General features: G+C 41.7%; 2 protein-coding genes and 1 long non-coding RNA gene across 3 annotated transcripts; 2 read left to right on the top strand and 1 right to left on the bottom strand.

The window, feature by feature from the left end:
- The first annotated feature begins 78547 nt into the window (after positions 1-78547).
- On the top strand, positions 78548-84168 carry MARCKS (myristoylated alanine rich protein kinase C substrate). Its single transcript, XM_063124766.1, has 2 exons — positions 78548-79082; positions 81015-84168. Exons 1-2 carry the CDS (start codon positions 78984-78986, stop codon positions 81783-81785), a joined length of 870 nt encoding a protein of 289 aa, XP_062980836.1. The 5' UTR covers positions 78548-78983; the 3' UTR covers positions 81786-84168.
- Positions 84169-91914: 7746 nt separating this feature from the next.
- Positions 91915-97336, top strand: LOC134398439 (uncharacterized). The gene is made up of 3 exons (XR_010025415.1): positions 91915-92081; positions 95086-95207; positions 97242-97336. It is a non-coding gene; the product is annotated as an uncharacterized LOC134398439 (long non-coding RNA).
- A 17231-nt stretch (positions 97337-114567) lies between these two features.
- Positions 114568-141526, bottom strand: HDAC2 (histone deacetylase 2). The gene is made up of 14 exons (XM_063124763.1): positions 141357-141526; positions 133820-133932; positions 132606-132723; positions 132005-132079; positions 130965-131103; positions 129419-129560; positions 124352-124444; positions 124161-124269; positions 123003-123143; positions 118901-119009; positions 118143-118273; positions 116839-116994; positions 115177-115234; positions 114568-114946 (listed from the first exon to the last, which is right to left on the bottom strand). The coding sequence occupies exons 1-14, from the start codon at positions 141406-141408 to the stop codon at positions 114916-114918; spliced, it is 1467 nt and encodes a 488-aa protein (XP_062980833.1). The 5' UTR covers positions 141409-141526; the 3' UTR covers positions 114568-114915.
- Positions 141527-144179: the final 2653 nt, after the last annotated feature.

Raw genomic sequence — 144179 nt, 5'->3', positions numbered from 1 at the left:
ACACTCTCCCCTTCCCTCTCCTCCTTCAGTGAAGTCACAAGGATGAGATAGGAAGCATCCACTTCATGCCTTTAAGTAACTTTGGTTTATTGTTTTGTCCACAAAGGAAAAACTGTGGTTAGTTTAAATTATGGCTTATTAATTCAAGCTAGAATCTGCAAGCTACAATTTAAACAAACTGGAGTTCCCAGTTTGAATGTGATTAAAACTCTGGTCAGTTATAGCAGAGGGTGGGTGCTTCGTGGCTGCACCAGAAGAAAGGGAAAACACTAGTCCAGAGAAAGGGTACCTGCTGTTCTGCCATGTAACACTAAACTAGGGTTTAATGTTACAACTGCATTGGGCATAGCTAACTAAAATGCCCACTGAATGTACTGGATAGCTCAATGAAAATGTCAACCCTGTGTGGCACTTATGGAAAAGGTGAATTCCATGTTGAGAATAATTAGGAAAAGATCAGAAATAAAACCGACCATTACTATCATAACGCCTTTATACAGCTCTAATGTAACTCTGCATGATTTAATAGAAGTTTAGTACTTTTTAAAGACGTGCTTCCTGATTAGGATTTTATCATGCCTTCACCTAGCCTCATTCATGGAACGTTACAGGAGAGTTCCACTTTTGCCACCACTCCTTCCATCTTTTTTCTTTCCAAGAAAGATTCATTAAGGAAAAAAAGACGGAATAGACGAATGCGGCCTTCTAACTGTTAACACTAGATTCTCTCTATCCGGAAGCTTCCGTATTGATTTCAAAGGAAAAGTTAAGCACAGGCTAAACCTGTTCCTCTGAAATAAACAGAAAAGGATCTTTACATTGGCTGAATCATACCGTTTAGTTTCATTTGGCAAGTGTACAGCCATTTTGTATCTCCCGATGTTAGCCCAATGTAAAGTCAGCAAAAGGACAATTTTGTTCAAATATTAGGGTTCAAATATTTACTGGGCAATCCCAACGTTTTTGATCCCGCAGAATCTTCCATAAGCCTACATCACATTAGAAAGAACAGCTTTCCTGTTGTAAGTCTGCTGAGCTGGTTTTGGATTCCTGTATGCCTGGATGACAAATTTCACATTTGGGTGGGGAAAAATGAGAAAATATTTCTCTGGTGAATTGGTTTGAGTTTTAGTGACAGCTGTTCTGAGGTTGCTCAGAGGATCGGAATGTGAGCCTAAATTCCCTCCCAGATGGATGGGCAGGCAGAGTGCAGGTGAGGCAATCCAAGGTGCATGATGATGAATGGCATGGATTGAGTAACTGTGTCATCTCCCCACCCCAATCTGTGTCCTGCCTCCCACCTATATGTCATAGATGGGAAGTCTCCAAGGACAAACATGCTTAATCTTCAGGGCCATGAACGGAATTTAAATCCAAAAGGACATAAGCAAACATTTCCTCTGGCTGCCTTCCTCACATACTTATATGGTCACTCTGCAGCGTTTGTGTCCAAGTACATCTTTCTCAAATGGATTTTCTCACACGTACTGCAGAGTAAACACATGGAAAACTTGTCCGAATCGCTAGAATCACCGTCGTGAGCTCGTCATGAAACCGATTTTTACTCTCCAGTTTCCTTGTCAGCAGAATAACAGATGGATAATATAATGGAGGAGGGGAAACTTGCTTTCTATGTCTTGAGCAGGTGCTGCATTAGCTATCACAGGGAGCTTTCACTAGTGGCTTTGGAACCAGTTGAAAAGGAGCCAACAGCCAAGCTTCCATGTCTCGCTCTGGAAATCCAGCTGTTCAGCTGCCCATATGGATATGCAGAGGGAGTGGAGACATGGATACCTTCACAGCTCGCCATCAGCTTCACTCCACCCCTAAAGGAACAGGCCTCTGCCCTCTGTCTATATACACTCATCACCCAGCTGCTAGATATGCCTATCAAGCAATCTTGGATGGAGTCACAGTCAAGGATGATACCAAGTTACCATAATGTTTCTGATGGTTATTGTATCCAGCACCTCGGGGATTTTTTTTTAAAATGTCCGTCTGCACATGTGTTAAAAGAACATTGGGAAAGATCAGTGGGCGATACAATTACAGGCTCGGTGGTAAGATTATGGTTTACACTGCCAAATAATTTCTCTACAGCTGGAAGCAAAAAGCTGGATTTAATAAGTACATATAGGAAACATAGGCAGTGTGGATTAGTTAAGCTGTTCTCAAACTGTGTGTCATATCAAGACCCTGTTCTTACAATCACATCATTGCGTAGCTGTGAATCTTCAGACCTTGTCAACTTCAGGCCATGCTGCTTCCATCCAGTGATGTGTACCCATAGTACACACTGGATTCAGCTTTGGCAAGCCACCATCAAACTATGCTTCACATCTTCTCCTAATATCCTATAATGCATGCTTACTCAGATATAAGTGCAGCTGCATTCAGTGGCATATCAAAAGCTGAACTCTTCACTTCACTTTAGATCCCCCTCTGCTCGCTCACCAAAGCCAACTCAAGAAAGTAGCTGTGTGTGGAGCTTGACCAGGGGGTGATCTATGCATGTTCTAAGCTGCGAATCGGCAGTGCATCTGTTATATGACGGAGCCGCCATTTGCAAGCACCATGAAGCTTTTTCCCAAAGCTGCATGTTGGAGAAGTCAGAGAAGCCTTTCCGCCATGTGACCTCACTCCCGCACTCAGAGCACTCACACACAAGCTGCTTTCCCAAACACACACACACCATATGGAATATTAGGATAATATGAACGCGCCTTTCAGGGTTGTTATACAAATTGCAATAAGATAAGTGTATGTACAGTGCTTTGAACACCTTGCCATCCCCCAACCTAGTGCCCTCCAGATGTGTTGGATTGCAACTTTTAAAGATGTTAGTACTGATGGCCCCATACAAGTGAACACTCTGTCAGACTTTCATATGTATGAATACATTGACTCCGGTACAGTAGAGATTAAAAGGATTTTAAAACAAAACAAAAACAAAAACATAGACATGAAAATAAGATGTTCTGATTGCTGTGGGTATAAGATGTGACATCAACATATACCCTGCATTGGTTTGAACATCTAAGTGTGGATCACAAATGATGCAACACCCAACATAAGATCCCATTTTGTACGAAGGGTCCTAGAATAGTCAAATATTCTTTAGGACAGATTCTCTCTCTTCTTCCCCCCTTTTTCCCTTTCCTTTGTATCATGATTGCTGAGATGTGTGGCATAGAAACATATTCAGAAGTACCAGCTTAATCTTTTCCCGGATTCCTTTCTGATAAAATAGAAATGTGCTGATTCTAAAACAGCCAGTACCGGCAAAAGAGTGTCTCTTTTAGTAAAACGGCAAAGCATCCTGTGGGCCCTAAATTTAAGGAAAGTGTCAGGGTTAGTTAAGGCACTGCCGTGGGGTCTTGTAGTTTTAGCTATTTAATTAGAAGTAGTGTGGAAGGCTCTGAGCCTGTTCAGCCTCTGAAATGTCAGAATCTGTGAGTTGATCTCTGTCAGCATTCTCAGAGCAGGGATGGGAACATCATCATGGTAGTAATGATTAGCTTTTGACTATTCTGGAATTGCTTGGTTCTTATAGCTACTGATCATCAGCTATATGATTTCTGAAGTGTGTAACCATAAAGCCTTTGCTGTGGGATTTCCTGCAATAAAGAAGTCTCACTGATTTGGGTGTCCCGTGTCAGTTTGACAGAATGTATGCTTGCCTGAGGGACCAGGAAACATGACAGGTTGTTTTTCCTCACCCTTTCATGGGTGGTGGTGGTGGTTGTTACTTGGGTATGCATACTTCAGGAAAAATTGCGCACATACTTTTGGCAAGTGTGAAGGATGCACAGATTCAGAACTGTCAGTTTACAAGAGAATGGTGCTGTTTAGAAACAATCCTAAATTAAAATAGAAAAGTTCCATCTTATGCCCTGTGAACCATGGTGTCATGTTACTTATGGATTACAGTCCTGAGGCTGCCCCCTTGCTGAAGCTATGCAGATCTAAGGTTGGTAGGTGATGGCTGTGGAACTGCCTAGGAAGAAGTCCTTGGTGTACTGCCTTGAGTTCCTTCATGGGGTGGGTGAAGAATGTAAATGCAAGGTAATATATTGTAACAAAAGAAGATGTGTATCTGTCTGTTCAAGTGTGCCATAGCTCCAAACCCGCAAACCAAACCCAAGCAGTGTGCCCCTCAGGGCTATTTAGTTTTTAAAATGCATGTTTTATACTGTTGACAACTTTTCAGACCTTGTCAACTTTTTATACTGTATTTTGTATTTGTGCTTTTAACCTGTTGTTTGTTTTACTATGGTTTTAATTTTTGTGAACCGCCCAGAGAGCTTCGGCTATTGGGCGGTATAAAAATGTAATAAATAAAATAAAAAATTTGTTCTTTTTAATTAATGTTAATGTATCCATATAGTTGAAGCTGGCTGTAACATCTTCAGCCACTAGGGACATACCTCTCTAACCAGTGCATAGTTCTGCAGCTGATAAAGTTTGAAGCCAGGCGAGTAGGCCAAAGTTATGTGCCTTCCCCCTGCTGTGGGGCTGCCTCCCTCAGGGGAATAGAATGGACAGACCTTTCCCCCCCGGGGGGACTATAGGGGTGTAGCATGGCAGAGCCTGTGCCTGCTGGTGGAAGTGGGCTTAGCTTCACTCAGACAGGGCAGGCACAATGTGTCCAAATCTGATAGCTGTATAAGTTTGCTTGACATTTTTTGCTGTGTCAAAGGAAGGGCTACTGCAACCTGTGCAAAGCTGGGTCCATTTACTAGGATAATAGTAACTAAAAGCAAACATCTGGCAATAATGCTGCAGGTCGGCTTTTGGAGATATGCTTCTTCTGGCATCCCCAATCTGTAGCAGATTCTCTGTAAAAACTCACCTGAAAACAGCACACCTCAGTCACCAATGTGACTGCAAAGTCTGACCTTGATGGCATTTCAGTGTGGCAGTGTGCATGTGCTTGGTTGAGTTCACACTTGCTTATTCTAAGTGAGACTTTAAAAGCTACCACAAAATGATGCTCCTGATGGTGGTGGTGGGTCTGTTTTTGCATCCCAACCTTTCAGAGTAGAAACAGGTCTGTCTGGTACTCTCTTCTTTATGCATAAATTCCAGAACTCAGAAAATGGCCAAGGGGCTTGACTTTCAAATGTATTTCAAGGGGTGTCAAATAGCTCAACTCTTTCTACTTCTTGTGACAACTAAATCATGTGTGACTCAAGTTGCAATAAAGCATTGTCAGACAAATTCACAGCATTGCTTAGTTTTAAAAAAATCCCTCCAGCCTAGTAAAACAATTAAAAATAACTTTAATCTTATCCCAAATGATTCACTGACATGATTCCACCCAAGGACTGCTTCAAATGACACCTTTTGTTGATGTGACTGCTGAGACTCACATCTTCAAATTCACATTAGTATCACTATTGAATACTTGACCACTTGCCATTTTTACACACTTTTGTTTCCCAAGACCACACTGCTAGAGGTAAGGTTTAGGAACATAAAGAGAGCCATACTGGATCAGACCAAGGGTCCCTCTAGTCAAGCATTCTGTTCACACATTGGGCAATGAGCTGTCAGCCAGGAACCCACAAGCAGAACATGGGTGCAACAGCACCGTCCTGTCCATTTTCCCCAGCAACTTCCCATTCAAGGTCCCCAGCAACTGGTGTACAGAGGGATACTGCCCCTGATACTGAAGGTAGCATATAGCCATTAGGACTAGTACACATTGATAGGTTTACAAAGTCCTAGGCCCGAATTCCAAGTTAGGAGAAGTGATATTGATGTGAAATTGACATGGATCGATCTATTTAAAAGTTATGTTGATGGATCTTAAAGCATGATCTTAATGTTTGAGTAAATAAAAACTATCAGCGGCTACAAATTATATATAATCGTTCTCATGTCAACTGTCCTCCTCATTGAAAATGTTACACAGAGAGTTAGGAAACCCTGCAGAATGGGGTGAGTTATGGTACAGTGGGGGAGGACAGGCTCCCCCCAAATCAGGTGGAGGCACAGAGACTCCCTATCATAAAAAACAGATCCTGGATGCATTCCTAAATAGATATATCTCAAAATAGTCAAAGAAAAGGAATGTTATTGATTTTAATTATATTTATTTGATTTCTAACCCCCACTTTCAACAAGTTCTCTGGGTGGCTTATAAAATGTTACTATTACAATAAAACAACTTAAAACAAAAATATTTAAACCTAAAACAAAAGAATATCTATCCAGTGCAAGAAGAGAAGAGAAATACATTTCCCTTAATCAAAGACAGATGTTATCAGGCATTGATACACCCCTCCCATCTTTACAGACATTGTTGGGTGGAATGTACAGGATTCATGTACATTCCATCCACTGGGTATGGTGTCCCAGGATCTGAAGGGGAAGATAAGGGGCATTATCTAAAGCCTTCACAGATGAATCATACAGAATGGAGATCCATTTACAAGTATGTACCTAATAAAACTTCAGATTAGCAAGTCAAAGAACTATGAAGTGGTGTGAAGAAACAACAAACTATCAGTTCAAGTCACCCTGAGTCAAAGTTACCTCAACTGGTCTCAGAGACAATAGAATGATAAGGGATAACCCTACATGGAGTTTTGTGAAGGAGGACACTTTGTTCTTCTCATAACCTTGATCAATACAGGTATCGCTTCTTCTTCAGGTTCTCTCAAACCCCACCTTTCCTGGAAAGCTTTTGCTTAATGCCCCAGCCTCATCACTACTATCTGTAACCAGGTCAAAAGTATGTGCAATTGCATTTTTTTCACATCCATCCTTTGTCTTTGGGCATGGCTAGATGGGGTGAAATCCCAGGGATCGTCCCAGGATCCCTCCCTTTTCCCAGGATATCACCCTACCCTTTTTTTGCGTTTTTCCCATGGTCTCGGGATCATTCTGAGACTGCGGAAGGTGTGGCATGCCATCGCTGTTTGTCCCAGCTCCTCACGAGTAACCGCGATGAGCCAGGAGCTCTGTGCCCATCAGGGTTGGGATGGGGGGAGCGGGGATATTATTATGTGTGGATTTTTTTTTTAAAAAAAAAAAAACCCTTACCGTTTTGCAGACAAGCACTTGTGCGCTCCCTCTCTGATAAAAACAAAAACAAAATGGCGGCTGCGATGTCGTACACCATGTGTAAACGAGGGCAATGATATCGCAATCATAAAATCGCGAGATCATCGCCCTTTTACCCCCTCGTCTAGCCATGGCCTTTGTCTCTCTAAAAGTGCCTCTCCCCTTGTTCGATCCTCACAGTCAAACTTTTGGTTGCAATGTAACTTTTTTGAGGGAGAAAACAGATCTTCCCAAGATAAATATTCTTTGGCTTTTGCAAGTTCTGATCTTGTAGGTGAGAAGCAAACTAGCATCAAATTTGAACTTAAATGTGTGGTGTTCCTACAAAGTCATTCAAAAGAGCTCTGAATTAGGCTGGTGCAGGTTCCTTAGGTCTATGGCAACAGATAGTTCCAGAGCTTATAAGTATGCATGGGACATAGTTATCTGGATGCATTCACCACTGTGGTCCTATCTCCTCATTGGGTGGCCACTTATGAATTGCCAAGAAGAAGAAGAAGAAAAAGAAGAAGATGAAGGCATGCATCACCAAAAAAGAAGACAAAAAATACAGATTTGCCTAAATTTGTATGTGCTAATTTTTATGTATAGATGCAAATTTTAAAATTGTTATTATTATTATAATTTAAATAGAAATACAGTAGATCTCACCATAGTGTCTCTTGCTTAGTCTGCTGCCCAGGTACTGTCAATGGGCAACTTCAAGGCCCAGCTCTTCCATCTGCTGGTACTTTATCTGCACACCAGGCTTGGACCAGACAACCCTTCAAATATAAAAATGGAGGATAGCAGCTCCTCATCTAACTTGTAGTTGCTGTCTGAATCCCATTAAATCTACTAGGAATGACTAGTTCATCTGCAGGAGGGGAGTGGGGAAAATATTATTATTATTATTATTATTATTATTATTATTATTATTATTATTATTATTATTATTTCTATACTGCCCCATAGCTGAAGCTCTCTCAGCAGTTTACAAGCAAAAATTCATTTAAGAAAACATTCAACCCATTCAAACGGGGGGCTGCTATTTTAATTGCTGAGAATACATGTACAGAACTCTAGGGAATCTATCCAGGAACCTATCCTTTACCTTTGATTGCCAATATTCGGTGTATTAATAAGATGAAGGAATGGTTCGCATAGTAGTTTGGTTGTCTGTACCACAAACAATATACACTCGCGCAGCTGAGGACAGTGAAGTGAAGAGTAGCCTTTAAAGTGGTTTCTCTCATTTTGGGGGCCTGCCTCTTTGTAAGCATGGGTTGGCTTGGGGCGTCTCTCCTGTCAGCAATATTTTCTGCCAACGATAAAAGCATCCATTTTCAAAACATTTCACTGGAAACTGTACTCTCCTAATGAGCAAATTTTCAAAGGAGGTATTTCTCTCTCTCTCTCTCTCTCTTCACATTACAGAAGTAATGGTTTCCATCCCAACCAGCTGTACTTTTGAGGTTACAGTCAAATACTTTGTATCTTTTCTAATCCAGATGTCTGTGGAAACTGCCCCTTTGCAATCATGGGACACATATTCCAATACTCCTGACATAATGTAGCCTTCTTTGCCAGGATTCTCCAGTCAGGCCAACTCAAAATGTGTTCAAGAATGAAGACTTAAAGTTACAGTATTCGCTCACCATAATTAAAAGCTCTTACTCAGCTAAAGAGCTTGATAGAACAGTGATCCTATAAGCAGTTTTGCTTCCTTTCCTTATAGAAAAGAAAAAATAAGGCTGTTACCAATTAAAGGTTTTCAGTCAGTTATCAAGCTTGCTTCTAATGGACTAATCAATTAATTAACTGATGGCCATGCTAACAGTACTCTCGCCTGTCCATCTGGCCTATGACCTGATTCAAGTATTACAGCTCCAGATACAGGCCGTAACATTTGCAAGCTGCGTACCACCTGCATCAGCTCAATAACATAGACATCAGCCCAATAACAGCCATGCATGGGGGTCACCAGAATTATGCAAAACTGTATTGAAGATTGTGCATGAGATAAAAGCCCTTTTCAGGCATTCCTAAACTAGGTGGAGCAAACACAGAAGAGTGCACATACCTGCCACCCTCCATGGTCACATTCGTCACCCTGTACTCATGAAGGGTGACTTCCTGAAGAGGACAGCCTCTTCCATGTATCCATGTGATCCAGAATGCTGGGAAATCTTAAGAACATAAGAAGTGCCAGGCTGGATCTGACCAAGGGTCCATCTAGTCCAGCACTCTGTTCACACAGTGGCCAACCAGCCTTCAGAGTCATTTGGACAGCCTCCACAGATACAGGAAGTGCCCCAGAACATGAGTTGAGGGTGATGAATGTGACAGTGGGAGGAGTGGGGCTAGCACACTTCCTCTCCTTGTGCGTTTGCTGAATAGGGCTAAGGACTGAGCTACATGTAAACAGCTGGTCAGTCTCATGGCCCCAAGGGAATTAGCCACAATCCATGGGTGAGCCACTGTCGTGTAGTGCAGTGAAAGCATGTCAGTCTAGGAATGGGGAATCCCAGGTTCAAATTCCCAGTTGGCCATTCGATTTGGGGTGCTTCCAGGTGGAGGGCTCCTAGGGCACTCCACTCAGAAGGCATTGTGCAGTTATTCTGCCTTTGTCCCCACTCCCACTGGCAGTGATGCATCATGCTTTATATCTGGTGTTACGCTAGTGGAAAAAAATACGAGAGTTATCGTTGTTCTACAACCACTTGCACATCCACTAGCAGAACAATGATCAAAATTATCAAAGCACTATCTAGCCAATGAAGTCATAATATGTTGCGCAACACCTTGTGCACAGTTTGCATATTGGATTTGACACTTGTGCAAGGATAATAATGGAGCTCCACAAGCAGCAGAAGCTTTGTGCTGGTGGAATGACACGGTTGGATACAACCTCATGTTTTTGCTCCTGACTTCCAAATGGCCCAATGCATTCTTATGGCTGCTGTACTAATTATTGCTCAACCTTGGTATCTGTAGTACCCTAAGTGCTATACAGATCATAGAAGCAAGTAACCAATATCTGCACAAGGTACTTTCACAGCTCTTGCTGGATGGTTGCTGCTGATGGTAGAATGAGACTTGGCAGACTTTATGTAACCTCACCCGGAAGCTTAAAGGATTTCTGTTATTTGTTCATTTCTTTTCATTCTGCTTTAGTGGACAAGGAAGGCCATACAGCACAAGGAATCATAATGAAAAGCTGTGAATGTTTTTAAATATGGTCATTTACGTTCACTTTAGTTCAGCTAATTAAAAATATGTTCTGTGTCAATACAGCTGTGTTTTATTCTTTTGCTTCAGAAGACAGAACACAGTTGGCAATTTCCTTGACTTCCTCCTCCTCTATTTTATTGCTTTTTGATGCAAGCCTTGCTAAAAAAAATGGGAGACCTTATTAAGAACATGCTCAGAGACAACACCAGCATCACCTATCTTCTCAGTACAGTGCAAACATTACTGACTGGTTGCAAGCTGATTATTAACTTATTTTATAGGCATTTTGCAACACAGGGACTCTTCAAGTTCTCCGTTATGATGGGAACTCTATTGCCTAGGATGAAGCAGGCCACCCTTGTAATAACAATAATAATAATAACAACAACAACATATTTATTTATTTGTTACCTGCCTCTCCCTCTGGATCGAGGCAGGGTACAACACAAATAAAAACACCGTAAAATACATACAACTAATTCAGACGTTTAAAACCAGTGCATCATTAAAAGCAGCACACCATTAAAAAAGGCATCTTAAAATTCAACTGGGTAGGCCTGCCATAGCATCCATATTTGACAGTAGAATATCAACACATGCAGAGGGGCATTTGGGCCCATAAAGCTAAGAAGGGCAAAGTGACACACAGATGCTCTGCCAACCTCCCACCATTCTAGAGCAAATGCCCTTTTTGCTGCGACATCAGTGCTGTTGATATGCTTTCAAATGATACACTGGTATTATTCAGTTAGAAGCAAAATATGCCAGACCCAGTTGTGGAACAAATATTCCTACAAGTGCAGAATTGTAGAAACAGAGTTTTTCTACATGAGGTATTTATCATGCACTTGTGATTCCTTGCCCATGGTTGTTTGCAGGTTCTTTAGATGATATTGTGATACTCCAGTTTCACTCCTGTTTTTTAAGAGCACTTCCTGGGGGTTTTTAGAAGAGGGAAAATGGGGTATTATTTCTGAAAGCAAAAGAAAAGGTACTTCCTTACATTTGTATTTATGCACAGTGCCTCGTAGAGGTGGATGCCTTCTTAATCTGAAATTGGCCCCTACTTGAACTGATGTTATGGTAACCTGCCTTTTTTTTTTAACATATAAGTACTGTATTACTTAGTGATTAAACTGTGTAAGTGGCAATACTAAGCATTGGTATTTCAGAGTAGATCTCATTAAACTCAATGTGCCTTATGTGTGAGTAACTATGTATAGGATTCCACTGGAAATTATTTAATTGGTTGGGAGATGAGGAGGAAAGAAAGAAAGAAGCAGGTACTAGTAGTAGCAATCCTGGTAAATAAACTACCATTTCTACTGAACTATTATTATTATTATTATTATTATTATTATTATTATTATTATTATTATTTCAAGCCTGTCTCAAAGATGTCGTGGCATCTGGGGGGTCAGAGCTTCACAATGCTTCACTAAACCATGCCTTGCGCTGGCCAAGGAAGGTATGAGAAATCCATTAAACTGTGAACTTGAAAGGACAGAACACATCCTGGTCGGGGAAGCTGCCTAATGAACTGATTTCTGTTAATGCACAGCCTGTAAATATTGGCTGTGCATTAAGGCTCTCATCCCATGCCCAAAAGAAAAGAAAAGCTTCCCTTGACTTTAGTGTGGACAGGACAGAGGAAGGAGCATTTCAGGAGCAAATAAAGAAATGCTAATAACCTCATCAGGATATAAACCCCAACTGAGCGATGCAAAAGGAATTGTTTCCATCTAATATGCTTTTGGTTACTGCAAAATCTCAGTTTGTTCCATAGCAACAACATAGGATTTTCCCAAACACCAGCATCAGCTATGGCTTGAGCTTACAGTGAGGAGCAAGTGATGTATCTTGACATCAGTTTGTGTGTACTTACCCTTCTCTTCATCTTTCCACTGCTTGCTCCCTGCCTGCCCACCCACCCCTCCAAATGTGTGGGACACAACACACATGCTTTCCTCTTCATTGATGGAGCAAAGATGCCAGTTTTGCACACTCACCCCAGGTGTGCTGCTCCCTGGCAACTTGTTTCCATAAAGTGAAATCTAAAAATAAACTGTGGTGAATGTTACATAAATGCAGAAAGGAGGGACACACACACACACACACACACACACACACACACACACACACAGAGAGAGAGAGACAGACAGACAGACAGACAGACAGAGAAACAGAGAGACAGAATGAGAACTAAACACATTCTCCAGTATCAGAGACAGAAAGCCTATATACATCAGTTGCTGAGGAACATGCACCATGTCCTGCTTGTGGGTCCCTGGTCAACAGTGGTTGGCCACTGTGTGAGCACTGGACTAGATGGACCCTTGGCTCTTCAGATGTTCTTATGTTCTCCTCTTTTTCATGTTTCCTCCATTCCAACCCTTTAAAATATCAGCAATCGGAAGGCCTGATCTAGATTGAGCTCATGGCATGGAGGTGGGGTTATGACATTGAGCTACAGGAAGATGTAGTGCAGAGGTGTTGGGCCTCTTTCAGCTTGGGGGCAAAACTCTATTCCGGAGAAGCGCTCAGGAGCATATTCTCATGGTGGGTGGGGCCAAAGGGGATGAGGCCGAAATAGCTGCATGTTTTAGCGTAATGCTCTTACTACCACTAACTATGCTTTAGGAGAGGCATTCCAGCCTTTCAGAATGGGAGGAAATATGTGAAAAAGCCAAGAAACCACCAAACAATTGGCAGTAGAAGGAGAGGGGATTGGAAGGGGGTGTGGCCATCTGAGGAAGGCTTGGGTGTGACAGAGTGTCGCGTTAGGACTTGGGGGACCCAGGTTCAAAAAGCCACACAGCTACAGTCTCACTGGGTGTCCTTGGGCCAGTATCTCTCAGCCAAACCTACCACACAGGATTGTTGTGAGGATAAAATGGCAGGATGGTGGGGATCGGGAAAGAAAACATATTTGCCACTTTGATTTCACTGGGGGAAACGCAAGATATAAATGTCATAAATCAATAACCCTTTTCCATGCACCATCTTAGCCACTGAGCCTCTCCGCATTCTTCCCAAAAGCGCAATTGCAGCAAATGGGCAAGTGAGGCCATTTGTTTCTATATCTGAAAAATAGAACTGTTGGCCATATGAATGAGATATGGCGGTAGAGACCGTTGCAGATTAAAAATTACAACACACCCCTTAGATGTACTAAGGGAAACAAAACGTCTACTTAAATCTCAGAAAACAGATCCAATGTGGTTTTAAACCAACTGCTTCTGGGTTGCTGAGATGCACACAGACTCCCATTGGCTAAAGCAGGAGAAAGTGGATGTGCAAGGCAGCCAGTGGAAGGATGTGAGGGAAGCACAGAACAGCATTCTGTCTCATTGACAACATTGAAAACAGTAGGCGGCATCCTTAGTCTACACCAGGGTTAGGCCATCTGTTGCCCTCCGGATGTTTTGGGCAACAACTCAGATAATCCCTGACCATTGGCCATGCTGCCTGAGGCTGATGGGAGTTATAGCCCCAAATATCTGAAGGACCCCAGATTGCCTACCCCAGCACTATAACTTTTTTGCTATTGGGGTTTCTCCTTAAGGAACTCTGGGAATTCTACATCTGTGAGGGTGCTAAAGGTCTGCAACAGAGAACTCTCAGTAGCACTCTCTGAAAATTCTAATTCCCAGGATTCCTTGGAAGGAGCCAAGATAATTAAGCTAATCTGAGTCAGCTGGCATATTTAACATCGCTGTGTATTATATTAAGTAAATTATTGATATTCTTAAAAGTTCTTTAGGAGGCCTAAAACTACAGGATAAAAATGTGAGGTCCGTTGTGTGGATGCTGGTGGTCCTGATTTCAGTGGAGCTGTAAATTCATTCTGGGTTTCAGTCAGAAACAGCCAGAACTCTAAAGGAGCTCGCCAAGGTGTTGAATGCATTTTGGGGTTAGGTCTCAGCACCTTGGAGAGCTCCTTTAGACTTCTAGCGAATTCTGACTAAAACCCAGAATGGATTCGTAGCCCCACCAAAGTCAGAGCCACCAGCCTCCACAGGGTCCAATTATAGGTTGCTCCTCCCTATTCACTGCAGTAAAACTATAGCTTACCAGCAAATATCCAGTCACTTCTGCTGAATGCTCAATCAGGCACGTTCTTTGCAGACCAGGCCCTATTTTGAAGATAAACTTGTCAGTAGCAGAACCACTGTCTTCTTTAACCATGGCTATGCACAAGGACCAAGGGCAGTGATTACGTCAAGTCGAACTCCCAGGTTCCATTCCCTGAAAGGGGCTATTCTCTGAGTGTTGTTTTAAAGGCTAATTGGGATGATTCACATGGTAGCACTAATCGCACACAATGATACAGACAAACATTCCAACACTGTCAGAAAAGCCTCTGGAAACCTTTAAGTTAAAGGAATCTCACTGTTGCATCTACCTTGAAATGTATCTGGGAAATCCACACCTCCTGTCTATCTAGTAGCGGGACTCCTGTTTTGATGGCTTACTCATACCAATGAACTGATTAAGGTGGGACAATACGGATTGCTCCATTTTCTTCTTTGATCTCTTCCTGGTTGGTCAACCACCGTAACTCAACTGATATCAAGATTGGATTATGAAGACTGCATCTTCAGGAGTCTGTATCATTGATAAATCAGCTGACTCTCACATTGCCTGGCACTTCCTGGATGTTGTTGTTGTTGTTATTAATCCCTACCCCCTTGCCAAACAGATTTGAAAATCATCTTGAAGCTCTTCAATGGCTTTTTAATGTCATCCCAGGTGCTTTTATGCTTAGCTATGCCAGTGGAATCATGACTGCTCAGAGAATTGACATGAGTCCAAATGGCAATCGGTCACAAGAACTGAATGTAAGTGTCAACAATGATCAATAAAAAGATTTTTTAAAAATTATTTTTTAAAACAAACAAACAAACAAACAAACATGCATGCCCTGCTGGATCATATCCAGATCTCATCCTTCAGTCTCCAACAGTAGGCAGATTGCAAGTATAGCCATAACCGACTGCTTGTCCAGTTACTGCCTTTGAACATGGAGGTTTCATTGACTTATCCTGGCTCAACAGCTGGTTGTGAGCCTCAAATCTATAAATATGTCTAACAGAGCAAACTATGGTGGGGTGGGGTGGGGTGGGGTGGGGTGGGGTGGGGTGGAGGGGGAGAGGCTACTGCCACTTCCTAAGCAGCAGGGCAGGGGAGGAAGCTTTTTCCTATTTGTTTCCAACTTTCTCCTCCTCTGCCTCCCCCATTGTGATGAATGAGAGGGAATTAACTAAAGCAGCTGCACGGCTGGCATAGCTGTGGGCTCCTTTGGGGAACATGCTGGGGGTAATGACAGGCCCTAGGATCCTGTGGAACAGTACCGGATTTAGGAACAAGCCAAGTAGCCATGGCTGAGGGCCTCATATTATGAGCCTCTGAATATGCTGGAGATAACAAAGACGTAAGACAATGAAGACAAAATCACTTATGTTGGAGATTCTGGTGTGACTTACAGAAAAGTTGCCCTAGAGAGATAAAGCATGGCAATGCAGCATTTAATTTTCGGGGCAATAACTGCAAACTTGAGCCAGTTCAAAAGAAGTGTTAATCAACTTACTTTACTAATGCTTTCATACACATCTTCAGAAAAAGCTAACTCTATTTAACTATAAGCATCCCCTAATGCTGAGTTTCATTATCTTTCTTATAATAATTAACACATTTTTTCTCTTTATTTTGATGGTATGGGTCTTCTGAGTCTTGATATGGGTTAGGGCCTCAGCATAGAATCATAGAATAGTAGAGTTGGAAGGGGCCTATAAGGCCATTGGGTGCCTCTAGTGTGGGAGAGCCCACTACTTCCCTAGGTAATTGGTTCCATTGTCGTACTGCTCTAACAGTCACAAAGTTTTTCCAGATGTCTTAATCCAGCCCTGCTGCGGAACCTTGGCCAGCCCAAATGCTCTGTTTCACAAACACACACACACATCCCGTGCTGCCAATACACCACCAGCAGGACATCAATAGCCATCTTTCCCTGGGCATCCCTGGTGTAAGTGCCCCCCTGCCCGTGGGCCTCCCTCTTAACTAGTGTTGAGCCTTTGCCAGGCAGGAAGCATAACAAGGATGTGTTAGCAGCATTAGCTAATGTTGCTTATGTTGATCTGCTGGAAGGTGATACAGAGCTCATGTGCAGGTTAAAACACCTGAGGATTGCACCATAGGATTGCACCATAATCCAATACACTCCCCCTCCAAATTAAGCGAGTGAACATATTTCCATCCCATGCTTTGGCCTAATTACATTAAGAAATCTTTCTTTTCTTTGCTTTGAACCTACTACTAAACCATTTCATTGGATGACTCCTAATATGGAGAAGAAATATCTCTAGATTCATCCCCCACCATCATTCCTAATTTTATAAAGCTGTCACATCTCTCATTGTTTCTACTCCCTCCCAATCCACCTAAAATAAAACACCTCCCAAACTCATAAATTCGTACAGTGGGAAATTCTGCCTGAAGTTTGTTCCAAAACTGCAGTCAATACAAAGCTGTATTGTCTGGAATACAAAAGAAGAAAACAGGTTAACTTCACTTTGGCCGAGGCAGCTAGTAGAGTGGATGTAGTCCATATGGTGAACTGTTCTAATCAACATTTGTACAATGGAGACTGGTGGCTCCTATGTCATGAGGAAGTAAAACTGCTCTGGCTTTCAGTCAGAACTCTAGAAAGCCTATCCATGGTACCGAACCCTATCCCCACACTCAGTTCAGCACCTTGGAGAGCTCCTTTAGAGTTCTGGCTGGTTCTGACTGAAACCCAAAGCAGGTTTACTGCCTCACTGACTTCAGAGCCACCAACCTCCACTGCTTTTACATCAGCAGGGCAAGCCCAAGACATTTTGCTGCCTGAGGCAAAAAAAGCTGCAGACCTTTCCTCCCACATTCCACATGCAGAAACCAACTGGACTGGCAGTTGAATATTAGTACAATGTTGGTAATGGGACAGTGACCTGCACCTGAAGACAGCATGCTAGCTTGGGGGAGGGAGTGCAGGGCAGGCCATGTGGCATGCACAATTCAGTCCTCAACACACACACACACACACACACACACACACACACACACACACACACACACACACACTATTTGTTGTCTAATGGTAGGACTGGCCCTGTAAATGAGTACACTTCTAGAAAGTGCATGAAATTATACCAGATGTTTTCTTTTTGTTTTTAACTAATCATTTTCATTCCCCATATTTATTCAATAGACTTAAAATGTTGGGGAACCTCTTTATCATGTAAAACATGTATCCACAATTCAGAGATTATGAATCATTATAGTTATCATACATAATTGTGAAAGCAAGCCTATTCCTGCAAGACATGAAATTGCAGGAAATTTTACCACTGCTGTCAGTCAGAACACAGAGTCTGTTCTCATGTTTGAACAGGATTTTGTTTCTATTCTCGAAAGAAGTGGGGGTGTAAATTGTTAAATGATAAATAATTAGCAAACTTATCAGAAAGCTCTCGCAAACTCAATCACTTCCTATCTCACTGTATTGTTGATCATCCTCCATACTTCCCCTCCTTAGAGTGATCAGAGCCCTGAGGGACGTGTGTGACCTACGGGACAACATGAGAGTCAGGTGTTGGTTGTGGGATCTCATCCCATGGCTGGCTTTTGGGCTTGCACCACAACTCTTCAGGCAAGAATTCCACATGTGAATTTTACATGGATTGCATCTCAGTCAGATGGAGCCAAGACAACAAACAAACTGGAGAGTCAGTCTACTGTAGCCATCCCCAGCCTGCTGCCTTCCAGATATGTTGGGCATGATGGAACTACAAATCCCATCATCTCCAACTAGGATTAATGGCAGTTGCAGTCCCATGCATCTGGAAGGCACCAGGCTGCAGAAGGCTGGCTTAAAATGTTTGGACTTCACTCCAGGAAGAAAGGTGTTAAAATCTCCATAGCCACAAAGCTTCTAGACTGATTTTAGATGGTTACTATCTCTGAGCTTAATCCACATCACAAGGCTGTTGCAAGAACTATGGCTGGGATGGAGGCGTGCATTGCCCTGAGCTACTTGGAGGAAGGGTTGGGATAAAAAAAAATCAGTCAATGGGTCTGTTCAGACAACACACTAAGCCATGGTTAGGTTGCTAACCCTTTTGCAGCAAACGGTTAGTGAGAGTGTTTAAACTGTGGTTATGTAGCCACCATGGTTAGGAATGGTTCACATGACACGTTAAGTCATGGTTCACACAACACATTAAGCCATAATATTTAGCTCAAAATACTTTACTACCGTGGCTTAGCATGTCATCTGAACAGGGTCATTGATAAAGAGTCCCATGGCACTGTAAGGTTAACCTTAATCCAGCATAAGATTTTGTTGGCATCCATACACAGATGTCTACTGCTAGATCAAGGGCCAGTGTTTCATTTAAAAAAAAATGTATATCAACTAAGGCTAAAAGGATCTAGGCAAAGTGATGAACCAATGGGTCTTTAAGGTTGCAATCTTATACCTCCTTCCTTGGAAGTAAGCCCCTATGAACTCAACAGAACTTTCTCAGATTGCACACACTGGGTCCTGAATATATTCCTTCCAGTGCAGTATTTTGCTCTGCTGATCCAAGAGATAAAAAAGCTCCATCTGACAAGCGTTTTACTGCATGCTTGTTACTGGGCACTCACGGATTGCTCAGAAGACGTCATCTGCCTCTCACACATCTTCCGCCCCTTCTGGCCTTCCTTGCATGCAAAACCCCCCAGAAAAAGTCCTGTTGCTGCTCTTTCCTGCCGGACTGAATGGGCTTCATTACTTCCTGTTTTCAGGAAGCAACGTCGGAGCCACAACCAAGAAGCAACGGGAGCTGTGCATTTCTACCTAGATTTGATGGAGCTTTTAGAAGCAATCCTATCCCATCCAAAAGGTGCACAACTTAAGGAAAGGATGACTCTGTTAATCTAAATCAGGTCTAGAATCTCTTCCTAGGTAGCATAATTTACAAGAGAGAGCCAACTGGTTCTAAGGTACAATGAGGAAATACTGCTGGAAAGTCATAATTCATCAACATCTAAGGAGACTGTTGCACTCTTGCCCCTATCCAACTGTGATGCTGTGTTACATCATTCCAAGATATCACTGCCTTCCTTTTGGAATCCAGAACAAGTGGCAGTAAGCCTTTAGACATTCTCTGCCTTGACGGCTATACCTATTATAAATTGTGCATGTCTGAACTCTATTTGAATCATGTTCATATTACAAATGTTTAAGAAATCTTTCTTACTGTCCTCATATTTTAAGGAATAAGAACTTGCCTGAGAGTGAGCCCCACTGAATTCAGTGGGACTTACTTCTGAGTAATGGATTATACTATCTATGTACCTTACCATTCTCTTCATATAAATAATCCAAGTGACTTTCCCTTAATTGAAACCCATATTCCAGCTGACCAATACTAGAAATGCTTCTGACAAATACAGAAATGATATTAACGTGTTACTTAAGTTTCATAAATAATTGATCCCCACCTTACCTAACATTTTATTGTACAGCAAAGTAGTTTTTGTTTTGTTTTAACAAAGGAATATAGCCAAAATGGAAATTATGACAAAGCCATTTCCCGAGCATGGCCAAGCCTATAAAGTTCCAATTCACATCAAAGAAATGGATACAGCATATAATTTGTTTGTTTTCAAGCTTGGTTCCCATGAAACTCTTTTTACTAAAATGGTGGTAGGGGAAGCATGTTGGATTTATCATATATGATTAAGTATTTGGGTTAATGCTTAGACAGTCCCCACCCACCCCCTCATTCTTATAAAATAGGAGGAAAGATACTTTTTGTAGCCGTTCCGGCAGAAAATGACCTCAGGTTTCAATCCCAGGCATCTCCAGGTAAAGCTGGGGAGAAAAATCTGTTTGATATCCTGGAGAGTACACTGCCAGCAAGTGTAGAGTTCTGAGCTATATGGATCTGGCCAGCTCCAGGTATGTAAGGTCCCTAGGCACAGTATTATTTACTTAGGGCATAATCCTATGCATGTTTAGACATAAAATATCCTACAGTTCCCACATTCCTCTCAATGTGGTTCATGCCATGTAAGTATGAAATACAAAATCAGTATAAAAAGCAAAAATATAAAAACAATTATGTTTTAGATAAATAAATATATCTAAAACACAGTAAGAACAGGCAGCAAGAATGTTAAAATTTGAATTTTTAAAAAAATCATTAGCAAAAGTGAATGTAAGCAGCCAGGTTTTAAAAAGCCATTTAAAAACACCCAAGAAATTTCCTGTGGCAGGGAGTTTCAGAGTGAAAAGGCTCCGTCTTTTGTGCCTTGCAACCTGATGGAGTACAGGGCCACGAGTACAGGGTCTCAGGAGCCAATAATAATGGGGTGCAGGCAGTCTTTCAAAGAAGCTGGTCCCAGTTCAGTCCCCATGTACCCCTCTGGTGCACCTCGTCTTACATTGATACTTGGTCATAATTGGTAGTGATGGTGGTGGCAGCAGTACTCATGAGTGAGAGCTGACATTTTAGTTTCCCACATTGCCCCCAAACACACACTATACTGCCGCTGCAAGGCATTCTGGGAAAGTGTAAATGGTGGTTCACAGATCCAGCCACCTCACGTGGGGAGAGGGGAGGCAAGGCATTCGTCAGTGCTGGTGGGCTCTCTCAGGGTCCTCTGGCAGATGCCCAAGGGTGCCTGATTCTGATGCTGGTCTGTAAATGGACCAATGGTCTACCTCAGGGTAAAGCAGCGTCCAAGATTCCTTTAGTATTTTCGCCATACAACGTATTCATTATCACAACAATTTAGTGTTTCAATAGTGGCAGGGTCAGTAAAAAAAAATACGTTGGAAAATATCCCTCGGTGGTACTTGTACCCATGAAAGCGGCTACTCAATGAATTGCGTCTGGCGGTCCTCTCCAGCTGGTCGTATCCCATCATATATATGGAGACTCGAATGACAGATAACTTGAGGGAGATATTTAATGAAGCTTCTATGCCTTTGGAATGCAAATGACACTAATGGGAACTGTTTGCTTTTAAAAGAAGGGCCTCATTAGCTGGCCAGCAATCAGCATTTGTGATTGCACCAGTAACGTCATTCCTCCATAGAGAACGACTCGCATCTGCATGTCGTTTACCACAGCTCTCGAACCGGCGCGCCTTTGAAACCTGTTGTGCCTCAACAAGACACCTTTCGAGTGGCACTTCAATTAGTCAATGAAAGACACCCTGGGTTTTGATGTCGCTAATTGTTGCCAGACTATCAGGGTCTAGATTTGCTGTTGGGGAGCTGATGGCATGAACAGAACGGCAGAGGAATAAAGAGCACGCCATCCAAAATTACACCACTTGTCTAATTTTTTCAATATAGAAAGTGCATTATTCGGTTACGTTGTGACTTAGGGCTTTTCGCGCAGTCTACTTGTCCCCTCCCCCCTTCGGGTTTCTTTATCACTGTCTGCAAATATACGTGGGTGCAGTGGCTTAAAGAAAGTGAATGTGGTGACCTGTTCTGCCACCTTGCCACTTCCTCTTGCGGCTGCTTTTCAAGTCTGGGCAGTGTGAGGCAGGAGGAGGAGAAGCAATGCAGGGAAGGGGGAATTCGGATCCTCCCCGCATCTTGCCCTCTCCCTCCAATTCACAACTAGAGATGTGCAAATAACAAGATCGCTAGAGTTCTCTGAATGCCTACCTCCATGCTCATTCCAAATCAAGCCCACATTAGGGGGCAAGCTTTGGGTGTGAAACTTTCTTTTCCCACATGTATTTTTGAGCATATTTTTCCAAATGTACACATCAGTTGTGCACACCTTTGAAACATATGCATTCTTCTCCCACTGATTAAAGTGTATTTACACCTGGTTTCATGCACATCATTCAAATGTACGTATGATGTACACATGATGTCTACAGATAATTCTCAGTTATCTAAGATACAAAGCTATTTTGTATGCTTACAAATTTCCTGCCAGCAAGTCCATCCACACATGAAATTACAACCCAATCCTGGCTATAAATGTCTCACAGGCAAATAAGTGCCGTGTAAAGTGCACATCACTCCTTAAAGTAAGACAAGCTACAGGCTACAGGTCAATTCACACCCATGTATTATACGGTCGTGATGTAGGAAACACACCAACCCTGTCTGTCAGAGAATTAAGTACTTAGGAGACATACAAAAAGAATAACCACACACAGGCTTCCATTCTTTCATCATTCGCACACCCACCCTCACACCCAGGACAGTGCATGCCAAATTAACACCCAGATGGTCAACCCCTACAGGCAGACACACAAAGGCAGTGAAGGCTCACCTTGGTTAGAAGAACCTCTCCCAACCAGGTGTCCTCAAGATGTGTTGGACTACAATCCCTGTCATTTCCTTCCAGCATGTGAAATGGCCAGTGCCCATGTGGTGTAGTGGCTAGAGTGCTGGACTGGGAGTCAGGAGATCTGGGTTCTAGTCCCCACTTGGCTATGGAAACCCACTGGGTGACTTTGGGCCAGTTACAGACTCTCAGCGCAACCTACCTCACAGGGTTGTTGTTGTGAGGATAAAATGGAGAGGAGGAGGATTATGTACACCACATTGGAGGGGAGAAAAGGCAAGATATAAATGTAATAAATAAAATAAATGATGAAGGTTACACTCCAAGACATCTGGAAGAGGAAAGGTTGCCCTAGAAAGTCTACTGCTGGTCAGTTGCCACCTGCCTGTCTCCACTGCTTCACCTCCCTGGACAAACACTTCCTGGGCAAGCAGCCAAGGTGGGGTTGGTGGTTGTAGTAAGTTTTCCAGGTGCTTTAAGAAGAGGTGGAGCACACGAGGCCCAGGATCAAATCTGCCTCTCCTATAGCCCCAGCGTGGCCCTCCAGGGTTCTTCAGATGACCCCACCCCCTTACCCTGGCCCCATCCCCTTTCCCTAAGCACCAATCATTTGGTTGTTTCCTGGCTTTTGTGCATCCCCCTCCCCATTCTGAAAGGTTGAGATTCCTCTTCTAAGCCTTAGTTACTGCCAGTAAGGGCTTTAAGCTAACATAGGCTGGTATTGGGGGTATTTTTGGTCCCTCCCACAATTGGAATGTGGCCCCAGTTGTGGAATGGGGGAGGAGTGTTGACCAAATATAAATAAATAAATAAATAAATACTTGTAGAGTATTTTACTTGTAGGTGGGGGAGAACTGGCAAGGAGGCAGGAAGCCAGCTCTGATGTCTGGCAATACCAACTTAACATAAAACCAGCCAGGCCAGTTTTCTTCTGGTTGGCTGGCAATCATGAGAATTAAGAAACTGCTGGAAACCAGTCCTGGAAAGGTTTAGAGGAGTAAGTATATGTCGGCTGAAAGTAATGAAAGCTCCAATTGTCAAACTGCATCTTAAATGTGGTGAATCATTGGTGCTTTAATAACTCCAGGAGGGGAAAAACACCCATTGTTTCCTTGTGTGGTTTAGCTTGTAGAAATGCATGTGATGTGTTAGGGTACTATCGGATGTAGCCCATTAAAAAGACAGTAGTTCTTTTTAGCTAGCAACATAGAACACATAGATAGGAAGCTGCTTCATACCATGTCAGACGATTGGTCCATCTGGCTTAGCATTGTTGACACTGGCCGGCAGCAGCTGTCCGGGGTTTAGGCAGAGCTCAGGAGTCTTTCCATGCTCTCCATTAAGAAGCCAGTGATTGAACCAGGGATCTTTTTCATCTGCTCCACCCATGGAGCTGTTGCACATAGATTCCAGTCCCCGTCCCAGACATTAATAAGTCTTTTTTCATACCATCGTCAAGGAAGTTAAATAAGAAGAGCCATCCTAGATCAACCTAAGGGTCCATCTAGTCCAGCATTCTGTTTACACAGGGCTCCATCACACCTATTTTCTCCCCTCTGGTTTGTCTCCAAGTGTTTTACCTCTATTTACCCTCACACATGGTCCCTTTCATGTGGGTTTTCGCTTGTTTGCTCTTCCACTCCATCCCGCCTCTTCACCTTCCTGCTCCAGTTCATTGGTTGTGGTACTCTTATGGCAATGGGCTCTTCCCCTCCTCCTCGCTCTGGCTTTGTTATCTAGTGATTACTTTTAAGGTTTCATCTGGGCTCTGTTTCTGCGAGCAATGGTGGGGTGGTTGGAGTACTAAAAATTCCATTCAATCGACTAACAAGTCCCTATGACGACCATGCTGGAGGAGACAAACCACCTCGGTCTCCCCTTTCGTCATTAAGACTCCATTAGCACACACACCCAACAAAGGAAAAAGCGAGAGGGGAAAATAATCCAGACTTTCCCTGCACTAAAATAAAATGCAACAAGCAGGGAAGGGGACAATGTCATGTGAGTACTGTGCTGCAAATCCACATACCAGGAATGGTGAGTATGTGATAAATTGCTGGTGTGATGGGCTCCCAGTGGCAAACCAGCTGCTTGTGGGAACCCACAAGCAGGACATGCATGCAACAGCACCTTCCTACTCATGTTCCCCATCTACTGGTGGACATAGGCCTACTGCCTCTGATACTGGAGGTAGTAAATACCCATCATGACTAGTAGCCATTGATAGCCTTCTTCTCCATGAATTTGTCTAATCCCTTTTTAAAGCCATTCAAATAGGTGGCCATCACTGCACCTTGAGGTAGTGAATTCCATAGTTTAATGATGCACTGTGTGAAGTACTTACTTCTATCTGACCTGAATCTCTCACTAATCAGCTTCATGGGATGACCCGGGTTCTAGTATTATGGGTGTGTGTGTCTCTCTATCCACTTTCTCCACACCATACATGGTTTTGTGCACCTCTATCATGTCTCCCCTCACTCACCCTTTTTCTAATCAAAACCGTCTCAGACATTGTAACTTTTCCTCACAGGAGTTTGTGCTGCACACACTCCAGTGGAATTTGATTGGAGTTTCACAAAACCATGGTATCTTTTGCCCAGGAGAAGGATAACCTTTGTCGCCAACATCCGCTAATTGGTCCTGACCTACCATTTTGAAATTGCTGATCAGGCAGCCATCTTGCCCAGACTGAAATGTTAAGACTTGAGTGTCTGTGTTAATGCTTTGTCAAGTAATGGTTTTTTGTGAAGGCACCGGTGACAGCTTCAGCTATTGTGTACCACTTACATGTCTTGTTAAAAGGGAAGTTTAGGAAAACCAGATTAATTTGTGTCCCTGCAAACATAAAATTATTAGGGATGTGCTCCGCTTCTAATCGGACTGGCAAATTAGAAGCGGAGCGGGGGGCTTCGCCTGCCATTAAGGCAGGGCGAAGAGGATTGGGGGGCCGGCGGAGCGTGGCGAAGAGGATCGAGGTGAAGGCGGATCCTTCGCCTCGATCCGGAGCTCCACCGGAAAGGTAAGTGGGGTTTACTGGGCCCTGCTGCTGTCGCTTTCGCCCATGCGGTGACAGCGGCAGGGCCCGTTAAACCCCCCCTCCTCTCCCTTACCTGCGTCCATCCACGATCCGTCGGCTTCTTCAATTGAGCCAGGCCAGTTTTCTTCTCTTGCAGCCCAGACTTCCTGGTTGAACCGTGGGCTCAATTGAAGAAGCCGATGGACCGTGGACGGAGGCAGGTAAGGCCCCCCTCCCCCTTGGTCCCTTACCAGGCTCTGCCGCCGTCGCCGCACGGGCGGTGACGGCGGCAGGGCCTGGTAACCCCCCCCCCCCGCCCTCCTCTCCCGGCCTTACCTGGCGCCACTCCCCTCCACTGCGGAACTCTGATTTGGAGCCGGAGCTCCACAGCGAAGAGGAGCAGAGTATGGGCGGAGCGGAGCGGGCCGATCCATGCACACCCCTAAAAATTATATCTAAATAAAAGAGTCCAAAGTCACCTGTGCTCAGTTCAATCATTAATAATAACTTTAAAAATATATACCTTTTATGGAAGTTATTCATATTCTTATTTTTCCATAGTAAAATAGAAAACACTGTTAAAGTGAATCATGTGATGTAATGAATGGGACTTTAAGGCTGCTGACTTGTATGCACTTATCTGGGAGTAAGCCCCAATGAACTAAATTGTGTTGTCTTCTGAGTAAACATGTCTAAGATTATGCTGTTAAGTGCTTAACTTCAATTGGATCATGCCCATTAAGGATGATATTAAGGAATACTATTTACTGTTTTACTCTGTACAGCACCATGTACATTGATGGTGCTATATAAATAAATACTACTACTACTACTACTAAATGGAGGATTATTTTTTTTAAAAAAAATGCAAAATACATTGGTGTCTTGCAATATATAAATAATTGTATATGAGGCAAAGCAAAGCAAAACTGTTAAAAGAGTTTATTTGCACTTTTTCCAGAAGCAGGAGCAAACAGTCTAACACATGACCACCTGCCCTAGAGAGTATCTGTTTTATGACTCTGTTATTTTGCACTATTCCATAAAGAATCACATTTTACCGCGTCTTTGGTTTCTAGTAACACATAAAGACAAGACACAACAAATGCCATGGCAGATTTTCAGCCATTTAATGCCAGCTTCCCTTGTGTTCTTCTCTTTCTTTCTTTTTAAGCAACCTGTCTTGTCAGTCAGTCTGCTTTTGAAATGGTGCTGCAAAATGTAATTAAAAGTCAACTGTCTGCTCCTCAATTGTGCATTGTGGACATATGCACAAAGACCATGATCCTAGTGATTAACTCCCGCTGAAACCAAGAAAACCTGTTTGCAATTACCCACTTAAGACCTATTGTTATGAATGGGAAAAGAAGCACAATCCTATGCATGTTTACTCAGAAGGAAGTCTCCCTGTGCTCGATAGGGCTTACTCCTTATTAAGTTTGGTTATGATTGCAGCCTTAGCAATGGCTAATTTTAGATGGATTAAGAGCAAAATGTTTCTTACCTTTCAAATGAAGTATCTGTATTTGCATTCTGTACTACATAATATTGTTACTATAATTAAGCAACTGCAAATGAACCCAGAATTTGATCTGCAAACAAGTTTTCCATCACTCCTGTATTCTCTTACCATGCATGCAATGGCACTTCTTATATCTGTATCTATAGAGAAAGAAGGGAAAATGCGTGGATCCACTTGTAGGAACAAGGTCATTTTATCACAGATCTGAATACAATGTCTGCAGTTCTTCTTGCCCCATGGCAGACCATTCAGAAAGTAGCTTATTATTAGCCAGATGTGTACCCCATCCTACAATATAATTATTATCAGGCTGGTTGTCAAAATAATAAGAATATTTTTTAAAAAAATTAATCAATCACCAAGAATGTCAGTAAACAATACAAAACATAAAGCCGCCACCAAAAAACAGCCTAGGAAAGCAAAAGGTGTGTTCCAGGCAAGTGTTCCTGGGGAGGGATTTCCACAAATGGGGTGCCACCACTGAGAAAGCCCTCTCTCATGTCAACCCCTTCCTCGCCTCAAACGGCAGGGGCTTCCAGGAGAGACAGTCTCTAAAGATGACCTTAGTATATGGGCAGATTAAAGTGTGAATATGGCTAGATCTACACTGCGGTTTTATAGTGGTATCAAAGTGCTCTGATAATTGTTGGGGCACATCACACATTCCATATACTGTTTTCATAGTGTTATTTCCTGCTTTTCAATCCACATTGTCCAAAATGCTGCAACAAATGCCATTGTGCGTCCAACGAGGTACAAATGTGTCAGAGGGATGTAGCGTTACCATGCTGGGACCGTAATGATTTGACATAAGTTGTAGATCTGGCCCAAGTGTCCTTCAGATTGCCAGGTCCCAAACATGGTAGTCTTTTAAGACAAGCATCAACACTTTGAATTTGTTTTAATTGCATTTGCATTGTGTCCAATTACACAAGATGGTCCATGCTGACATTGCTCCTTCACTGAAGAGGCAGGGAACAAGAGTTGGCTAGGCAAGGCTATGATGTAACTGTGGGTCTAAGGGCTTCTTTAAGCAAGTGATTTATAACACACTCATGACTGGACACTCATTTTGATACGCAGTGAGACTCCTGTGCATCTCCCGCTCTTTGTCCCGGTTTTTTTTCCCTTAAAAAAACAAAACACCCTTAGAAAACCCAATTCTTCTGAAAGATGTTGGTATTTCTCTGGATTTCCTGCCATGTGCAGTTGAAGTTGTGCTATAAGACACCCACTAGAGGGTGCTGACCCATTAAACTGTATGGGCTGGGAGGTTTTACATTACAGGCCACATTGTAGCTGCTCTCTTCCCTGTGTAATACAGCTCGTTTTAAATGTGGAAGTGGACCAGGAAGCAGAGGGACAGTAAGGAAACATGATTTCTCCCCTGTCTGAAAGAGCTCAGTGATACACTCAGTTTAGTGGATACTGCTGCAACCCTATACCCACTTTCCTGGGAGTAAGGCCCACTGAACTTAGTGAATCTTACATCTAAGGAGTTATGCATAGGACTGTGCTGTTATATCTTCTTAACCTCTCTATGATGAAGAAGTGACAGGGATGAGATGTACTGGGTTTGGGAGGTACACACGCTCTTCATAAGAAGTTCTGAAGATGAAACCAGATGGGAGGGCTATTCTGAAACAGGCTTCTGGAGAAACATTTGGTGGTTGGAAAAAGGGATGCCACAACATTTTCTCAGCGAGATTTGAGCCACTTATATTTTTTTGGAAGTGAAAGCTGAGATTCTTAGGGTTGTAAAAATGGCCTGGCCATAAATCTTTCATCTGTCTCTGCCAACCAGATGGCTGGATTTAGACATAGCTGAGTGAACACATTTTAAATCTCAAGATGTCCCTCACCACTTTTGTTTTCAAAAGTTGGCATGAGTGACAGGATGGAGCACTCCATTGACTGCATTTCTCCAATGAATCTAGTATTACCCACTGTTAAAAGCATGATTACGGACCAGAGGCATGGTTCTTAAAGTGGAAGGTGAGCCTTTTAGGGAGACAGGTCCTACAGGAGATGTCATCTCCTCCACCTTATACTTCCCCCCCTGCTGGGAAAGACTTTAAATATCTCCCTTTCAGAATCTAAGGACACTTGCTGGTGGCAAGACCCAAGTGTTTAAATGCTGGCTGTGTCAGAGATAAAGGGGGAGGAAGGGTTCATGTGGGAAAAAGTGCTGAATTTCTCACTCACACATACACATACTCCATGTGTTAATTTTCTGCCTATAACTGCCTCCCCATAGCCTCTTTTCTCTCAACCAAAACATAGAGGTTGTTTGAGAGAGGAAAACATAGTTTGGAAAAGAGCTTGCAGGGAGAACGTGAAGGTTGTCCATTCCCTGCATGAAAAGAGGTGGTGGGATGGTTTGCAGTATCAAAACAAGACATGGTGGCTTCAACAAGCTATAGTGGCTTCAACAAATTATGATGGCTTGCTGTGAGCTGCAGCCCATGCTGGTGCATGTCGGGTGCAATTTGCCTAACCTACCTCATAGAGTTGTTGTGAGGGTGAAATGGAGAGGAGGGGATCGTGTAAAGGAAGGCTATAAATGGAACAAGGAACAAATAAAATTGATTAACAGCCATGCACAGGCAGTGCCCTGTGTATGACTTAACTTGAAGCCACTTGTGGAGGCAGAAACATACCAAAATAATATAGTTTCAGGTCTAGCCCAAAATATAGTTTCAGCTCTGGCCAAAGCCAAGATGACCTCTCCCCATTCCACAAAGAACAGTAGACCAGATGATGACCTCTACCACAACTGAGGACAACAGCTTAGGTTAAGGGGACCCAGGGCAAACCACTCACAGATCTGTCTTTGAACAAATCACCGCTGCTCATTCATGGCTCCACCTGGTATCTGTTCACTCACTGAAAGACTTCTTGCAGAAGTGGTGGTGCCAGCGTGAAGTGCCTCTTTGCCTGCTCACTCAGTAAGAGGCCCTTCCCAGTGGTGTGGATTGTGACACTTTGGAAGAAGTCCACTAAGTGAGACAAGAAAGTTAATCCAGGCCAGCAGCCTCACTGTTGCCTGCTCAGGAGGATGGGACTGGTGGGAGGGGGTTCTCAGGAGAAAAAGCTGGGGTGGGGGAGACTCAGCACGAATGGCCAAGGGGCATTTACTGCCACTGCCTGGCATCTGCTCACTCTGCCTACTGCTAGGGCTGGCCCTGTATGGCTGGCCCTGTATGTCACACACAGCACAAAAGGTGTTACTTCAGAGAGCAACTGCCTGAATCCAATGAGCTGGCCATGGAAAGGGAGCTGGCACTTGCAGGACTTTCAAGCAGCAAGTCAGTCTTCACTTAGACCAGGCCATGAGAGGTCAGCTTGCTCCCTGACCGTATCTCAACCTTTCCCCATAGTACTATATAGTGTTAAATTATTCAGATTCAGGACTGGCTCCCAGCCCTGAATGGGACTGATTTATTGCTGGTGGGTGGGTGGAATCCCTGAGATGACTTCTGCAGTATCCAATTTCTGGACAATGTGAATGCCCCTCCTGAAATCTTCCCTAAGGGATATCCCTGAGTTTTGTACTACAGTTCCCACAATCCCCAGTCAGCATGTCAGTGGTCAGGGGTTATGGGAGTTGTACTCCAAAATGTCTTGAGGGCATCGCCTATGGAACCCCTGCAGATGTGGGAATTTATTTATTTATTATAATTCCATGGCATACATTCTGCCTGACTCTATTGCCGAAGTCTAGGATACATGAGCAGTTAGGGACTCAAAGAAGCCAATTCCTTTTGCCATTTCTCCTTGGCTCTTTTCCAGCTGAGCCTCCCAACATCCCATAAGTCTTCAAACCACTGAGAATGGGTTCTTGTTGTTTTTAATTTCCTATGCATGTTTAGATAGAAAAATATCCTACATGCTGGCTGGAGAATGCTGGGAATTGTAGGACTTTTTTTTCTGTCCAGGATTGCCCCCTAAGAGTTTCTATTATTGGAATTCACTTGGGGACTTGGCAGAAAATATTGTTGAGAGAATTGACATTTCTCTCCGCTCTCATCAAGGTACCCTGTATAATTCCAGATAAAGGTGGTTTTTTTTTGAGTGAGCCCTTCAATCCACTCAAGGACTGTACCAATTCCTGTGGAGAAAGAAGAGCCAGGGACAAGCATGCAAAAGCATCCCTGGTCCTGTCCCTTGATGTTCCTGTGGCACTAGCCTATATGATGGCTAGGATAGTGGAGACATGGAGAGTTAGGGTGAGAAGTAAGAGGGTGAGCCTGGTAAATGTGGGTGGAGGAAAAGACTGGAACTCACCCTTTTCCTCCTTATCCCCTGCCTGTGACATATTACGGGACTTCAGCCAGTTATTGTGAATATTCTTTAATTAAAATAAACACCTGATACTATTTTTGCCTCATACTTTAGTACCTTCCTATTAAAAAATGCAAATGTTGAGAAAAGCTGCATTTATTGGTGGAAAAGGTGAACTTGGTTCAGCTGTGGCAAATGCTGCCATTTATCATTCCTTCATATACAGATGCCCACACATTTCATAGAAGAACAGTCGCCTCGGCAGGACAGGAAGAGGCAAAGGATGACAGACAGCAAACTTCCCTCTTCAGACAGCGGTGCTGGAAATCCAGCACCAAATATAATAGTAGCTGAAAGCTCCATAATGTTAAAAGAGCATACGCAACATTATGAATTTAGAGCCTGCAGTATAAAGGTTTTTTGTGGTTTTTTTTTTTTTTTTAGAAAACGTAATTCAAGGCAGCAACACAAAACTGAAAACAGGGTCACTTCCCTCTCATGAAAAGGTCTTAGAATTTGGAGTTTGCTCATCAAAATGGTAGCTGGAATTATAAAGCTAAAGGATCACTCCAAGGCCATTTTCAAGAGTGGCCATTAAATCCGCCTTTGGATTTCCAGTTTCTCAAATTGAGATGTAGAGGGGAAAAGCAACATTTCCTGGAATGGCCCTGAGTTCCGAGGTGTCAAGCATGAGGCAGGAAGTGTGAAGGCCACTGATTTTATTGCCACAATATTGAGGCTGGAAGCCTGATGGGTAGAGGCTCTGTAGAATGATGCAGGGTTCCCCTTAAGCCTTTGCGTCACAGTAAACTCTGCCATGCTCCCAATACCAAGTAAATAAGCTTGTTCATATTTGTGGTTTGGCCTTGAGCAACTGTTTTAGCTGAAGTGTGAGCAGAGACACTATGGGTCAACTGACAGTCGGCAGTTATTCAAACGTAGATGATGCTGTCGCAAGGGACAGCAAGGCCAGAGATTGCTTACTGCTTAGAACTGAACCGGTGGTGGGAAAAGCCCATGTCAAATGGTAGAGAGCTCAGTCTTAATATGAATGATCCAGCAGAGGGGCCTTTGCATACCATGAATGCTTTGTTGCCAAATGGCCAGTAAATCCTAACTCTTTATTGACTAGGTGCAAAAAGAAGAAGCTGATGTGTCATTCATGCTCAGGGCCAAACTACTAAACGTTCAGTCTAGCACATGTGATAGAGGTGTACTTGCTAGGTTTTTTTTACCTCTGTGCAAGCATGCCTGGCCCCGGTTCAGATCAGGACCACAGCATTCTGGGAGAGGGGTTTAAGCCTTTCCCCCTCACCTGTTTGTTCATGAAATTGCACATACACACACAAACAGACATGTGGTATTTCCACTGACTTTAGTTCAATTGATTCTGAGGGGCAGGCATGGAATTTCATGAGGAAAAATAGGCAGGAAAAAAGTTTTAAATCCTCACAGAGCATCATGGCCCTGATCTGAATCTGGGCCTCAGCATGCTTACATGGAGGATACACCATGCGTGTTAGGCAGAACATTTAGTTTGGCCCTCCTAGCTTGTCATTTGTTGCTCATGTATCTGCACATATGTGATCCAAGCCAAGCTCTGATCTGATATTATTTGTTATGAAAAATGCTTCTGAAATACAGTACATTGGTTGATACTATTCAGTTGATAGCATGGATAAACTAATTCATATCAATTAATTTATCCATGCGATATGCTGAATAAATTATATATATGAAAAACAGAATGAATTTAACAAAACCAAGATCTCTCCAAGTTGAAAGCTAGCCCAAAAGAATGCTGGGCTAAGATATTTCTGAAATATAATAGCTAGTGTTCTGTATGCAGGGAATCCTTTATATGGAGCACCATTCAATCATGCAGTCCTTTGGCTGCAGGCTGAGGCAGTAGAGTCTGGAAGCAGTTTTATCACCTAATCTGTTGTTTGTGTGAATTAGGCTTAAACTGTAATAAACTCATGCCGTCTCAAGTGGTGTTCACTGTGAAGAAAAACGTGTACACAAACAAAATGTGTAGATAGCTATGTTGGTCCATTAAGGGGAAGGGGACGCACACAGTCGTGTGATGCTTTTATTAGAACACACTATTAGGACTACTTTGTGACCTTTTAGTTAGTCCTATTAACGGCCACTGTGACTTCTGTACACAAACCATTTAGCCTGTTTTTGTTGGCTTTCTAAAGGATTTCTCAACGCCTAGCCCTCAGCTCCAGGAAACTGGTGGTTTTTAACCAAACACCAAGCTGACTGAGGAATACTTGAGAGGAGTATGTGTTGTACTGTGGTGGAATCATTATTCGTGTTGTTCTTATTATTTGTTAATTGTTTGTAAATGAAACATAACTATCTCATATTTATTCACTGCCGAGGAGCTAAAATTGCAACATTACAGAATGTGCTCTGAGATAAAGCAGTCTATATTTGTCTAATGTTTACTTTGATTATATCAGAGGACTTAATGCCAAGAATAATTAGAGGAATAACTAAATTTAGAGATATTTTATTTGGATATATAAAATTATACAGAAGTTACACCTGGCTGCTCATTAGTCATTTGCTGGTTCTTGTAGCACTTAAATTATCATGCATATGACAGAGGTGTCTATTTTGTATAAAAGCAGCCCTTAAGAAAAATACACTACTACTGTAATATTTTTTAAAAGTAACTGGAAGTGCAATCCTATGCATGTCTCCTCAGAAGTAAGCACACTGAATTACTTCCCGGCAAGTGTGCATAGAATTGTTGCTGAAGATCCATGATATACTATTATGTTTTATTTTTAGGAAAAAATGGCTGAAACAGTTTTACTTTTTGATCAATTTCATCTTTTTCATTTAGACTTTTCAGTAGCCACATTTCTCCTTCTCTTTCTTTGGGGCAAACTGTGTGTTACACACTGCTGCATACTTTTTCTTTCTTTCTTTTAAAAGCAAAGCGTTTCAGGAGTGAGGAATCTAAAGTTGAGAAGTGGTAGAAGGGCAGTGCATCACCCTTTCCCCATCTGCTGTTGTTCCCTCCAAATGGCCTCCCAAATTGCAGACAGAGGCAGGGAATGGGCTAAGCACTGTTCTTCTCCTACTTCTCTCCTTTAGACTACCTCCCGAATCAAGCTTTTCAAAATGGAGTCTTAGGGCATGTCTACACCATGCCTATATCCTGGGGTTGTCTCCAGGTTGTCCCTGTGCATCCACATAACGCAAAGTGGATCCTGGGAGCAACCTGGGATGACCAGGGACTTTCCCTGGGATATCTGGGACTGCTGATTTCCCGATATTTCTGCAGTCTCAGGACCATCCTGAGGAGTGTGTGCAGTGTGGCTGCTGCTCCTGGGCCATCCTTCTTCCCTGCATGTAGCAGGGTTCTGGAAATAGGCACAGAGCTGTGCAGGGGCAATCCAGGCCCATTGAGGGTGGGGAGCAGTTGCAAGGGGTGTGTGTGTGTGTGTGTGTGTGTGTGTTTTTAAAAACACACACACCATAACTTTGCAATGGAGTGCAATTGCGCTCTATCTCAGTTCCAGGGAGTGGGGATGGCGGCCGCGACATTCCTCTTCCCTCCCAGGATGTCACATGGCCGTCAAGATGCTGGGGGAGGATTGCAGAAGCAGGTCAGTCTGTGATCCTCCCCCCTCCCTCACTCTACATCCTTAGGTGTAGGCATGCCCTTAGTCATTGTTACATATTATAGCTCATGGTACCCTTGAGATGTTTTGGATTACAATTCCCATTAGCCACAACCAGCATGGCCAATAGTCAGGAATGCTGGGAATTGTGGTCCCAAACATCTGGAGGACATCAGGTTGGGGAAGTCTGCGCAAGTGGGCAATGGAACATTAGCCCCTCTTTTACTTCCTCCTCTTATCTTTCTTTAATGTTTGCTCAGCATGGAAAGCTGAAATTTGGACAGATGTTGATAGAACTGACACAGATGCTACAATGCTGGCCAAATCATCAGTACATTTCATTTTCAAGGTTTATATAAGTACCATATGTTTTCCCTGACTTAGTGGGAGTGAGCCCTAACCAGAATACTGCATATGAATCATCTCCTTTGGAGAAATCGATCCTCTTCCACAAACACACTGCCGGAGGCTGACAACAGATGTATATATTTTGCTTGTTGGGTTCAAAACAGCACATCTATTAAAAATACCCCCCCCCAAAAAAAAACCATGACAGGAAATAGGGATGGGTTCATAATGGAGGAGTGGGGGAGCTATCACACGCAGGTCCAGATCAGGCCTGGGATTCTTGGGCAGACTCTTACAAATTCAGCTCAGACTTTTGGGTCAATTTCAGGGGTTGGAATGAGATAAAAATGCCCCTCAAATATGGCACTAATCTTCAGGGGTTGTCTAAAATATGTTCGATTTTCATTGAGTGTGTGACTTATCCTTACCTTGCGATCGCTTCACCCCTTTTGTCCCTGCCTGATCCTTGTGGTCTCTAGGAGGAGCACTTCTGATGGTGCTGCTTGTTCCTGAGGAGTACCTGTTCCTCAGGAGTACCTATCAAGTCTGGTGACAAAGGTAGGCACGGTTGGGCACTTGCTGAGGACCTACACCCCAACAGGGGCCCCTTGAGAAGAGGCCCCTGGAGCTGCTCCTTGCCACTGCAACCTGATTATTCACCTGAACCCAGGAAGCTCAATTGAGTGTTGAACAGAACATAGATTATGTGAGGGTTGTTTAACCCTCGCATAACCCACACTTGCTGAGTTCACTCAAAGTAACAATCCCTGTGTGGGGTTGCATATTCAAATGGCAGCCGTACATGAACGAGATCAGACTAGGAAGACTGGAGAGATCCATGTTCAAATCTTCACTTGGCCATGAAACTCATTGGCTGAGCTTGGGACAGTCATCAACGCTTCGCCTAACCCACCTCACAGGTTGGCTGTGAGGATAGAATATGGAGGGCAGGGTGTATGTTGCCTCGAGCTCCTGAGAACCAGGCAGGAAAGAAGGAAAGAAATGGAATAAATAAATGTGTTCCAACACTGGTGCGGCACCTTACTTGAAAATGCAACCATATGAATCCTATTTCACATAGGAAGTTGTTCATATATGCTCATCCAATTTTTAATACACATGTGCAGTCCAGTCCAGAATGAGACTGTACCACCTATAGAATGCATGTGAGACTCATTTATTTAAAAACAACTAAAGCTCTCTGCATGTTTAAACTGAACCCATCAGTGAGAATTCATCCTGTTGTACAGATTTTGTAAAATCCAGTCTGTCTGCGTTTCACGGATTCATCCTGTTATCCACTTATTGATAGAAATGGGTTTTTTTCCAGCTTCCCAAATTTGAACATGTGCAGATTCACCCTCACAAAATTTGCAAAAAAAACCCACACCCCAATGCACAAATCCTGCCTAAATGTGCATTTTCATGCTTTAGCCTACAAGGGAAATGCACTTTTTGGCTGGTTGTTTGTTTGTTTTTACCTACTGTTCTACAACTAAATTTGCATAAAATTCCAGAAAGTAAAAAATAATAATAAAAAAAAAGTCCGCAAGCCCACAGATTCCATGTGACTTGGGAAAAACTGGTTCACTGCAGAATTTGCAGGTCAGATTCATAGAAATTCCAACAAATGTGATTCATTGCAGATTTTTCCAACATCCCTCATAAAGATGCCTAGGCTAGAATTGTGATGCATGTATTGAGCCTCAATAAACCTTGCAAAACAACCATTCCTATTGTCCCCTGGGGGGGAGCCTTATTGTTAACTTTCACTTTAGATTTCTACTGTGATGTGCCCCTATTAATGACTCATTATTTATCCCTTTTCATAATAACCACAAGTTTTTCAATTCTATTCATTTCAATTAATTGCAAAGGGAACAAGAGAAAAGTTAGATTGCCACAAAGAGTATGAGAATGGTGCAGGTGCTGCTATGAACTGTAATTTACTAGAGGCCAAATCACATATAAACCCTGGGAAAAATTTCCCCAACCAGACTTATATGGGCAGGATCCACACTGCTGTTTTATAACAGTTTATAATGGTTTTGACAACTGTTCAGGCCCAGGACACACTCCGTATACAGTTTTCAAACCATTTTCAAAGTGTTATATCCTGCTTGGTGTAGATCTGGCCTATTAGATCCTCTATGATTACTTGTCTTTTTAATAGCTAAATGTATGCTCAGTCCTTTTGTGTGTAACTTTTGCTGGAATGGTCTATTGACTGCAATAAAATTGTTGTTGTTGTTGGCCTAGGTAGAAATGACTGAACAGTAATTGTGGGAAAGCCATCTTATATGGCCCTTTCTTCAATCTAACAATGTGCATCATTGTTAAGGCAAAACCAAGACAGGGGAGCAATATTTACTTCACCTACCTCATTTTAGCCACAAGTTTTGAGTGTGTGTGTGTGTGTGTGTGTGTGTGTGTGTGAACACTCAGAAGTGCCATGTACCAAATGTACCACATGCTGCACTCACTTCAAACACATTTTTGATATTTACTTCGAAGATACACAGTATACCTCCCTCCGCCAGCAGTTGAGATGGCTTAGAAACCTTTCTCTCTGTGTAAAAATAAATGAAAATAGTGTTGGTGGCGGTGCTACTGCTACGACCCATTCTAGGTCAGACTGCAACTCAGTGGAAGATCTGTAGGGGATCTGCTGCAACCCTATACACACTGACCAGGAATGATGTCTAATGAACTCGGTGGGGCTTATGTCTGAGTAGACATGAAAGGCATTGCATTGTTAGACTCCAACCAGGTGGTAGCTCAGCCCAGTGGCATTAGCATTAGATAAGAAGTGGGAGGAGAGGTGACCCTAGAAAGAGGTACAAATAGAGGTTGGGACTTAGTACTGTGAATATGGATCTACAGTGTGCCACCTACACCAATCTAGCTAATCCGTTTGGATTCACAACTTTTCCCACAGGAATCACATCTTGCAGGGATCATAGAGTGTCCACGTGTCCTACTTTACAGAGAACAGTCCTCTATTGGAAGAGTTGTCACATGGCAGTCCTTTGTTTGAAGGTGACCTTGGTTTGAAGGGCTGCCCCATCCAAGGTTTAAAGATAAAGAACCATAAGAAGCCGTAAGAAGAGGGAGCAGAGGTTCTGAAGCTGCCCATCTACAGTTCACACCTGGACAGCAGACTGAGACAGCATATAGGTTGCCTGGTCAGTCTTCCCACATATGGCGAGATGCATTGCTTTCCTTTTTAAATTATTGTTGTTATTTCTCATTGTGCAGCTCTACATGCAAATTAACACATTCAAACCTCATATGAACTGGTATCTTCTTTGGTCCCCTTTTTGGACCATGTATAAAAGACCACTCAAATTGGGTCTGGTGGTTCTGTTTGACAGCTCGCTTCACAATCCACCCAGCTTGGTTACCTTTCTTTGGTTAAACATAATAATTGAAGCATGTTGTAGTTGTTGTAGTAGTAGTAGTTGCTCTTTAAGCCACTGGGCCATTTATAGTGAGGTATCAAAAATCTGAATGTATAAAAATGCTTTTTAAAAAATAAATAAAATAAAAACATTGCATTGCCACATTGAATGAATTTTAAATATACTCGAATTTAACGTAACAGAAGGTATTTTGGTCCTGGCAAAAAGACCTGTGAACTGTAAAACATTTTAACCAGGAAACCTGCAAAAGGTTTCCATACGGAAAGTATTCCACAGCAGCTGACCATTTGTCTGAATTAGCAACATATTTTTATTTCATTTTCTTTTGACAAAATATATATGCTGGAGTATGTGGCATGATTTTTCCTTTGTTTCATGGAAATATAGGATCTGTAAAAATACAGAATTTCAGTCCAGCTGGTATAATACTAAAAGTCGGTGGATTTTAAAGCTTTGTTTTTTGAAAAGAAAATGCTTTCAAACCATCTCTATTAGTTACAAGCCATCTCTACTAGTACTAAATCTATTTTGTACAGCAGGGGTGCACTTGTGTCACACTCTCCTGCTGAACCACCCCCACCTTGACTGGAAGCAGAATCATGCTCCTAGAACCCTCCCAGGAGCACAATTCTACTTCTAAACAAGGCGTGTGCTCCCCACACACCTTGTCTCCCTCAAAAAATGGCAAGAAGGGTTCTGCAGTTGGTGGTGACACCAATTTTGGCGATGGGGGATGGGTGCAGCCCCCAGTGGGTTCCAGGGAAGCAATGTGCTTCCCTGACCCCTGGCCATTGCCCAGCTCTCTTATACAGAAAAGGCAGTGACCATGTTCAGATGACACACTAAGCCATGGTGAGGCCGTTAACCCTTTTGCAACAAACGGTTAGCGACTTTGTTCAAATGGTGGTTATGTAGCCACTATGGTTAGGAATGGTTCAGACAATGGACTAAGCCATAATTAGATCAAACAGCTTAACCACTGTGGCTTCGCATGTCATCTCATCAGGGTCAGTGTGTGTGTGTGTGTAGATTGTGTGTTACATGGCAGTCAATGTGCTTAATTTATGATGTGTAGCCGGTATGGCTTCCTTAGTACATGTGGCTGGATACATATGTTGATTATGTGCAACCACATATATATATATTAGATGTACCAATAAATGCTGAAGGTGCACAATGTCACATGCAAGGCATATTTTAGACAGACTTCAGAGTGAAGTCTGAATTGTCTATCCATATTTTTTTAGTGACAACTTGGCTCTCATATTCTTTCTTTGAGGTGTAATGCTTCCTTGTAACCTATCACATGATATGGGCTCTAGCCTGTGTTCAGTCGAATTCATTCCAAGTTTCCCTCTATCAAGCGATCCAGTCATTGACCCTGCTGCTTCATCCCCCTGAGCTCTATGGAAAACCAGGAAGTTCTTTTGGCTCTAAAAGCAAGAAGAGGATGCTGGGGAATAATTGTGTCAATCACCTGGGTCATTTCCCTATCCCAGAGATCAGCCAGGGTTTTGACAGAACAACCAGCTGAAGCAACAGGGAACTCCCCACGTTAGTCAAGAAACCATTGGATCCATCTTGCTTTGGGGGCGGACCTTGTTAATGAATGCTCCACCCCTGCCTCACCATCACTGGGAGACTATGTATTATGGCCCCATTCATTCATGTGTATGAATTTAGAGGCAAGATGCATCCATTAACCACTCAGACAATTAACTTCTAGAGCCCTTCAGAACATTTCAGGAAGTATCTTCTTCAATACTGCCATTGTTCCTGGCATTGCCCCTTGGAGGCATTTCCAGCACACTTGGAGCCACTTTTCCTCTGAACAAAAATGCACAGCCATTTGTCTAACCACAAACGCGTTGCATAAAACAAGGAGATTGGCAGTATTCACAAGTCACACAAACCCATAGCTTAGAGTGATGTGGGTGAGCAGGAATGAGCTACAGTGAACCTCAGGCTCTCCCACTCTCTTTCCTTTTTCCTACATGGCTGGTTGGAAGAGTTTGGAAGCTTTCGATTTTTGCTTTTGCTTAACTGCAGTTTGTCATGTCACTAGGACCAACAAACTGTGGTTAACATTAACTATGGTTAGTGTCAAAACAAGCCAACTTTAAACCATAGTTACTGAAACTGGTTTGGTTAAACTAACTATAGTTAATGTTCACCCCAGTTCCAGGTTTTAATGACATAGCAAGCTGCGGTTAAGGAAAATTGGATGCTTCTGAACTCCATCTCCTGGCCACATGGGAGTGGGAGTGGGAGTAGGAGAAGGAAGGGTGGAACATGCAAGCCTCAGGTTCACTGCAACTTGTTCTTGCTCATTCACATCACCTACTAAACTATGGGTTAGTGTGAGATGTGAACATTGCTAATATTGTGATCTATGAAGCTATGCTGAGCAAATATGTCAATATTGTCAGTCATGGTTGACTTTGTTATATCTTTATTAACGAATTGTGGAATGTATTTTGATATTGGCTGCTTGTTTCAATACTTCTTCTGTATGATCATCACATGGAAGCTTAGACAAGTTTTTTGGGTGGCATAAGATTTGCCATGAATAAATGTACATTTAATACATGCACCATTCAGAAATTATGTGAGGCATGACTCTATTTTGCATTTCTATATGTATGTATTAGGGATGTGCAGGGACATTCCCCACCCCATCTGTTTCAGAAGCCAATTCAAAGCTTCCAAATTAGCCCCAATTCACCTTGGGCCACTTTGGGCCAGGTCTGACCCATTTTGTGTACAGATAAAAAATGAGATCTGGACATCTGAAATGGGCTGACAGTGTGGGTTTCTGCGCGTGAGGCTGACCAGGAGTCCATCAGACTCCCCCCACCCAGAAATGACCCTTTATGCCCAATCTGACAGAGCTGCCATCTTCCTTAAAAATGACAGCTCTCATCAAGGACAGGTGGCTGCCGGACAAGTCAGGTAAGTCCTGTGGGTGGGCAGGGGCAGTGGCTCACCATCATCCCAGATAGGATAGAACAGGCCCAAGGTGCTTTTGGACCGTTCTGATCTGATCTGGACTGCTTTGGCCCAATCTGGAACCCAATCCAAATTTGGATTGAGACAGGGTGGATTGATCCGCTTCAGTTCAGGATCTGGATCTGGACCCAAGGCAGTGCACAGCCCTAGTATGTACGCCTGTAAGGAAATATAAATGTGTATCAATGTTATGCTTTTTCCTTTGTTAATAAGTAATACATACAGGTGAAGGGAAGACATGAGTGTATCTGTTGCCAATGTGCTTGTTAACTAAGAAGTGAACACAGCAAAGGGGAAAATATGTGCTTAGTTTTTACTCATGATTTCCAGAAACTGCCAGAATCAAAAAGAAAACAATGTGTGAGTTGGGAACCCCTATTCCAGACAGTGAGTTTGCTCTAAGACAAATATATTGATGAAACTGAGCTATGTAACTTCAAGGTATTATGATGCATGCTGAGAGGAGTCACACCAGTTCAGACACAGTCATGTAAATTCTTTAGACAAAAAGAGTTGACAAGGCAAAGTTGGGCATCCGTGAACTTTGAGTGACTCCGGCAGCTCATCAGCAAGCTATGTGACAGACCGAGGCATCACTCCACAGCGGAGAAGTGCAACGAACACTGCGCTCACAGTGAATGCCAAGGATCCAGATGCTAGAAGAAATCTTTCTGAGGTGGAGCTAAAATAAACTCGCTTACATAATCTGTCCCCAAAATTCTTCTTGGCAAATTTGGATGTTGGGTTTTTTTTTTGCCAAATGTCAGCATTTGGGAGCTGACATGCAATGGTGTTTGAAGTTGTTATGAAAGGGTGTTCTTTACCTGAAAACATTTGATGGATCACATGCAATGCTAATTAATGTTTGATCATTAACCACTTGTGAGGATTTCATGCCTGATACCACAAACACACAAGATGTACCAGTGTCAAAACACTTAAAATGAAAATTTTGAGATAAAATTTGCATTAGAAATATAAAAGGCAGAACTGCATAGTTTGATAAATTTAAAACATTTGCAAACATTCATATTGACTTTACTCTACCATCTATGTCTTGATGACATACTGTATGTTAAAAAAATGTGTAAAAATGTTTCTTCAAGAAACTGTATATTTCTTTGTCTGAAATGCAATTTTTCTGAGCACCCTATATTACTGAGAATGCTGAATTACTTTCTTGTCTACAAAACAATTTTGTGAAAATTGCTAAGAACAAAGAAATGTCCTTTGTGTTTGTCAACTTTTCCATGCTGTCCGTTAACCAACCATACTTTCACATCTGAAAGGCAGTATATCGTTTCAGTTTCTGAATATCTGTCTAGCTTATGTGAACAGACAACTTTTGTAGTTGGCTCCATCATCAGAACCACCAAAAACCACAGGGTGTTGCTGTCAGACCTGCCCAAACTTGCTGGGTTCTTTCCAGAGCTGTCAAAAGAAAAAGAAAAAACCCTGGACTGGACTGCATTTCACCTCAAGAACCCTCTCTCATAATACTAGAACCCCAGAGTCATCCCGTGGAGCTGAATGGTAGGAGGTTCGGGAGAAATAAAAGGAAGTTCTTCTTCTCATAGTGCATAATTAAAGATAAAATTAATTCCAACAAGATGAATTGATGGCCACCAATTTGGATGGCTTTAAAAGGGGATTGGATAAATTCATGGAGGATAAAGCTACCAATGGCTACTAGTCATGATTAGTGATACCACCAAATGTTGTAATTAGTCAGTGTGCTGGTCAAACTTCTCCCTCTCATAATGCTCACCATTTTAATGAGCCTGGACTAGCTTTTTACAAATTCATTATTAAGTTCGGAATAGACTTTGAGCTTCTGAGCATGCATGGTCTGAATCTAAACGATCCTATTTATGGAAATGTACTGAATTGGTTGGATTAACCCTTTTCTTGCTTACAATACAATTGGATAATACCACTTTACCCCACAACCAATCACAATTGAACCAACAGCCAGGTAAACACGTACACACCCCTTTCCTCCATTTTGTTCTCACATGTGGCTTGGTTTAGTGGAGAGCCAGTGTGGTATAGTGGCTAAGGTGTTGGACTGGGAGTCGGGAGATCCGGGTTCCCGTCTCCACTCGGCCATGGAAACCCACTGGGTAACTTTGGGCCAGTCACATACTCTCAGCCCAACCTACCTCACAGGGTTGTTGTTGTGAGGATAACATGGAGAGGAGGAGAATTATGTACGCCGCCTTGGGTTCCTTGGAGGAAAAAAGGTGGGATATAAATGTAATAAAATAAATAAAAATAAAGTTAAATAAAATCCAAAGAATTCCAACTTCAAAAGAAGAAGTAAATATCCTGCCCTACTTTATAGTCTAACCAAAGTCTTTTCTTCAGAGTTCTTAACTCCTTTTACTTTTACAACCAATTTATGTTCTTCTCCTCCACTTGGAGAGCGATGATCCGTATTTTATTACAGGGGGAGTCTGTAACAAACTTTAAGTGTCTGATAGTAAATTTGGGGGTAGTTTCAGAGTTTAGATAGGACTACCCTGTCATCCTCAATAACACTTCTCCTTAAGTGTTAGAAATATGGGCATAAATGAATAAAATCCAGAGTCATAAAAATACTTCATCTACCTGGGACAACTGTCATCACTAGAACACTAATGGTGACAGATTCATTGCTCCCAAATGGAAACGGAGGAGGCATTATGTACTTGGTGGAGCTGGTTCTATTTATGGAGAAAGCCTGCTAAATAGCAAGCAGGCGTGGGATATTTTTTAAATAGTCTATATTTGTCTTTTGCTCAGTTCAGATGATCATATGCTGGGTTAATTGGGTGAGATATGCACAAGCCTTCTAGACATACATACATCCTGCTTCCTCACCACTTTGTAGCACACAGCATGAAATCTCATGGCGCCCGTCTTTTTCCATTTGGTCCAAACTGGGGAACTACCAGGTTGAGAACAAGTCATGTTGTTAAACCACAGTCTGAAGTTGGTTTAAGATCCTGGCTTAATACATAGCTGATAAAACTGAGATATGATCATCCAAAACCAGACTGTGAGATGGTACCAAAATGGGTGTATATTTTTGGGTATGGTTTTAAGCAGATTGACTGACCTCATCTTTGATTCTTGTGTAAATGTATTCTAGGGCAAGATATATACTACTGCTTTATAACAGTTTTTAACAGTATTGACAACTGTTGGGGCTCATAACACATTTTATTTATTTATTTATTTATTTATTACATTTATAGGAACCCAAGGCAGCACACATAATCCTCTTCCTCCTCTCCATGTTATTCTCATAATATCAAACCTGTGAGGTAGGCTGGGCTGAGAGTCTGTGACTGGCCCAAAGTCACCCAGTGGGTTTCCATGGCCGAGTGGGGACTAGAACTTGGATCTCCCCGCTCCCAGTCCAATATTCTAGACACTACACCAGACTGTTTCATGGTTTTCAAACCATTTTCAAAGTGTTATATCTTGCTTGGTGTAGGTCTGGCCTAGATCATGGTAGGCAACCTTTAGGGCCCATGGGCCCATTTGGAAATTTGAGAAGCTATTCTGGGCAAAACCATCAAATGCCACCATGGCTAGCCATAAATGGCAAGTGGATTGCCCAGAGGCATTCATGGGAAAATAAGGTGGCAGCAGCTAGAGGCTCCCACCTCACTTTGAAGCAATCCCAACTGTCAGTAAAAGAAAGCATTTTTGAAAAAAAATCTAATAAAATTTGAGAGGAGTAGGGTGTCCTGGAGGGCACGAAGGAAGGCGTCTGGAGGCACCATGATGACTATCAATGGTCTAGATGCAATAGCCATTGCTTTATCCTGCTTTCTCCATACAATCTATGGTAACTCTTATTTTTGGCATTTTTTTATCACACTTTCAATTTGCCAGGTGATTTATAGTATTTACAGGAACCATATTATATTCCATTTTGGGAATCATGACATAAAACAGCATTTAAGTAATCTCTTGCTTTGTTAATATGAAGACTGCCCAATTTCTCAGCCAAAGGATCCCATGTGCTTTAACCAGGATGGAAAACACTTCTGAGAACAGCTGGATTTTATATTCTCCAAAATGGAGGATCCAACATCCCCTCCTCCCTCACCGCCAGGGCTTTTTCCCAGTGTAACCAGGGGCAGCAGGAGCTTTCTTTAACCATCACATGATTTGCTGATCCTAATTTCAATACCTGAGGACTCCTTCTCCCACACAACACCTTGGGACTAGTTTGAACTTGCAGACAATGCGACTTCATCATCTAGTCACTTTCCCCCCTCCCTTCCACTCCCACCCACCACACCTGCCTTTCACAGCATTTTGCCTGATGAAGAGGCCTTGGGATCTTGAAAGCTTCACATCTTTTGTGTGTGTGTGATATTTTGGTTGGCTTAATAAAATATTACAGATTTAAAATAATGTCTGTTTTGGCCCTGTGTTATCTATTAAATAAGGAAATCATACCTTTTACTCTGGATCATTAGACTGACTGAATACTTACCATTTTTCTATACTCACAATTGCTAATAATATATGCATGTATATTAAAAGATGACTAATGTAAATTAAATGAGCTCAAATACGCATCCTGGTTCTAACATTTAGAGCCAATGAAAGTTATCAGGACATCAGTAGTAGTTCAGTGTACAGATTAAGTTGCCAATTGTATGTAGACCACACCAGTCTTCTAACTGCAGAACTCTCTTTTTGTCTAGTTCAAACTGAAAGAATTACCAAATATTTGTTAAAGATGGTTTGTTTATATCTGTGGTGCTTCAGTTTGAGGGATTAAACAGAAAGGAGGAACAGCTGAGCCTGGAAGTGTTTGGGGAGTGGGCCTTCACAGGAACAGGCAGAAGCTAGCTGAAGTCCCATGAGCTGACAACAATTCCCAATCACCACACTCCCCATAAAAGATTTGCCAAAACTCAGAAGCAATGCTGAAAGCATCTATTGTTCTCCCTTGCATACCAGCTCCTTGATCTTGTCTGGACTTATCCTGACCTTGGACTAGACCCTGACTACGCTTTGATGCTTTCTTGATTCCAGTATTGTTGACCTGGCTTTGGACAGGTACTTCAGCTTTTGACCATGGACTGTTTGTTGACTTTTTCCTCCTGCTTATCGAGTTTAACATTGGTGATTTAAGACTGCATCCTGGTACTTCCTGGTTCCAGTTTGACATTTTGGTTCCAATATCAACATTCTGCTCTTGGTATGCCTGGTCCTTCCTATACTCTGGTTTCTTTTCAGATCATATAATCCCACCCCAGGCACTTAAATCACAGCAAACATTGAGACTGGGATATTGGGTGCTTCCAGATAGAGGTCTCCTGGTGCTACCAGTTAGAAGGCATTGTGCAGCTATTCCATCTTTTCTCTTTAATAATGGTAAGAAAAAAGAGGAAAAGAGCAGTGAGAACACATGGGAGGGTTCTGAGAAAAAGACAATGGGCTCCTCTAAACAAGCAATTTGTTGCATGCTTGTGATTGGCCACTCATGAAAATTTGTGGATCTTTTAAACTACAACGTGAACGACCAGGACATCTCCCACAGCATCCGTTGGAAATTCCGTCATGAAAAGAACTACTTTTAAAATGTTAACATCTGAAAAAGCAGGATCTTCCACTACTAGATAACGTTGTCTCAATGGAACTGAATGGAGGGGAAGTATTCAGTTCAAAGTACATGGTCACCCCTCTCTGTCCATGTAATTAAGCCAATAACAATTGTGCTGAAAAGCAGGAAGCACAAACGTCCTGGGTAAGCAACATGATTTCCCCTTAATGTAAAGATGCCCTATGATAACTAGACAACCACCCAACTCTGTAAAATTATGTGAATGAGGTGGGGTGATGCACAATAAAGGCCTCATCTGTAAAGACCTTTAACATTAACCACATTTATTCCAATAATCTTGTTTTAAATTCGTGATGAGCGTCACGGCCCTGAGAGAAGGATCATCCACCAGTAGTACCTTCCCTTAACCCACTTTGCCTGTTTGCAGCACACGTGTTCAGCAGCTTCAGAGCTCTGTTCTGTTCCAGAAAGAGCATAGCATGGGGAAGTCAGGATAGATGAACTTGGACTAGGAGGCAATGCTGGTGCCCCTGCAAATCTTAGACCCTCACACCTGAGGTCATGTGCATTTCGAAATACAGGGGTCGTTGCTTTACTGCATTTTTCTCTCGGTGTGCATGTTGAGAAGCAGATGTAGGGATTAGTTTCCTGATTTTTTAAAAAATATATTGTATGTTTGTTTAAACATCTCTGTCCTGCCCTCCTAATGTTTATTCACTAGCCAAGATGGCTTACAAGTATTTAGTATCACAATATCATATAAAACTATACAGTTAATAATAATACAACAGAGACTACAGCTAAAACACAACCTTTAAAGAAAACGTCAGGTACTGAACAGGGAAAAAGCCTGGCGGAATGCAGATGTCTTCACCAACCACCGAATGACTTCACCAGCCGCCTCACTTTCCACCTTTGAGGGAGCCACTTCACGGGGTCAGGTGCTCCACAGTGTTGCCCACCCTATGTAAGTGGAACTGTCTAATCCCACTTGTGATTCTTAACACCAATGTTTTTAATTCTAACTCTGGCGTTGTCTAAGTGGCTGACTTAATAGTGAAAGTATGTCCTCTGTGCTGCAAAAAGTCATGGTCAATCTCATTTTAGCTTACGCATTTTGTTTGAAACTGTGTTTATACATGATAAAATATCTTAATATACAAGGCCACTCAGTATTAGATGTTCGAGTACTTCTTGGCATATCAGTTATGGTTTATAACACACCATTAATTTTCCTAACATATCCTTGAGGTCTCTTTTATACAGTTGTGTTGTGTGTGTTTTACTAACTTTGCATCAGCAAGCAAACCTTGAAAAATCTTGCTGATTAAAATGGGGATCTACACTACTGCTTATAACGGTTTATAAGGGTTATGACAACTGTTCAGGCCCAGGACACATTACATATACCGTTTTTAAAGTGTTATATCCTGCTTGGTGTAGATCGGCCCATGGATTTATTTATTTGGCAAGTGTTGGAACTTTAAATTTAAAATACCAAATAAATGATGTTATTTTGGTTTTTTTAAGTTACTCTTACCATTCTAATTAGGGGTCCTACTGAAAAATACAGTACACTTGCCTTTTAAGATCTATAATTACAGCAACAATCCTATGCACACTTGCATGGAACTAAGGCCATGGCTAGACCAGGCCTATATCCCGGGATCATCCTGGGATCATTCCTGTACATCCAAATGACACATAGGGGAAACCGGGAGCAGGCAGGGACAACCCCTCCATTTGCCTGGGATAATCCTTAGGTCTAGCTAAGGCCTAAATTTCACTGAACACAGTGGGACTAACCTCAGAGTAACTATTCATGGGCCCATGTTCTGCAGCAAACTAGTAGCAAAACTGAGAAACTAAAACCAAGACTCAGAATTTCTAGTATGATTTTCTTTCTACTGCTTAGTGAAATACCTATAAAACATTCTCATTTCCAGGCACTCAGATGAATTTGTACCATGGGATTTATAACGCTTGTCAATGATTGCTTGTCTTCTGATTGTATATCACTTTCACCTTGTTCTCCACAATAAACTCACTCCCATTCCAAAGAGTTTCTTCTGGGCTTTTTTTTACAAAGTTGTAAATAACTAACCACTTCAGATTTCATCATAGGACATTTCCAGATGATAAGTTTTTCATGCATGAGAGGCAAAATGTCACCTACCTGTTGAGACCAGTCTTCATCATCTTCTGTCAAAGTTGTGGTTCTGTTATGGTGGCATCTCCTTTTTGTATCACTAGATGTGTTAGATTTTGTACTCAGAAAAAAACAGAGTTGGATCCAGACTTAGTTATGCTTAGACTAGACCCATTTAAATCAACAGGACATAAGTCTAATATATTCTGGTTTCTCTTTAGACTAATGTGTCCCACTGGTTTTAATGTTACTTCTCTAGGCATAACTAAGGCCTTTGCTAGACCAGGCTATATCCCGGGGTGATACCCGGGATCATCCCTGTGCATCCAGATGACGCACAGGGGATCCTGGGCTCAAGCAGGGATCAACCCTCCCTGGCCCCGAGACATAGCCTACCCCTTTGGCCCCGCTTTTTCCCGCGAGCTTGTGGCCCATTTCCGCAGCTTTTCCCCACTGCGCCCATCGGGGGCAGGGTGGGGGGAGCGGGGGAACCATTTTTTTTAAAAAAAAAAACCCACCTTACCTTTCGTTGCTCATGCGCAGCTGGCCCTTTAAAAGTTAAAAAAAATGGCGGGTGTTACAGCTCGCCTCCAGAGGTCGCCACGCCTGACGTGTAAATGAGGGTGACATCCCGTGATACTCGCATCATGGGATCTCCCTTCCTCTGTTGCGGACTTACCCGTAGGTCGAGCAAAGGCCTAAGTCTGGATTTAAGGATTTGCCACCTGTAGTATATTACCTGTGATGTGAGTGGTCAGTTCGTTCTGCTGCCTATGGCTATACCATTTGGGTAAGAACAACTTTAGAGGCCAACTATTCCCCTGGAGTGCTCACCTAGTCACTTCTTCACACTTTCATCCTACAGTATGTTAAAAGAAGATCTAGTGGGACTACTTCGTACATGCTTTGAAAATTGCTGCCAAATAAAATTAATAAATATCAAAAGTCTTAGAGTATAATTTAATATAGAGTTAAGCACACTTTGGCTGCAGTCCTGTGCACACAGAGGGCACATCAACACCAAGCAGGATATGACAGTTTGAAAAGGGTTTGAAAACTGTATATGGAGTGTGTCCTGGGCCCAACAGTTGTTATTACTGTTATAAACCATTTTAAAGCAGTAGTGTAGATCCTGCCTGAGTCGGGAGTGAGATCTATTGAACTAAATGAGTCTTCTTTACAAGGAGGTTCCATTACTTAAAAGTATACATGCATGTTATCAGGCCACATAGCCCATTGATTTCAAGCATGCATCTGATGCAATCCTGCTGGATTCAATGGGCTTTATTCCCTAGTACATCATTATTAATATTATTATTATTATTATTATTATTATTATTATTATTGCATTTTTATGGTTTGGATTGCAGCCTAACCACAATGATTTGCAGCTTGTGTTGGATTGTAGCCCTGGTATGATTACTGACTAACAACTAATGTTAATTTCATTAGAAGCAACATAACCCATTTTGGCAATTCTAAAGAATCCCAGTTGTCAGTTTTAGATTTACCTTTATGATGTAGTTAAAAGCAAAATATTTCCTAATTTAATTAAATGAAAGGGCTGGCTAAACTGATAAATATTTATAAGCTGTTACAAAGAATGTACTTAACAAGCCTTATCTATAGTGGATAAGATCTATAAATAGCATACATGTAGAGTCCTAGAGTTTCTCCCCCAGAATTGGTTTGATAAGAGGCCCGTTTTCAACATTCTAGGTGCTTCCTCCATGAATTTTTCAGATCAGCGACATAGTTGCCAACATTTCACAGCTGAAAACAGAGACATGTGTGTTATTGTACAGATGTCTCTTGGTTTAGCCAGCCCTTTTGTTTAATTATATTAGGAAGCATTTTATTGGTCCAACCTCTCCCACCTCCACCCAATTGTCTTGAAGGTTCTGCTCTATCTGCTGTATGCTATGTTCATTGATTTACTCTGCAACCATCTCTCCTGCATTGTTTTAAAAACCAAGATGGTGTCTGTCCTTTTGGTTAAATATATGCTTGATATACACAACTGTCCTGCTGCCTATTGAAATGAGCCTTTGCAGTAAGTGAAACAGCAGTTTGTGCATCACACGGCATCTTACTTTTAATGTGCAAGAGCAACATGTGTGCATTTATAACCCACAAGGAGCCCCGCAAGGCTTAACTGTGGCTGTCTGACCCCTCTACTGTGGCCACCCCACCCCAACCCAACACCCAAACTGATTTCCTCATTCAGATAGCTCTTTTCCTGCTCTGCTAGGAGCAAGGTATCAGGAATGACTCTGCAGTGGGTGGGGGCATGCATGGATGTGTGTGCATACAGCCCCTGATTTCCCCCTCCCCCAAGCCAGTATTACATGTGGCCCTCAAGGCCAAAATCATTGTGCACCCCTACTTGACAAGGGTGTGCTGTGATCTGAAGGACAACAAATCCAACAAGTTCCACAGTCAACCTTTTGGTATGACATTCCCAAAAGGCAAAAATGGGAACAAAAGAGAGAGAGAGAGAGAGAGAGAGAGTAGTTTCACAGGGAGAGAACATGTGGACTGTCTCTGGGTAAATAGGGGCAGCCAATAAGTATAGAGAGACAGTTTAGGATTTGCACCACCCAAGGCAAAGAAGGCATTGTATCAAGTAGACTAGAGCACCTAAACAGGGAAGACTCTTCCACAGAAGAGCTGTGGGTGACAATGAAGGGCCCCAAAACTAATGTAGTGCTAGGAACATGCTATCGTCCTCCAGACCAAAATGCTCAGAGTGACCTTGAGATGGAGAATGAAATCAGGGAGGCCTCCAAACGAGGAAGTGTTGGAATAATGGGTGACTTAAATTATCCTCACTGACTGGATAAATTCATATTCCAGTCATGACAAAGAGGTTAAATTTCTTGATGTCCTAAGTGACTGTGTCCTGGAACAGTTGGTCATGGAACTGACCAGAGGGGAGGCAACCCTGGACTTAATCCTAAATGGTGCTGGCCAGGACCTAATACGAGATGTAAATATTGTTGAACTAATCGGTAACAGTGACCACAGTACTATCAGATTCATTATATACTTAAGTGGGAAATTACCCAGAAAATCCAACACATTCACACTTGACTTCAAAAGAGGAAACTTCTCTAAAATGAGGGAACTAGTGAAAAGAAAGTTGAAAGGGGGAATCAAGAGGGATAAATCCTTGGAAAATGCATGGAGCTTCCTCAAAAGCACAATAATAGAAGCTCAACTAAAATGTATTCCACAGGTTAGGAAAGGTAGCACCAAGTCCAAGAGGTCTCCAGCATGGTTAACAAGCAGTTTGAAAGAGGCTATTATAGAAAAGAGGGCTTCCTTCAAAAAAATGGAAACCTTGCCCAAGTGAGGAAAATAAAAGGGAGCACAAGCTTGCACAAAGGAGATGCAAGCAAACAATAAGAGATGCAAAAAAGCATTTTGAAGAGCACATCGCTAATAGTATCAAGTCCAACGATAAAGAATTCTTTAAATATATCAGAAGCAGGAAACCAGCTAGGGAAGCAGTTGGACCGTTGGATGACAATGGAGTTAAGGGAGTACTAAAGGAGGACAGGGAGATTGCAGAGAAGCTGAATGGATTCTTTGCATTGGTGTTCACTGCAGAGGATACAGGACAGATGCCTGTGCCAGAACTGATGTTTTCAGGAAGGTAGTCTGAGGAACTGAGGCAAATAGTGGTGATAAAAGATGAAGTACTCAACATTATTGACAAATTCATAGAATCATAGAATAGTAGAGTTGGAAGGGGCCTATAAGGCCATCGAGTCCAACCCCCTGCTCAATTGAAATTGAAAGCAAATAAATCACCAAGCCCAGATGGTATCCATCCTAGAGTTCTCAAAGAACTCAAATATGAAATTGCAGACCTCCTCACAAAATATGCAACATGTCCCTCAGCTCAGCCTCTGTAACAGAGGACTGGAAGATGACCAATGTAACACCAATTTTCAAAAAGGGATCCCAGGGGGATTCAGGAAATTACAGGCCAGTTAGCTTGACCTCTGTTCCAGGTAAATTCGTTGAAAGCATTATTAAAGACAAAATTAGTAAGCATATAGAAGGGCAGGTCCTGCTGAAGAATGAATCAACATGGCTTTCACAAAGGCAACTCCTGTCTCACTAATCTACTAGAACTGGTTGAGAGTGTCAACAAACATGTAGACAGGTGTCATCCAGTGGACATGGTTTATTTGGACTTCCAAAAGGCTTTTGGTAAAGTCCCCCACCAAAGACACCTGAATAAACTTAGTAGTCATGGAATAAGAGGAGAGGTCCTCTTATGGATCAGTAACTGCCTTAAAGAAGAGAAAACAGAGAGTAGGAATAAATGGTCAATTCAGCCTCTCTGGCAGAAGACTAGAAGATGACCAAATTAACACCATACATTGGAGGGAAATAAATAGTGGGGTCCCACAGGGATTGGTATTGGGACCAATTCTTTTCAACTTATTCATAAATGATCTGGAATCAGGAGTGAGCAGTGAAGTGGCCAAGTTTGCCGATAACACCAAATTATTTAAGGTTGTTAAAACACAAAAGGATTGTGAAGAGCTCCAAAGGGATCTCTCCAAGCTGGGAGAGTGGGCATCCAAATGGCAGATGCAGTTCAGTGTAAGGTGATGCACATTGGGGCAAAAACCCACAACTTCAAGTATAACCTAATAGGATCTGAGCTGGCGGTGACCAAACAAGAAAGAGATCTTGGGATTGTGGTGGACAGCTTGATGAAAATGTCCACCCAGTGTGCGGCTGCTGTAAAGAAGGCAAACTCCATGTTAGGCATTATAAGAAAAGGAATTGAGAATAAAACAGCCAGTATCATACTGCCTTTATACAAATCTATGGTGCAACTTCATTTAGAATACTGTGTCCAGTTCTGGTCACTACACCTAAAAAAGGATATTATAGAGCTGGAAAAAGTGCAGAAAGGGGCAACTAAAATGATTAAGGGGCTGGAGCATCTCCCCTATGAGGGAAGGTTACATCAACGGGGATTGTTTAGTTTGGAAAAAAAGAGGCTAAGGGGAGTCATGATAGAGGTGTACAAAATAATGCATGGTATGGAGAATGTGGATAGGGAGACATTTTTCTCCCTTTCTCAAAATACTAGAAACCATGCTCATCCCATGAAGCTGATTGGTGGGAGATCCAGGACAAATAAGAGGAAGTACTTCTTCACACAGCACATAGTTAAATTATGGAATTCACTTCCACAAGATGTAGTGATGGTCAGCAATTCGGATGGCTTTAAAAGGGGGTTGGATAAATTCCTGGAGGCGAAGGCTATCAATGGCTACTAGCCCTGATGGTTGTGTGCTATCTCCAGTATTTGAGGCAATAAACCTGTGTGCACCAGTTACTGCGGAACATAGGTGGGAAGGTGCTGTTGCATTGTGTCCTGCTTTGTTAGACCCTGGCTGATGGCTGGTTGGCTACTGTGTGAACAGAGTGCTGGACTAGATGTACCCTTGGTCTGATCCAGCAGGGAACTTCTTATGTTCTTATGGTATATAGATGTGTATGTGTATGTATGGGGGCAGGGGGAAGAGTTCTAATATAGCAACTTGTCTAACTGAGGCTCAGTGAGTGAGCAATGTGCATTGGCTAGCAGGAGAGGAAAGGGAGAGGAAAGAAAGTCTGGAGGACCCACTGTTATTGAGGGGAGGGGAATACTGAGTGGGCCTCAGGACCATAACTGCTGGGAACACAGCTAGGGAAACTTAGAGAATTGTGGTAAAGCAGGAGAGGGAGAGAGAGAGAGAGAGAGAGAGAGAGAGAGAGACTGGGGATTGATACTGGAACACTCACATCACACTGGTCAAGCCAGAGGAAGGGAGCTCCTGGGAGCTAGGCTGAGAACATTAGTTACCTGACGACAGGTGAGCTGGGGCTTTGTGGGGGATAGTGCAAGCTGGCACCATAATGATGTGGCACTGATGCTGGGGACATCTGCTCTAGCACTGGATCCCAGAAACACAGAAAGAGTACAAAATCTTGGGAAAGCTAGGGCAGCTATTGCGTCTCCCAAAGCACTTTTATGTTCTTAAACACTGTATGTCTAGCCTAATGAATCAAAACAGCAGACAGCAAGTTTCCAAATCCTTTGGAGATGTTTAAGGGACTAGACAACCTTCTTTTTGAAATGTCTCTAATCTGAGGAGATTTTTTTTTAGATAAAGTAGTTCTTGGCGGGGATGCCGGAAAGAAAAAGAAGCTGAGGACCTTTTAGTTACTGTTTTATATTTCAGCAGATTGTGTCTTTCTTCAGCTCCTGAGGAAGGATTTTTATCCGAAATGCATAGAGTGTACTGAAGAGTTTGTTAAAGATAAGATTTTTCACTAGCACCAGAACGTACCCCTCTTTCCGCATAAGAAAACCTTTGATTAGGCAAAAAGCTATCCTGCAAAGATAATTTCACATGTAGCACATAGTTAAACTGTGGAATTCACTACCACAATATATAGCAATGGCCACCAACTTGGATGGCTTTGAAAGGGGGTGAGACAAATACGTGGAGAAGGCTATCACTGGCTACTAGTTACGATGGCTATATATTACCTCCAGTATCAGAGGCAGTAGGCCTATGTACACCAATTACTGGGGAACATGAGTGGGAGGTAGGTATAGGACTCATGTCCTGCTTGTGAGCTTCCCATGGTTGACCACAGTGGAAACAGAATGCTGGACTAGATAGGTCTTTCGTCTCATCAAGCATGGCTCTTCTTAGATACTTGGAATGTCCTGATTTGGAAAGCAACTAAAAATCTGCATATGAAAAAATATTTCTTGGTTGGGATATAAGAGTGATAGATTGCATCATATACTCTTATGCATGAGTCAACTAAGATAGATATGCATGATAGACAAATCATAACCATTTTTATTTAAAAAATGTAGGGTTCATTAATTTTAGGTTGTGCTCACTCACTGGAAGAGAATTATGCATAGCAAATAAAAGGGCTGTTTGATACAGCTCCTGCTCTCCCCTTGCTCATCTCCCTCTTTATGTGCAAAGAAAAAAAATCTTTTTAAAAATTCAAAGAAATGCTGGAAGTGATTGGATGGATTCCCATATCTCTGGCTTAATCCATAACCCATTAATTAAAAATGAAATTAATTAAGGATTACAGCCCCAGAGAACATTCTTAAATGATAGTGTGCTGTTAGATTGCCTTAAGAGATGAGTTCGCCGAACAGATGGAATTGTCACCATTTCCAGGGCATGTGGCATTTTTGAGGAATTCCTTGTGGTGACCATTATGTAATACATAATGACAAGTGGGGAAAATGCTGAAAGGGAGTTCTAAAAATTGACCAAAAAAGCCCTCCTTCACCCCATAACAAAGCCAGCAGTTTTTCTAGCAATGTTCATTAGTAGTGTCATAGCAGTGCTGTTGATGGCTTCTTTCCTTTGGTCCATCAGAGCTGGCTCCAGTCACTCTATTGCCTAAGGTGAAAAATCCACATTCCACCACTCCCACCCACTAATTAGCATGGCAAACGATCCACTGGGAAGTTGTCCTGGGCAAACCTCATTAAAATGAATGGGAGGTGTGCAGGAGGACCGTCATGCCTTTGTATGGTAATAATCAATTATATTTCCAGCTCTTGTAACTGTGAAACAAACCTTGCAAAAGTAAGTGAAGCATAACTGAATTGAACAGAAGGTCTTGCTAAAGCCACGAGAACTGCAATGCCTGATTCCAATAGACAAGGTGTTAATTTTGGGCTTGGGAGATCTTCATTCTGGTCTATTATAATACCCTTTTCTGCATTAAAACCACCACAGATGAGAATAAAATTAAATGAAGCAACACTGAGTTCCTCAGCCTGATGAAATCTCAAACCTGTCATTTGAAAAAAAGAGCATTAACTTAATTAATGAAAAAATATTGTTACTATGTGTCCTCATCTTCACGTGTATGAACTCACACACATGTACATGATCGAGATGTGTTCGCACCTTTTCCATACGTCACAGTGCGCTATGACACTAATTAGTACACCCAGGGGAGAAAGAGTTACGTGACAATAAGTCAGAGTTTACGGTAATTGAATAATTGGTTGTAAAAGATATAATAAAATTATAAAAACAGAAAGAATACTTACATTAGCAGCATGTAAATGGGATTGGCAATTACTTGGTTAAATCTCTAGAGACAGTTAGGAGCAATATGGGAAAAGGCTGAAAGAGAGATGGTGCAATAGGATCCAGATAGACACACAAGGGGCCTATTTGGGTTGCAGATAGAAAGTAGGGTCTTGAATGCAGATAGCACCTTGGCAGAAGACAACCCAAGTCCAAGTCTAAGTGGGCAGCCTCCAAATCAGACCAAGCTGAAGTGGTTATTTTTTGAAGTGCCAAACTGGGGTCCAATGCAAAATCTCTGGTCAGTACCCACCCAAGTTTCTTTGAGCCCCATGTGTTATGAATCTCGACAATACAAAATGGAGCTCTACTCCCTTATGGAGCAAGGAACAAGTGCACACAGAGATAGCAAAATAAACTAAATAAACAATACACTGTTAGGTGCGTCTGGAACAAATACTTTTGCTAAATTGACAGAATTCCTTTTTAAAACATTTATTTGGGGTAAGAGCTTTTCTGTTACAGTCAAAAGAAAAAGAGGGGAAGGCAATACTGACAGTATTTGGCTTTAACAACAGAGTGCAAGAAAGGTTTGTGTGCATATTCAGGGTGCAAGTCTCTAACCTTAATGGGCGCTAATGGGCAGTTGATTCTGTTTCTTCTCACCTTAAAAACAACCACTAAAACATCACAAACCTTAAAACACAATTAAAATATCAACAGCAAACCAAACAATGCAGCAGAATGAGGAGAGGGAACAAAGCATGGCATGTTAAAATCATGACAAAATAAAAAGAAGTGTTTTGATCTGCTTGCTAACACATTTATAATACTATACAGCAACTTAATCATCCTTCAGCAGCCCTACACATATTTCCATTGTATGATTGCAGCTCATGCATACCACTCTCCAGTTTCTCCATTTGGAGGCCATGTGTTACCCACCTCTGTGCTAAATGCTTAAGAGACTGAGGTTCAATTCCTCTTCACACTTGTTGACGATAAGCCCTACTGAAAGCAGTGAGCCCTGTCTCAAGAAAGATAGATATGAGCGGGTTGTAAAGGGGTGGTAGGCTCAATTAATGCATGAACAGCACAGATATACTTGTGGTAAGGCATGCATACAACAAAAAGAAACAACTGGACAGAAAATCTCAGATATGCAGATGACACCACATTGATGGCTGAAAGCGAGGAGGAGCTGAGGAGCCTTATGACAAAGGTGAAAGAAGAAAGTGCAAAAGCTGGGTTGCAGTTAAACCTCAAAAAAACCAAGATTATGGCAACCAGCTTGATTGATAACTGGCAAATAGAGGGAGAAAACATGGAGGCAGTGACAGACTTTGTATTTCTGGGTACAAAGATTACTGCAGACGCTGACTGCAGCCAAAAAATCAGAAGACGTTTACTTCTTGGGAGGAGAGCAATGACAAATCTTGATAAAATAGTTAAGAGCAGAGACACCACACTGACAACAAAGGTCCGCATAGTTAAAGCAATGGTATTCCCCGTAGTAACCTATGGCTACGAGAGCTGGACCATGAGGAAAGCTGAGCGAAGGAAGATAGATGCTTTTGAACTGTGGTGTTGGAGGAAAATTCTGAGAGTGCCATGGACTGCAAGAAGATCAAATCAGTCCATACTCCAGGAAATAAAGCCAGACTGCTCACTTGAGGGAATGGTATTAAAGGCAAAACTGAAGTACTTTGGCCACATAATGAGAAGACAGGATACCCTGGAGAAGAGGCTGATGCTCGGGAAAGTGGAAGGCAAAAGGAAGAGGGGCCGACCAAGGGCAAGATGGATGGATGATATTCTGGAGGTGACAGACTTGACCTTGGGGGAGCTGGGGGTGGCGACAGCCGACAGAAAGCTCTGGCGTGGGCTGGTCCATGAAGTCATGAAGAGTCGGAAGCGACTGAACGAATAAACAACAAAATATGAATTAGCCCTTGATAGCACAATCCTATGCACATCTACTCAGACATATGTCCCATTAAGTTCAATGAAAGTTACACCCAGTAACTGCATAGGCTTGCCATCCAATGGAGATCACACACACACACTTTTTTGTAGCCCCCACATAGGGGGTGTGATTTTCAGAAAACGAGAGGATAGGGAAGGGAAGGTTTTAACCCTAGCTGTGTACAATCATCTCTATTATTGTTGCATTTATATCCCGCCTTTTTTCCTCCAAGGAACCCCAAAGCGGTGCACATAATTCTCCTCCTTTCCATTTTATCCTCACAACAACAACCCTGTGAGGTGGATTGGATTGAGAGTCTGTGACTGGCCCAAAGTCACCCAGTGAGCTTCCATGGCCGAGTGGGGACTAGAACCCGGATCTCCTGACTCCCAGTCCAACACTTTAGCCACTACTCCAAACTGGCTCTTGATGCAAATTGGAGGCCCAAGAAACAAAGAGAGGATCAGCTGCAAGTTATGCACTGAATATATTGTGCACTTTGACCCCAAGTATGGATCCAACTAGATGTGATACAGAGGAGGGGGTGGTGGAGTGGGAGGTGTGTGTGTGTTTTTTTTTAAAAAAAAATACTCACTTTTGCGATGGAGCACTCCTGCACTCTTTTCGATTAAAAAAAATGGCAGGCACGATGTCCTCTTCCTCCCAGGGGGTCACGCGCCTTGTGTAGACACCCTGGGATGATCCTGGAAGCAGGTAAGTCCGGGATCATCCCACCTACCTACCTCTATACCGTATGGTGTAGACATGCCCCCCCCCCCTCTCTCTCTCTCTCTCTCTGTGTGTGTGTGTGTGCGCTTATTAATGTGAGCCACTTCGGGAAATAATTGCCTGAGAAGTGGGATAAAAATGCAGTAAATAAAACAAACTTTAAAATAAATCCAGGACAAAGACATTGGAAAGACATTTCTGTTATGTCAGTTATGAGGAATAGGTCATTGTGGCTCATTGGCTAGAGAATGTTGGATTGGATTATGGTGAGCCAAATTCTTATGACTTATATAAACACACACCCAATACTCTAGTTTTACCCATATTATAATAAATCATAAATAACAACTATTTTAGTGTTGTGTATATAGCACCATCAGTGTGCATGGTACTCGATAAAATGCCAGGTCTCTGTCCCAAGGCGCTTACAAACTATCATTCAGACTACTACACAGTTAACAATGGTTAATATGCTGGCCTTGGGCAAAACATTCATTCCCTCAGCCTAATCTACTTCTTCAGGTTGTTGTGAAGCTATGGCACAACTCTGAATGCCTTGGAGGCAGGGTTCGATATTAATGAGAAACCTAATTTTTAAGGAGTTCATGCTAAAGATAGCAGAAGATGTTTGTGGCACAAAACATAGATTTTTTTCCTCCTTTTAAAGTGCCTCAGGACTCTTATAGTGCAATCCTATGCATATTTTCTCAGGAGTAAATCCCACTGAGGGCATGTCTACACCAGCCCAATATCCCAGGATCGCTCCTGTGCATCCAAATGCCACACAGGGGATTCCGGGAGCAGGCAGGGATGATCCCTTCATTTTCCTGGGATAACCCTTACGTGTAGAAAGGGCCTGAGTTTTGTGGTGCTTCTTCCGTAGGGTGTGTGTTTAGGATTGCAACCTGGATTTTTTTTTTGTTTGTGAGTTGTTGTTGTTTAGCTAAAACAGTCTAACACGGCTAACTTTCTGAAATTCATAATCAAAACAGACTGTAGACATGAACTTTTATTTTATCGTCTGTCCCCATAACAAGTAGTAAACTGCATAGTTTATAAAGTGATATACATAGGGGTAGTAATGGTGAGCCTTGCAAGGAAACTTGGTTTATCCTTCAGTAGTAGATCTAGCATTTTGTATGCCATCTGGTAAGAAGAGCATGGAAATTATCTGGAGGGAAACGGCCATCTGCTTTTGTCAATAAAGGAGCCACATGGCTTGCTTGAGGATTGATGCAAGCCATTTGCAGTCCAGTGGATAAGAAGAAGGGAGCATTGCCTTGAGCATGAGGAAAGCATTTTGAATTTGTAATGATTAATCTAAGCAAGAGAAAAAAACTATTTTGATTTAGGCTGTCGCTATTGCCTTCTACACCCACTATTGCTACGTATGTCTTTGCTATGCTGCTTGCAATACTCTGTGACTTTCTGGTAAACTGTCTCCCACATTGGATACAAGATCATATTGAGCCTTGCTATAGATGGCTAGCAAGAGCATGTGCACCCAATGGCCAGATTTGGCAAAGTATCTGAGTTTTATAAGGGATTATGCTTGTCAGGATTTCCGTAATGTGGCAACATTCCATTGAAGGTATTTAAATAGCTTTTTATAGAATCATAGAGTTGAGACTTGTAGGCCATCAGGTCCAACCCTTTGCTCCACGCAAGAAATCCACAGCTAGAGTATCCTCAACTTATTCTTGGTACCCCCTAAATAATTCCACATTCAAGCTACTCATGTGGTTAAGAGGTTTCTTCTAATGTTCCACCAAAATCTTTTCTCTGGTAATTTACGCCTAAGTCTGCCCTTTCCTATGTGTCTTGGAGCCCTGAGGTGGCCAATGACTCTTTGATGGATGGTGAAGTCCCTGAAGCTTTGAAGGAAGCAGTGGTGCAGCTGTTGTTGAAGAAATCAAAGTGAGATCCTATAGCTCTGGATAACTAATGCCCATTCTTGGGCAAGGTGTGTGTGATCTCATAACTCCGTGTTGGTTGATGCCATTATTTATTCCAATCAGGTTTCATACCTGATTATGGGACAGAAACAGCCTTGGCCACCCTGGCTGATGACTTACACTGAGAAATCGATGGGTGCAGGAGTGCAACTTTGTTGGTTCTTCTGGATTTCTCACTGCCTTTTGTTACCATCAGCTATGTTATCCTTCTGGATCATTTATTTGTGTCGGGCTTAGGAGGCACAGTGTTAAAGTGGCGCCAGTCCTTCCTGGAGGCGCAGTCTCAGAAGGTCGTGCTGAAGGACTTCTATTCCACCCCATGGCTGTTAGCCGGTGGGGTGCCACAAGGTCCCCTCCTGTCTCCTATGCTTTTTTAACATCTACGTGCAACTACTGGGGGAAGGTATGCAGAAGTTTGGGCTGAAATGCTATCAATATGAAGATGATATTCACTCTGCTTCTCATTTCCTTCTACATATCCCAGGAGCATTGTAGAACTCTTGAACCAGTGTCTGAAGGCTGTTTTGGGATGGACAAGGGTAAGCAACTGAGACTTTGTCCAGACAAGATGTGGGTTGGGAAATGAATTACTCTGGTTGAGGGTTTACAACTGTTCTGAGATAGGGTTTCCTCACACTAAAAGACCAAGTGCATAGTCTGGGAGTCCTTCTGGGCTCTCCACTAACTGGGGAAACTCAAGTCACTATAAGTGTCCAGGAGTATTTTTTATCAGCTAAGGTTGATATACCAACTCCAATCCTCTGTGCATTGGAATGCCTTTGAAGACAAACTGGAAACGTCAGCTGGTGCACAATATGACTGACCGAGTGTTGTTGGGGCGAGGTAGTCAGATCTGCACCAGCTGCATTGGTTATAAGTGCATTTCCAAGCCCAATTTATAATAATAGTATGGATCTTTTAAAGCTTTAAAGTTTGTGACCAAACTAATTGAAGGACCATCTTTACCCATATCAGCCTGCCTGAACTTCAAGAACTTGTTTTCCATACCACTAACCATATTCATCCCCCCCCCTTTGAACCCATTTTTTCTGTCCTTAAAGTGTGGTGAGCAAGTCTATAAAAAATACTCCAGATGAAATCTGATGAAAGCAAAATAAAGTGGAACGATTGCTTCTTCTGACTTGGAAACAATGGTTCTATTAATGCTTAAAATTGCATTAGCATTTATTTTTGTTTTGTTTTATTTGCAGCTGTGCCACACTGGTTACTCATGTTCAGTTTGTGATCAACTATAATTCTGGCATCCTTTCCACATGTGTTACTATCAAGGCAGGTGTGCCCATCCTCTACCTGGACATATTATTGTAGAGTGTTTTTCATTTTTCTCTGTTGAATTCTGTCTGAGGTTGCTTCCAGATAGGTGGCTCCTACACTACCCAATCATAGGTTTTCCATTGTAAAATACAAGAAAAATTGCAATCGCCTTTCCACATTATTGGGAGTACTTTGATTTAGTTATGTGTACATTCCACTATATTCTGTCCACACCAGTGGGTGCGACATAGCTGCTGTGGATGGGGCCATTTGAAGCTCAGCACACATTAATTATAAAATTTGCAGTGGGAACCCTTTTATGATCCTTCTTGCATTTTAATTGATCTTTTAATTATCATTAAAACAGTTTTCCAGCTTGATTTTTTTAAAATGAAAGAGGCATAGTACTATAACACCCTAATGCTATACTGTTAATTAAAAAAGGCTGTTACAATTCTATACCTCTCATTTTATTTGTTAAAAAAAATCTAGCCAGAAAAGTGTTTTAGCGATAATTAAAAGATCAATTAAAAGAACAAAAACAGGATCATAAAATAGCACCCACCACAAAGGTTATAACAAAAATGTGCTGGGTTGTGATACATGCACTTTCCCAATATATCAGTGCTGCCCACATCAAAACCCTAACTCTTTAACAAGATGGAAAAGTAGCAATAAAAGGCATTAACATTTTAAAAAGTTAAATGATTTGCCTTAAAAATCACAGAATGTATCATGGAAATTAACTGGTAGCAGTTAATGAATAAACTCCTGTGTGTACGCATGATGGGGGATTAGCAGTGTTTGCATAATGTTTTATTACCAGAAATGTCTTAAAAGATAAAAGGGCTAAAAGATTGTTAAATGCTCCCAACTTCCCTCAAAGGTGAGAAGTCCAGAGGCAGCTCTAGAGAACTGCACACAAATAAGCACTGAAACTTATGGTTTCCTTTGTAATCCATTTACAAATGTACAAGCAAATCATAGGGAATTCAAACAGTCCTAAATCAGATTGCCACCACCACCACCACATTATTATTTTTTAAACAAGCAGTTGCACTCCATGACTGCTTTAGGTTGGGCTAACTAGCTCTCCTTCCAGCTTGTCTCTCTCTCCCCCAACTCACATGGGTATCGCATCCTGAAGTCTAGAGACATTAAGGATCATTCAGTCCCCTGGATATACATTATTTGCCAATTTCGTAATGCCAGTCTTTTCACCATAACAAGGCAGTCCATACTCATAAAACTGTATTCAGAGAATGCTTTGTTAATATCCTCAGACTTTGGAAAAATAGAAGTCAAGTTTCCCACCTTTTCCTCTTAATTTTCGTTATCTTCAGCAGCTTCTCCATTCCAAGTGACAGTTTGCACTGCAGTGCAAGGGTTAGCACAGTTAAGCCTAGATGACTCTGAAGCACTTTGATATTTTAGCTGGATGACCACTTTCTCTAAGAGTTTCACTCTTTTTCCCTGTTCTTCATGGTGAATTGAGTTATTTTGCACATATCCTATAATAATCAACACCAACACACAGTTGCTTAGTCCTACAAATAATCCTTTAGCATGACAAACATTCTAAAAGAATTAGACTTGGCCCAACATCAAAAATGTAAACCACCCAGAGAGCTTCAGCTATGGGACAGTATAGAAATGTAAATAACAACAACACTCACACTGTATGAGCATGCTCATATTTGTGTGTGAGTGAGAAAGAGGGGGGGTGTCCATCACACCTACTTTTTTCCCCAGGTACGATCTGCGGTTTCCACCTCCATTTCATTAGCATCTCAAGTGCTAGTCCCTTTCATATGCCTTTCTGGTGTTGCCATTGTATCAGCGAAATCACTCTTCACTACTTCGCTCTTCCGCTATTGCGCTCACCTTGTCTCCTTTTCCTCCCCCCTCCAGTTCATTGGTTCTTGTGGCTGATGGACATTGTGGTGTGCATGGGTGCCTCCCCACCTCCACCTCTGGTTTTGTTGTCTAGTATTTCTGCCTTTAGAAGTGAGATGACGCTTCCTTCTGTGCAGGGTCTTCACACGCCCTCCCTCCCCTTTCCTAGTCGAGTGGTTCTATGGACTGGAGGAGAACTGCCCCTGCCCTACTCTTTCATAAGCAAGACCACCCTTCAACACACATGCCCCCAAGAAGGAATGTTCTGCGGAATACTGCAATGACAGTAATACACAGGGCTGGAAGGGCAGTTTTATCCCACGTGGAGGAAAAATACTGCACTTTCCCCACCCCAGAAAAACACAGAAAATGGAGGGGAAGAGGCTAGATGACTGCAGGACAGGGACAATGATGTATGAAGGTTGTGGGGCAGAACGGTAAACAAGGCAGGACAAAAATGTGATAAAACACTGGTGTGATGGAGCTCAGAGAGAGAGAGTTTTTAGAGCTTAAACTGCTCTTCAAAGCTCAAAAGCCATTTAGCGATTTGTTGTAGGAGCAGTTCATGCCAAATAAAAATGTGACAAATTATCACAGTTTAAGCAAGAACAATATGGCACTAGACTGCCATGTATCGCCAATACTACAAGATGCTCTCTGTGGCACCAGCACCATGCTGGTGGGGCAGAGTGCCAGCTCAGATTCATGTGTAGCAGGTGTGTTGTACATTCAAATGCTGGAGATTTGATTCTCTCTAATAATATGCTTTCCAATCAGGCTAAAAACCTATATCACGAGTAGAGAACCACGGGCTGAATTCAGTTTTGGAAAAGCTCTTGGCAGGGCCACATTCCAGTGGTGGGTGGGCCCAAAGGCAAAAGGGGCGGGAACAAAAAATATCAGCCTTTTTTTTAGCTTAAAGCTCTTAACTGCCAGTAACTAAGCCCTAAGAGAAACATTCCAACTTTTAGAATGGGGGGGGGGAGACTGTACAAAAGCTAGGAAGCCACCAGAAAAGATGTTGAGGGGAAAGGGATGGGGTCAGGGGAAGGGGTATGGCCATCTGGTGAATCCTGGAGGGCTGGATTGGTACCCCAGAGGGCTAGGTATCTCCCAAGCCTGAGGTTCCTCAGCCCTGTCATGTCTTATACATGTTTACCTGGAAGGAAGTACCACTGAATTCAAAGGAAATGAATCCCATGAAAGTACATAAAATTCCACCTTAGCCAATAAGTAGGAAGCAGGTGTGTGAGGAGGGCAGGTGCATGAGGAGGAAAAACAATGCCTTCCTTCAATAGATGGGTGATGGGCCTCAATTTCCCGCTTAGCAAACACAGAGACTGTTTGTAGTAGGGCTGTGTGTGCGCGGACTCCGCAAACTGCTTCATGGCCTGATCCAGAAATTCCAGATTGAGCCCGAACCACTTCGGGTCGATCCACCACTCTCCCGCTCTGCTCCGCAAAGCGAGATCTGCCACCACCACTGCTGCCAACCCCCCCGCCCTCTTACCTGCCTCCATCGCGGTCTGTCGCGGGCTTCAATTGAGGCCCCGGTTGAAGCTGGAAGAGAAGGCCGTGGCCTTTTCCGGCTTCAAGCCAGGGCCTCAATTGAAGCCCGCAACTGAGGCAGGTAAGCCCCCCTCCTCCCTTACCTGGCTCTGCCACCACTGCATGGACTGCGGTGGCGGCAGCGGAGCCAGGTAAGCCCAACTCCCCCACTCCCCCCTTACCTGTGTTCATCACAGCCCATTGTGGGCTTCAATTGAGGCCCTGGCTTCAAGCCAGAAGAGAAGGCTGCAGCGCCTTCCGGCTTGAAGCCGGGGCCTCAATTGAAGCCCGCGACGAACACAGGTAAGCCCCCCTCCCCCCTTACCTGGCTCCATCACCGTTGCCGCACGGACTGTGGCGCCGCTGCCAGGTGAGTCCCCCTCCCCCCCCCACTTACTTGCATCTGGACCTCTGGATCGAGACGAACTGCTTCGCCTCGATCCACAGCCCCCCTGACCTGATTCATCTCCGCCTTTGTCAGAGGCAAATCAGGCCGCTCCGCTATTGCTTCTCTGAACTGAAGCGAAGCAGAGCACAGCCCTAATTTGTAGTATGCACACATTTTCCTCCACAGAAGTGACTCCTGGGCAGAAATACTATCAGATATACAGGGCTCACATCCGTAGCAAAGGCTGCCTGCCATGTAACTCCTTAGAGGCCAGCTGATGCACATTGAATCCCTGTTACCCATCATCACTACCTCTTGTTGAGCTATAAAGGACACACAAACAATGTGGCTCTTACTTAGCAAACAATGTTGGCCTTATTTAATAAAAGCTTGGTAAATATTAGTAAAGGGCTGAACCCAGGCTTCAATAGTTATAACAGATAACAAGACTGAAAGCTTTGATTTGCACTGCACAATGCTTGGAGAGAGAAAAGAAATCGCATAATGAAAAGAATACAACATTTGATGGATTGTTCAGAAGTCACAATCCTAACTTAGAACAGGAGTTAGTAAATATGAACGGAGTGTTAAAATTGGCCTCTCTTATCCCAAATGTCTCACCTGTTTCTCAGTATTAGAAACATACTTCTAACAGAAAACAAGACCTAAAGTATTTTCCTTGAAAGACACCCAGCATTTCTTGTTCATATGCTATACTTTTTTCTATAATATAGAAATATTATCTGCTAATGTAACCTGTAATGCCTTCATATTTCTTCCTTCCTTTCTTTTTTAATAGATGCATATGAATGAATGCATATTAAATAATAAGTTGCTTATTATTTAATTTGCTTTTATGTCACTGGTGGGGGTGGGGAAGGTGGAACCATTTGGAACTTTTCAGTAACTTTTGGAAAGCACACAGAGAGACCACCTCCTACATTAGCCAGAAAAAGACATATTCTTAACACAAGGCATTTGATAAGAATTTTTAAACGCCTATTGGTCTGTACATGAACTAGAAATTAGATGGTCTGGATGGCATGCTATCAGCAGAACCGCTGCTGTACATGGGCTGCCCATTTCTGATGAATCAGGAAATGTGTTCCATTTATAGGGAATGGAAAATACATGTTGTATATGTCCTTCCCTATAGCAGATTTTCGTATAAATAATTCATACCTTTCGATGGACCAAAATAACACAGATATAATTTTCTAAAGGAATATAAAGTGATTTTACATTAACAATGCAATTCTATCCAGGTTTATTCAGAAGTAAATGTTGCCAGCCATGCCACTGCCCATTGGTCTCTCTGCCTGAGCTGATGGAGGTGGTCTCAAAGTGAGTGTTTGAGACCCTAAGGTTGATGGTTCTGGGATATCTCACCTTTCCTGCCAAGGCCACCAGATCTGGGCTTGCTCAGGACTTCATGGACACCCTATTATCAGCCTCAAATGTAGGAGGACACACAATTTGATTTTTCTCAAATGGATCTAAAGATGGGGGAATTAACTTCTCACCCTTGTCATGGTCATCACTTCCTATTGAGGTTTAGGATCTTGGCATCCTTTCTCCTCTGCAGTGGTGCAGGAACTAATAAAACAGCCTACCCATGGAATTTCAAAGGACTCTGAGATATTTTCCCGCTGGTATGGCTCCTGATAAAGCCTTGGTCACTTCCTGGAATATAGAGATGACTAGGGCAATTGACATGATCACATCCAAGTTTCTTCTCCCTTTGGGTAGAACTTGGGTAGCACGTTGCTATACACCTGAGCTGAGGGCAATGAAGAAAAGGGAAGACAGTTAGAATGCAGGTGGAGGTACACTTGTGCTGAATCTGAGCAAACACAAGCTGGTGCTCATTTTCGAACCTACTCTGTGGCAGCAATGTGGAAAGAGGAAGTTCTTTTCCAAGTAGTTCAAAATACAGCTGCAGAGGCTCAAATCTTTGACAGAGATCCAGCAAGAAAAGGGCTTCTTTCTCTTTCAGCCATTACCCACCAAATATCTCCTTCTAGTTGTTTTTCCTTGGAGTGGGGAGATATATGAATATCTAACTATTTCCCCTCCCCCAGGTCTGGGAACAACTGAAGGGAACTTTTTAGGGGGGGGAAACACTGGAGTGAAGGTTTGCAAACAGTACTGACTCCAGGTTTTTGAGGGCCCCGACTCAGTAAATCTACCTTCTCACTACTATTGTTACCAGCTGCTATTGCTCCTCCTCATTATTTCTTCTAATTGTTTGCTTACTAGGGAGCCAGCCAGTAGCAAATAGGCAGTAGCATCTACTGCTCCTCCTTCTCACCACCATTGTTGTCTGGGCCAGAGCAAGAGGCACGTGAACAAGCAGGTTGCAAAGTCAACGATGAGCAGTTCCAGCGGGCTCTTGTCAGTGGTCCTTCTGCTGGGATGTGGGCTTCCAGAGGTGCCCAACAAAGCCCATCTTTTGCAGATGATCTTCCACAGATGATTGCAACCCCAAAGGACAGATTTATTACATAAAAGAAAAAGAATGTCAAAGAAAAATGACATGGGACTCTTTGTCTTCCGAGGACAAATAGTGACAGATGGAATTGTACAAGGTAGAATCAGTGCAAGTCCCATGAAGCACAGAAGCTGAGAGATATTAGGTTATTCCTGCTCAGCCTTTGCTTCCTGCATGCAAGACAGTACCAAATCCACATATTCACCTCCTGCATTTGATTCCCATGAAATCCTGTAAAATTCTTGTCACTAGCTATCCAGAATGAGTTGTAGAGGCAGACCATCAATTAAGGGAGGCAATTCCAGGGCTTCCTTATCCCCAGGTTGTAAATCTTTGTAACTAATCTTATGTACAGTCAACTTCTCTCATTGGGTATGACTGACTAGTGCAAGTACATGGTGTTAATTCCTTTCCAATAATGCTCCTAACATGCCTTTCTTTGGAAGAAGTCCACTAAGCTTAGCAATGTAAATAAGACATTGCTTGCTGGTTTATAATATGGCTCACTAAATGTCCTAGATTTGGTGAGTGACGTTTATTAGTGGCCTAAAATCAGGGAAGCTGTGGCCCCTTCAAGTGTAATTTTATGTAAATTATTTACTGTTTGATCTTAGCAAAGCATTCACTTGTCTGAGTGCCCTCCCCCTCCTGCAAAATGAAGATGTTGAAACTGCCTCACAGCAATATGGCTGTGAACATGGATATTTATAGCATATTTTACATGATATGCTCCCTTTGGAATACAAAACTTGGCATAATAATTAATCACGTGTATAGCACTTTGCAATGTACCCAAGTGCTTTACTATCTTTATCTCTTTTTTTTTTGCCCACACATAACAGCACACTAAAATGTCAGTTTTGTTTTTGTTTTGTTTTTTACAGTGAGGGACATAAGGCTGAAAGATAGTTATTCACCCAGAGCTAATCACTGAGATTTGAACACTGAACTCTGAAGCCCAAGTACTGTAACATCATACCTGCCAACTCTACTGCTTTGTCTGGCTGATCTACAGGACAAGCAGATCAATGAGTTTTCTCAAACATGTCTTCCAATGCCTACAAATCAACTCCTTGAAAAGGGGGAAGAATTGGTACGTTCTCGATGTACCCACAAGCAATACTGATACAGAAACATAAGCCTGACAACTCCCATTAGATTGTAAGCCTATGCGGCAGGGTCTTGCTATTTACTGTTTTACTCTGTACAGCACCATGTACATTGATGGTGCTATATAAATAAATAATAATAATAATAATAATAATAATAATAATAATAATAATAATAATAGAGCAATCCCATGGTCTTTGCAAGAGCATCCCATTGTGAAGGCATTGGGAGGGGAACTCTCACTTCTGATTACTCACCTCCTTGCAGCTATGGCAGAAATAAACGCACGGCTCCTTCCTTAGGTCACAAATGCAACCTTGTAGGAAAAGAATGGGGGTGTTCCGGTGGGTAGGGAGTGGGGGGGAGGCCAGAATATGAAAAATCCCATGGCCTCTCCAGTGTCTGCCAGTACACCCTCTCTCAAGGGTTGGTTTAGAGGGGAAAACGTTTAAAAGAATGGCAGAAATTTGAAAAAGAGAGATCCACAGAGATCCTTCTCCGGGAGCCCCTGTCAAAGGAAGTGAGGCAGGTGGCTACTAGGAGGAGGGCTTTCTCTGCTGTGGTACCCTGGCTGTGGAACGAGCTCCCCAGAGAGGTTCGGCTGGCACCTACACTGTATTTCTTCCATCGCCAGCTGAAGACCTTTTTATTTTCTCAGTATTTTAACACCTATTAACTTAAATTTTAAACTTTGTTGTTTTAATTCCATATTTTAACCTATATCAATTTTTGCTGTGTGGTTTTATCCTGGTTGTGCTTTTTATATTGTATTTGTGTTTTAAATTTGTTGGTTGTTTTTATGCTCTTCATGATTTTAATTTTTGTGAAACGCCCAGAAAGCTTTGGCTATTGGGCGGTCTAAAAATGTATTAAATAAATAAATAAAAAATTGCTTCTGTCGATCCTCACAGGACACTGGATACGCAGAAGCCTCCAAGTCCGGAGGCTTCCTTCTAAGAAGACGGCAATCCATAGGGCTGTGTTTTAATTCTTCTTTCCATTTCACATCTGCAACAAAATATAGTGCCTTCTTAGTCCTTCAAACAGTTACTGAAATTGTATATATTTCAATGAGACTGTTGTGATGCAAGCATTTTGCAGACAGATGCCAGGAATCCAGATCCCGTTATGCAAGAACCAATATGGTGGCCTCTATGCCCCCACATTGGTTCTTGCATAATATTTATGGGATCAGGATTCTGGGCATCTGCCTGCAAAAATGCTTTCATCACAACAGTCTCAATGAAGTATATACAATTTCAGTAACTGATTGAAGGGAAATTACTTATTTATTAACAAGGTTTATAAACTGTTTAAGATTCCAAAATACCTAAGCGGTGTACAAAGTAAACTTCACTTAAAAAACAACAAAACAATAAAAAAATACAAACAGTGCAATACAGTGGCTGGCAATATGCACAGCTAAAATCACAAATCTGGGAAGGCTCACGGGATTAAGGAAAACTTTTAACGTACACTGAAAAACCAGTTATCATTGGGCCACACCTTATATGCACAGGAAGTGAGGTCCAGCAAACTACACTAAAAGCTATGCTCTGAATGGTAGCAAGGAGAACCTCAGGAGCTTACGGAGCCAGCAAAAGAGCTCCTGTGATGACTTCAGAAACTGAGCTGGAATATAGGGGGTCATTTATTTATGTACTATTATCCAGAACTCGCAAAATTTACTGGAGCCATTGTGAAGCACTGCTAGGGAAGAACAACACAATCTGAACAGTAGGGATGTTTGAGAAATTTGGGGGTGGGGGAGTCCACATTTTGGAGCACCTGATCCACATATACTGAACTGATTTGCAGACTAGAACATGGTCCGCTCCGAAATCCACTGCATTGAATGCTATGAGGTGATCCAAGGAGTACCTTTTACATTTTTTAACTCCCTCCACCCCCATCTGCTTGGAGCTGCCACACAGGTTGTAATGGAGCTGAATATGTCCTGGGTATGACGATGCACCACCCCTCCCAGAGACATTGTGCAGAAAAAAATATGGTCTCCCCATTGCTACATGGGAGCAGCTATCTGCTTTTTTTATACAACATCCCTGTGAAAAACAGTATGTCATCATGTATTGTCCCTCCCAGGGGCACCTACAGTCCTATTTCTACCCACACAGCAGCTGTTGTGCTTTTTAGCAGCTCCAGGTTGCGCGGGGGAGGGGGGAGGAAACAGTTGAAATAAAATACTAAAATGTAAAAGGAAGCCCTCGGACAACCTCATGAACTTGTTTTAAGTACCTGGTTGTTGTTGTTGTTGTTGTTGTTAAAAAAGCAGAGATTTTTTAAAATTTATTAAATTTTATTTATTTATTAAAACATTTGTATCCCACCGTATATCACTGAGATCTCAGGGTACCATACAGATAAAATCAATTCAAATAGCATAAAAACAATAAATAATTTACACAGCTAAAAATGTATTAAACCATTAGTAAACTAATACCAGTAAAACTTTTGAAAAGCAATATAAAACTATGTGCAGCTTTAGGCAAATTTAGCCCTCTAAAGCTTTGATAAAAAGCCACATTTTAACTAACACTAAAACAAAGCCAGTGTCTGCTCCAGTCAGGCATCAAAATGGAGGGCATTCCACAACCAGGCTGCCACAACAGATCCATATGCTCGTTCAAATCCATACATGCTGGTTCAAATGGAATGGAGCAGACTTAATATCAGTTACATGTGAAGTCAGTGTGGACTCAATACTGCCTGATCTGTCCATATCCCTATTCAACAGTGAGTTGCTGGCCCAGGCCTTTATCTAGAACAGTGTTTGTGTGTGCAGTTAGAACTAGGGCCTGGAGTTTGCTTCCCTATGTGACATGCTTTCTAAAGAAATACAGTCCCAATGTTCCTTGAGCATCGTAATAATCAGGGTCACCTAGGGACAGTGGAAGCCAGTGCTGCTGGCAAGATTTACAGACCCAAAATATGTGAGGTTCACACACACACACACACACACACACACACACACACACTATTGCCATGTCTGTCCATGAATACAAACAATGAAATTGTATGTATAGGATGAATCTGCTGGAGAGAGGTCAAGTTGCAAGTTTGTACTGGGCCCAAAAAAATGATGCTTGGGCTCTGCCATTGTTAGTGTGATGTAATTACTAGTGACTAGGAATCCTGTGGCTATCCCTGGTATAAACCTACAATGCTCACTGATCCAGTTTGCATGTCACAGCAGCAAATCATGGATTGATTAACCCAGGGTTTCATGGTTTAATTCACAATATGCTATGATGCACAGTGCATTCGAGCTGCTTCCACTTTACATAAACAACCTATGAACACCCCATTTGTAGGTTGTTGCATGATGTGCAAACCCAGACACTATGATTAGTAAGTTTTAAATCAATGGTACTTACTTCCATATAATGTATGCAGGATCAGGGTGTAAATCTTCCAAATTGTGCATCCTTGCTGCTGGGAATCATAAGTGCTCCCTGTGTGTGTTGCTTATATTTATAACTCAATTAATTAAGCACTGTGAAATCCTTTGGGGAGTAAAGGCATGCTACATGGATGCCTGGTGCTTATAGCACATTTGAGATTTATAATGTGAATGTTAAATGAATGTTTAAATGCATCTTCCTCTTTAACTTCTCTCAATTTAAAGTTTTCTTCACTGTATTGTATCAATCTGAGAGCTGATTTACCCCCTTAATATAGAAAGTAGGCACTTCATTTTTATAATGTGCAATACAACCCATATTTACTGAGAAGTAGGTTCCACTGTGCTCAGTGAAACTTGCTGCAAAGTAGGTGTGCAACCTTTGAGATGATCATCACTTAGCTTTTGTAGGGCACTGGTTTAACTGGCAGAAAAATAACAAGTGACCACGTTAGTAATAATGTGTTGCATCCAAAGCTGGCCGCCTGACACCTCTTCTCTCCCCCCCACATCCCTCAAATCTGTTCTGGAGGGTTGGGAGACCCTCTGGAGCAGATTTAGGGGCTGCAAAGAGCTGGAGGGGAGCACAAGGAGGACCCACAGCACAAGCCAGTCCACTCACAAAACTTTAGGCTTAACCCATTATGTTGCTACTTGAAGATATATCTCACAGATACTGAGACAGAAAGGCTGATACAAAACAGTAAAACCCATGGATTACTAACATGAACAGTTGCATTTAACTTGGCTTAAGGAAAACAGGAAACTCCTGTTTGACTCAAGAGTTATTTGTGGAAACACTCTGGATAGTTTGGGTGAAGTGCAGAGACAAATTCATTGATCAACCAGGAGACACTGCTAAAACACACAAGAGTGGTGTGAATCAGTCCTAAGGATCAGACCAACGCCCCATAAATCATGCCTGCTTACTTCACTTTGGCCTGTATTAAGCCTGTATCAACCACACATTTCCACAATGCTCTGTTCTCACCTCAAGATAGCTAAATACATCACCATGAAAACATTTCACCCTTTCCACATCACCCTTTAACAGCAGCACAACAGGCAGAAATACAGTTAGGATTATTTCCTCCGCCACTGCATACCAGGACATTCTGTACTTGTGGAAATTCTGCCTGACACATAGCTTTGAAAGATGAAGGAATCTCACTAGAAAGAAAAGGTAGCGGTGCTACCCTGGATGCCTTAAAGAGGAACCATTTATCTCTCTCCACCCCCCACCCCCGAAAGAGGGAACTCTACCCACTCTCTTTCCTTAGGCATGGCAGGTTTGTGTGCCGTCTTGTCCACCCTTTGCCCTATCTGGCCCTGTTTTCCTTCTTTCCCCCTCTTTCTTTGGGGCATTTTCCTTTCATTTATTGGCTTTGCTTCTGGGCCTGGAAACTATTGTCTCCCGGGTCACGCCAACAACCATCCCTCTGAAGACAACAATGGCCGCCCTGCCTCCTGTTGTTGTTGTGGCTTGCAGCGTCTTCCAAGAAAGAGCTCAGAAGAGGAATAGGCTAGGGGGAAGAGGAAGAATACTCCCCAGAAGGAACCAGTTGCCTCTTCGGCTCCTTGACCCGGTCCCTTCCGCAGCCTCCTCCCAGGCAAGGGCAGGCCCATCTCTCTCCCCACCCCCTCCTCGCCCTCCTTTAGGGTCCCATCTGTTGGGTCCTTCTTCTGCGGCTCGCGCTCCTTCCCGTCCGCCGCCTTCCTCACGCGAGCCCCTCCCTTCGTTTCGAATCTTCCCCGGCCGTCGCCTAGGAAACCAGCCGATACTGTGTAAATAGGCACCCTGCAAAAGCAATGCAGCCGGGTAACAAAGAGGCAATAAAGGAGCCGAGCCTCTCAAACGAGACTGGGCAGAGAGAGAAAATTCCCCAGACTAGCTCAGTTTGCCCTCTCTTTCTCCCTTTGATGCAGATGCTGGAAGAGATGCCTCTAGCCGCCGCCTCCTAGACAGGATTCGCAGCTCTTTAAACTAACAGCTACCCAGTAATGCAGATGGAAGGTAATCGGGTTGTTTTCCTAGTGAAGAAATCAGCAGGGACCAAAGTGCACTTTACAAGCACCTGGATGTGAATGGATTTATCCGGATTACGTTTCGGTTGGGGAGTGCCACATGTACACCAAAAGCGTCGGTTTCCATCCACTACGACTGCCTGCCCGATTTCCCTAAAGGGCGATCGACTATGTTGGCGGGCACGATGCACATCTATGCCTCAAAATAAAAATAAATGGATCTCAACATAGCACCTCTAGGGGGAATATAACTCGGAGAGCGAATAATGTACGGAAATGAAGCGGTGTGTCTAAACCATCCCTCCTCCCCAAAGAGGGAAAAAAGATTAAAACAAAGAAATCGCGGTTGGCACTAACAGTTTTCCACCATGCGATCCCGTAGCCCAAGCTGAAGAAAGGAATTGTATTTGGAGGAATACAGCGAGGGGAAAGGAGGTGGTGGTGGGGCTTGATAAAAAAACAAAATGCCTCGTGGTGTATTTTGCCCACAAGAAACGAAATATTCCTTGACTGAGTGCCATCTTGCTAAAAATACTAGACCGTTGGCAAGGTGGTGGTGGTGGGGTAGTCTTCTTAAACGGCAGCCTATGCGCAAAGCTGGACTCATCACACAATGAAGTCTTTAGGGGAAATGAAAGAAGGGTGGCTAAAATCCTTCATTCCCTCTCTGCCAAACATTCTTTCGGATTTTATTTTCGGGAAAGAAATGTAGCTCTCCCGAATGGTTCCGTGTTTGCTTTTGAAGTAGTGAGACAGAGATTCTCTCTCCCCCCGCCCCTTCCAAGCGCAAACATTTCCTGTCACTCCACTGTAGCCGTTTCAAATGAAGGGATGAAGAATCAGCCTTCCATGGATCAACCTAGAGCTGCAATCCTATGCAGAATTAGGCGTGTCTAAGCTCACTGATTTCAGGGGAGGAGGGGTTGAACTTTGCATAGGATCGGGCTTCACGATGCTTAAGATGGGACGCCCCCTTTCCCACATCTCTGGAAATTCAGAACCTCGCTGTTTTCATACAAACCATCATGGCTCCGATACACACCACATAAAGACGAATTTGACTCGAGTTCTATTTGGCTAGGAGCATTCTCGGTTACACGTGGATGCGATTCGTCGTCGTCCCCTCCCCCACCCCCCGAACACGCAAACGGATGTTCTGATGATATTTAGCTTCATCTATTAACTTCATTGCCTTCCCCCCCAAAAATAAAAAATGCTTTGCAGTCTCAGCAAACAGGGTTTTTTTTATAAAAAAGTACAAATCAAAGCAAATCAGGCAGCGAAATTTAATTAGACCCGTAGGCTCCTCGCAAAATATTTTATTTCAAGCCAATATTGGTGGGGGAAGGGAATGTTTCTTGCATAGCCATGGCAGCGGCAGCTGCTGCTGCTGCTGCTGCTTTAAGCATTTTTCACATCTGGCCTACAGACCTAATAATTTTCAACTCGTGATCTCGTTTGGCGAAACTCGATCTATGTGGTTTAAATACCTTCCAAATTGGGACGATTGAACAATTGCAACCAATTAAAGCCAAAAAAAAAAAATTGCAAGCCTTCCCTATCTGTTGATTTTTCGATGAGAGCAAGACGGGGGGGGGGGAGGGGGAATGGAAGGGGGTGGTAGCGGGGGCGAGGAGATGAAATCACAAACACACACAAGTCAAACCATTGTCTCTAGCTTAACCGAGGTGGGGGAGAGACGACACCAAACAGAGGCTGCCACCACCACGGCAAGTCAAAAGGAACCCCCCCCCCCCGCTCTTTTAAAGAGTGTTCGTCCGCCTCCATAAGGAAAGGGCAATAAACTCCACCGCGCTTCGTCCCATTTTTCTTTTTAAAGAGAAATCAGTGCATGCCTTAATCCCATTAATTTATTTATATTCTTCGGAGTATTAATTATCAGTCCAAGGCCGATTTCAAATTATTGCAATCGCAGCTCCATTGTTCGCTCCAATTGGAGGCCCCGCCCCCTCTTTTGTCTGGCGGCGCGGTGATTGGTCGGCGGCGGGCGGGGGCTGCCGTCAGCGCTTGGGAAGCCCATTCATCTGTGCACTTGGGCGTTGGACTCCGCATCTTATTAGCGACCAGGGAGATTTCTCCATTTTCCCCTTGTCTACAGTACGGCTACAAATCTGGGATTTTTTATTACTTCTTTTTTTGTACTAAACTTGGGCTTCTAATATTTTTGCTCGACTTTTTTTCCTTCCTTTTCCCCCCTTTCTTCCTGTGCTGCTGCTGCTTTTTTTCAACCTCTCCAGCTTTATTATTTTTTTTTTTAGGAAAAAAACAGGAGTGTATATTTTAAAATAATCGGTTCTCTTCTCTTTTCCCCCCTCCTCCCCCTCTGGTGTGCGTGTGTGTGTGCTGCTGCTGCTGCTCTTCAGGCTGCTGGTCGCCCAGCATTTACACGAACCCACTGCTCTTTGTTTCCTCTTCTTTTGGATCTGTTGAGTTTCTTTGTTGAATAAACCAGCATGGGTGCCCAGTTCTCCAAGAACGCTGCAAAAGGCGAAGCTGCTGCCGAGAAGCCCGGCGAAGCAGTGGCTGCATCTCCTTCGAAAGCGAATGGACAGGTAAGAAAGGGGGGGGGGAATAATGGAGTATTATTTCCTTAAATCGCGTGTAAGTGTTTTATTTTGCTTAATCGAGTTCTTTCCGTGTGTGTATATATGGGCTGGGGAGAATGTATGGCTTTAAAAATTGATTACAATTCCTTTTTAAAAAAAGCACACTAAATGAAAGGGGTATGCATGTGTGGAGAAGCGGATTTTCATTTGGACCCATTTTTTTTTTAAAAGCGTAGCAGGCTGGAAAGGGAAAAAAATGCAGGATGCTTGTCCTACTGGAGGCTAGCTGGTCTCCCCCCAGCAGTATAGCTTGCACTGGTGCTATCTTGGCAGACCTTTTTGCTGTAAATGTGCTCTGGGTTGACTGTGTGCTCTCCCATGGCTTCCTATACTGTAACAGCCTGTCTTCCCTTCCCTTTTCCTCTCCCCGCCGCCCCCATTCTTTTCTTTGGCGCGTAAGGGGGGGGTGTAGTGGAGTTTGGTGGAGATAAGGCAATAGCGAGAGAAATCGGCGAGCTGTACTGGGGGGCGGGGGCGCTGGAGAGTTGTCCGTGCATTGAGGAAGGGGCTTTTGAGTGTCTTCTCCATCTTGCTTGCTGGATTCCTCGCTCTGTTCATAGTCTCGGCTTATGCCACAATAAAACGTGGGCTTTTGCTTTGCTGGGGTTTTTTTGTTTGTTTTTTTAAAGGTGCGAATCGTATTGATTCTTCTTATTGTAACAAAACTACCACGGCTACGCTTCTGGAATGTGTGGACTTTAAGTGTGTGAGATGGCGCTGTGTGTAAGTGTGTGAGTTCGAGCGGTTGCCATGGAGTGCACGAGCATCGGGAGTGAGCGTGGGACAGATCGGGCTTTTGCGAAGCTTGCAACCCGCGCCGCGTTCTCGTGCGTCGGTCTCTTCCCCGCGTTTCTCTTGCGTTCGCGCTGCCCGCTCGTGCTCTCCGCCATCTGGGCTTGGCGGCGGCGGCGGCAGCAGCAGCAGCACCACGCCTCTTCGCTGCAGCTGCTCTTGTTGCTGCTTTCGCCTGTCTGTCTCTTCGGAGAGACGCTTGAGGCGTGTGTAAAAAAATAATGATGAATGCAACAAATGTGATGGGTATGGAGGCGCCTCTCCCTAATTAAAACAGCGGCGAGAAGGAGGGGCGTGTGTGTATTTAATGTCTGTTTTCTGTGTCGGAGCCGAGGGAGGAGGTATAAAGAAGAAAGGAATGGTTGGGAGAAGCGACGAGGAGCTTTGTTCGCCCAGCGGAGTTGCTTGTGGCCAAGGCGCGAGCAAAGCTTCTTCCCAGCTCTCCTCCTCCTCTTCCTCTAGTCTCCTCCCTCAGCGTTGACCCAGCGCCGCCACTGCCGCCGCCACGCTTGGATTTTCGTAAGGTAGAGCCACAGTGCCTTCTACAGGCGGAGTCTGGCTGCTGCAACAGCGTGGCTTCTCCGAGCTCCCGGGGTGGTGGAGGTTTAAATAAATGGCTCGGAGGGAAGGGAAGCGTGGACTCCTGCCATGCGACGTGTCTCGAGACGACGCTGACTTCCCGCCGCGACCCCAATGGGTTCGGGTCGACTCCTCGCGAGGCGAGCTGGGAATTAAGGCGTGGGGGAGGAGCCTGGGTCTGTGAATGGCGTGTCCCCCCTCCCCACAGCCTTGGCACTGCGTCACACGCTTTCCTCAGGAAAAGCAGCGGGAAAGGCTGTGGCAACGTGCCGCCGTGGATAGTTGACCAAGCCTATAGCGAACAGCCTGGGCTCAGTTCTCACTGTTCATAACGCACGGCACCTGCCAGGGTGACTCCAATGGTCATGAAGGTCGCAGTGTGGACTGTTTCGGGGCTTGCGTGTGTGATTATATTTTTAAAGCCAAATAAACTAGGGAAACGGTCCAACAGCCTGCGCTTGGCATGAGAGATGGTTCGTCCAATAACACTGAGTTAATTTTTTCCAGGAGAACGGCCACGTGAAGGTGAATGGCGATGCTTCGCCAGCAGCCGCCGAGGCAGGCAAGGAGGAGCTCCAAGCCAACGGCAGTGCGCCAGCCGAAGAGTCGGCGAAGGAAGAGCAGACCCCTTCGGAGCCTGCCTCCGAGAAGGAGGCTGCGGAAGCCGAGAGCACGGAGCCGGCCTCTCCTGCTGAGGGGGAGTCCTCCTCCAAGACTGAGGAGGGGGCCACCCCTTCGTCCAGCAACGAGACCCCGAAAAAAAAAAAGAAGCGCTTTTCCTTCAAAAAGTCCTTTAAGCTGAGTGGCTTCTCCTTTAAAAAGAACAAAAAGGAATCTGGGGAAGGAGCTGAAAATGACGGCGCAGCTGCTGCTGAAGGCGGGAAAGAGGATGCCACTGCTGCCCCAGCAGACCCCGCCAACAACGAGGAGAGCAAAACCGCCCAGGAGGCGTCACCTTCCGCTCCTGCCGCCACCAGCAGCACAGAGGAGACGAAGGAGGAGACCGGCGGCTCTCAGGAGGCCAAATCGGAAGAGACTGCGCCAGAGAAGCCTGTAGGAGAAGAGGCCAAGCCTGCCGAAGAACAGAAGCCTGAGGAGAAGCAAGAAGAGGTGCCCGCTGCCCCTGCCCCTAGTGCTACCACCGAAGCCGCCTCAACTGAACAAGAGGCACCCAAAGCAGAGGAGCCAGCAGCAGCGGTGGCGGCAGCGGCGGCTCCTACACAGGAAGCTCCCTCCGAGTCTAGTCCAGAAGCTCCACCAGCTGAGTCGGCAGAGTAAAAAAATAATAATAATGGCAATTTTGAGATGATTGAACTTTTCTTCCCCCCTGTTTGTTTGTTTGGAGTGGTGCCAGGTACTGGTTTTGGAGAACTTGTCTACAACCAGGGATTGATTTAAAAGATGTCTTTCTCTTTTTTTGTCTCTACCCACAGATCCCATCTCAGATCATTCTGTTACCACCATTCCAACTGGCAGAGGAGAGACTTAAATGCCTCCCTCTTCCTCGTTCCTCTTTTTTTGCATCAGTATTAATGTTTTTTGCATACTTTGCATCTTTATTCAAAATGTAAACTTTTTTTTTCTCTCTCTCTCTCTCTCTGTCAATCTATGGACATGCCCATATATGAAGGAGATGGATGGGTCAATAAGGGATAGCAAATGAAGTGATAGGGGTCACAATGGGGACTTAGTGGTGCAGATAATTTGCCAAGAAAATGTGCCACAAGAAATAAGGGTTAGTCTTTTTTAAAAAAGAAAGTTATTACAATGTATTTTGTGAGGCAGATGTTCTATAAGGTTTACAACACTACAAGTCTTGACTAAGAAGGAAGAAGATAAATTCCAATACTCAGATTTAAAAAAAAATCATAGTCTTAGGAAATTCATTTAAACCATAGGAACTTTCACTTATCTCATGTTAGCTGTACCAGTCAGTGATTAAGTAGAAATACAAGTTGTATAGGCTTTATTGTTTATTGCTGGTTTATGACCTTAATAAAGTGTAATTATGTATTACCAGCAGGGTGTTTTTAACTGTGACTATTGTATAAAAACAAATCTTGATATCCAGAAGCACATTAAGTTTGCAACTTTTTCCACCCTGCCCATTTTTTGTAAAATTGCAGTAATCTTGGACCTTTAAAAAAAAAAAATAACCACACACAATTTTAAACTCAACCAAGCTGTGATAAGTGGAATGGTTACTGTTTATACTGTGGTATGTTTTTTGATGACAGCAGATGATGCTTTCTTTTTCCAGTTGTCTTTGAGAATAAAGAAGAAAAAACCAATTTCAGATGCAATGGTTTTTGTGTAGCATCTTGTCTATCATGTTTTTTTGTAAATACTGGAGAAGCTTTGACCAATTTGACTTAGAGATGGAATGTAACTTTGCTTACAAAATTGCTATTAAATTCCTGCTTAAGGTGTTCTAATTTTCTGTGAGCACACTAAAAGCGAAAAATAAATGTGAATAAAATGTAGAATTTGGCTGTGTTTCTTTTTCTGGATACTCTTGATAGCTTAGTAGGTTGCCTGTATTGTCTAAATTTGTATAAAGAAGGCACTTGTTTGCTACTTACTCTTAATTTCTAAATTATGGACTGTATGGTCTCCTGGCCTTACTAAAAGTTGTAACTATAGAGTGAAGATCTTTAAGGCCTTCTAAATAGAGGTGTGCACTGGATTTTAAATTAACCTGTGCCACTCTGGACACTTGATTGGCTAATACGAGATCTGGGAAAAACAGGATTCAGAAAAATTTGAATGTTGCACCAGTTGAATTTAGTTAGAGTGGATGTGTGCGTAGTCAAAAGCCTTGAGGACCACTTTAGGGTACATTAGATGGTTATTCCTTAGCTTGAGTTGACTTGACGCTTTGGCTGTGGTTGTTTGGAATATCTTGGGCCTTAGCCTGATTTTTCAAACAGGGACTCCTGAATTCAGGTGTCATGACAGCAAAGGTCCAACCTTACATGCGAGTTCTTAACCATTTCAACATCTACTTCAGTGCCTGGCTTTAAGCAACCAGCCTTGGATGTTTGGGCTAAAGTAAACGTTTTTGTTCTACCACATTGTTGAGCAATTTTTTTTTTGTAAGTTACTCCAAGCTATAGATGAGTTAACAAACAAACAAAAAAGATTGCTATATTTGTCTATAAAAGAGTCACTTGGTGCTTGCCTTTTAACTGTTTAGACTTTTGGGCTAATTTCCACCATATTGCTCAGGGCAAAATATGCCTTAATAAAACAGTAGGCTTTTGTAAAAACAAATACAGAGTAGTAATGGTGTTGGAGGGTGGAAATTGATTCAAGGAAGTATTGCTCCTAGGTTTATAGGTGAAATTTAGTGTTACACTTAACTTGCTTCCATCTATGTTTTCAGCAGTAACTTGCTTGGAAGCAATTACACTTATTTTATGAGAGCGTGGCACATTAGCACCTTGTTCCCTAAAGAACAAAGCCTGAGCTGAATGAAGTTCAATGGATTCCATACTGAATACATACTCTTATTCAGCTGTCCACATCTTTTTATTTTTTATTTTTGGCTTGTATATATACTCTGGTCACCCTGGTATTTCTCTGTAGTGTTAGAAATGTATTGACTATTATGCTTTAAATGGCCATGGGATGAAATAAATGGATGTAAAATGAGATCGTCCATACCAGTGTCATTCTTGGACTCCATCTGTTGGGGGACACTTTCCATTCATAACTCTTGCTAAGTATTGACAATGTGGCTGTACACCTCTGATTAGCGTCTCTTGGCCCATCATAACTGTATTCTTAATGAAAATTAAGCCAGCCTGACCTTTTATATGTTCTGCACACAGTGTGACTTAAATGGAATTCCTTTCTTCCCCCCTTCCCCACAAGTTATGTCAGCTGAGCCACAGTAGGACATAGGGTCAGTTTGCACTGCAAACTGGGGCACATGTATTGTAAAGTACACTCATCAGGGAGCTGTGATTGGCTTGCTGCTCGCCATGACACAATATTGGGTAGCAGGTCTAGGTTTGCCTCTGTAATATGTAGAATGTTTCTTAAACACTTGTAATGGATTGCAGATTGCAAACTTTGCTAATACTTTTAAATATTATTTGTGCTCCCATCTCAAATTCTTTAAAACTTCAAAAAAATGCTCACTTCTACTGCACAGGTTGCTTGGTCACATGTAGATTTAAGTGCATATTTAATCTAGGAAGTGTCTGGTTTATGCAGACATCATTGCCACTACATTGGATTGGCCACTAGGAAGCAAGATGCTGGACCTTTGGTCTGATCCAGAGGGGCTGTTTATATAGTGACTCTAAACTACATTGAAGTTGGAACATACCTCTTAGTGCTGGAATGTTGTTAATAGTAAATAAATACCAGCATGGGTTTAGAGTACTCAAATGAGCATTTATTAAGACTTTTCCATAATGCCAGATGTCCCAGAGTTAAGCTAACTAGTTAAATGAGCATCACTATATAGTAACTGGGAGTCAAAATATTTGGATGCTGTAGATATTGAGATAGTAGTGTCCCATGGAATTACTTTAACAGTTTACTACAGAAATGGTTACTGTTGAATAGTGTAAATAGCCAACAATATATACAGCACTTGCTACACTAGATGTTTAAAGGTGTAATGGTAAGCACCATTACCTTGAAGTAGTCCCGTTCATTTAATAGTGCTTCACTTCTAAGGGGCTGCAATGTTACCTTACTAAACCTCATGAACTATATCATCCCCCATTTTTTTAACCAATGAAGAACTAAAGTTGGATTAGACTCCTGTTTATATGCTGCCTTTCCACAAAGAAAATCATGTTCAAGGTGCCTTGTGTGATACTTGGTTGCATGCATATGAGGAGGTAAGTCTCAACTCTGATTAAATATGGTTTGGCTGTGGATTTTCCCAATTCCAAGTATATTTACTCAGAATAAACCTATATAATTTCAGTGAAATTACCACTTAGTATTCTTAGGGTTAAAGTCTTGGGGTTATAGGCCCAAAACCACCTAGTAAGCTTGAGTTTAAGTTTAAACATAGGTAATGGTCCCATGCTTAATTTGCTGGACCAAAGTGGTTGCTAACAATGCTTTTCAGTACCAAGAAGATCATAGTAAATTGCTGTGAAGATAGAGCTTTAAAGGAGTTTGCAGATCAAGTATGTTGTTAATTTCCCAACCTTTTATGTTTTATTAGTGAAGTCTGTTTATTACATAATTGAATTAGATGCTTAAAATAATTTTTAAAAGAATAGAAATAATTGCTGTGGATGGTTAAGTAACAAGAAGGATTTAGGGCACAATCCTATGTGTGTGAAGAAAAAAAAGTCTACAACTCCCAATGTGCCCCAGTCAGAACTTTTTTTTTAAATTTATTTAAATTGGCATAGGATTGCAGCCTTAGTGAATTAAGAGTTTTGCCCAACAAGACACTTGAGGTGGTCAGTGGATTATGAGATAACTAGAACTAGTTCTCCTGAAAGGGTTATGTATAAAAGTGTTCTTACTTTTATGTATAAAAGTAAGTGTTCTGTTCAACTTGGTCAGGAGTAGACAACATGGCAACATGGGCACAAATGCATCGTTGGACACTTTTCTTGGTGTACACCAAGGTTGCTCTTTCCCTTCCACTTTTTTTTAAAAATTAACACATGTTCTTACTGTGAAATAGATTTCTGTTGGTACTGAAAACTGGGTTAAAAGGCGTTCTTTAATGTGTTAGGAGTCAGACTTCATCTCTGTCTTGTACTCAGTCTTTGGGGTAGATTACTTGTTCGTTGCCATGTTTCCATAGTAGCCAAATGTGCCCACAGCCCAAAACGTTTGATCTAGATGGTTCAATAAATGGTTGTTGTGGAGTCCCTTGTGCAGAGTTGTCCTTTATATAAGCTTGATCGCCCAGTGCAGCTTGATGTTCTCTGGAAGTCTTGACAACAGCTTTTACCATTCCTCACCATTCGCCATGCTGGCTGGGACTTAAAGGGGGTTGAAGTCCAAAGCATCTGTAGGGTACCAGGTTAGGGAAGGTTGTCTTTGTGTTTGGTGACTACAGAATGCCACACATTTTGGAACAAAACCATTAAATCAACCCTGTCCTGGCTTTCTGTAATAAAATGTTTAATGTTAGGTTTTCATAGCAAAAACAACATTTTGTGGCAAATGAGAATTTATATGGCTCGCCAGATAAAAGTCATGGAACCAGGCTTGTTTCCTTCTGTTTTGGTTGGGGTGCAGATGGGTAGGAGATTCCTCTCTGAATGAATGGAAGCGAAATACACTGATGTAATAGAATGCTTGGATCCAAGCCATCATTTATGTAGGCATGTTTAAAGTTTAGGACAGGCAGAGAAATAAAGAGCCAACAAACTATGTGCACTAAAGAAGGAATTGTGTATACTACTGCAGTGTAGCAGATCACTTCATAAAACAAATCTGCTTTAAATTGCATTCTAAATGCCAGGCAGCCAATATTCCAAGCAACAACCTCACCAAATTCCTAAAGGGATATATAGGTACAAATTCTTGTGAGGGTGAAGGGTGCTCTAGAACTTTTAAAATAATAATGTGCATGAACACCCACACAACCTTATTTCTGTAAGTAAGAAACAGCAGTCATAAATAGCATGGTAGAAGGGCTATGCAGGTAACCTCGTTGTGAAACGTAACAGTTTACACTAAAAGAAATGAGAAAAGCATTAAAAATCACATGAATGGGAGTTAGACCTTACACGCTGAACAAAGCTGTATATGCTGTATACAGCATATGTAGTATCCATTTAAGCCTGTACGCTCATATGTATTTGCTTTTTTGAAGCATTTTAAAGGTTTGGCATTTATACAATAACTATATGTACATTTGGTGAGCAGAATTTGAAAATGTTTGCATGGCCTTGGACTGTTCTAGTCACTTCATGTCAACTAGTTCCAAAAAATAAAAAATAGGTGTAACAGCTGTAATTTTAGAAAGCACCTAAATATATATAAGATTGGCCTTTTTGAAGACAGGGTTTAAATTGGACTTGCAGTAATATTGAAGTTCATGGCTAAAATCTGTTGAAGAAATAAAGAATCTTGATTGATAGACTTTGAAAGTTGTTTTCCTGATGTACGTTGTAAATAACAGATACAGATTAACATTTTCTGGCAAGGTAACACTATACTTAACAAGAAAGCTATATGGCTCCAGAATATACAGCAACATTGTCCCACAGTTATTCTGAGGGGACAATGTATATGTAAATTGACATTAATTTACCCTAGAGTAAGGCAAGCAAGTTGTATTAATTTATCATCTGAATGCTTGGGTTCATGGAGAGTGCCTCAAGGTAAAACAAAGGTTTCCGTTTAGTATGACTTATGACTTAAATTGGAGAAGATCTTGATGCATATAGGATGTGATCTGTGTTTTTTACCATTTGCACCCATTAAGATGGAAGAGAAAACCAATTGATCAGAATGAAAAATCAAGTAATCAAAGCAGAAAGGATTTTAATGAAGTTGGACTTTGAATTCATGTCAAATATCTACATAATCATTGGTATGTATTTATAAGACTTAGAATGTGAATGTAATCAAACCTTTCAGATACACTTGGAACTGTACGGACCAGTGTGCTTTGATTTCAGGTGAAGTCTACCTTGCTTCCAGGTCTTTGCTTAACCATCTTTGCTGGTGTTTGCCTTTGGGAACTACAGAAAACTATTCAGGAGCTAGACTAATCAATACTTTAGATTTATTGCTGTGTTTTTTCAAAGATCCCACCTTATCTCTTCAGTACCCTGTCTAGCAATCTGTAAATTTTAAGTATATGTACTTGGTGTTGGGCACTAGGGACAAATTCATTATTGTCCTGGTGTACAACCCACTCTTCAACAATTTTCTGACTTCAGCTGGTGGAGGTGCTCTTAGATGTGATATCAACAAATTTCATATTGGTTGGTGTGACAGATTTTAACACTGATGCCAAGCCCAAGGATTTAACATTATTCTATAATAAAACATTATCACCAACCAGTTTATGATCCTCATGGGGTTTGTTGGTAAATAATGGCATTGGCAACTTACTAAAAAATGTTGGTGCAGCTAGGTAATTATAGAGCATGGATAATTAAGCTAGCTTTTAGCCAACCTTGTGTATTAATTCAGTTGTGAAGTCCACAATGAGCATTTCTCTTCCCATCCACCATTCTATGCTTTACAGCTGCTTCCACATTCCTTGTATGTGAGAATGCATGCCAACCCTGATAAAAGTCTGAGCACATGCAGTTCTGCATCTTGAGCTCACTTAAATCATAGCACCATCATGACTACAGGAATAAAATGGTCTTTGCTTCTGTTCCCCTGAGGGCCCCATAACCTGCCTCTCTCTGAGTGGTCATTGGGCTCCCAAGAGCCAGCCCTAGTTGCACCATGGAATGTAGTGCACGAATTCATGATGGATAGCAAGTCTTCCCATTGGGATTTATATCCGAACTCTCTCTAGAGTATTAAATTGTTGATATTTTTAAAGCTCCAGATAATCCATATGCCTTTTCCAGGCCTATAGGCTATAGCTAGAAGAAATATTGTCCCCAGGGGAGGCCTAAGAGGATGAGGTGGAAAAATGCAAAGAGAATGTGTACAAATTCAAGTTATTTAAAATATTAAATAATGGCAATAAAAGCAACAACATGGTGTTTTCTCTCTGTCCTGCCAGCCGGTGATTGTCTTCACAGCCTCCACGTCTCCATCCTCCTCTTCCAGCCTCCGGTCTGATTACTGCAATTTCCTTATCTCCCACTGCCAATTGAATAGCTGGGGAATCCACACACACAAAGTTTTTATTTTTACTCACTTTCTCAAACTGCTCAAATGCTGATTATAGCCCCCCTCCCCCAGTACAGATTTGTCACACTGGATTTTGGAAGGGCAAGGGAGAGTCACCTTATGTGATTTGTATGTGCAGAGTTAATGACAAGCCACATGTGATGGAGCAGTTATACTAGTTTATACATCTTTTCTGGAATGGTAAATTTCACATGTGAAAAATCACACGCCAGTTCTTCAAAATCAAGCAAAGTGGATTCAAAGTAAACTAATATAGATGTAATATGCAAAGTGTAATATAGGGTCAATTTCAATGTAAACCTATTTGACTAGTTACAGAGTTACACCCATGAATCATATTAGCTGGGTTCACACATCATGCTAACCCATGGTACTCTTAGAGTCTTTAGTGCTCTCTGTGTTTAGAGTGCCTAAGTTCTGGGAAATTTGAGGGTCAGTGTAGAGAGTGGTGACTTTGGAGTGTGGTGTGCACAGAGCTGATGTATATTAATCAATACTGATAATAAAGAAAGTTCAAGAGTGATTGTATGAGAAAAAGGAAAGCACATATGTGAATGAGTGAAAGGATTGTATGAAAGGTTTCAAAAAGGGCTTTAAATGGTTTATTTGAAACAAAGCTTGTGAACTTTTAAAAATAAATTTTGATTATTTTGTTTTTAACTACCATAAAAATCCCACATGTCTGTTTGGCATTTATCATCTAAGGTTTACACATTTAGCACCCTCTCTGACAATAATTCACCTCAGCAGATATAACTCAGTGTTTTATTTTATATATTGAAATCCTTCCCCATTTAAACCCCTTTCTCCACATAGTTTGGAGGAAGGTGGGTTTTAGGCGTATCAAGTGGTGGTGCTTGGCTTGAGCAGAGAGTAGCTGCGGCCGGGTCTGTTGTTCAGAGCCTGTGTCGTGGCAAGCTAAACTGGGTAGGTGGTTATGCAAACAACCTACTGTGCTCCCATCAGACGATCATGCAAACAAGCTACATGGAGTACTTTATTTCACCCCCCTTACCCCTCCTCCTCCTGTAGTCCTCCCTCCCAGCCGGGTAGTTATCCCAGCTTTCTTTGAGGTGGGAATAGAGATCACTTTAGAGCACAGCAGAAGCAGCATTTTGGCCGTTCTTGTTGTGCAGCTGTATAGGCGATCTCTGTAACCCACACTGTGCGATAGACAACACACTAATCCACCACAGGTAAACTAACCTTTAATGCAAACCATGGGTTATCAGGGGGACATAATCTTCCATGGGGGCAGGGGCATCCCACAATCAACATGCCATCGTGGGTTGTTTCAGGAAATAAACCATCACTGGTTGGTGTGTTGTGTGTACCTAGCCACTGTGTTGGAAATGCAAGCAGCTTAGATTCTTGAAATCTGTTGGTGCTGATTCTCAGGTCTGTTCTCAAAACTGTGTATGGATTTTGCGTCTCAATGTAGTGTTTTGTGATTAGATACCTGCACAAGTATTTCTCTGTGGAGGATAAACATGAGATCAAAATTGACCCCTAGAGGGAGATTTTCAATTTAAGTTTCTTTGAAAGCATGGCTTGCATCATAGATTTTATTTCCAGTAGTGCTAGAACTCCAGAAAAATAGATGCAGAACTGATATTAACAAAACTAAATGCAGCACTTGAATAACCGATGGGCAGAAATCCTTGCATTAAAATTGGATACATTTTGATCAGATTAGATCATTATGTGGAAACTGAAAATGAGGCATGGGTTTCATAGAAAGCTCTCTAGTGACACAGTGAGGCCATTGTAATGTACTACGGTGGGGTCCGCATTTCTCTAGTTTGCTACTAAATTCACTGCCACGGAGGTAAAACGATTATTCTTGAAAATAAAAGAGCTGTTTCAAATTAGCACTGGAAAGTGAATCCTGCCATAATAAGCTAGTATGGAAAGTGCCAGCTAAGATTTCTCCATAACATAGTCTCTTACTGGGTGCAATTGAGACTAATTTGCAATGTAGGATGGTTTCACACATCCATTGTGATCACTTAACACCTACAACACCAAGTGATGATTTTCATGTCTGAATGAGGCATCACTGAGATGTAACACCACAGAAAATTCGTACAAGCTCTGATGCCCACTGAAGTATATGTTCTGCTCTTCAATGGGATTAGTTCACCCCCTCAGCTGCTGGTCATCAAGTATAAGGAAATCAGGAGAAGTGTACGTATGAGTGAACCAGTCCATTAAATGTGATTTAAACTTCTTTAACTGTATATTTTGTCTTACGAATTTCAGTAAGACTTAATTAACTTTTGTTGGGTTGTGTCCATTCTTTGTTCCAAATATGTCCATTCTTTGTTCCAAAAACTTAATTTTAACTTGTTTCTTAATCATTGGTCTCCTTACAGGAGGGCTTTGCAAGGCAATGGTGGAATGGTATTGGACTGCGAACTCAGAAGTTGAAGGTGTATGTTTGTTGAGTGGGCAGCATTGCCCTGCACGACTGCACAGATCATAAAAGCAGGCTTGAAGTCACCCAGGGAGTTTGTGACTGAGGAGGATCTGGACTCAAGTCCCTCAGCTCTAAGCTGAATGCAGTTTCCATTTAGAGTGGCCTCCTTTACAGAGGACAGCCCTCTATTTGAAGGGCTGTCCAGTCCAAGTCAGATTTAAAGATAAAGAACCATCAGAAGGAAGACAGCTGAGCCCTAAAGTTGTCCATCAACCTTTAGCTCCTGGCCAGCAGACTGAGCAGGCAGACAGGTCACAGTCTTCCCCACCATGGTGAGTTTCTATTTAAATTATAGTAATAATTTCTAAATACATATAAATTAGCATATGAAATTGTTATGCAAACGTGTCACCTTTTGTCTCTTTTTTGGAAATGTATATCCTCTCCTTTCACAATGTTAATGGGCCACCTTTTCTCCATTGGGATAGTGTGCACTAGTGCTGTGCTGAAAAATTTTTCCCATGAAAATTTTCACCATTCTCATTCAATCTGAAAGGGAAAAAAATGCTTTCGAAAAGAAATTCGAAGGAGAAGAAATTTAGCAGAAATTCTCCTGGGTTTGGTTCAGGGTTCTTGTGCTTACCTTACTTATATGATGAATGATGAGTGTATCTGAATGTCCTGACTTTCATTGCACAGTCACCTCTTTGACAGCGTGGAGCCTCCTTGGCTTCCTGCACTTCCCATCGAAGGGAAAGCATCATACATTTTTTCCTCCCATGCGGCCTTTTCAGCTCAGGAAGTGCAGGCAGCCTGGCAGACTGTAGAGATGTGTAATAGAAATAAAAGAAAGACTGCAGACTGGTGAGATGTGTAATAGAAATAAAAGAAAGACTGCAGACTGGTGAGATGTGTAATAGAAATAAAAATATAGACAGTACCCTCAACCACCTCATAGTGATTAGGCAAGGTCAAAAGCACCACCAACACACATTCAAAATAAATTAGAAGTGCCCTGAGAATGAGGCAGAAAAATGGAAAACCCTTTCATGGGGAAAGGAAACTTTCAGGAAATTCCTAAGGTTTTTCTTTTCTTACCTCCTAGAAATAAAATGACACTTTTCAGAGTCCCCCCCCCGCCCCCGGCCCCACCCCCCACACAAACATTTTCATCACCATTATTTTTTGTAGAGCGATGCTAGGTGTATGGTGCATTGTGGAGGATACAAAATGGGAGACAAACTGCCAACATCGTTGATGCTGATGTTACTTCCAGTAGCAGTGCAAAAACAAAACAAAACCCCCAAACCCTTAGGAAGGCTGTTCTACAACCCTTGCCAATGGTGATGCCTACCTGTGATAAATTATTGGCAAATTTCTCCTCCTCCTGGAGAAATTCAGTGAAATTGTTCCCCCCAATTTCTCTACCCATAAATAGGGTGGAGAATTTTGAGTGGCCATTTAATCACAGCTCTAATCTTACATCTCTTGCGGCCATCGCTGAAAAGCACTGCTTGATGCCCATTTAAGTCACATTGAAGTGCTCTTGTTACATGCATAACTGCATGCACTCCAGTGGCTCAAAATGCCAGGGACATGCTGGCACTGATGTGCACAGGATTCAGGTGATTGTGCAGTGAACAAGGTCAGGAGCATTGAGACATTAGTGTGTTGTATGGAGTGCTGCTGTAAGAAACATTTGCTTGTAAGAGCTTGCAAATCCTAGGAGGGTAGTAAGATGAAATTCAGTCTGTAAAAACAACTAAATCTAAATACTAGCCTTTAGAAACAGTCAGCGGTTCAACCAAGCAAACGTAATGGACACTTTTTTTTTGAAACTGTGCAAAAACTGTTGTAGGTACCTTTTGGGGAGTTTAGGGGGATCATCTAGAGCCTTCCAGCTTCTTGTGGTGCCTGTAAATTAAAGCTGGATAATGCTAATTCTCTATGAGAAAATTGTGTGGATAACTCCCTTCTATAAAACTTTCCCACATATCTTCATCCCATGAGAATCGCTCAAAACAAGTCCTTGGATGCTAAATGCTACATTGGCACTGGTGTTTTAAGACAAAAAAGCTGTGTGTAGCATTTAACTCTTAATGAAATTATTTGCAATATTGACTACTTTACTACTTAGCTAGGTTATCAAAGCTAATAGGAGTTTCATGATATAAATTCTAGAACAGTGTATTCCTAGATGTAAAAGAGCAAACTAACACATACTTTTAGGCAAAGAGAAACAGTAACAATAAGGACTGGGGAGCAATTGTAATTAGGAACAACAATAAGACCATGAATCAACCCACAGCCGAGATGAAATTAACAGGTAACATTCCATGAAACCTCCTAATAGATGTGTGACTGTTTATATACATCTAAATCTCACTGACAGAGCTATGGTCTTCCTTGGGCACACTCAGATTCCTCCCCCCTTTGTAATTCTTTTCAGATGGTTGAATTAATTTTCCTGATTCAACAAAAGCTGCTCTTTAAAAAATGGCATGTGATCATTCTACATCCAGCATGCCTTTTCAGCAGGAAACTTTTCAGCATTGAGCTGAGCCAAGGAGCTCAGATATTCATGTATGTCATGTAACAGCCCGCTAGCTAGCTCATAGGTAAAAAGTTCAGGGCAATAATTTTGTCTTCCTCCATTAGACTGCAGGTTCTAATTTATTAGTCAAGCTGCAAGCTGTGTCCAACAAACCAATCTCATATATTTACAAAGAAACCATCTGGAAAGCTATTTACTGAATGAGGGTACCAGTTTTGGGCTTGACGCGATATCCCCTCCCACAGCCAGAAAATCGTTTGTTTCTGACCTTTCAAACAACGCAGGGATCAAGTATGTCAGAACTTGGAAAATGCCTTAGAACAGAGTATATATGTAATATATAAAACTATTATTAAACAAATACTTAACCCATTAACTACTCAATGCTTTGTCAACATACATCAAGTCTTGAAAATTGTATGTGTGTGCTGGGGAGGGCGGGGGGGGGGGCAAGTTGGCTTTTAAAATCTCTGTTGGGAGTTCCAAAGATGATGATGTAGTGGATGGGATATAGGGAGGATTTGATTATACCATGGATTGATTTGAGTGTCCCAAAGCGTGGGAGTAGATGGGAAGCAGTTAAAGTTGTCACTATCTGTCTTGCTATCTGTTTTATTCCCTTGTTCTCATGTTCTTTGCAATTTTTGATGGCAAGCCTTCGGAAGGATGAATGAGTTTGCTTTTTAATCTTATGCATTCCTGTCTTCTCCCCATAGCATTGGGAACAGGGCACACTAGAATTTGAAATGTGCTTTTAAAACTTTGCTCTGATGCAATTCCAGATGAGAAGGAAACAAATACTTGATATTTCAGAATCATGTCCTTCACAAATTTCCTGCCCTACATATATCGGTTTTCCCTGGTGTATGAACAACTGTGGAGACTCTTTATGAAGATCAGGCAGGTGACTGTTTTGCTTATTGGGAAGGTTCAGTTTGTAGTGTGATCCTAGGGAATGCACACCTGCCAAAATAGATGTGGGTATGATCTAGACATATGTGTACTTTCGTTGTTTTTATACAAAGAAAAGCATGATGGATAAAGCAACCCTATATTAGCATACAAATTCACTGAAAAATTACTAATGAAGTTATATTTTTCAATGAGTGAGCACTGACTGAGTCCTTGAAATTACTTACTTGCCTGACAAACGTATGTCAAATGCACTCTTGGCATATATATGAAACAAACCCACTTAAATTAACTGGGGAGAAAGACTTACTTTAATTTTATCTTCGATTTTAACAAAATTAGATCATGATTAATTTAAAACCAGTTCTCTTTCCCACCCCACCCCCCATTTCATAATTAACACTAATGTCTTTGAGGTTATACATCAACAACAAAAGCTGGAAGATTCCTGTTTCATTTGAATGAAACATCCTTCCTCAAGCTTTTCAATCTGGCTCAGAATCTGACCGAGACCAGCTTTAATAGATTGGTGAATTATCTTCTCCTGGAGATGCATTGGGGAGGGGGGATGTCAGTCTATTGATTCTTGACCTCTGAATAATCCATGGCACAATGGATCAATGACACTTTACTGTACCATCTTGAACTTGTTGGAGTGGGCCAACCCTTGCGAGTTTCAGTCCCTTTTAATGGGTCAATTCCAAAGTCTGGTTCATAGAATCAGAATAGTAGAGTTGGAAGGGGCCTGTAATAGTAGTTGGAAGAGTCCAATCCCTGCTCAATGCACCTTAAAGCGTACCTGACCGATGGTTGTCTAGCAGCCTCTTGAATGCCTCTAGTGTGGGAGAGCCCACAACCTCCCTAGGTAGCTGGTTTCATTGTCATACTGCTCTAATAGTCAGGAAGTTTTTCCTGATGTCCAGCCGAAATATGGCTTCCTGTAACTTGAGCCCATTATTCCATAACTTGCAGTCTGAGATGATCGAGAAGAAATCCTGGCCCTCCTCTGTGTGACAACCTTTCAAGTATTTGAAGGGTGCTATCATGTCTCCCCTCAACCTTCTCTTCTCTAGGCTAAACATGCCCAGTTCTTTCAGTCTCTCATTATAGGGCTTTGTTTCCAGACCTCTGATCATCCTCATTGCCCTCCTCTGAACATGCTCCAGCTTGTCTGCATCCTTCTTGAAGTGTGGTGACCAGAACTGGATGCAATATTCAAGATGAGTCCTAACCAGTGCTGAGTAGAGGACAACTGATGTGGCCTAACTAAGTTCATTTTACTGAATGGAAAGTCAAACAGGAAGTAAACCTGCAAAGTAGGATGGAACAGTATCACACACACATCTGCCGAAGAGAAGTTCAAGACCAATATAATGTCATAATCCACATAGCTGGATTCCCATTGTGCACATAACCTGTCCTGTAGAGAAGAGGTACCAGTGCTACCATCTGGGTATGCCTCTGGAGTTAGAGCTATTAATCAGGGACAAGACCTAATGATGAGACCTCCGATTCCAGGTGCCAGACGGAGTAGCTAACATTACTCTTTTTGTTTCCCTCCTGTTCTGAGACGCTGTTCCGGCCAGGTGACGGTTGCTAGTTGGAAGAAATTACTAAATCCATATTCAAGCTTGCCCAGAGAGCAACAATTCAATACTAAATATAAGTGTTTGGCATATCACACAGAAACAATTTAAATGACTTCATTGCAGTTACCATGAGTTATAGACACTTCACTGATATTGCTTGGACGAACATGGCTTTTGTTCTACGCCTGAATTTAATTCTAAATTACCTGTTTTGGAATGTTAACTGAATGAATACTGACAATGCCATTGTTGTATACATCTGGAACAACTGGATTTTTCAGCCAAAATGGCATGCCAGCAAACTGTCAAACATAAAATGAAATGTATATCCCACTGGTTTACATAAAACACCCCTTTCAATAGTTGGTAATGAGAAAAGGACTCCAGAGATCTCATGGTTTATTTTAATAACTTTATTTTTCATCTTCTCACTGCAGGACGCCAAGGATCGTCAGCATTTCTCCCTTGCTCCTGGCTGGGGCTGGCTGAAAGCCCTGGCACACTGGTGGCATGAAACACAGGCAACAGTTTCCCAGCTGAGAGCCAGCAAGAATCACAGGTAGTGCTGGCCAGAGGCAGAGGACAGTTATGCAGCTAGGGCTGGACCTTGGAGCCAAATGACCACTCTGAGAGCAGCAGGTGCAAAAACAAACATTTTATTTCTGTAGTTATTATGAGGCTATGTTTTAAATAAGGTTAAATTGCAAAAATGCACATGATCAGAGTGTTTTGTTATCCAGGCTTGACAAATGGTTTTGTTTGTGTTCTATCAATGGCTACTAGCCCTGATGGTTGTGTGCTATCTCCAGTATCTGAGGCAGTAAGCCTGTGTGCACCAGTTGCTGGGGAAAATGGGTGGGAGAGTGCTGTTGCACCATGTCCTCCTTTGTTGGTCCCAGGCCAACAGCTGGTTGGCCACTGTGTGAACAGGGTGCTGGACTAAATGGACCCTCAGTCTGATCCAGCAGGGCTCTTCTTATGTTAACTGATAAGGAATGTAAAAGTGGTTTTAAAGCATGAAATGGCCATGGGAGGGAGAAGATAAGTGTTAGTTGTGACCATCACAATCACAGTAATATACATGGCTGCAGTAAAAAGCTCCCCGATAAGCCCAATATGTCCAGGGTCTAAAATTACCTAGTTGCACCACTGAGGGGGTGAGGTGGGCCCAGAGAGCAATATGGGGCCCTTTAAATGGCCCACAGAGGACAAGACGAGAGAAATGCAAGTAAGCAAAAGGAGGGGGGAAGCAGAAGTTCCAGCAGCACCATGGCCTCCTTGGATGGCAACAGAAAGTTTGGGGAGGTGGATGGAGGCTGAAGTTAAAAGGGGGGTAGACAGGGAAGTACCCATAGGGGTTTTCTGCAGAGTGAGGAAGTTCATGTTGGCTCAGGATGAGCCACCCACCATAGTGAGGGTGCAAGGCCATCTGTAGCCAATGAAGGGGAATTGGCTTAAGCAGAACAGGGATGGGAGAAGATACTCACCATTATTTCTCATTTCTCTTATGAAAGGGAATGCCTGGATTTACTCCAAAGGAAAACAGTCATCAACGCTGGTCCACAAAAACTAGTGGAACAGTCCATTCAAGGCTCTAATGGGTGGGCTATATGGCAGTTCTTCATGTTTCCAACTGAGTTTGCACAAGTTATTGCATAAGCAGAAGGAAGTTTTTGGATTTGGCTTCACTTATTTCATGCAAAGCTCCAGCATCCTTAAGGAGTGCAAATCACCTTCTACAAGCAGAATGGGATTTTTGGATATAGCAGTATGTTTTAAAGCAACCCAGCCTTTCTCCAGCTGGGGCTCCAATTTTTACGATACTGACCACAAACCAGTAGCTGTGTAGAAGTGAAACTACTTGGGTGGATCATGAAGCGTCTGCAGAATCAGTTTTACACAGATTCGCAGCTTTCTTTCCTGAATCATAATGGGTTGTATCCAAACACTACTTCAGTAAAAAAAAAAAAAGGCTGCTTCTGCAGTGGATTCCCACTTCCTCCTCCCCCTTGCAACTCCTCTAAATGTGAGGTTACATTTTTCCATGCTACTTTTTTGTCGCATTGTATAGAGCTCTGAGGCCTCATTTGTATACATCAGGAAAGAACCTTCAAGTTATGTACAGTCAGGTTGTAGTTTTATTAAAATTATAATCTACGTTTCTCAAACTGATCAAAGGGGGCAAGGAGCACACCTTGCAATTACACTTTCCAGGTGATGCCAAAGTTTGCCTACTTGCAGCACTTGCTGGTATTATTTTATGTACTAGCTAGGCATGTGGGATAGGGCCAGCATCAAAGGTAAGCCTGGTTGGGCACCTGCTGACAGACCACATCCCAGCAAAGGCCCACTGACCAAACCTCCCATGGGCTTCTTCCTCCTCTTGAGCACCACAAGCTGTGTGTTCACCTGCCTCTCACACTATCCCAGACAATGGGAGTGGTGAGGAGGAGCAGTAGATGCCACTGCTGTTGTATTCCAACACATCTGGAGGGCAGCAGGGACGTGAAGGCTGACCTAGATAATGACCCAAATCAGGTACAAATGTGAAACATTTTCCATCATACTTTCACTCTGCTCCTCCTTTCATGTGCTGAATGGAGTGACATTGTGAGGCTGCTTTTTCCTCCTATAGCATTTTAATATCCAGGTGAAGTGCAGGCCATTTTAACTCCTTGCCCCCCCCCCCCGCCCCCGGCCCCAATAGCCACAGCTTTACTTTCTTGAGTAAAACCGTGATCCTGAAAAACCCTTACAATTACTCAGCTGGATATGTTTTTTGAGCTGAGAAGTTAAATTTACTCATGCTATGAACAAAGGAATGCAGTTTCTTCTCCTTTTCATAAAAGAAAGTCATAATCCAAACTAGAACTTAATAGTTGTACAAAAGAGTTTCAATCAACAAATCCTCAATGGCATTTTATAGATTTGTTTGAAAAGTTATCATAGCTTTAATCACTCTGCATTCCTGTACACTTAACACAAATATTCTTCTTTCAAAAGCAAAAATGCCTTCTTTCAGAATCAAAAACTTTGAAGAGATTCCAAAGTATGCTGCTCTTTCTTTTTCTTTTTTTGTTTTCTGCTAGCATAGCCAACATTTCCTTAAAATGACGGAGACAAAAAATGATTGCTGCATAATCATTTCATTTAAGCCAAATTACACATTTAAAAGGGGGAGGGGGGAGAGAATAGCTGTTTTTATTAAGCAGCCAAAATACATTATAGAATGCTTTATACATCTGTGGCATCGTTCACACAATACTTTTCTATCCACATACTAACCCTCCAAATGTCCATACATTTGCATGCATATTAGGGTGGCTTACAGTTAAATATACCATTAAAAAACCCTAAAGCTAAGATATGCTAAAATAATAGTTGATAAAAGCAGAATAAAAATAATCAGAGTAAAACAGAGCAATGTTTTTTTAAAAAAACCTGGGACACTTTTTAAGCAAGCCTTCCTCTGGTCCCAAGTATGTCAGAATGGGTGCCAGGAAAGCCTCTCTTCCGAGAAGATTCCAAAGCTGAGGCACTACCACTGAAAAGCCCTTCTCCCTGGTAACCACTCACCACACCTCCGATGGGGGAGAAATCAGACAAGGGCTTCTGGTGAGGTTCTCAAAGTACAGGCAGGCACATGTGGTGTCAGCGGATTCTTCAGGTCTTGGTATTAATCAATGAAGGGCTTTAAAGGTCAAAACCAATGGTTTGAACTGGACCCAGAGAAACCTAATCACATCCCATGACTGAATTCTATAGTTTTCCCTGTATAGCAAGTTTAACACAATAATTATGTCTAATTACCTGCTTGAGGATGATCAAGATTGCTTGCATGGAACTACTCTTAGCAGAACACTATTAGCATAGCCTCAGTATACCATGAGAACGTCTACTCCCAATATTAATAAAAATTCATAGAGCTGAGTTGGCCTTATCGTTATATAGCATATATTATTGTAAAATTGAGTGAGGTTTTTGCAGTTGTGGCTCTAATTTGCATCTGTGCTTCTTCCCAAGTATTTCTCAAAAGAGTGAGGGTATCATCTAAAGGAGAACTGGAGAATTAGATTTTCAAAACGTCTCCATAAACCAATGACAACAGCAGCGCCAAGATTCAAAACACATGTAAATGCAAGAACATGAGATTACACCAGTTGCTTCAGAACCACCAATACTATTAGTATGTCTTCTATAACACACCACTGTGGTGTAGTAGATAGGGTGTTGGATTTGTATTGAGATGACGGGTTCAAAACCACATTCAGCTATGAACCTCAATGGATAACTTTGGGTTGGTCCTCACAGGGCCCAGCAGAAAATGAGAAAATCCCATGGCTGCTCTTACAAAAGTGAGGGAAAATTTTAATAATAACAGTGGAAGAGATTAGCTACCATCTTCTTGATATCAGCCTTTCCCAGCAGTCCCAACACATCTGGGGGGAGGGCATCAGGTTGGGGAAGTCTGGTCTAGAGAAACAATCTCAATATGTAGTTAGAGCCACTATGCACACTGAACAGGCATCGCACAAAAGTTATTTGTGAGCCATTGGCTTCCTGCTAAAAGCAATGCAAATAGATCTCCCTGCCTGATACCTTGCCTTGTGAATCCTGTAGGATGAGACTAAAAGTCCATCTAATCCAGCATCCTGGTTCCCACAATGGTCAACCAAATGCCTCTTGGGAGCTCACAAGAAGGACACAAAGGCAACAGCTTTTGTCCCCAGCAATTGATATAGAGAAACATGCTGCCTTTGAAACTGGCAGAGGTTCTATATAGCCATCTATATAACAATATGGAACACAATTTTTTGTTCACTCGGTTTCAACCCCTAAATATTATTTGATCGACTTTGGAATGGTCTCAAATCAAAGCTGCTGATGCCAGGATTTGCAGAAAAATAATCGCACCCCCCAAATAATTAATTGCTTTATTTATTTTTAATATTTCAAGCCAGCATTTACACTAAAGTACAGTTTTTTAAAAGTCACCCGTTTTTACCAAGCTAAAATCCAATATTAAAATACAAATGAGAACAATAAAACCAATATTGCTGGGTTTGCATAACTAGGGCAGGATCTACACTATAGCTTGAAACCGGTTTATAACAGTAGTGGCAACTGTTGGGGCCCAGGACACACTCCACGTACAGTTTTCAAACCGCTTTCAACGTGTCATATCCTGCTTGGTGTAGATCTGGCCTAGGGTTCTGAGACATATTTTATTGGAATATTAAGCCACCGCAGATAGGATATTCCACCTTTACATGGGAGGTCTGAGAGACCCAATGCCATTTAATTGTCTTTATTTTATTATGATAAAATTTTCCATGACCTCTGGGGGTCCTTCATGAGCCAAAGGCTGGGATATAAGTGGAAAACTTCTTTAAAATAAATAAATCATAAATTGATGGGACTGTGGAAAAAACAGCACTGGGAGGGATCTACAAATTCTCTTCAATTAACTCCTCTTCAATTACTCCTGTAGCCATTCCTCACAGGAGTTATTTCCCTCCCTCTTCTCCACTTCAATTTCAAAACCTAGATGATAATATTGTGGGGATTTAAAGTGATATATGCAGATTACAACCACTTCTACAATATACTGTTTTACTTTACAGACTCCTGTTCAGTATTCATAACTCCTTTCCTGAATTAAGGCACTTTCTCTTTAGGTTTGGTGGGTGGCTGACCTTTTGAAAAACTGCTTTGTTGCTTTTTCTTTATTACTCCAGCCTGTCTTAGTTGGGTTTCTAAAAACCAAAAGTTCAAGAACATCCCATTTTCTGAAATGACTTGCTTGGAAAGAGAGAATAAAACTGTTTTACAATTATCTATTAAATGCGTGAGATTTCATTGAAAATATTCATGTAGCTTTTTTATAGCATGGATATGCATAATCAAATAAACTGCTCATTCTGTCTGGGCTAGGCTAAATGTCTAAAAACATCTTAACCAACTCATTTTAATTAACATTTTAATGTGCACGAGATTTTATATCCTTCAAATGTGGTCAATATGTCATGTCCAACCTTAACATTTGTCTGTGGAGGGATCTTAGTTCAGTGGTAGAGCACATGGTTTGCATGCAGAAGGTCCCAGGTTCAATTCCTGGTATATCTATGGAGGGCTAGGAAAGATTCCTGCCTGAAACCTTGGAGAAAAGCTGCCAGCCAGTGTAAACAATTCTCAGTTAGATGGACCTATGGTATGGGTTTGTATAAGGCAACTTCATATGTGGGGGTACATAACTAATTTCCCCCCACCCCAGGTTTGGGGCTACAGCTTCCATAATTGGCAATGCTGTCTGGAGCTCATGGGCAGTATAGTCCAAAGCACCTGGAAGACACTGAGTTGCCTACTCCCTATTAAATATGTTCCCACTATGTCTAGAGAAGACCATTACTATAAATGCCATGATGTCGAAGCAAGTGGGGAGATCCATGTGGATCTTAGAATTTGTGTTCCTAAGGAATCACTAGATTAGAGGAAACGGACAATGTTTAACTATATTAACCCTTCCCAGCACTCATGTTGGTTACATTTCTTAGTTAACATTTTTATAAGTTTCTTAAATGCATTTTATCATGGCCTGGAACTTTAGAATTCTACACTATAGAAAACTAAAAGACCAAATTCTGTGGCTGGATAATTTTTTAAAGGGCAAATATATAAAACAACACTATAAATACACTTGCTTCAGGCTTCCAACATTTTATCCCACAGATTTCTACATCTTGCCATTTACTTAGAAGGTGGAGGGGGAAGTAGGAAAGAGAACTGCAAAGGGCATTGGGGAACCAATCTCCTTTTGGAAACCACATGCAGAGAAATGAGTTTCAGAATGAAAACCATGCATAGCATAAGTAGTTCAGTCCGAGTTTATGCTTACTCAGTCTTACAGTGGGTCAACTTAGGCAAGATGTTTGGTCCTGCATAGTTGCTTTTGGTTCCATATGTAGTCTGCCCAGGCAAGGCAGCTGGATTGGGTCCATGACATTGTGGGAGGAGGGCTTTAACCCTTTGCCCATGCCATGGGCCTAATCAGAATCTAATCTTCTTTGCACTGTGAGCTGCAATGGGAGGAAAGCTCCCATTGTTGCCAATAGTTTTCTCCCATTGTGAATTGTAGGTGTAAGGGGAGGATCACATCAAAGCACCACTCCCAAAGCCACAATCCTGACCTGGCGTGCTTCCCCATCTCTGGCTGTTTTTAAACAGCAGTCCTGTTCTGTCTTGTCTCCCCAGCCCTGGCTATTTTGAAAAGCAACTACATAAGACCTTAACATTGGGACAGATGTCATATCTAGTTTGGCCTGAAGTTAATGGGGCTTGCTTCCAATAAAGGATGAATAAGACTCCATCATGCCAGTCCTATGCAAGAAGTAAATCCTGTTGGGTACAATGGGTCTCCCCCGCAAGTTAGATTATAGCCTTAAAGCGATTCCTAACTTTGGGGCATAAGCCATAATTCTTGTATTAATGGAATGTTTGTGTCATTGAATTTCTCTGTGATTTAAAGTGTCAGATATGAACAGCATGAGAGCATGCAATATAGCCATATATTCCCAGCCAAGATGTCCAGGTGTGCAGGGACAATGGGAGTCGCTACACAGAAGACTTTTTGCTTACTTATGTGAATGAAAAAAAACCCTCTAAGAATAAACGGCATTTAGGGGACATGCCACAGGCGCTCTGGGAGAATACCTGAAGAAATCTTGAAGAATTTGCATGTTATTTTTAAGTCACAGTCTTCTTCCCACAGAGAAGAAAGAGACACAAGTGAGAAGAGACAAGACAACTGATTATTTATTTGCTCTCCACAATTATTCAGACTTTTAACTAGGGCTTTGTATCCTGCCTTGTGTCATGATAGTGATCACTGTCACTCAACTGATTGTAGTATCCTGTTTTCTCTGCAATATGAAATCCATAATAGTACAACAATGGAACTGTGACTGAGAAATGCTGGATTAAAACCAAACTGGGGGCTGGGGTGTACCTGTGGGCCTCAGTGCTGCAGCCCATCAGGTACCTCCAGCAAGAAGAAGGGATGAAAGAAAGTGGCAGTATGGGAGGATAGGTTACCTGCTCTCCGCCTCTCCCATATTTTTTCTCTCTTCCTTTCCCTCCTCAGCTGTCTCCCCACCCCCAGGACTCTGGCTTTCTCAGTAGACACACTTTGGCTACATAGGTATCAGCACTCACTCTCTTGAGTTCACAATTGGAGGGATCATCAGTGTTGCGGATTAAAGAACATAGTGGTCCTTTATAAAGAAAGCACACTTCTCACAAATGCCCTCCATTTCCAGAGCTGGGAAGCCAAAAGAACAGAGCCAGCAAAAGGGGGAAGAAATACTTCTGCAGTTCAAGATAGCCTGTAGTTTTGCCAGTGGTGTGAATTGTTGGTGTGGGTGCAGCCTGTGTCAGCTCTATGCGTGGAAATGTTCCAAAGCTCCATTTGAAAGCTTGAGAACACAGTACCCTGGTCACGAGCATGAAGGCAGGAGTGTCCATCATATGCACGTCTCTAACTGCAGCTGCTAGGAACATGGAGCAGAGGCATGGAGACTTAGCATGCGATGGCAGCAATCTTTGTGAGAAAGCCATTCTAAATGAAACAGCAGGGTGTGTGCATGCATGTGCGTGCACGCACACATGCTGAAGTTGCCACAGGAATGCTCTTTATGGCTTAATGTGTGCTTCATCTCTTAATGTGGCTTTGAAAAGTTTCCCGTACATTCTTTTTGGTGCCAGCACAGGCCACAGCCATGCTGACAATGTACTCCATGGGCAAGGCTGCCCAAGCCATCTTGTCCTGAAGAAGTTTCCCTTTACCCTGATTTGGCATGTTCCATTTGCTGACATGACTTTTATAACGACTGGCCCCAAGCCCTGGAAAATGTCCACTTTGCTCAAGGGCGAGCTAGCCCTACGCCTCCTGCCATACATCCTTCATCCGAAGTAATTTGCCATTTTCAGCGCAGAGCAAGTTTCTGCCTGCAGCAGTTATACAGAAGTGTGAATTTGAGCGAGTGCAGATTCTCCCATCACAGAGATGGAAGAGAGCTCCACGATCTATTCTATGCAACTCAGGGTCAGCTAACAGTACTTTGCTGCCTGAGGCAAAGGACAAGATGGTGCCCCCCCCCCCCATTATACATATAAAATCCAGCTGGACTGGTAGTTGAACCTTGCTTCAGTTGGGACAGTATCCTCCACTGTCCCTGAGGGCAGCATGCTATCTTCGGGGATGCAGAGGCTTTTACTGCACCATCGCCTCATTCAAAAAAACTTTACAGGTAGCACAGATGATGATGTCTTGTATAATCTTAATGCATTAACCCTAACCATTTTGTGGTTAAGCAGCATGGTTTAGCGTGTTGTCTGAACCAAGCCATTCTTATTCTTTGCACTAGGGAGCTCTCTATCTTGTAGTGCCTCATGTTGCACACTCGGCTCTGTCCACCACCACCTTGCTGCCAACCCCTGCTCCCCAGCCTCTACTGGCAGAAGCAGCTGACTCACTCTGCCTAGTGGATAGAGGCCCAGTGTAAGGTTGGCCCAGATTACAACTCTGTGAGCCCTGCCCCACACTAAAAATGGCAACTCTGAGTCCAAAGCCTCACTTATGATGCTTTGCTTATGGAAAGTGGCTGTGCAAGAGAACACAGTGTGTGTGTCTATATAGATAGATAGATAGATAGATAGATACACACACTAGTTTTCTCTCCATTTTGTTCCATACTTTCAACAGATTAATTTCCCAGCAGAAAGGAGAAGAGAGTTTGAACTTTAAACAATTAGCCTGGCTTTGCATTACAGAACTGAAGTTATAAATCTGTCTTATCCCAGTTCAGACCACTAGGCCATCCAGCCCAGTACAGCCTATTCTGATTGGCAGGCAGAGGTTTTCCCTGCTCTGCTATTCAAGACACTTTTCTAACCGGAAATACTAGGGACTGAACCGAAGTACATGCTTTACCCCTAATTTCCAAATCTATCACTTCCACATTTAATGATATAGAACTTCTTTTACTAGCAGGTATGTCCTAGAAGTTTTGGGTGTTTTTTTAAAATGAAATCAAGTCCTGCTTAAAAGCGTACTCTCCTAAAAATAGACATCAGACAAAGGACCAGATGAGCACATGAATTATCCACAAGGAAGTGGATTGGCAAATGTGCGATGTGGAATTACGGAACGCTTGCCCGCAGCTCACTCACGTGCTTTTTCTGGCAGTGCAATTTGGGAAAATATTGGCATTAGGCTCTTAATGAAAGCTAGGAGGTCACATTTACTTCTCTCCACCCCAGCTCATATGTCCTGTTCTTGGCATCCACTAAGAATATATATTACGTGTTATTTTTAATTCCTTATTTACAACCCAGAATATCTAGTATTGTGGCTGAAAACGACTGCAGATGGTAAATGGCCAGTTTTTAATGTTGCCCACTGTATATGTCTGTACCATCTGTGTTGATGTATGTGCCAATAAGGCTGAGCAGAGTGGTGCAAATAATTCCCAGTGAGGAGAAAAATTAATTATTGCAACAGATTAGAGAGACACTTAACAATGACATCAACGACTATTTCTACATGACAATCTGGTCATGTTTAAAAGTAAACCCATTGCCAAATAGGCTGTATGAATTGCCACAGTGTTTAATTATTTATTTAAACAAACCTGTTAAATGCATTTTACAAATCTGAGATCCTACACACGAATTAGGAATCTAAAGCTAACTTTTTGTAAATGTGGGGAAGATCAATATTAGAAATATGAAAGGAAAAATATGGCCAAAGCTGTAGAATAGATTAAAAGAAAAAAAATGCCATATGTTCATAAATCTAGATAAATCCAAAATTATTAATTAGGATTTCATTCTGTGATGAAGTTGATATCTGTTTTGATAAGTGCATATAATATTGTTGCAGGATTATGGCAAGGTTGAAATTTGCAGCTGTCTAATAGAATCCAATGGCTACCTAGCTCACAGTATTCATGTAATCACTTAGTAAGCTGGTCATCTGTATTGTCTTGCCAAGAAGTGAGAATTTTACATCCCTGCTTCTGATAAGAAATGGAAATGAGTAAAATTATCCTCCAACCTTTAAAGAATGATACACAAAAGTAGTTAGGGCTGTAATCCTATGCGCACTTATCTGGGAGTAGGCCCTACTGAATTCAATGGGGTTTACATTTTAGGAGGCATGTACAGGATCACAATGTAAAGACGAAGTCACCACTTGGTTAATGATTGTATGAATTCACTTTCACTCCCTGAAAGTGGCAGGGGAGGGCATTAATTTTATGGAGAAAAACATAGGAATACTAATAACAAGTACTAAATGCTCAGTCATTATGGACACTGCAAGATTAATTGGCTTTATGCTACTTTTTTCTTTATGTGATACAACCATCTGTAATATCTATTGTAATTTGAAAAAGTAGAGTTAAAACTAGGGAAGTCACTACCACAAATGTAGTGATGGGTATCAGATGGCTTTTTAAGAGATTAGACATGTTCATGGAGAATAAGGTTGTTATATTTATTACAGTTATTTATATCCTGGGGTAGGGGTAGGGCAGTCTAGCTGTAGAACCAAGGTGTCCCCAGAAACTAGGCTTTCTGCTTTCTTCAGCAACTTCAGAATCCGGCCTTGATTTTTGCATTCCTGCACTTGTCTCTAATTTACAATGATACAAGCTGTCCCACCACTAGCTAGTAATCATCTGAGATTTATTCATTGTGAATCATTTGGTTGTACTGAATATGGGAAACTATCTGAAGGCAACAAGGTGGGATGCCTCTTGCATGGAATTGAAAAACTTTTGACATGAGCTGTCTTGCTTCACAGTTCACTATAGCTGAGGGCAAAAATGATTTGCTTCACCTCGACTCCTCAAAGTGGTTGAATTTCTTTTTTCTGTACTTTGTACAGTAGCTTTGCCCACTTGCTCAAGGCTTTTGGGGGCATCCTTTTTTACACATAGGTAAATTGGGTGCAATTTTTCATACTATCTTCTTGACAGTGGCAAGATATGAGTGGGGGACAATCGTACCTTGGAGTAGGATTGTTGTAACCTCAAAATGATCTTCCAGTCCCTTTCATGATTCTATGAATGTTCAGGTGTACTCTATTTACACACAACCTGTCTCTTTCATCCAATGTACAACTTACAGGAATCTCTGGCATTGTGCCCTTTTCCCCAGCAAGTTGTCCTTGTGTGCCCTTTTCTGCAGCTCAAAAGTGCTTTCGACAGACCCCCAAACTGTGGAAAGCATGATGGAGCTGCAGAAAGGGGGCTCACAGAGGGAACTATACCCACCTACCCTCTTCCCAAGACAATCTTGTCACCTCAGCGCAGGACATGGGGAGGTGCACCTTGGGCACCTACAGTGGGCTGCACACGTGGCCAGTGCAAGTTGCCCACCCATGGCCTAGAGCAACCTTCCTTATCCTGGTTCTCTCTATGTTTTGGACTACAACTCACAGAATTCCTAACTGCTGAACATGCTGATAGATGTTGAAATCCAAAGCATTTGGAGGGCAGCAGGTGGGGGAACTCTGGTCTAGAGTAATGGATTAATTGTAAATCTCAATTATATTTTCTTACTAAATCAATTTATAACATCCCAAATGACTTGGATTCAGAATAGCCCTTCCATGAACAAAAACACTCTTTCTATTTGAATGGCTGTGATCTAGCAGAAGCTCCCATTCTTAAAAAGGGAGTGGGATTTTTGCTGATCTCCCCCTTTTCCTTACTGTCTTCCCCATGGTTACAAAAGGCAAAATCCATTTGGGCACATACACCTCTGTAGATTCCCTTCAGCCCCAATTCCCTTTCACAAGTGGTGGGTCTCATTGATTCTGTTTTGCAAGCAGGACCCTCTGCAAAGTAGATTCATCACTTGCAAGAGGAAGCCTCAAAACAAGCAGAAGCGCTCGTTTCTGGAAGAAGGCAGGTCAGAACTCCCTTATATGAGCTCTGATGACCTGCCTCCTTCCAGAAACATGCATTCCCTCCCATTATCCCCCCCACCCCTAAAACACTAAATCACCATTGCACAGGCAGTGAGGCCACTTGTGCAATGGAATTGACAGGGCATAAGAGAATTGGCAGGGGCATGAGTACCCTGTAGGATTCTGCCCAGAGGGTCCTCCAAAGCAAATTCCAAGGCATGGGTGGGGAATCAGGGAAACAAACTTGCCTTTCTGTGAATTCCATGAGCTCTTTTCAGGGGATCTCTGGATCCAAATGCATTATCTTTCTGAATGTTCTCCTTTTGTGGCTAGGGACTGAGTGACCCATGTCCTCTCAGAAAAATCAGACAGTTTGCAATCCAAATAAGTGTTTCTGCTCAAATGATCCCCTCTTTGTTCTAAGGAGCAATGGTCTCTTTCAAGTTAAGAACTGCCTTCTCTAACTTTTCCCCCATCATTGTTGCTCCATCAGTAAAAACGTACTTCAAAAGCTTCCCTTTTTAAGAAAAAAAAAGGGAAAAAAAGAGCCTAGCTAATGCATTGAGGCATCATCTCAAATTCTTTGTCCAGAGTTACTAATACAGCTATTAATGCTTTGATCTCTCAAATAAGATTATGATCTGAAGGTACAAATTGGTGATGGAAATTTTTAAAGCTATAAATGTGTTCCAAGGAGGTGCTAAGTGGAATCTCTTTATGCAGGCTACTAAACACTCGTTATCACTGCAAAAACCACCAGAGCTGCAGGCAATCAGCATCAGAAACATCTTATTGATTGGTTCACACAATCAGCAGGGGAAAGAAGCCATCAAGGCTTCTTCCCTTGCCAGTATGCATGCTGCTGGTGTGCACCCCATTTGACTATACCCTGGGGTGGATTATTTTGTCATCTGAAACTGGCACAGTGCACAGCAGGGCTAACTTGTAAACCACCTCACAAGCTATGGGTTGTAGGGTGGTTTAGAAGCCATCCCGCCATGAGGACTCAGACAACACAATGAATCACACCGCATAGAGGGTAATTAAGAAAATGGTGGGCACATGACCGGCACAATGGAGGTGGGCAAAGAAGACACACTGGATTCTTTGCCCATGCTGATAGTGCAAACCTGACCTTTATATAAATTGATTTTTTTCTTGTGAATTTCAACAAAGCAAAACATGAAAAAGGAAAAAAGAGGGAGAAAATTACTGTTGTATATAGTTTAAGTACATGAGTTGAAAGTATCCATTTCAATTGGCTACAACATTCTAAAACAGAAACCAAAAAGGTGTTATACATAAACGTCCAACAAAAAGAGACCAAATGTTTGTCCATTCACGAGAGGCACCTATATTGAAAGCATTGTTAGGTCCTCAATCCATTGCATTACTGGAGGTGAGCATTTACCCTTCCAGTATTTTAATATCAGTCTATTGGCTGTCAAGGAGGCACAGAAAATCCATTTACACTGACATCATCATCATCATCATCATTATTATTATTATTATTATTATTTTATAGCACTATCGGTGTAGTGCTGTACTTAGGTTCCAAGAAGCAGGTAAATAATGTAAAAGTACATTAAAGACTGTTCCGATACAAAATTTATATGCACAATAACTTTCTCCCAAAAGGAGGCAGCTATTGGACATTTCCAAAATATATGGTTAAAAGAAGCATTAGCTGTATTACACTTCCAACAGCCGAACCTTTATTAAAGAGGCGTTCTGGCCTCTAACAGACTCGAAAAAAGTTTTTGCTGAATAAGATGTAATCGGAGGTCCATAGATGATAAAAACAGATACTGATGCCAAAACGGTGGTTAATTTGTTAGACAAAATAGGACATTCCAATTCCCTGTTCCATTCCTGCTGAAGACCCTGTGCATCATATTTATTCACTGATAGTAAGTATTTATAAACATGAATCATGGGTCGACATAACTGATCGACTTCAATTAGAGTTTGCAAGATCTGGAGACTCTGAAGCTGTAAAGACGACTGAACTGAATCAAGATTCTAACAAATGTCTCAATTGCACGTACTGCCATTCAGCTGTAGCAGGTAAATCATATTTATCTTGCAAAGCCAAAAATAACAAAAACTCATCATCATATCCAATAGCTGATCCAAGGAGAAAATAATTAATCTGTCCACATCCACCACAAAAACATTTTCTTCCCAATTAGATCAGGATTGCCATATAAAGTCAATTTAGCATGGGATCAAACTATAATCAACATGACATTATATGCCACAGTCTCTCACTGCTGAAATTGTGCGGAGAACCTTATCCATTCTACTATGCCGAGAACCTAGTGCCATCCGTTTGGAGAGAGATTCCAGACAGAAAGATTTCAAAACTGAGCAAGGTGGAAAAACTAGTCTAAGCGGAAAAGAACAAAGCTTAGTAAAGGTAAACAAATAGGCCCGCTGACATATAGCAAGCTCTGGAAAACCAAACCCATCTTCTTTAACTTGAAGTTGCATCCTTCTCAAGGATATTCATTCTATCTCTGGGAATACATATTCTCCATTAGGTAATAAAATCTGGGCGCTGTCAAAACCGTGAATTGCCTAATATACTAGGATATACACTATCACCAATCAGCATCATTTCAGACTTTGACCAATTAATTGAATAGCCAGACAGTTCACTAAAAATGTCGATCAATTGCATTAAAGCTGGAACAGATTACTGGAGTTTTTGAAATAAATAGTAAAGGATCATCATCATAAACGATAATGTTAAATTTTAAGCCATAGCACACAAGGTTGTAGATACTACTATAACAACACATGCCAGGGCTTCCAAACATAAATCAATAGAGAATGTGGACAATCTTGTCTGGTACCTCGCCCAATTAAAAAGAACCCCCCCAAATAGTCCATTAGTCCTAACTCTAGTTTTTGGGGTTGAATATAAAATTCTAACCCATTTAAAAAATTCTACAGCAAGGCCAAAATTACTCAGTGTAGTGAAAATAAATTTCCAATGAATTTTGTCAAAGGCCTTGTCTGCATCCAAACAAACAATGGCTGCAGGGTCAGTTACTTCCAAATTTAAAGCAACCAAATTGACAACTAATTTGAGATTATCAGCTCCATTTATTTTTAACAAATCCCACCTGGTATGGCCAAACCAAAGTTGTAACTTATTGGCCAAAATTGCTGTCAATATTTTAATATCTACATTAATTAACAAAAATTGGTTGATAATTAGCAAAATAAGTATGATCCCTGCCAGGCTTAGAAATCTGGCCATTGCTAACATACTGATTAAAATGCCAGTTTATGCCGTCCAAGCAGCAGCTCAACAATCAGGACTGACTATGGTGTGGATTAGCATTAAATCACTGCCAGTCATTTCATTCCTGCTTTTAAAGAAATGAAACTTTTAGGGAGAGATCAGTATATTGAGTCCCACTTATCTGGTGTGATGGCATGGGATGCTGCAACCTTGATGAAGCTAAGCGGGTCTAGGCCTGGTCAGTTTCTGGAAGGGCAACTATCAGGGAAGCCCATGTACATTGATTCCTGCATTGAGCAGGGGATTGGACTCGATGGCCTTGTAGGCCCCTTCCAACTCTATGATTCTATTGTGTGTGAGCAAGACGGTAACTTCATAGGTATATAATGCTAAAGGCAATTTTTCTCCTCTTTCTCTCTCTAATACACACACACACACACACACACACACACACACACACAGAGGGGGAGAAGGGGAGAGGATTGAAGATTAATTAATGATATTCTGAATTTCTAAAATTTACATGCACTCATGTGACGTTTTTAAAATCAAACTCCATCAACACTACAAACTCTAACCCCTTATTTTCTTTTAAACACCATTTTTATTCTAATCAGTTTGTTAGAAGTCAGACAGTAAGAAAGGCTAAAAGCTACACATGTCTTGCAATGGCTAAAGCTAGTGTGACCCAAGTACCACAGTAAGACTCCTGAAAATGACACCAAATTATAGTGCCAACTTACAGGGTATAATCTTTTCTTGACATGTTTGCTTGAATAGTTATAAATAGTATATGAATAGTTATGAATAGTATATGAATAGTTAACTCTGGTGAGTTTTCGCCTTCTCAGAAGTAATTTCGGGGGAGGGAAAGAAGAGTTGAAAGGGACCTGATGGAAGATAGATGACACACAGCCTGTACAAACTACGAGCCACAAAACCTAACATAGTTGATCTGCTACAATCAAGAGAGCTCACTTTTCAGTCATCCTGCAACAGTAAGAACAGGACTGTCAAGTACCTGGCTGAAATACACAACTGGTTGGATGTGTTCCTCCTAGAGGGTCACACGTTGTGTAGGACTGATCTAATTAATCCAACTGATGAATATGTAGGACAGAAACAAACATATAGATTTACAGAGAAAGACATTTCTTATCTCAAAGTATCAAAATTTGTTGATGTCAGTACTTTTTTTTTTAAGTTACATTACTTGCATCTCTTATCATTGAACATACCAGTTCAATTATTTTCCTAGAATTATTTGTGAACCGCCCAGAGAGCTCCAGTTATTGGGCGGTATAGAAATGTAATAAATAAATAAATAAATAAAATTTAAAGTATCCTTTTGGTAAGTAATCCTCTAGTTAACAGAAACCTTTCAATTCAACATTCCCTGTCTGCCCCAATAATGAACCATTCAAGGAGTATTCTTTGTGAACTGTCTGAAATAGTTCAGCACAATTTCAAGCTTCATCAGACTCCTTCATAACAGTCTTACTAGTGTGAAATTTACTGGGCAAAGATAGACAAGACAGGCAAGTACAATTTTTTTAATAAAGATATAATTACAAAAAGGGGTAAAATCAGTTTAGGAAAGGCAAATTTTAATAGATCAGTTTAGACGTTTAACATGATAACTCACAACCATTTTAAATACTATTACTTAAAGCCTGGTGGAAGGAACAAATTTTTGCATCATAATTAGGAAATTCACAATACAACTTGCCAAAAACCAAAACACAGTTGTTTGAAAATAAATATGCTTCATGCCAAATTGTACAAAATGAAAATCAACAGTCTCTTCCCAATATGAAAAGCTCCTTTTAGCATTTTTGTTTTCAATTTAGTATTGTGTCCTTTTAATTGAAGTGAGGCTTTATATTCAAGGATTGCTGAGCTGTTCTGATTTTGTGCTGTTTAGAGGGGGGGAAAAGCCAACTATTAACACGGGTCACAATTTAATGTTGATCTCTGCTCATTTAAAGACAGTAAGTGTTGCATGGCTCATATTACATTTTTTTAAATAGCTATTGATACAGATCTGTTGTCATCCATAATAGATAGCAGGTGCTTAATTAACATTTCCAAGTTAATGAAAGTTCTGAAGCAGAGGCACATTATAGGAAAGCCACAATTTACTTACCCTTTGGTATCTGTCTTTTCACCACTGCTATCCTTGGATTTATCTTCCTCTTTAATATCTAGAATGAATGAGCAATGGCAGTTTTACATCGGCTAACATAAATAGTGCAATCCTATACATGCCTACGCAGAAGTAAGCCACAGTGATTTTAATGGAATAAACTCTGGGTTATGTATATATAGGACTGCAGTTAACAAATCACAGTAACAATGAAAATTGATAAAAGAGTTTGAGTGAGGTTACACCTCTGTAAGGCTCTACACATTTTGTAAATCTTTCAAATAAAAAATATCACACGGGTTAAAGAGATATTCTAGTAAAGATGAAAATTGCTCAATTAACAATCTAAACAAAGAATACACAACTTCTGACTGTAACCAAAGGAAATCAAGCTATCATGGATTATTCCCTGTGAATTGATTTAGCCACTACACAGTGTGTTGTAGTGGCTAAAGTGTTGGACTTGGAGTCAAAAGATCCGGGTTCTAGTCCCCTACTCGGCCATGGAAACCCACTGGGTGACTTTGTGCCAGTCACAGACTCTCGGCCCAACCTAACCTCACAGGGTTGTTTTTGTGAGGATAAAATGGAGAGGAGGATTATGTGCACCACCTTGGGGTTCCTTAGAGGAAAAAAGACGGGATATAAATGCAATAAAAAATAAATTGATATCCCAGCTGTTTTTGCAAATCCAGCAAGACAGCAAAGACAGGTAGCACACCCAACATTTGGTTTAGGTCACAGGTTGCCTATGAAACCATACTGAGAAGAAACAAAACACATTTATTTCACAACTTTATACCATATTCATTTGGAAGTTTTAGGATTATCTCTACCTATAAAGTGGAAAGTATGTGTGTGTCACGTATGTCCAGAAATGTTTACCCATTGCCAAGTACGGTACTGCCTTAATATTGTTCACCCAGACAGGTCTTTGTGTACATGGATCAGAAAAAGTCTAAAAACATGAATTTTTGGGGTTTTAGTATTTTCAAAGAATTTAATAAAAACCTAGATTTACGCATACTACTCCCAGGATGCCTTGGGCAGAACTCCCAACATGCCTTGGGTAGGAGACCAGACTTACTGGCCTTTGGCAGCCATTGTGATTTATAAGGTCAGTGTCAAGCAGTCAACCAAATACCATATAAAAGGAAACAACCCACATAAATGGGCTGCATCTATTTGCAGTATCTCCTCCCACCTGCCATGTGTGGGTTTAAAATCATAACTAGATACAACAGTGTGGCTTTGAGAGGCCAAACTCTGGACATTCTCAAAGGCACCCCATCCTGATATTGCTGTTTTCTCAGAAACTGAGGGAAGCACATGCACAGCCTTCACCCATAAGAGGGAACGAAGGAGGCAGTAAAGGGAAGCACTCTGCACATGCCAACATAGGGGGCAAGTAGGTGTGCCGGCCCTGAACCTTCAGTACAGGGTCCTGATGGAGCACTTGGTGGGCAAGAAGTCCTGGCAGGACTTGGCTGGAGCGGGGGGTGTCCACTGACAGCCGCTTACTTCCCCTCCTTCATAATACTACCCCTCAATCCTCTAGAAATTTATTATTTATCAACAGACCCGAGCAACCCCAGGCATATCAGCTAGTAGCCTATAAAATGCAACAGAGAAGAAAATTTGGTTTAGTCATTGACCTCTTACCTGCTTTTTTGTCTTCTGTTTCTTTTTTGTCTTCTTCTAATCGGGCTTTCTTTGCTCCTTTCTTATGATCAGCAACATTTCTGCGCCCACCTTCCCCTTCATCTTCAGAATCAGAAAATTCTTCGTCACAAGCTATCCGCTTATCAGATGCACGAACTAGAATTAAAATGGCAAGGTTAGGTTCTTCCAGGATCTTCTTTCTGTGCATTTCATTTCTCTTATCACTGGGAAACTGCTGAACACAGTATTCTGTCACATGTTTTCTAATCCTGCCACTGTAAAGGAAGTCTTGCTGCATTGATCACAGCCATCATGAGAAGACTCTCTACATGACAGCAATGATCTCTTCAGTAAGATATTCTATGATATGGTGTGTGAGCAATAAGCTTACCACGAGGTTGTAGTTTTCAACAGCATTTCTGTAATCTACTTCTACATTTCAGCTAAGAGACACAATCCGCTGGGAGAGGAGCGCGTGGGGGGGCACGAGGCCGGGGCAGGCAGTGCACCGGCCAAGGGCCGGAATGCCGGAAACAGAGTGCTGGGAGATGGGAGGTGAGACCCTGCTGGTCTATCCTGGGATGCTTGAAGGTGGATTCCTGCATGGAGCGGGGGGTTGGACTCGATGGCCTTATGGGCCCCTTCCAACTCTGCTATTCTCTGATTCTCTCTCTCTCTCCCTCTGGAAATAACATGTAATTTCTATGTTGGACATGACATGGAAGAAGCATCTGTAAAATGATTAATATGTGCACATTCATGGCCAAAGTCCAAAATAGCAGTTGCTATTGCAAAACAGAAACTGCAACACACTCATGACCTAAATATTTCCTTCCTGAAAGTGGGAAGCAAGAGACAACAACAACAGATTTTCAAGGCCAATCATTAGGTTTCAATTACTAAGATACATCCTATAATTTGACTAAGCTAGTCATATGTGTAGTTATTTAAGCTCCAAGAGAACACTAGCGAGATGGTCAACCAATGTAGTAATAAATAAAAAAGCTGGAACAGAACTGCCCCAATAAGACAGATGGGGCACAAACTGACCAACCAAAAACAAATTAACTCTAGCACTTTGTGACAACAATGATATATATGAAGGCAAAGAGGTTGGGGAATAACCACGAACGGTAACAAAGTTAAGCTGACTCTAAGGGATAAGTCAACCCTGAAATCATTATTATTTATTTATATAGCACCATCAGTGTACATGGTGCTGTACAGATAAATCATACAAACTTATATAATTTTAACCACGTTGCTTAGACTTTGTGAGTCTTCTAATGTTTGCCCTTTCTTACTAGAAATACGTTTGTCTGGATCTTCCCCATCTTCATCCCCACTGTCTTCATGAACAGCATCTTCAGGAATGGCCTGCATCTGTACACCAGGAGCATGAGGCAACATGCGCAAATTCTCAAATAAACGCTGCCTGCAAAGCAAGTAACCCAGAGGAGAGTTATTACAATACGATTACAATACAACTTTCATCCCAATGTGTATTTGTACTTTCTTAATTCTCTTCCATGCAAAAATATCCAGCTGCCTAGGGATCCTAGGAAACTGACATGAAAAGCAGGTGACATAGCAAGACCCCAAGTTCTCTTGCAAATAGGTCAAGGTATCCCAAGGAAATATACCAAAGAACCTAATGGGCCACACACACTTTAAAAACTACATGCTCTTGGATAATATCGCTAGAAGACAAATTCATTGTAAATGTATTTGAAGTAAGTAACAATAATAGCAAAGGTTTTTATGATCATGTATGCTACACATCTACAGACAGAACAGTTTCCTGAGAACAATGGCTCCTTTGCAATATCACTATGGTACCTCTAAACAAATAATATTTTAATGAAGTAGACCAATTTTTGAAAATGAAAAGCAAAATTCCTTCCAACTAATAAATCAGCAGTTCCTACTGTTGTTCCCAGGAATTTTCCCTGCTTCCTAGTGGACTGGGGGGAAATTACATTATTACTCCTGTGTCTAACAAACAGTGGCAAAGATTCAGACCTTTATACTATCCATAGCAAAAGTAGGGATTATTACTTACTTAATCTTCTCCATATATTCTGGGGTGTTCTGATTTGTCATATTTGATGGGCTAATATGCAGCTTGAAATCTGGTCCAAAATACTCAAAGTAGTCATTGTATGGCAATTCTGTTGAAACAAGATTGAAGTATAATGGCTTCTTAGACAGCTTTATTACTGGGTTCCATTACAGATTCTCACATCATAAACACTGTCATATTTGACATTGCTGAAAACATCATTTTCCTCCACATTACTTAATGCAGATAAAGAACAAAATCTTCATTATGGGACAGTGCTCAGAACTGTTCTAAGTGATGATGTAGCTAAGCAAAGGAGTGTTATAACTCTGAAATGGGAAAATGGAGTGTTGGACTTACCATGAGGGTTCCTTTTCTACAGTGGATGGAGGGTTTCCTAGTCTAGGTTGCTCTTCCCACTTGCACTAGAAGGCAGGGCCAAATTTGCAAAAAGTTGAAGTAGCCTTCCTTGCATGGGAGAGCGCCTCCCAGTTTTGGAAATGAAATACCTCAAAATGTATTCCAATCAACAGTTGAATGAGGAAAAAATAGCAAGAACAACGGATAAAGGAGAAAGAGAAGTATTTCCCATGGGTCCAACCTTTAGATTAGCTGAATAAAAATTATCAAGGATCTGGGAAAATTATTTCCCTCCTAGCAGCGAGACAAAAAACTCATCTGGGTGAGTAGGACACCCTCCATCCACTGTGTAAAAAGAGCCCTCAAGGTAAGACCAACATTCCATTTTCCTACAGTGGAAGAGGATATCCTAGTTTGGGATGTTCCTGAGCAGTACTTTCTGAAGGTGGGCCTCTCGCTGCTTTACAATTTAAGTAGAAAACTACCCACTGCAAAGCCCGCCAGCTGAAGGACGCTTCAGCAGAAGCAAAGGTATTCAACTTATAATGGTGGACAAAGAAGGAAATGGGAGGCCAAGTAGCTGCTCGACAAATGTCAATCAAGGGAGCATTGGTACTGAATGCAGCCAAAGTGGCTGCGTTCTTCATGGAATGAGCTGTAATACTCTCAGCAGCAGCTAAAGCCTAATAGCACAGGGAGATGCAGACTTTGATCCATCGTGAAAGTGTTGCCACTGAAACCTTTCTTCCCATAGTGGCTGGGTAGAAACAAGAAACAAAAACAAGGGGAGAAAAGCACCCAAATCAGGTGAAAAAAAGGGGACAGAGAAGCAAATTCTCAGGATGCTAAACTTTTTATTTGTAGGTTGAAGAGCCCAACGCGTTTCCACCTATATCTTTTCAAGGCCTACTTCAGGGGGCTTGAAAAAATAAAAAATGGCATTCTTGAGTTTTTAGTACAGGCCAAATATATCTTGCTCACCCCTACGTACATCTAATTTGTGCCATTCCTTTTCTTTTGGTGTTTGAGGGTTGGGACAAAAAGTAGATAAGGTTAGTTCTTGAGATAGATGGTACAAGCTGTTCACTTTGGTAGGATCTCTGTGTAGAATTACGTAGTCCTTATAAACAATGCAAAGTTCCTTTCTGGCTAAGAATGTGCCAAGCTGTGACACCCTACATGCTGACATGATGGCAACTAAAATTAAAACTTTCCAAGGAAGAAATTTTAGTGTCTTTGCACATAGAGGTTCAAAAGGAGGTTTCACTAATCCCTTCAAAACCTTATGGAAATTCCATGAAGAAAATCTGTTCACAGTTTCAGTAAAGAGGCTCCTCGAAGAAATCTCTTAATATGTGGATGCTAGGATAGGGGAGCCTTCCAGTTAGTGCCACAAATGGTGCTAAGGGCCACATCCCGTCTTTTTAACGTATTTGGCCACAGAGCCAGATCTAACCAGGCTTGTAGGAAGGCCAACAAATGTTTAACCCCAGCACTCAAAGGTTGGAATCCCTTGTGTCTGCACCAGTGGCAGAAAGCCCTCTGTGTGGTCTTATAAATTCAATTTAAAGAGGCTCTGCGAGCTGCTAAAATGGTGGAAATGACCTCTTCACTGTATCCCCATTGTTCTAATTTGCCCCACTCAATCTCCATGCGTGTATTTGTAACCAGTCTGGGTCAGGAAGGAAAAAAATACACTTCCCTGACTTAGGAGATCCCTTGTTGAGGGTAGCAGCAATGGATCCTGGATAGACAGAGCTAGAAGGTTGGAAAACCACACACTTTTGGGCCATGCTAAAGCCACCAGTATTACTTGTGCTTGCTCCAGACGAACTTTCCCAAGAACCTTTGATTAGGAGAGATAGAGATGGGAGGGCATATCCAAGCGTCTTGGGCCAGGCCACTGAGAGGGAAACGATCTGATCTACCCTTTCTGTGGTACCTGGACATAAGCCTGCTCACCTTGCAATTGGTTGTAGAATGTATAAAAGCAGTCTGCAGGTGAAGCTCCGCTGATGCCCTGCTTTCCATAGCTAGGCAGGACCAGAACTGGGAGGCACTCTCCCACACAAGGAAGGTCTCTTTGACTTTATGCAAATTTAGCCCTGCCTTCTGCAGCGAGTGGAAGGAGCAACCCAGACTAGGAGGACACCCTCCTCCACTGTAGGAAAAATCCTAACTTGTCCTTTTAAGCAAGCATATTTTTCAAGATTACATGTGCTGCATTTACTTTCTTCAACAGAAATCTAGGATCTTCACTGTCATATCAGAATGAAACTTATTTCGACCTTGTGTCTACTGACATATTTCACATACCACAGCATATTAGAGATCTAAAGAGCTTGGTGTTGATTTAGTTCAACAATGAACACGTTTATCGATTTCAACAATTTGTACACGGCTAATGCGGTTTAATTAATTTTATGATCATTTTATAAAACATCTGTGCTCAGAGAGATAAACATCTAGGTAGGCTATCGAAAGCTACCAAGAGCTTGGCTAAAGAGCCAAAAGCTACATGGGTCCAAAGAAGATCTTAATGATTCAGCAATCAGCACAAACCTAAGCAGACAAAGAATGACAATATGTAAGAGTCTCTTCTGTGAGCTACCAGAAGAATGTTCTGTAACAGGCCAGTATAGGGTCGATGTCAAGATATAATATAGTGCAATGAAATACATTTGTAGCTACAGAATACTAAGAATCCAAGATAAGAACTATTATGTCCCATTGACTTCAGTGGGGAAAGTTCAGCATGTGCTTAACTGAAATCATTGGAACTTTGCTTGGACTGTATTTTAAGATCGTGTCACATTTTCTTTCTTCTTACTCGTTATTTGCTTTAATATTTAATTTTTATTCATTTAAAATTACATTTAGGCCATCTTTAAGGGCAGAGCCTTTAATACCCTCTGGGTTGTATCCCACACTAGTGTTACTTAGAGTAGACCCACTAAAATGAAGAGGTCTTAAGTTAGACTAAGATGGGATACAACGCCGTGTTGCATCAGCTATGAACTATTATTTAATCCACGCTGAGCTGCAGTGATTGTGTGAACTGACCCAGTATCATATCATTGTCCCTTTGAAATATATATCCTTTAACTACTGGATATTAAACAGCATAGATTTAGTAAAATGTGGCTTCACGGTGGGTGGTGGCGCATTCATGTGTGTTCATAAGCCACTGTGGGTGGCAGCACATGCTAGTTCAAATATTCAATCCTCAGCGAGTGGTTGCCATGGTTTGCTGTGTTGTCGAATCTGGGTGGTAGGGCTTGTTTGATGGTTAAACAACCCTCAAATAAGTCCACAACAGACCATGGGGTTTTTAACCCTCAAATAATCTCTGCCCACCCACACTCGGATGACGTGACAAGCCACATCCAGGGCTTGAAGAGTCAACATGGCATCCGGCAGTGCCGCAGCTTATCGTAATTTAAATAATCCACAGTGGGTTGTGATGATAGTGCAAACCAGGTCATTATCTCATAAATAACAGCACTTTGTCTATGGTTTTAGGTACCAACATTAAATCCTAAACAATATGAGGAAGATTCCAAGGTCTGAGTACTTAATTTGCCTATCCTACGAACGTGAACACGATGTTAGTGGAGATTACTTTAGGATGCTAATCAGATAGCTAAGGCAGAGAAAAGTATAGCTCACTTATGTAATTCTTAGGGCAACAAGCAACCTAAGAGACCTTGGTGTAAACCAAATTATTTCTCAGAATACTCACCATTAGGAATTTCACAATCTAAAGCAACAGCAGTCTCGTAGGTCCAACATCGCGCGACATTACGTATGGTATATCCACCTCCTCCAAGCATCAGAAGAGGCAAATTGAAAGTCTTCACAACTTCCACACATTTAGCATGGCCTGCCACAAATCATGTACATATAAAAGGCATGTAGTTATATAAACTCATGAAATTCACCCAAAGACTACACAATGAAGACTTTTAGATGGGAACCTCACCTCTAAAATAAGATTAACCACAACTGAAGTGATGCAAGAACTGCAAAATGTAAACAGGATGGAATGAGGCACAGAACAACACTATTTTGGATTCATTTTTCTGTTTTGTTGAACAGAAGCACACATAATTAAACACAACGAATGTATTAATTCTGTAATTTACAAATAAAATGCACTGCATACAGGATGCAGTTAAAACAAAATACTGGAAATCTTATATTTCATATATTATGTCATATTTTGGAGCCGTTTCATATATAGCTGTACATCACTGGCTTTCTCTCCATGCGAAATGTAGTAACCAAGCCCTAAACATATTTAAGATCACACAAAATCAGACCATCACGTATAAAGGCCTCTACATGGAGTATCTTTCTCACATGTTCCTTACATGACTGACCAAAAGGAAGCATATTGCTTCTTCAAGACTTCTGCCAAGATAAGTGTCTGAATGTGATCCATCTCCACCAAAGAGCATTTGAGGTGACAGCAGGTGATGCTAAAGTTCTATCTGTGATAGCTCATTCATACATGCAAATAATCACTTGATCTTGTAGATACACTTGAATGTGGAAGACAGCACTTTGAAATTTAGATGAAGGGTTCAAAGGATTCAAAGCAGAAAGGAAATGGATGATTATGAATTGGAGAAAAACATAATAATGAAGAATTAATGCGCCCAGTTGTCTAAAAAAAAAACCCAGCAGCTATGGTAAAGCATTGCATAACTATTAGCACTATAGATGCAATGGGATGAAGGAATGTGTCTGGGTTTGTTCAGAATCCTATACTAATGTATAATGTTAGAAAGTTTCCCACAAGAGAACAAAAGTCATGAAACATTTTCACCAAATCTCTATTTCATAATGGTTTGAAAGCATACATAGTTGTGAATCTTCAGAAATGTTTTTCTCTTACCTTTGACAGTAAGATTAAAACATCCCAGTCTGTCACCAGACAGTGAATCTGCCCCACATTGCAGCACCACAGCACTAGGCTGGTACATCTCCATGACTTTGGATATAATCTGCAAAGAAACAGAAAGGATGTTACAACTTCAATGGAACCTCACAATATCAGCTTTTAAATGGTATTCAGAATATACTCACTGGCTTAAAAATCTGTCCATATGACTCATCATCTATTCCATCTCTCATTGGAAAGTTGACAGCATAATATTTGCCTTTTCCAGCACCTATGTCCTATAAAGAGAAGAGAAAGTGCACTGATATCAAAAGCCAAATAAATAAATAAAATAGCATGACTTTTTGTGCTTAACTCTGGACCAATGGGGCTAGGACTGTGCTTTAAAGTACTATAGATAGTACCCCAGGTATAACAAAAATATTGAGTGCGAAATTAATACCAAAATTATATACACAGAAAAGGTATCATAATATACATTGGATATTCCAGCTTAAAATCTGTAGGTAAAGCATTTGATTAGTGCAGTAGAAGAAATCAATGCACAAAGAAATACACCCAAAAGAACAGGAGGGGAGACATGTGACAATACAGAAGAATCAGACCCAAAAGCCTAATTTGGATTTTATGCCTTTATTCAATCTCAATAGAGTGTGGTTTAGAATCATTATGGGAGATAAAATAGTCTCTCTTATCAAGAGTGGTGAATGTATAAAACAGACACATATGGGCAGATGAATTGCAAAAGCCAACCAATTACCTGGGAATGGGGAGTAATGTCATGGGTCTGCTCTGTCAGATCCATAAAGTCACATGCTATATCTACAAGAAACGTGCCACAATTCACTAAGTGAAACACAAAGATTATTCCTTTCCCTCTACCCTTTAACATTCAGAATGTAGAAATGAAATATATGGTCTACCATGTAAGTAATATAATAGCTAAAATTCCTTTAAAAAAAGCCATTTTGATTTCAGTACAAAAACACTCATGTTTACCAGTATGAAGTTTTATTATCTTTCTAGAGGGGAAGCTGTGTTAGTTTGTGGCAACGAAAACAACTGGAAGTCCTGTGGCACCCTTAGGGTGAAAGAATTAATTGTGGCACAGAGTATTATGCAGCCTGGCTACAAGAACAGTGACACCAGCCGTCATTTTTTTAATGTACAAAAGTGAAGCACTTCCTCCTCCTTCCTGTATGAGCTTGAAGCACAGCTTTTAAATGTTTGCATAGTAGTAGGTTTTCAAAGAACAATGCTGAAGCCTCTTATGGAGGAGTTCAAAAGTGTAGTAAGGTTATTTTTTATTGACAGATGTCCCTCTTCACAGTTCCAGAAGAAGCAAAACTGGCATTTAACAGCACATGCTCAGTTTTTTTTAACTGACCCCAGAATAGTTGTTTTAAATGGATATTGTCTGCTTTTATGCTTTTTATAGTTTTAAATTTTGCATATTTGTTTTTTTATGTTCACTGTTTTAATCTTTGTAAACCGCCCAGAGAGCTTTGGCTATGGGGCAGTATATAATGTAATAAATAAATGGTACAATGTGTCTTGACATATAAAGCCATTTTAAAAACCACTATATCCAAAACCTAAGCTCCTATTCTTCATTAGATGACCCACAAGTCACATCTGGTTCTCCAAGCCTTTCTGAATGGCTTGCTGAGAACTTCCTGCCTCTTCCCTTCCTATTGCCATTGTATGTGTAACCAGTGGTCTGACTTAAGAAGTGCCAGGCTGGATCAGACCAAGGTCTGTCTAGTCCAGCACTCTGTTCACACAGTGGCCAACTTAGCCATCGGCCAGGGGCCAACAAGCAGGACATGGTGCAACAGCACCCTCCCAACCATGTTTCCCAGCAACTACTGCCTCGAATACTGGAGACACAACCATCAGGGCTAGTAGCCATTGATAGCCTTCGCCTCCAGGAATTTATCTAACCCCCTTTTAAAGTCATCCAAATTGGTGGCCATCACTACATCTTGTGGTAGTGAGTTCCATAATTTAACTATGTGCTGTGTGAAGAAGTACTTCCTTTTATTTGTCCTGGATCTCCCACCGATCAGCTTCATGGGATGTCCTCCTGGTTCTAGTATTTTGAGAGAGGGAGAAAAATGTCTCCCTATCCACATTCTCCACACCATGCATAATTTTGTACACCTTTATCATGTCTCCCCTTAGCCTCTTTTTTTCCAAGCTAAACAATCCCAGCTGATGTAGCCTTCCCTCATAGGGAGATGCTCCAGCCCCTTAATCATTTTAATTGCCCTTTTCTGCACTTTTTCCAGCTCTATAATATCCTTTTTTAGGTGTGTTGACCAGAACTGGACACAGTATTCTAAATGAAGTTGCACCATAGATTTGTATAAGGGAAGTATGCTACTGGCAGTTTCATTCTCAATTCTTTTTCTTATAATGCCTAACATGGAGTTTGCCTTCTTTACAGTGGCCGCACACTGGGTGGACATTTTCATCAAGCTGTCCACCACAATCCCAAGATCTCTTTCTTGTTTGGTCACCACCAGCTCAGATCCCATTAGGTTATACTTGAAGTTGGGGGGGGTTTTTTGCCCCACCTTACACATTGCTTACATTGAACCACATCTGCCATTTGGATGCCCACTCTCCCACAACCCCTTCACAACCCCTTTGTGTTTTAACAACCTTAAATAATTTGGTGTCATCGGCAAACTTGGCCACTTCACTGCTCACTCCTAATTCCAGATCATTTATGAATAAATTGAAAAGAATTGGTCCCAATCTCAATCCCTGTGGGACCCCACTATTTACTTCCCTCCATCAGAAGAATTGGTATAAAGCAGTTTATGTCCCCAAGTTACTGTGGTTGTGGTGTTTTTTGAAAAAACAAAACAGTATGAATGTGTAGTATCACAATAAAACTTTTTTGTTAAATACTGTATTAAGCAGTCTGTTTTTTGGTTGTGGAGGGATACAAGGAAGTAAAGACAATATTGTCCAGAAAATCCCAGACAATGTTGATCTAGATACAACAAAATTAAGTATATAGTGCCATTAAAATACGTAACACACACAAAAGCCAGCCCAGAATCTTAAAGAGATTACACATTATCTATCCTTTTATTACAGACTGTGGTACAGAAAGCCTGTCATGTTCAAAGTTAGCAAAATGAAAATTAAGATTAGATCACCTAAAATAGGGTGACCATATAAAAAGGAGGACAGGGCTCCTGTATCTTTAACTATTGTGATGAAGAGGGAATTTCAGCAGGTGTCATTTGTATGCATGCAGCACCGGGTGAAATTCCCTCTTCATTACAAAAGTTAAAGCTGCAGGTGCCCTGCCCTCTTTTAAATCTGGTCACTCTAGTATAGTTCCTGCAGCTTTAACTGTTGTGATGAAGAGGAAATTTCACCAGGTTCTCCATATATACAAATGACACCTGCTGAAATTCCCTTTTCTATGCAACTGTTAAAGATACAGGAACCCTGTCCTCCTTTTCATATGGTCGCCCTACCTAAAATGCATTCTGGTTTGATTTAGCTAAGGAATCAATGGTATGTGACTTGCCTTCTGGACAAATGACTGTGGATTTCAGTAGACTAGATTTAATAAGAAGTGAACTCTTAAATGTACTTCACAGGTGAAAGACTAGTTTAAGGTCAATGCTTCTGCTCTTTAGAAGAAATTCATTTCACCTATGTTTAGCATGAAGCAACAGTACCATCTTGTGGCCAGTCAGGTTGAAACAGAAAAAATATCTAAGCCAATATATTCCATTTTTATTGAAAAGCGCAGCCATCCCCAACCAGATTACCGTCCAGACATGCTGGGACTACAGCTCCCATAATTCCTAGTCAGCATGGCCATAAAAAATAAATATTTTGGCTTAGCCAATAGTGATTATAGTTGGGAATTATGGGAGTTGTAATCTAACATGTCTGGAGGGCAATCAGGTTGGGTAAGGCTAGGAACAAAAGAAATGAATTCCACAGCTCGCAGGAGCGGTTATTAATGGAAACAGCTATGCTGAGACTAGGCCATTATTGGCCTAACACATTTAACAACACTGAAAAATACCTAGTTAATAGCATCTCAGAAGCTTCAGTGTCATTAAGGACATCTGGGCAACTTAAACCTGGCAAAATAGTACTTCTCTAATATTTCTGCAAACCACTGAAGAATCTGTGTAATTGGCAAAGATACTTTACTTCCATAAATAACCAGAAAATCTAGGGATCTTTGTGTTCTTAGTCTCTGCACTTCTTGGACAACAGAAATAGTCTCTGGCTCAAGTGAATACTGATTGATATGCTACCATGAGAACCAAGAGTACAACCCCATCCATGTCTTTCTAGAAGTAAGCCTGTTAAGTTCAATGGGACTTATTCCCAGGTAAGTGTACCCTTAGTACTTACTGAACCTGTTCAGATGATACACTAAGCCATGGTTAGGCCGCTAACCCTTTTGTAGCAAATGGTTAGTGTGTGTGTTTAAATGTTATGTAGCCACCATGGTTAGGAATGGTTCACACAACATGCTAAACCATAATATTTAGCTCAAAATGCTTAACCACCATGGCTTAGCATGTTGTCTGAACAGGGCAATTGTTAGGTATTGTTTCTACAGCTTGTTCTGTTTAGGTGAACATTAAAAATATACTGAATAAAGATACCAGCCAAGTGTGGGTCCTTCAACTTGGTGGTGTGTGTCAGATGGTTTCAGGGGCTGTAGCATGGCAGCCAACATAGATACAACGTTAAACAGTGATTAAGTAAACTATGGTCTGAGGCTGGTTTGCCTTGGTCAAGAACACGTCCATCTCCACATTTTACATTTCTTTCTCCATGAACTTAAATTTCTGTTCTCCTTTCCTGCAAACTGCTATTGCAGGGATAGTACTGTCTCCAATAAACATACTAGACAGCGCTTGGTTGTACAATTGATGCAGTTGACGTAATTGTCAACTGAGAGCAGAAAATAGCTTTTTAGCAAGTAAAGCGGTATATAAATGTCAATAAAGAAAACAATACTGTACCTACACCTATAAACAGACCATATATGGAACCAGATGCAGGTGCAATTATGTCATCATTAAATTAATGTTAGGCCTTTTGACCCTGACCAATTGTGAGTGCACTTGTTGAAAAGGAAAAACAGAAATGAATAACTAATTTAATTTAATTTAAATTAATTTGAGAGTCAGCCTTAAGGACACTGTTTGCAAGATGCTAGCTTAATCAGATGATAAGCTCAAATCTGAACTCACCCTCAAATCCCCTGTGCCAGGGAAATATTCACCATATTTATGGAATGATACTGTCATAACACGATCTGTTGTATAAAATGCTTCTTCAACACCATCACCATGATGGATATCAATATCAATGTATAGCACTCTTTGGTGGTATCTGGGAGGGAAATAAACAGTTTTAGCAAAGCAGTAACAATGAAAAGCACCAAAGATTTAGCCCTATATCTAAAATTTGCCCTTCTGCATTTAGGGGCTCTGGCTGCCCCTCAACTTCCCTCTGGCATTCCCACATCCTGAACCTGGTTCATGTGTATGCTTCTTTGCCTTAATTGGCTTTTCTCCTGTACTCTTCTCCTGTTTCTATAGTATTCCTCAAATAAACTGCTAGCCCAAGTACATTTCTATTTTGTACCAAAGTTGCATATTAATAAATCTTTCTACACTTTTTTCTTATGGCTATTACTGTTTCCCTTGATATTTGTCTAGTGTATGCTCCCTGTGGTGAACTGGAAGTTCTTTAAAAAAAAGAGCCATGCTAGTCATGTACACATCTACATATCTGCGTTTATGTGCATGTGTGATTTTGGACATAAAGTAACAGCTTAAGAACTCACTAGAGTATTTATATTCTGAATAGACTTCTTCAAATAAGTATCAGGCATTTGCAATGTTAAGGCAGCCGTTTACCCTGATGACTGAGAGATTCAGAACCTTAATCCGCTACCCTTTTTTAACTGGCATTTTCCAACCTCAATGGGCACTAGTACAATTCGTAGATAATTTCATACTCCTAACTATAACGTTGGCATTGTTACAAGATATTGAAATTCATCCAAATAAAGAGGATAGGACTGATCCCCTAATACCCCAATTAAAGGCTACGTTCGAACAATCACAGCAGGGTGAAAAGCCATGATAGCTGCTCCTCCCCCCTCCACCCCCGTTTGCGTGCAACTGCTATTTGCAACAGAAATAGTCTCTGGCTCAAGCGAATACTGATTGATATGCTACCATGAGAACAAGAGTACAACCCCATCCATGTCTTCCTAGAAGTAAGCCTATTAAGTTCAATGGGACTTATTCCCAGGTAAGTGTGCATAGGACTACACCCTTACAGTACAACTGCAGCACAGGTTGGCATGTCTTTTTTGTTCTGTAGCTGCTACTGCAAAGTTCTAATTTATCTGCTACCCAACGGGGAAAGAATACTTGTGTTTTCTCAGAAAGCAAACTATCTATGATAACCAAAACAATATATATATATATATAATATATATATAATAACCTGATATATTACAAAACTGTGAAGCCTAATATTGGAAGTGACTGCTTTTTCATTATTATTTGACATATAGGAGACATCTTTTTTAGCAGCAAACCTGTTTTAAAAAATTGAACTATTCAGAATAATGTTTTATAATTACATTATTCTGTTCTATAATGTTACAAAAAAAAATTGAAGCTACCAAGAAACAATGATCGCTAGTAATCTGGTCAACATACAACCCTTAACCCCAAAGCCAATCACTTCAACTTTTCTACAAGACAAGTATGAACTTACTTCAGTAACTCAAGAATAGCAAGCACAATATCATTGACATAACAGAAGCCAGATGCCTCTGACTTCTTAGCATGATGAAGTCCTCCAGCCCAATTAACAGCCATGTCTGTCTGCTGTCTGTTCAATTTTACTGCTCCAGCTAAAGAAGCATTACAGAGAAAAATGTAGTTAAAATTTTGTATTGGAATGAAAGAGTGACTGGAGTTCACACAATATGACAACCCACACTTGAGTAGTGGTTTTGAGCATTGGTTGTTGTTGAAAAAAAGGTTGTGTTGTGTGTACCCAGCCATGCTAACAACCAGTGTTTGTTAGCCACAAACAACCCACAGAATGTAAGCCTATGCGGCAGGGTCTTGCTATTTACTGTTTTACTCTGTACAGCACCATGTACACTGATGGTGCTATATAAAGAAATAAATAATAATAAATATAATAATAATAATAATAATAAGAAGAAGAAGAAGAAGAAGAAGAAGAAGTTCAAAACTCAACCACAAACCATGGGTTCTCTTTGTGGTTTGTTTGTGGTTAACAAACCCTAGTTTGTTAGCATGGCTGGATTCACACAACACAAACCATGTTTCAACTGCACTCACATTTCAACACATATTTAACCTTGAGTGGGGGTTGCCTTCTTGAACGAATCTGGCCAATGACTTGTGAAAAACAGTAAAAGCTTCATTTACTACATATCAGCTGTGTCTAGATTTTAACTGTTTAACTTTAGACACTTATACATTTCATGTACCACATTATGAAGCGGAACAAATTATTAACTATTAATGCAGATTATTTTCTTTTAATGCTTTTTCTTTCAGTGAATCGTTTTAAATTTCTATTCACTTATTTACCCCCATTGATTATCAACACTATAAAGGCACTATCAAAATTACTTCACGCCTGCTCCAACATTAAAAGTCAAAATCTCTCACAATGTGATTTAAAAGCGAATGTTTTCAAAAAGTGCTAATGCTATTTAATTTACAGCCCTTTAAATGTAATAACTCTACAAGCAATCTTAAAGAATATTTACTTACCCACAGAGCCTCCTGTAGACAGCTGACAGAACTCAAATAGTCCATCAAACACAGGACAATCTTCTCCAACATTAACTATACAAAACAAATTTCATTAATCCTCAAGTTTCTTGTCCCCAAGTGCATAATACTTTATTTTTAGGGTGGGCACATTGGTCAATTAATCAGTCAAACATTGTAAACTATTCAATGAAGTGAAAAATGCCACTGTGTAGATGGTACCATTCCAAATGTGGCCACACCACTAATTTCAGTACACTTTTTAAAAGAGCCTGAGGGACAGAAGCAGGTGAACCATGGAGTTTCCTCATCACCAAAACATTGTCAGGTAACTGGACAAGCCTGAACAAGTTTTGAATCTTAAAATTAGAACAGCAAGCAAAGAACAACTGAGAACGCTAATAACTCACTAGAATTCAGACAGAAGGGGTACTACTGCACATTAAACTAAAATAGACAATAACAACACAGAGAAAGAAATTCACTTTGTGAAAAATGTTTAGGCTTTTCTTGTACACAATGTTAGAAAATCATCTATGTTTTGGAAAAAGGTTCTCAAACATTAAGGATTTATTTGCATTTAGTTCAATATCAAACTTACATCTTTGCATCTGTTTGCTATACTCAGACATATTGTCAGGTCTTATCGAGCGAAGAAATTTGATGTACTCATCACTGTGGTATTTGGTCATTTCTTCTGCTGTAGCTTTGTGGGGCCGCTAGTAACAAAAAGACTAAAATGGATCCAACACGAAATAAAAAGCAGCAGTATTTCAAATAGTTCACTTGAGAAAAAATTGATAATCAGACACACAGTAAATAGATACTTGCTGAAATATCTCAAACTATTTCAGCTTTGGGTCTACCACACTCATAGGTACAAAACAATTCTTCTATAGATTTTACTGTCGAAGGTTGGAATAGGGTGTAAGACATGTAAGGACTAAATCTAACATCATGATTTTCATCCATGGAAGAGAACATCTGTCATATATACTATCTGGATATCAAATCCATGTGCATTTGGTTTGGTGTAATATTTTCATAGGTATTTTTCTGTAGGCCTTAGTACTCTCCACAAAGCAGCATTAAGAGAATTGGTCTCGCCGCTCTGACCATGTAACTCCACTTCTGAAATCTCTCCATTGGCTTCCAATTCACTTCAGAATCCAATATAAACTTCTCATGTTGACCTACAAAGCTTTTCACTGTCTAGCTCCTTCCTATCTCTCCTCTCTCATCTCACACTATTGCCCCGCTCGTGCTCTTCGCTCCTCTGATGCCATGTTTCTCGCCTGCCCAAGGGTCTCTACTTCCCTTGCTCGGCTTCGTCCATTTTCTTCTGCTGCCCCTTACGCCTGGAACGCTCTTCCAGAACATTTGAGAATTACAAGTTCAACCACAGCTTTTAAAGCTCAGCTAAAAACTTTTCTTTTTCCTAAAGCTTTTAAAACTTGATTTTGTTCTGACTTTATACTGTTAGTTTTACCCTACCCAGTGCCTGTTTACCCTACCCTGTGCCTGTTTGCATTCTCTTCCCCTCCTTATTGTTTTATTATGATTTTATTAGAATGTAAGCCTATGCGGCAGGGTCTTGCTATTTACTGTTTTACTCTGTACAGCACCATGTACATTGATGGTGCTATATAAATAAATAATAATAATAATAATGGTCTTAGTGCTTTCCACAATAAAACTAGATGTTGACCTGGAATTCAAGATCCTAGGAAAATTTCTGAAAATTAATGTTCGAAAAACATATATTATATTATCTTCACTGGACATTAACTTTTAAATGATAGAATGTATACTCACGTAAATTTCCATTTTTCTGTACAAACCATAATTTAGCAACAAGTTGTGCGTCATGCGAATCCTATGAGGCTTCATTGGGTGCCCTTGCCCATAATAATAGTTCCCAATGTCACCTAGAAGTAAACAAATGAGTCATCCTTGAAAGTCTAACCATTACTTTTTCTAGTTTTATTTGGTCAATTTTCTCTCTCTCTAGTCCACAGTACAATCACCAGTCACAAGAGGAAACTGCCTTCCCACTTTAGCAAACATTCCTTTTCTTATCCCCCATTTACAAACTGAGGTTTGGAAGCACTCAGAACTTGCAAGGCACAGCAAAATCAAAGAGAGTCACTTGCATCCCAGAGGACACGGGGAAGCAGCAGCATTAGCGGTGACTAAAAAAATGGCTTGTTACCATCATTAGACAAAGTTTGTGGTTCCCTGCTTTAGAATAACTTAATATTACTTTAAGCAAGACAAAAGGGATCATTACAGACAGGGATTGGGAAATTTTCCAGGGCTCCCCCACCCCCACGGAAAATTTTCAATTTCAAGTTCATTAGTAAAAATATATGCTAATTGTTAATACAATATTAGGCAAGCTTGACAGTTCCAAAGTTGGAATTAATGTTTTCCAAGTGATTATCCCTAGCAAGTATGTGAGAGAATACATCTACATTACTGAAACACATGTATGCCTCAGAGAGAAATGGAACTAATAAATAATGGGAGTGAAACTGAAGGCGGCCTAACAACCTTAGTCGAAGAGAGTTGAACTCTTTGAAATAGATGAGTGGTTGTCAGCATTTCATGCATACTTCTTTGGGTGCTAAAATTAATTAGTGTATCAACAGTTTTCAGTTGCATCGTGGATTGTTGTTGAATTGTGGGGTATTGTGTTGGCTGAACCCAGTCGCAATGACAAACCATAGTTTGTTTCCAAGAACAACCTGCAGTTCACAACTTAACAACAAACCATGGGTTCTTGTGTTTCGAACTTCGTCAGAATCCAATGCACATCACTAGTATTTATATTGGATTTGTTTTTTTAAAAATGTTGTGTATAATGCCGCAAGAGCCCTAGTGGATGAAGGCTGGCTTAAAAAACAAAAGTGTCCATTCATAAATCTGCTCCATCCCATTTCCACATTAATCTGAACATTTTGAAAAATCTACATGAAAATTCATATTAAATAAGTATTTCTGAATGAATTATCTCACATAATACTCATTACTAAATGTGTTGTGACCTAAAACCCATATTTTTGTACATTTTTGAGCACAGAACTGCAAAAACCAAGGAGAACCCATGGTTTATTCTTGGGTTGTGAACTCTGGGCTGTTTGCAGTTAGCCTATAGTTAAACCACAGTCTATAATTCAGCCCATGCTCTTGGCAAACCAGGAAATTTTCTCCACGAACCACACCAATGTTAAAAGACCTGCTTCTCTCCCAAGCCTTCTGTGCATGCCAGAGGTTGTAGAGGAGGGATTAGTGCTGTTGACAAATAATGGATGGCTAGCAAATCAAGTTAACATTTCTGGATCTGATGAGGGTTTTATTAGACATGACAGAATCAGCAGGACTCAGGTCAGGTCCTGCTGATTCCCTATAAAGCTGGGGAGAAGTACAATTCAATATCACAACATGACAGGTGAAGGAAGTTGAACCCTACCCCAACATTTCAATGCTTTTTTGTTTGTAACTTCCCAAAGAGCAAGTGAAATACCTAAACAAAGCAGTTTGGCAGTAGGAAGAGAGTTTAGCTCTTTCCCCACCACTTAAGGCAATCTCCCTGCTTTATAGGGGTTCAGGACCCCTCTACTACCATTTTGACTTGCTTACTCCTTAGTCTAGCACTAGAAGAATTGACTCTGCGAACAGGAGTTCAGTATTTGGCCATTGACATTTATAAGCAGACTCGCAAAGAACCCCATTCAGGCCGTATGTGTGTTTCAAAGACTCTCAGAAGCCCAGAGAAGCAAGGAGCCACTCTATCTTTGCATTTCTAGAACACTGGCAACAGATTCTAGACACTGGCAGACAATTGCAGCCTACTCTTCCATTAGGAGACAAGGACTTTCTTTTATCCAAGTGGCAAGAGCAACCTTTCCTATACGCACCTCTCTACATCTTGCCAACCAGGAGAAGTCCATAGCAGAAGCTCTCAGGGCAGTTTACAAAGATTAAAACATTTAACATTAAGTACTGATATACAAAATTTAAAACCATAAAAAGCATAAAAACAGAATACATACAATATCCATTTCAAACTATTCTGGGTCAGTTAAAAACTGAACATATGCTGTTGAATGCCTGGGAGAAAAGTCTTGACCTGACACCCAAAAGATAACAATGTTGGTGCCAAGTGAGCCTCTTCGGGGAGCTCATTCCATAATTGGGGGGCCACCACTGAAAAGGCCCTCTCTCTTGTTGCCATGCTCCAAGCTTCCCTTGGAGTAGGCACCCGGAGGAAGGCCTTAGATGTTGATCACAGTGTACGGGCAGGTTCATATTGAGAGAGGCATTCTGTCAGGTATTGTGGTCCCAAGCCATGTAAAGCTTTATAAGTTAAAATCAGCACCTTGAATCAGGTTTGGAAATGTACAGGCAACCAATGCAAGTGGGCCAGAGTCAGTCTTATATGTTCGAACCTTCTGGCTCCTGTAATCAATCAGGCTGCTGCATTTTGCACAAGCTTCAGCTTCTGAAATATCTTCAAAGGCAGCTCCATGTAGAGCACATTGCAAAAATTCAACTTGGAGGTTACGAGAGCATAGACAACTGAAGCCAGGTTATCCCTGTCCAGATAGGGGCACAGTTGGGCCACCAACCAAAGTTGGTAGAAGACACTCTGTGCCACCGAGGCCACCTGAGCCTCAAGTGAAAGAGATGGTTCTAGGAGAACCCCGAAGCTATGAACCTGCTCCTTCAGAGGGAGTGCAACCCCATCTAGAACAGGTTAAACATCCTCTATCTGGTAAGCAGAACCACCCACCAGCAGCATCTCAGTCTTGTCTGGATTGAGTTTCAGTTTATTAGCCCTCAATCAATCTGTTGTCGCTGCCAGGCACTGGTTCAGCGCATCCACAGCCTCACCTGTTGAAGATGAAAAGGAGAAATAGAGGTGTGTGTCATCAGCATACTGATGACAACACACTCTAAAACTCCGAATGACGGCACCCAACCGTTTCATGTAAATGTTAAACAACATGGGGGACAAGACTGACCCTTGTGGAACCTCACACTGGAGAATCCATGGGCCAAGCAATGTTCCCCAAGCACCACCTTCTGGAGCCGACCCACCAACCACTGCAATGCAGTACCTCCCACTCCTAACTCAGCCAGATGCTGCAGAAGTATACCATTCGATGGTATCAAAAGCCGCTGAGAAATCAAGGAGAATCAACAGAATCACACTCCCCCTGTCTTTCTCCTGACATAGGTCATCAAACTGCTGTTACCATGCCAAAGACACTCTACACAGATTCATTTAAGAAAGAGAGCTTCAGCTTTGCCATCTCTTAACTTTCTTGTACACGGTGTTTCAGGCACAGGTAAAGAACAGTCACAGATGACGTGCAAACACTCTCAGAGAATCTGATATGTTTAATTATATGAAGAGAATTATGGAACTGAGTGTACTTTTTCTTCTACCTCTTAAATAATATTCATATCTGTGAGAAAGATGCCTACATGCATATTATAACTCAAATATTTGGAATCCTTCAGTTCAACCTCAGGGACAAACAACTTTCATTTCTGATATTCTACAACATTTAGACAACTTTGTGTTTGTGTGTGTGTGCTTTGAAAATACATCTAGATTTTCAAAATACTAGTCACACACCAAGATCCTAACACCGACCATTTTTCTTTCATAAAAGTCAAATCTCAGTTCACACTAGGGACCCTCTTTACTTCCTCAAAAGCTAAACAAAGAAGACTGAACAACAAAGGATGAGGCTGTAACTGCCATTTTGCCTTTCTTGGCAGCATTTTGGAAATCTACACTTGGCTGCAACACTTCTGCCTCTGCAAAGCATATTATTCACAGTTCAGCCCATCTTTTACATCCATGGGTGAAAGCCACAACTATCAACCCTAAAACTCTCCATACAAAATATACAAAGTGCAAAGCACCTCTTGAGAATACCCTTTCTTCATCTAGGTCCTTCCAAGCATAACTATCAGATTCATCTATTTATATTTCAGAGTGTAAATGGCTATATTTTAGCCTTGTAAATAAACCACCAAAGTTACAATAGCTGCATTTTTATTTATTTATTTTACTACACTGCTGAGTGCTGGCAGTGGAGGGATAGAGACCTGAATTTCTATACTGAGTGTGCAGGATGGAGCTTTCTTCTTCCAGAAGCCCATTTGGTTTCTGCGCTTGAAACAGAAGAAGGAGAAAGCACTTCATTGGTTACCTGGTTACAAGGTTAATTCATTTAATCTGATTCAAAGCATATTTAATTGAGGGCAATATTCCAAAGATATGTGTTTAGCAAAGGAATGACAATCTAACATTACAGCTAACTAGTGCTGTGAGTATACTGGAAAACTCTGAATAGGAAAAAAATTTGAAAAAATGTTCACATGCAAACTAGGATAATTTGCATCAGACTACTTTCAGTTTGCATTGAAAAAGTATCCGATGCCAAAGAAAATTGGCTAATGTAGCACATTTAGGGCACAATCCTGGCTGTGGGATGCTAAGAGTTGTAGGGGCTTTTTTCTGCCTAAACATGCATACGATTACACCCTTATTTACTTGTATTCAGCGAACAAAAAAACTTTAAAATGCGCCCCATTATGATTTTTTTTTGGTCCCATATTCCACAAGTATTTGACCTGAAATATTCAAGGATAAAATTAAAGCACACTTAATGAGATTTCTGTTATATTACGTCAATATTTTTGGTGGAATACTTGTAAAATTGAAAAACAATAATATGTACTTCTGTTACATTGTTTAAATGTAAGAAAACACCACCAAAGTCCTGAATTACTGACACACTACGAGAGCAATCACATGGCCCCTAGATAGCATCTGGGAGGCCACAGAAATTTTTGTATTCTTGGATTCAAGACCTGAGACAGTGCTCCGACCTTGGACTCTGCAACCCAAGCTCTCGACCGCTGCCTCTCCCTCACAGCCACTGCAGAGAGGACCACGTTGACCACCTCTGTGAGCTTGCACATGTGATCTTGGAGAGGAGGGAAAGGGTGTGTGCCAGTGGCAGGGGAGGAGATGACTCACGCCATATCCCCAGCCATCCCCAACACCTTGGCTAGAGAGGCAAAAATGCCTGCCTAGCTAAGTTCAGAGGCTTAGGAGTATCAAGGGTGGATCCAATAAGATTGCATCCTAATACATTTTAGCAACCGAAAGAACTGATCACCAAAGCTGACAACCATTCATCTATTTCAACACGATTCATTTCTCTTCCAAAGGTTGCTAGTTTAGCTATAACTACTTTATTAGTCCCATTTCACACGAGGCCATTATTTTAATGACATATACCGTATTTCTTCAATTGCAGGATGCCACTGATTGTAAGACGCGCACTAATTTCAGTACCACCAACAGAAAATAAGCTTTGATTCTAAGAATAATTGCGATTCTAAGACGCACTCCATTTTTAGAGATGTTTATATAGGGAAAAAAGTGCATCTTAGAATTGAAGAAATAAGGTATTAGGGTGAATGTATGAAAAGGAGGACAGGGCTTCTGTATCTTTGACAGCGGTATCGAAAAAGGAATTTCAGCTGGTATCATTTGTATGCATGCAACACCTGGTGGAATTCCCTCTTCAGCACAACAGTTAAAGCTGTAGGAGCCCTGCCTAGCATGACCAGATACAAGGTCAGTGCAAAAGAACCCTCTACTTCTGAGACACCTGTGTATTTAGATTTTTTGAGCACTGTTCCTCTCCTCCCTGACCCAGCAAGCCCAATCACTTCCTTAGCACCAATCGCTGATTAGAGATCAGAGATAAGGGAGGCTAGTGCTCATGGCAGATATATGGGGCACAGAGGGGGATCTGGCAGGCCACCAGAAGTGGCTTAGCCAGCTGCTTGCATCCTTCCCTTTTTGCACAAATGACTTTTCCGCCATTTCCTTCTTTTACCTACACACAAAAGGATGGATACAATTTATACAATTCCCTCCTAGTTTCTTTACTTGTAGCCTTTTCAAGAAGATACAAAGTTTTTCTACACTGCCTTTCCTTTCTCAATTTGTAAGATTAACAGCAAAAATGATAATAAAAAATAACTCAAACTGAAGCATCCAGACCTTTTCTGTTGTTGTTAAAGTAGCTGAGAAGTCAACTAAGTTTCCATTTTAAAACAATTATCAAAAGAGCATGTTTTAAATATCTGTATTTATAGAAGTATCCCTGAAGAGAGCTGTCCAGACTTTTTTTTAAAAAAAAGTTTAATAATGTTCCATCTTATTCCAAAGGTAAGGAAGCTCTGACCTTCCAGATTAAGTTGGACTTCTACTCCCTCAGCCATGACCACTGTCCATACAAGCTGGGAGTTGGAGTCCAAAAATATATGATTGGCCAATATGATTCTCACCCCTGACAATTATAGCTAATCCTTCTTCCTTTTGTGCTTCTTGGTAGCCATTAATTTCTACTGAATTTAATAAAGCTCATTATCTCCATTTTATCAACATAAACAATTTGAAAAATAATAGATCTTTAAAACTATTAAAATTGATTTTTCAACAGGACAATATTTTAAAATCTAACTAATCCCTTTAAGTTATCAGAAATATGAATCCATAGTGATATTTCATGTTTTTTTGTGGGAGGGACCTACTGCATGTGTGGGATGAGAGACAGTTGAATAAGGCAGTACAAGGGCTATTCTATGAGATCCTTCCAATGAGGAGAGCTCCGGACTTTGTTCTGAGTTCAAGTCTTCCATGGATTTACCATGTGTCCTTGGTAAATCCAGTACACTCTTAATCTAATGAATTCAGTGGATTGGACCCAAACTTAATCACGAGTAACTTAAGACTCATTGATTTCAAACGATCTACTCAAAGTACGACAAAGTGTGGATCCAACTCAACGGGATCTAGTTCTGGGCAAGTCTCAGATCCCCACCTGTAAAAGAGAGACAGACAGACACATCTTGCAAACTGATTGCAAATAGACAGGGGTAGATTCGCGAGGAAAGGAGACTGTACTCGATTAAGGGAGAAAGAGGTAAGAAAAAGATCAGCACTTTACTTCCATTCTGATACAGACACAATAGGTAAAGAAGCAGATATTGGGGGGGGGGGGGTAGTGGGGAAGGGGGCGGGGCTGCATGCGGCGCGTGCGCCGGAAAGAGAAGGCGCGCGAGGACAGAGGGGAGGATGGGGAAGGGTGGGGGGGAGCTGAGGCCAGAACCAAAGAGCGTGAAAACAAGGCCCGGGCGGGGGGTGGAGAGAGACAGAGAGGCAGGCGGAGAGGTCCTCTACCACCCCGCACCCGACACACACACATAACAAAAAACGACGCCCCGCCCCCTCAGTCCCTCCTTCCCTCACCGTCGTAGTAGTAACAGACTTTCTTCTTGCCGCCTCCCTGACTGTACGCCATGAAGCCGTTTAGGGGCAGGCCGGGGCTGGCTTAAGCTGGAATGGCAGGGAAGGGAAGCGGCGAGAACTTGAGGCAGCGAGGGCGCTAGCGGTGGTGGCGGCGGCAGGAGGGACGCCGGAGCCGGGGGCAGCTTCAGCAAAGCCTAGGCCCGCCTCCTCCAGTCGCGTCTGGTGCCACCCGAAGGAACCATCCGGGAGAGGGGTTGGGGAGAATGCCGCTGCGCCGTTTCCTCCATCGTCTTCTTTAAATCCTGCGCTTTGGCTTCGCTTCGAGCTATATAGCACAGCTATTATTCGCTGGGCTCTACGGATCGTGAGAAGAGCAGCCTTATAGTAAACGGGAGAAAAAGTAGAGTCGTCAACCCCCCCTATTCTCCGTGGAGCAATGGTAGAGGCGACGTAAAGAAACGGCCCGCGCTCTCTCGGCTTTGTCCATCCCAATCAGAACGCGTGAGCAGCGCAGGCGCAGAAGCTGTTCGTGCTTCTGTATGAAAACTGCTTTGGGCCAAGACCACGAGCGCTTAGGCTCCGCCTTCCCTCTTTCGTTGCTTTTCTCTTTTAAAGTTGTTCCTAACGCAGTGGGCTCTTTTGAATTCAGTGGGAAGAAATCCAGGTTTCTTTCTGTAATAAAAGGGTTCATTTGGCTTTTAGGCGTTCAAGCCAAAAGACTTTTAAGGAAGCAGTGGGGCGTACCAAAACAAATGGCAGTATTTGCCCATAGGGAAACCATGCTTCCCCAGAGGGAATATCTACCTCAACTGGAAGACTAAGGGTGTCATCAGATGGAGGGGGGATTTTCATTATTATTATTATTATTATTATTCATTTATATAGCACCATCAATGTACATGGTGCTGTACAGATAACACAGTAAATAGCAAGATTGTTTCTCTACCATCGCTATGGCCTCCTGCTGCTGTCCCACAATAGCGACAAGATCTCTTTACACGGGGAGAGAAAGAGAAAGCAGCAACAATTAGGTGGCCTGTGCAGTGGGCATTTTTGCACAGCTTTTCCTGTACACAGCAGGAAATGGACAAGTTTCATTTTAAAAAGTCGGATTTTCTGGGTATTTTGGGGGGACAGAAAATGAGTGGGAGGCAAATGGGGTCATTTAAAGGGCATGTGAAAAACCATGAGTGGTCACTAATGAGCGTGCGATAAAATGCTTGTCTGATGATTCTCTAAAGTCAGCAACTCTTTCATTCTGACTAAAGCACTGCTGAAACCTTGCAAATAATTACCAGTTGATGTTTGAATTGGTGAATGCCTTCCTTTGTGGACAGCCATTTTAAGAGAGGCAATGAGTACTTGGTCTGCTCAGAATGTGCCTTTCCAAGTCAACCTACATGCCCTGAATTCATTGGGCACTTTATTTCACTAGAGGAGACCTGCAAGGACTTGGACTGGGGTACTGACAAAAAAACCTTTAATGGCAAATAGCAGTAAGCTGGGGGCAACAGAAATCTGGAGAGGGTCTACCCAGATCTTACTGAAGCACAGTCCAGAGTGAGCCCAGCAGCTGCTCTTTTTAAAAAATTAAATTAAAAGCCCAGTGAAAAATACTTTCTTAAATATGTGACTAATGCCATGTATTCAGCCCTGAGCCTGGATACCCAGGTTTCGGCGGTGGCCAGGAGTTCATTTGCACAGTTAAAGCTAGTGCGCCAGCTGCGCCTGTTCCTAGAGATGTCGGACCTGGCCACGGTGACACATGCCTTAGTTACATCCCGATTGGATTAATGTAACACGCTCTACGTGGGGCTGCCTTTGAAGAGTGTTCGGAAACTCCAGCTGGTTCAAAGAGCTGCAGCCAGATTGTTGACCAGGGCTGGTTACAGGGAGCACACAACTCCCCTGTTAAAACAGCTCCACTGGCTTCCAGTCTGTTTCCGGGCACAATTCAAAGTGCTGGTTATGACCTATAAAGCTCTATATGGTTCGGGTCCAGGTTATTTGAAAGAACGTATTCTCCCTTATGAGCCTGCCCGTGCTTTGAGATCTTCTGGAGAGGCCCTTCTTTTAGTCCCACCTTCTTCACAGGCACGCTTGGTGGGAACATGGGAGAGGGCCTTCTCGATGGCTGCTCCGGTGCTCTGGAACTCTCTTCCTGGGGAAGCTAGGCTGGCTCCCTCCTTGATTGGCTTTCGGAAGCAGGCTAAAACTTTTTTGTTCCAGCAGGCCTTTGGAGAATAATCCAGCCCTCCATCTATGTTAATGTTTTATAATTTTGTTGTGTATTTTTTAATTGTTTATGGTTTTGTTTCCCTCCCCCCCCCCCATGTATATTTTAAACTTTGTAAGGCCGCCTTGAGGCCCAGAATTGGGCAAAAGGCGGGATACAAATAAATATAATAATAATAATAATAATAATAATAATAATAATGTCTGGCTGTAAGGTTCTAATCAGATACAATTGTTGAGCACTTACTCTGACCTTGAAAGGATTTTAGATTGCTCTCTAAGACCTTAGCTAGACCAGGCTATATCCAAGGGCAAACCCCGGGATCGTCCCTGTGCATCCACATGATGCACAGGGGATCCCGGGATCAGGGAGGGATCATCCCTCCCTTGTCCCGGGATCTCGCCCTCCCCTTTGGGCTCGCTTTTTCAGTGGTCCCAGGCTGAGCCCGAGACCTCGGAAAGTCTGGCCTATTTCTGCGGCTTGACCCCGCTCCACATGATTACTCATGCAGAGCCGGGAGCTGTGCCCATCGAGGTTAGGGTGAGGGGAGCGGGGAAATTAAATTTTAAAAAGTACCTACCTTCAGC

Source organism: Elgaria multicarinata, chromosome 4 (assembly GCF_023053635.1).
Source record: "Elgaria multicarinata webbii isolate HBS135686 ecotype San Diego chromosome 4, rElgMul1.1.pri, whole genome shotgun sequence".
In the NCBI taxonomy this organism is placed as follows: Eukaryota; Metazoa; Chordata; class Lepidosauria; order Squamata; family Anguidae; genus Elgaria; species Elgaria multicarinata.
This window is presented reverse-complemented; position numbering and strand designations above follow the sequence as displayed.

Bases quoted from the DNA above. Each gene is read 5' to 3' on its own strand.
- MARCKS (XM_063124766.1), top strand. From the start codon at position 78,984: ATGGGTGCCCAGTTCTCCAAGAACGCTGCAAAAGGCGAAGCTGCTGCC. The intron at 79,083-81,014 runs GTAAGAAAGGGG...AATTTTTTCCAG, and splicing joins CTTCGAAAGCGAATGGACAG to GAGAACGGCCACGTGAAGGT.
- HDAC2 (XM_063124763.1), bottom strand. From the start codon at position 141,408: ATGGCGTACAGTCAGGGAGGCGGCAAGAAGAAAGTCTGTTACTACTAC. The intron at 133,933-141,356 runs GTGAGGGAAGGA...GTTTACTTCTAG, and splicing joins AGTCTGTTACTACTACGACG to GTGACATTGGGAACTATTAT. The intron at 123,144-124,160 runs GTAAGAGAAAAA...GATTTGTGGCAG, and splicing joins TTTTAATCTTACTGTCAAAG to GCCATGCTAAATGTGTGGAA.